General features: G+C 50.4%; 6 protein-coding genes across 8 annotated transcripts; 1 reads left to right on the forward strand and 5 right to left on the reverse strand.

The window, feature by feature from the left end:
• Positions 1-10,534: 10,534 nt before the first annotated feature.
• Positions 10,535-28,977, reverse strand: RDH13 (retinol dehydrogenase 13; the record flags this gene model as incomplete). The annotated part of the gene is made up of 7 exons (XM_080702980.1): positions 10,535-10,779; positions 12,141-12,242; positions 13,077-13,289; positions 15,814-15,918; positions 21,286-21,441; positions 23,741-23,859; positions 28,913-28,977. 7 exons carry the CDS (start codon positions 28,975-28,977, stop codon positions 10,535-10,537), a joined length of 1,005 nt encoding a protein of 334 aa, XP_080559106.1.
• A 59-nt stretch (positions 28,978-29,036) lies between these two features.
• EPS8L1 (EPS8 signaling adaptor L1) lies at positions 29,037-56,304 on the forward strand (the record flags this gene model as incomplete). Its single annotated transcript, XM_080703739.1, is given in 21 exon segments — positions 29,037-29,197; positions 44,749-44,776; positions 44,779-44,804; positions 46,647-46,687; positions 47,013-47,071; positions 48,806-48,967; positions 49,243-49,392; positions 49,911-49,993; positions 50,291-50,552; positions 50,796-50,922; positions 51,362-51,450; positions 51,540-51,614; positions 51,700-51,848; positions 52,646-52,787; positions 52,877-52,905; positions 54,710-54,842; positions 54,936-55,067; positions 55,259-55,355; positions 55,508-55,682; positions 55,997-56,129; positions 56,218-56,304. Coding segments are annotated over 21 exon segments (2,340 nt in total).
• Positions 56,305-60,457: 4,153 nt separating this feature from the next.
• Positions 60,458-81,220, reverse strand: PPP1R12C (protein phosphatase 1 regulatory subunit 12C; the record flags this gene model as incomplete). Of its 3 annotated transcripts, none has more annotated exons than XM_080702637.1 (22): positions 60,458-60,544; positions 60,623-60,673; positions 60,834-60,884; positions 61,108-61,212; positions 61,342-61,444; positions 61,525-61,565; positions 61,642-61,724; positions 61,881-61,941; positions 62,015-62,098; positions 62,688-62,778; positions 63,533-63,667; positions 64,201-64,268; positions 64,348-64,506; positions 64,732-64,802; positions 64,920-65,047; positions 65,121-65,194; positions 66,124-66,198; positions 66,279-66,423; positions 69,287-69,446; positions 74,866-74,984; positions 75,067-75,197; positions 80,900-81,220. In XM_080702637.1, the coding sequence occupies 22 exons, from the start codon at positions 81,218-81,220 to the stop codon at positions 60,458-60,460; spliced, it is 2,343 nt and encodes a 780-aa protein (XP_080558763.1). The 3 variants fall into 3 exon arrangements, with proteins under 3 accessions (XP_080558763.1, XP_080558762.1, XP_080558761.1); XM_080702636.1 differs by having other exon boundaries at positions 64,729-64,802; XM_080702635.1 differs by having other exon boundaries at positions 61,642-61,727; positions 64,729-64,802.
• A 6,775-nt stretch (positions 81,221-87,995) lies between these two features.
• TNNT1 (troponin T1, slow skeletal type) lies at positions 87,996-91,251 on the reverse strand (the record flags this gene model as incomplete). Its single annotated transcript, XM_080704532.1, has 5 exons — positions 87,996-88,041; positions 88,696-88,736; positions 88,855-88,945; positions 90,571-90,680; positions 91,147-91,251. The coding sequence occupies 5 exons, from the start codon at positions 91,249-91,251 to the stop codon at positions 87,996-87,998; spliced, it is 393 nt and encodes a 130-aa protein (XP_080560658.1).
• Positions 91,252-100,688: 9,437 nt separating this feature from the next.
• Positions 100,689-105,122, reverse strand: TNNI3 (troponin I3, cardiac type; the record flags this gene model as incomplete). The annotated part of the gene is made up of 8 exons (XM_080703740.1): positions 100,689-100,778; positions 101,899-102,075; positions 102,910-102,999; positions 103,401-103,532; positions 103,699-103,740; positions 104,183-104,269; positions 104,860-104,872; positions 105,112-105,122. 8 exons carry the CDS (start codon positions 105,120-105,122, stop codon positions 100,689-100,691), a joined length of 642 nt encoding a protein of 213 aa, XP_080559866.1.
• Positions 105,123-107,209: 2,087 nt separating this feature from the next.
• DNAAF3 (dynein axonemal assembly factor 3) lies at positions 107,210-115,044 on the reverse strand (the record flags this gene model as incomplete). The annotated part of the gene is made up of 11 exons (XM_080703746.1): positions 107,210-107,612; positions 107,697-107,771; positions 107,923-108,034; positions 108,572-108,716; positions 109,042-109,164; positions 109,253-109,378; positions 109,542-109,724; positions 110,292-110,449; positions 113,641-113,734; positions 114,559-114,701; positions 114,960-115,044. 11 exons carry the CDS (start codon positions 115,042-115,044, stop codon positions 107,210-107,212), a joined length of 1,647 nt encoding a protein of 548 aa, XP_080559872.1.
• Positions 115,045-124,769: the final 9,725 nt, after the last annotated feature.

Genomic DNA, 124,769 nt, shown 5'->3' on the forward strand with positions numbered 1-124,769 from the left:
ATCCTCCTATCTCAGCCTCCCAAATGCTAGGGTTACACACCTGACTTTGACTCTCAGCAATCTAATGAGACCTTGTTTCTTTTATTTTTTTCTTTTTTCTTTCCTCCTCTTCTTCCTCCTCTTCTTCCTCCTCCTCCTCCTTCTTCTTTGTCTTCTTTTGTGTGTGTATGTGGTACTGGGGATTGAACCCAGAGGCATTCTACCTCTGAACTACACTTCCAGACCAACTTTATTTTTTATTTGGAAACAGGGTCTTGCTAAACTGCTAAGTATCTCACTAAGTAGCTGAGGCTGGCTGCAAACCTGTGATCCTCCTGTCTCAGCCTCCCAAGTCCTGGAATTATAAGAATGCACCACTGTGCCTGGCTCTGAGACCCTGTCTCAAAATAAAAAATAAAATAGGGCTGGAGTGTAGCTCAGAAGTAGAATGCCCCTGGGCTCAATCCCCAGTACCAAAAAAAAAAAAAAAAACCCACTAATGCAAGATTTGTACTGTAGCCACTTATTTCTCTAAGAAGCATATAATCAGCCAGGTGTGGTGCTGCGTGTTTGTAATCCTAGTATGTAGGAGGCCGAGACTGGAGGACGGCAGGGTCGAAGCCAGCCTCAGCAACTTAGTGAGACCCTGTTTCCAAATAAAAATAAAAAATAAAATGTCCCAGAGGTAGAAGGCCCCTGGGGTCTATCCCCAGTACCACACAAAAAAAGGCTTATAGTCAGTGGGTCAGTGGAGTGAGACCTATTGTATCTTTCTTTGGATTATACAGCATTCTGCCTTTGCGTTTACCCCCATCCCTATTTTTAATTTATTTATTTATTATTTATTTATTTGTGTGTGTGTGTGTGTGTGTGTGTGTGTGTGTGTGTGTGTTACTAGGGATTGAACTCAGAGACATTCTATTTTTTTTTTTTTTTTTTGGTGGTACTAGAGGTGGAACTCCGGGGCTTTTCTACTTCCAGGCTATATTCCCAGACCTATTTTTTTTTTTTTACTTTATTAGAAAAAAAGAGTCTCACTAAGTTGCTGAGAGCTTCACTAAGTAGCTGAGGCTGGCTTCAAACCTGTGCAATCCTCCTGTTTCAGCCTCCCAAGCACTAGGATTACAGGTGTGTGCCACCACACCCAGCTTTTAGGGACATTCTATATCTGAGCTACACCCCCCAGCCCTACTTTTTATTTTTATTTTGAAGCAGGGTCTCACTAGATTAATGAGATTCTCACTTCTTACTGAGTCTGGGCTTGAACCTGCAATCCTCCTGTCTCAGCCTCCCACGTACTGGAATAGCAGGCATGCACCGCCATGCTCGGCTAGCATTTAAAATAAGCCACCTGCTAGTAGAGGGCATGTTCATAATAAATCCATGGAATGGACCTCCCCCACCCCCTTACAGCATGAGCCCCTGATGTCAGGAGGATGACAGGGGGGACCCTTGGGATAGGCAATATGGTGATGCAGTGTTTGTTGAGAATTTAAACCAATAACTTAGGATTTAAAACACAATTCTTGCCGGGCGTGGTGGCGCACGCTTGTAATCCCCACGCTTGGGAGGCAGAGACAGGAGGATCGCGCAGGTTCGAAGCCAGCCGCGCACGCTGGCTTAGGAGACCCTGTTTCCAAATAAAAATGTAAAAATAGGTCTGGGAGTGTAGCCCGGAGGTAGAAGGGCTTCCAGGAACCCCAGTACCACCAAAAAAAATAAATAAAATAAAAAAAATAAAACACAATTCTTATGTTATTTTTTTCTCATATGTGGAGGCTAGAGAGAGGGGGGAAAAAGGAAAGAAAAGGGATTCCCATGAAAATTCAGAGAAAGACCGAGCAGAGTAGTGCAAGGGGACAGGGGGAAGGAGGAAAAGGGGAGGTGTGGGAAAGGAAACCAAATAATGTTATACACATATATGAAATTATGACTAAATCTCACTCTCGTGGACAATTAAGATGCATCAATAAAAAGAAATATTTAAAGGACAATTCAAAAAGAGGGAGTGTCGTTCATGAAGGCAGAGAGCAGTAAAAGCAGATAAAGAACATCCAGCAATTCAGCAGATCTTACTCTGATGGTCTTTTTTTTTTTTTTTCTGTTATTGGGGGTGGAACCCAGGGGCTTTTCTACCTCCGGGCTATACTCCCAGACCTATTTTTTTTTTCGGGTCTGGGAATGGAACTCAGGGGCATTTGACCTCCGAGCTACACCCCCTGTCCTATTTTTTATTCTTTATTTTGAAACCGGGTCTTGCTGAGTTGCAGAGGGCCTCACTAAGTAGCTGAGGCTGTCCGCGAACCGCGATCCTCCGGTCTCAGCCTCCCAAATGCTGGGATTACAAGCCTGCGCCACCATGCCCGGCACTCCCAGACATATTTTATACTTTATTTGGAAACAGGGTCTCACTAAGTTGCTGAGAGCCTCACTAAGTAGCTGAGGCTGGCTTTGAACCTGTGCAATCCTGTCTCAGCCTCCCAAGCGCTGGGATTGTAAGCGTGCGCCACCATGCCCGGCTCCTTTCCTCCTCTAGACCCCTGCATGCCTCCCAGCATCTGCAAGACAAACACTAAGCTTCTTTTTCTGGTACTCACTTTACAATGGGCCCAGACCACTGAGCAGGCTTTTTCTCCTTAGTCCCAAAGCTAGTCCTCTGCTCCACTTGAGTTCCCTGGCTCTGCACTCCAGTGCTCAGGAGGCTGTGAGGGAGGGGAGAGGGTGCTGGGTGGATGACCAGAGTCCACACCCCACAAACAGGCTCCATGCGTGAAGAGGAAGTCCATGACCACATTGCAGAGAAAATCCATCAACCTGCGTGCATGCTGCGTGCAGTCACCTGCAGGATGCCAGGGCCAGCCAGCTGCCCAGGGACATAGAAAGAAAATATGGCATAGACGCACAAGAGAGTCGTACTCTGCTACAAAGAAAACCAAGATTATGTCACCCGCAGGGAAACAGACGGTGTTAGAGAATATCACACTGAGAGCAACCAGACTCTGAAAATTCAGGCTGTCATACAGCCTTTGCGGAGGACATGAGGTCAAACTAGACCCGTATATGAGCCAGCCACCCCGCTTCTGTGTGCACCTGTAAAGGAAAGAGGGCAGGTGCGCCGAAGAGAAGCCCGCCCTCCTGCTCCAGGCTGCGTGTGGGCATGTTACAGGTCCTCCAGAGTTGCCATCAGCCCCCAGAGAGCTTCCGACCAGGAAGGAGGGACTCGGCTCACCGAGACCCTCAGAAGGGTCAGATGCAGGTTGTGTGGTCCACCTCCATGGAGCCCACCTGGCCCAGCACTCAGCTACTACTTAGTGAAGCCCTCTGCAACTCATTGAGACCCTGTTTTAAAATCAAGAATAAAAAAATAGGATTGAGGATGTACCTTGGAGGCAGAATGCCCCTGGTACAAAAGAAAAAGAAAAGGAAGAAAGGAAGAAAAAAGAAAAAGGAAGGAAGGAAGGAAGGAAGGAAGGAGAAAGGAGGGAGGGGAGAGAGAAAGAATAAAATACAACAGGAAGGTGATCACCTCTGATGCCAGAAGTCGGGGAGCTACTGCCACCTAGTTCGTGGAATCCAGGGATACAGCACACCATCCTCCCACACCCAGGACACACCCAACACCCGGGCTGTGCGAAGGGAGCGCACAAAATGACGGTGTGTAGGAAAAACACGATTGGCTTTCCCCATAAGAGCAACCTGGAGCAAGAGGATATATTTTCAACTGTTAGCTGTTTCTCTCCTGTGCATTCCACGTCAGTTACTCTGGTAACTGTAGGACTGATTTCTGCAGGAGAATCATAGTGAGGAAGCCACATGCTCAGCCTGGGCAGGCTCCCCGGGTGGTGCGGAGGAGAGGACGATGAACGCTGAACGCACTCTGACCGTTCCTCGGCAGCACTCGGTTGGTTCCGATGCTTACTCCCTGGTCCCAACTCAGGCACTTTTGGAAGCTTGTGGTCTTGGAATCACGATACACAAGTATAACTGTGTGTGTCACAGTGCTGGAAACCACGGTGACCCCACCACACTGCAAAGCAGTTTGTCTTTAATACTTTTTGTTGTTCTTTTGTTTTGTTTTTGTGGGTCTGGGGATGGAACCCAGGGCCATTCAATCTCCAAGCTACACCCTCTGCTCTTTTATTCTTTATTTTGAAACCAGGTCTCACTAAGTTACAAAGGGCCTCACTAAGTAGCTGAGGCTGTCCCCGAACCATGATGCTTCGGTCTCAGCCTCCGGAATGCTGGGATTACAAGTGTGCGCCACCACATGCCCGGCTGGTTTAATAGTTTAAACATGAGGCCAGGCTGGGCGTGGTGGCACACGCTTGTAATCCCCGTGCTTGGGAGGCTGAGACAGGAGGATCGCACAGGTTCGAAGCCAGCTTAAGAGACTCTGTTTCCAAATAAAATATACAATAGGTCTGGGAATGTAGCCTGCAGGTGGAAGGCCCCTGGGTTTCATCCCCAGTACCACCAAAAAAAAAAAAAAAAACACATGAGGCTGGGCATGGTGGCACACACCTATAATCCCAGGATTTGGGAGATTGAGACAGGAGGATTGCAGATTCAAAGCCAGCCTCAGCAATTTAGCAAAAACATGTATCAAAACAAAAACAAAAAAATGAGCCAGGTGCATGCTTTTAATCCCAGCATTTTGAAAGCTGAAGCAGAGGGACTTCAGTACGGACAGCCTCAGCTACTTAGTGAGGCCCTTTGCAACTCAGAGAGACCCTGGTTCAAACTAAAGAATAAAAAATAGGGCTGGAAGCTGGGCTTGGTGGTGCATGCTTATAATCCCAGCATTTGGGAAGCTGAGACAGGAGGATCACAGTTTGCCGACAGCCTCAGCTACTTAGTGAGGCCCTTTGGAACTCAGTGAGACTCTGTTTCAAAATAAAGAATAAAAAATAGGGCTGGGGGTATAGCTCAGAGATAGAATGCACCTGGGTTCCAATCCCAGTACCAAATAATAATAATAATGATGATGATGATAATAATAATAATAATAATAATAATAATAATAATGCTGGAGTTATTACTTGGAGGTAGAATGCACCTGGGTTCCATCCCTAGTACCACAAAAAATATAAATAAAATAAAATAAAAAGGACTCAGGTGTAGCTCAGTAGAATGCCCCTGGGTTCAATCCCTAGTCCCAAAAAAGATAGTTTAAGCATGAGGTCACACCACATGACCTGTCTATGATACTCAAGTATATATGACTGAATTTTTTTTACTTTAATTTTCTGGTTTTTTTTAATATTTATGTATTATTTATTGTTGTGGTACTAGAGATTGAGCCCCAGGGCATTCTACCACTGAGCTACATTTGTGTTATTGGGGATTAAACCTAGGCTATTCTACTTCCAAGCTACTACACCCCCAGCCCTTTTTTATTTTTTTTTTAATTTTTTATTTATTTTTATTTTTTTGTGTGTAGTACTGGGGGTGGAACCCAGGGACTTTTCTACCTCCAGGCTATACTCCCAGACCTATTTTATACTTTATTTGGAAACAGGGTCTCACTAAGTTGCTGAGAGCCTCACTAAGTAGCTGAACCTGTGTGATCCTCCTGTCTCAGCCTCCCAAGCGCTGGGATTACAAGCGTGCACCACCACGCCCGGCTTTTATTTTTCTTTTGAAACAGGATCTTCCTAAGTTTCTGCAAGTCTTGCTGATTTCCTGAGTCTGACTTTGAACCTGCTATTCTCCAGTCTCAACCTCCCAAATACTGTGATTACAGGTGTTATTTTTGAAGCAGTGTTTGGTAATGAAGACTGATTGAGCTCATTAGTATTTCTATTAAGCCAGGCTGGCGCTGTGGGGTGTTTTGCACATTTCTTGAGAAACTTCTAAATATTTCACACACCTGAGAGCTGCTGTAAAGATTTTTAATTCAATAGTGCCCTCTTCTGTCGCTGTAGTGAACTACAGTTTCTACTAGCGAGCCTTTGCAAGGGAGAGAGAAAAAAAGAGGTTGAGTGGACTGGATTCTCTTTGTTTCCTTCTTCCTTCTTGCAAAATCCTAATTTCTCCTTCTCCTTTTTTCCTTCACCATGCCGAGTCCAAAAGGTTCCTCTGCTGAATTAGCACTCTGTCCTTTCTCCAGCTCCTTCTTTCCTTCCTTGCTCTGTGCACGCTACAAGCCCCTTCCCAGCCAGGTGTGGTGGCGCACGCTTGTAATCCCAGCATTTGGGAGGCTGAGACAGGAGGATCGCGGTTCGCGGACAGCCTCAGCTACTTAGTGAGACCCTTTGCAACTCAGTGAGACTCGGTTTCAAAATAAAGAATAAAAAATAGGGCAGGGGCCAGGCGTGGTGGCGCACGCTTGTAATCCCCGCTCTTGGGAGGCTGAGACAGGAGGATCACGCAGGTTCGAAGCCAGCCCCGCTGGCATAAGAGACCCTGTTTCAAAAATATAAAATAGGTCTGGTAGTGTAGCCCGGAGGTAGAAGGGCTTCCAGGAACCCCAGTACAACAACAGCAAAAAAAAAAAAAAAAAAAAAGGGCAGTGGGTGTAGCTCGGAGGTCGAATGCCCCTGGGTTCCATCCCCAGACCCGCAAAAAAGAAGCCCCTTCCCTTCAGTCTGCCTGCTAATCGGCCTGGATGCAATTTTTCTACCATTTTCACTCCTAAGACAAACTTTTTCTTTATGGTAGTGGTTTGAGGACAATTTCATTCTTGCCAGTACTGCCTACCTACTGTCTCTCATCCAGTTTTTCTCAAACTATCCTTGTGCTATCCATATATCTACAAGATTAAATTATATACAAGAATCTAAAAAGGTGGTGGACCTCTCCTGTGTCGGGATATGGATTTCTTTTTTCAGTATTGGGGATGGAACCCAGGGGCATTCTACCTCTGATCTATACCCCCAGCCCTATTTTTTATTCTTTAGTTTGAAAGAGGGTCTCACTGAGTTGCAAAGGGCCTAAATAGCTGCGGCTGTCTGCGAACCGCGATCCTCCTGTCTCAGCCTCCCAAATGCTGGGATTACAAGCATGCACCACCATGGAGAGAACTTTAAAACCTACTGCTAGCCGAGCATGGTGATGCATGCTTGTAATCTCAGTACTTGGGCGACTGAGATAGGAGGATCACAGGTTCATGGCCAGCCTCAGCTACTTAGTGAGGCCCTCCACAACTTAGTGAGACCCTGTTTCCAAATAAAGAATAAAAAATAGGGCTGGGGCTATAGCTCAGAGGCAGAATGCCCTTGAGTCCAATCCCCAGTATAAATAAATAAATAAATAAATAAATAAATAAATAAATAAATAGAAAAAAACAGGGCCTTGCTAAATTGCTGAGACTGGCCTCAAACCTGTGATCCTTCTATCTCAGCCTCCCAAGTATTACAGGCATGCACCACCATACCCAGCAATGTTTCTTATTTAAGCCTAGGCTGGTGTTTAGCACTTCACAGTCCACATGAGATGGGCCCTGGCCTGTCAGAGACATGAGAGTCAAAAAACTATGCCAGGTGTTACATTCTGGTTGCTGGGTCATGGAGGGAGGGGTGGAGAGTATAGGAAGAATTCAGCAGGGAAGGTAGACAAATCAGGGCTCAGAACCGGGTAAATTTACCCAGTGGGATTAAGAATTTAGGGAGTGTGTGTACTTGCATACGTGTATGTTTTACTGGGGATTGAATCTGGGACATTCTCTCTGAGCTATACCCCCAGCCCTATTTTATTTTTCATTTTGAAACAGGGCCCCACTAAATTGCTGAGATTGGCCTTGAACCTGCGATCCTCCTGTCTCAGCCTCCCAAGTACTAGGATTACAGGCGTGTGCCACTACCCAGTTAGAATTTTGATATTCTCCAACTGGTGGAACTGGACCAGTGCATACCAGCTAGATATATGTGTCCCCAGGCAGCTGGACAGAATGCCCTAGTTCCTGAAAGCAGTGTGGGATGTTTGCTACTGGTCTCATTTCCTGAAGCATCTTTCCATATTTGCCTCCCACCCGTTTATTGCTTTGGCAGTTTCCTCTCTGGCTTCTTTGATTCTTTTTTATTTTATCGTCTTTCCTCTCTCTTCAGGCAGTAGTTAGGTTTGCAAGCCACCTCAAAGCTTTCTGGACCATGTTGATGTGTGAGTCAAGGCTGGTGGTACTTGGGGTTCCTCAGTTGTGGAAAGGAAGCGGATGTTGGTCATGGGGGTTTGTGGTTAGAATTACCCACACTGAACACATCTTCCTCAAAGACGAACCTCTGTGAGATCAGTTGTTCTGGTAGCCTGGGCTCCGCTGTAATTTAGACACATGACCCCCAAGACAGTGGGCTTTGAGACGACTTGAATTCCAACTCCCCTCTAATTGACATACAAGTAAAATCAAAATCACCTCCCCTCTAATTGACATACAAGTAAAATCAAAATCACCATCATCATCATCATCATAGGTGGGGATAAGAAATCAGATATAAATCTGCTGTTTCAGTTAATTGCAAGTAATAGTGGAGTTGCTCCACCCTAATTTAAACAGAATGAAACTGATGTGAATTATATTGAGGAAGCTTATAAAATCATAGAAAAATCAAAAGACAGATTTTGAAAAGGATGGTGTGGTAGGAAAAACTGTGTCTATATCCTAATCTCTAGAACCCATGAATATGTTACTTTACATAGCAAGAGAGGATTAGGGCGAGGCTGGCTAGGCGCTGAGTCTCCTTTTCTGTGTGTGTGTGTGTGTGTGTGTGTGTGCGCGCGCGCGCGTCTGTGTGTGTTGCTCGGGATTGAACCCAGGGATTATTTACCTCCAAACTCCAATTTTGGGGGGCGCGGGGGGCAGGTCTGGGGATGGAACCCAGGGGCATTTGACCTCCAAGCTATACCCCTGCCCTATTTTTTATTCTTTATTTTGAAACAGGGTCTCACTAAGTTGCGGAGGGCCTCACTAAGTAGCAGAAGCTGTCCCCGAACCACAATCCTCCAGCCTCAGCCTCCCAAGTACTGGGATTACAAGTGTGCGCCACCACATCCAGCCCAATTTTTTTATTCTTTATTTTGAAACAGGGTCTCACTAAGTTGCAGAGGGCCTAAGAAGCTGAGGCTGGCCACAAACCTATGATCCTCATGTCTCAGCCTCCCAAGTACTGGGATTACAACATGAGCCACCATGCCTACTCTTTTCTTTTTCAGTACTAGGGATTGAACCCAGAGGGATTCTACTTCTGACCTACCCCCCTCCCAGCCCTTTTTATTTTTTATTTTGAGGCAGGGTCTTGCTAAGTTGGCCAGGCTAGCCTTGAACCTACGCTCCTCCTGTCTCAGCCTCCCAAGAACTGGGATTACAGGTGTGCGCCACCACGCCCAGCTCTGATCCTAAGCCTTTAGGCTCCTAGATTCAGCGACTGCTGCCATGTGGGAGGGAGAGAAGAGCTTCTCATCTCCGCAGTCTGAAGTGCTGCTTGGCTTGTTGCCCTGGTAATATTTAAGTTGACGTCTTGGTTTCCTAAAAGGAATAAGCACACAAGATGTCTTTGTTCAGCCTATTGGCACATCCCCACACACAGAGGAGAAAATAAAACCTATGACTCAAACTAGGCTTGGGAGTTCTTTTTATTATTAAAGAGTGAGTTTGAGAGTCGGGTTAAAATTATCACGAGGACCACAGGCAAGGTGGTGATCCTAGGCGATCCTGGCCCTGGGCGGCAGCTGGTGGTTTTCACTCCACGCCATCCTGAAGGACTCAGCCCTATCAAGACCGGGTCTATGTGGGCCTCTTCTCTGAGGATTCCCTGCACCTCAGACACACGGGCACAAGGAAACATTTACTGGCAAGGAGCGCACAGCTAACCTTCACTGAGTCAGGCGAGACCCACTGACCACACCATCCTATGAGGTCGTGGTTATCCTGCATATTTTACAGGTGGAGAGACAAGGCTCAGAGAACAGAAAGTTGTGTAGAAGGCCCCACAGGAACCATGAGTGTCACCAGGGATCATAGACATCACCCACAACCCTAGGGGGCTGACTCCTTCCTCAGTCAGTTGGTTAATTTTCCAGTGGAGGCATCTGATGACGCAGCTCCTCCGTTGGCAGCATGGCACATGGTACCAGCCAGCGCTCACCTGCAGCCCAATTCATATGGCCGGCTGAGTGATGGGTTCAACACTGACACCTAGAGGACAAGATGGGTGTGGCAGCCAGTGTCCTTAGTCGTTAAGTTCACATGGGACCAATACTGCCACCTAGAGGATGGTGAGGGCATGACAACCAGGCTCCTTGGTCTTGAGGCTCACTGTGTCAAGACTGCCCCCTAGAGGATGGCAAGAGTTTTGCAATCAGCATCCTGTTTCAGGTTACACTGAACCAGCAATGCCCCCTAGGGGATGGTGAAGGCACGGAAGACAGCTTTCATGGTCTCAAGGCTTGCATGGTGCCGATGCTGCCCCCTAGAGGATGGGAAGGTTTTGGAAGTTGGTATCCTTTGTCGTGAGGCTCAGAGTCCACTCTGCCTCCTAGAGGATATAAAGACATGGTTGGCAGCATTACTGGTATTGCAGCTCCATTCCAGAGAACCAGATAGCTTTCTAACCTGCTCCAGAGGTTATCTGGAAAGAGACTGTCCTCTTGCAGGGGACCCATAGGACATATCCAAGCCCACCAAACGAGCACTTTCAGCCCAAAGCCTCCGGGCTACTTCTTCGTCTTCAGCCTCAGGGGCTGGAGCCTTCTCTTTGAGTACATCAAAGTACTTTCCAGAAACGCCCTCTAATTCCTGTGCCACCGCTAGGTATGTGCTGGGCTGGGCTGCCAGCTCCGGACTTTTGACCAGCAGCCAGAAGATGGGCCCTGCAATCAAACCACAGAGTGCTCAGTCCACACACACGAGGCAGGATACAAAAGCCCTGTTCCACCCTCAGGGAGCCCAAAGCTGTGAGGCCAGAAAGTCCCCTGGTCCCACCGAGCCCATAGCAGGTCTCTGCCCAGTGGTTCCCTCAACCTGAAGTTCCTTTCATCAGCACCATCCAGGCAAACCTCTGCAGATACAGAGAATCGTCCAAAAGGAAGACCAGGGTGCCTGGAAGCCCCGGGAAGCCACTCTGGCTTTTCCCAGAAAAATAAAAGCCTTGTTCCTCTTGGGAAGCTCCAAGCCCTCATCTACCCCATATTTCCTTGAAAGTGTGTGTGTGTGTGTGTGTGTGTGTGTGTGTGTGTGTGTGTGGTATTGGGGATGGAACCTAGGGACATTCTACTTTTGAACTACGCCCCCAGCCCTATTTTTAATACTTTATTTTGAAACAGGGTCTCACTGAGTTGCAAAGGGCCTCACTAAGTAGCTGAGGAGGTCCGCAAACCACGATCCTTCTGTCTCAGCCTCCCAAATGCTGGGATTACAAGCGTGTGCCACCACACCTGGCTCGAAATAATTTTTACTTATTGAACACATTAGGTTGCAGTCACAGTTTTTGTTTGTTTTGTTGTACTAGAGATTGAACTCAGGAACATTCTACTTCTAAGCTATACATACAACCCCATTTTCTTTTTTAGTTTGAATCAGTCTTACTAAGTTGCCTAGGGCTTCACTAAGTTGCTGAGGCTAGCCTCAAACCTGCCGTCCTTCTGCCTCAGCTTCCTGGGTGATGGGATTATAGGCATGTGCCGCCAGGCCCTGCTCCAACAAGATTCTTGAAACCTAGCTCACACCCATCAAACTTTCTCAGAAGTATAAATACTAGGTATGATTATAAATACTAGGTGTGATGGTGCGCACTTGTAATCCCAGCACTTGGGAGGCTGAGACAGGAAGGATGCAGGCTTGTGGCCAGCCTCAGTGAGGCCCTCTATAACTCAGTAAGACCCTGTTTTAAATGAGGGGAGGCATTTCCCAGGGCGGCTCAGCTTCTCCGGGGTGAAGCTGGAGTTCCGCTGAGCACAGCCTGACTCAGAAGCAGCTCCACATTTCCTCCTCTGAGACCCAGTCTTCTCGTTGGTCAGTGGGGCTCTCACCTGTTTCCTGGAGCTTTTCTGAGGCTGGCAGCCCAGATCGACAGAAAAGTAACCGACTCTCCATACCACAGGATCGAAGACACAGGGAAGGAGGTAGAAAAAAGCAAAGCCAGCAAGCCTCTGAAGGAGGGTCTTGGGCCCCAGGCTGCAAGGGCAGGGCCAGAGAGTCCTGTGAAGCGACCCCAGGCCAGGAGGGGACTCACCAAGCGTGAAGCTGGAGAAGGTGGAGCTGTGCATGCTGGTGTGTCTGCCCAGCTCTGTTCTGGCCACACCGGGGTGCAGGGCATTGACCGTCACACCTGTGCCTGGAGAAAATAAAATGAATGGGGGAGGGGCATGCAGCCCCCAAGTGCAGTCCTTACCCGGAAGGCGGCTGCAGACCATGCTAACTCTGGGGCTCTCTCGTCCATACCATTTCCTACACCTGAATGCACATCACCTCTCACGCTCTATAACCTCCAATCAAATGATTTCATCGTACAAGGCTGTTCTGTTGCTTGGCTGCCCAGGGCAGAGCTTCCCTGAAGACTTGATAAACCCACAACCCTGGGCTCCATCACCCAGCTGAAGCATCTAAAGCGAGGGATTAGGTGGCCTGAGATGCTGTGACCATGACCAGCTCAGGGAAGGCTGGTGCTGCCAGCCTACAGACCACCTCTGAACATGAGAACCTAGACAACTCAGGCCTGTGGACATCTGGGGTCAGAGGGGCCGGTGTTGCCATGCTGTACACTGTAGAATGTTGAGCTGCCTCCCTGGACTCACCCCAACAGATGCCAGGAGCAGCCTCTCCCCCACCCGGCTGTAAACCATGTCTGCAGACATTGACACATATCTCCTGGGGGCCAAAATCACTCTCCCAGCGCGAACTACTGGCTTAGAGCACCAGAGGCTCAGGTGTCCATCCAAGATAAGCAAGGAAGAATGCCTGTTGACAGCAGGTAAACCAGGACTGAAGGGCAATCATTAGAGCAATGATTGACTAGTGATGTCTGCCTCGGGCATCTTAAGGGAATGAGGTGGCATGAGTGCCATCTCTGCCTGGAACCAAGGCTTGACCTCACATCTGCCCGGGGTCACAGAAGGGCTATCCCAGGCTCAGAAGGAAGGGAGGCCAGCAAGGCTCGCTACCCCCGCACCCTGCAGCCGCCGGCTCAGCTCCTTGGTGAAGAGGACGATGGCCAGCTTGCTCTGGCAATAGGCTAATTTGGTGTTGTACTTCCTCTTCTGCCAGTTCAAGTCATCGAAGTCGATGTGCCCAGCCACATGGGCCAGGGATGAGAGGTTGATGATCCGTGAAGGGGCCGAGGCTTTCAGCTTGTCCAGCAGCAAGTTGGTCAAAAGAAAGTGACCTGGATGCGGGGTGACAACAAGAAAACTTCCATTTATATTCTTCAGGTGGATGCTCTGTTTTACTCTCCACTCCCAGAAGTCACACAGGAGCCTTCTGCTTCTCTACAGCCTCACCAGCATTTGTTTTTGTTGTTTTCTTTTGCTGTGCTGAGGATTAAACTCAGGGCCTGGCCCATGCTAAGAAAGTGCACTACCACTGAGTGACACCCCGAGTGCCAGCATTTGTCGTGTGTGTGTGTGTTTGTGCGCGCGCGTGCGCGCGCACACGTGTATGTGTGTGAGACTAGAGATTGAAGCCAGGGGCATTCTACCTCTGAGCTACACTCCCAGCCCTATTTTATTTTTTATTTGGAAACAAGGCTTCACTAAGTTGCAGAAGGCCTCACTAAATGACTGAGGCTCATCCTCCTACCTCAGCCTCCCAAGTAGTAGCATTACACCACCACCACACTGGACTACCAACTGTGGAGTTTTTTGTTTTGTTTGTTTGTTTGTTTGTTTGTTTGGTGGTACAAAGATTGAGCCCAGGGCATCTACCTCTGAGCTACATTCCCAGCCCTATTTTTTATTTTTTATTTTGAAACAGGTCTCACTAAGTTGCAGAGGGCCTCACTAAGTAGCTGAGGCTGGCTGAGAACCTGCAATCCAACCCATCTCACCTCCCAAGTACTGGGATTACAGGCATGTGCCACCACACCCAGCTACAAACTGTTCTTTAGGCCACATCCTGTGGGGTCTTCAGTTGAGTGAATGAACCTCTAAGTCCCACCTAACTAATATATCAGCCTCACAATTCCCCCCACTACAGTAAGATGGCAGTAAGGAAGAGAATTGCAGGAACACTTGGTTAAGATCACACGGCTCATGAATAACACAGCAGAGGGCAAAGCCAGCCCCGTGACTCCAGAGCCTGGGCTCTTTTCAGCCACAGCCTACTGCCTCTGTAGAAGCTCTCCAACCACAACATCCAGTGTCTACTGAGCACATGCTGGCTCTGGAGACAGAGCATGAGACAGGTTTCCATCTCGAGAAGTCTGCATTCGGGTAGGGCAATCAGACAACAACCAAGGAAACAAACCAAAGGCCAGGTATGGTGATGTACAACTGCCATTCCATCACTTGGGAGCCTGAGACAGGAGGACTGCAGGTTCTAGGCCAGCCTCAACAATTTCACAAGACTCTCAGCAACCTAGCAAAACACTGTTTCAAAAGAAAAAAAGGCTGGGGGTGGAGGAAAGGGTAGCTCAAAGCCTCCAATGCAAAAAAAAAAAAAAGGAAATGAGATTATTATGGGATGGAAAGTATCCAGCAAGGTGACTGCATAAAGCACCCAGGAAAGGCCTCACTGAGAGGACAGAACTTGGCCTGATATAAAAGGGCCTGGCATCCAGGGACCCGACAGGGGCGCTCACACAGAAATGGAGGCAAAGCCGAGCGTGGTGGCGCATACCTGCAACTCCAGTACTTGAGAGGCTGAGACAGGAGGATCACAGGTTTTAGACCAGCCTCAGCAACTTCATGAGGTTCTATTTCAAAATAAAAGAACAAAACAGGGCTAGGGGTATTGCTTGGAGGTAGAATGCCCCTGGGTTTCACTCCCAGTACCACCAAAAAAAAAAAAAAAAGAGAAGAATTGGAGGCAAGCACAAGGCTCTGGACCTTAATGAGGGAAAAGCTGGCAGGACGGAGGGATGGAGGAGAGAGAGGAGGCCAGAGAGGCTGAAGTGGAGGGAGGTGAGGGCAGGCCAGAGAGAGGAACACTGAGTGGCCTGGACCACAGTTGTGATGCAGCCAGGAGCCATAACCTCCACCTCCCTCTTTCTTTTTTTTTTTTTTTTTTTTTTTTTGGTGCTGGGGCATTCTACCTCCAAGCTACACTCCCAGCCTTATTTTTTATTCTTTATTTTGAAATGGGTCTCACTGAGTTTCAAAGGGCCTCACTAAGTAGCTGAGGCTGTCCCCAAACTGTGACCCTCCTGTCTCAGTCCCCCAAATGCTAGGCTTACAAGTGTGGGCCACCACACCTGGCTAGCCTCCCTCTTCTCAAGCTGGAAACCTGTAGTAGAACCCAGCTTGTCCAGGCAGCATCCACTTCCCCTCACTCTAAAAACACAATTGAAGTTTCAAGGGCCATGTGGATAGACTCACAGGATTAAGGAAAGACAGATGGACAGAGATCGATGACAAAAAAAAAACAAACAGATACTGATGATGGATGGAGACTAAACACAGATGATAACTGAAGAAAGACTCAGATTGATGAATGACAGACAGAGATTGAAGACGGATGGAAAGAAACTGAAGACAGGCAGACAGAGATGGCCAGATGGGCGGACATGGAGGACAGACTGATGGATGGAAACGTCATATGGGTCTCTGGACAGAGGGATCAAAGGCCAGAGGTGAGGAGGTGTGGTGTGGAGACGGCAGACTGAGCAGCCAGGCTACGAGCGGGCAGGTACTCGAGCTACCTCGAGGTGGAGCAGGACCCGCCCAGAGCGCAGCCCTCCGCCCTGACCTCACCCAGGTGGTTGACGCCAAACTGCATCTCGAAGCCGTCCTCGGTGGTCCAGTGCGGGCACCGCATCACCGCCGCGTTGTTGATCAGGACGTCCACGCGCTCCTCCTCTGCGAGACAGGGATGAGGACGAGCGTCAGCGCTGAGCGCAGACCCCACCCTGCCTGGGGGTGTACGAGTCCCCGCACGCTCCCACCCACCGCAGCCTAGCAGAGGTGATCTAATCTCACAATCCAACAAGACTGGCGTCCTCCCAAGAAAGGCAACAGATTCAGGCTGAGACGCGCGAGGACAAGGCAAGAGACAAAGACTGGAGAGGTGCAGCTTGTGCAAGCCTGGCCCGGAGAGACCCAGCCCAGAACCGCTAAAACCTTGAGTTCAGAGTTTTGGTTTCCAGCACTGTGAGAGAATACATTTCTGGTGTTTGGAGATTGTTTTGGGTGGGGTTTCTATTTTGGTTTTGTTTGGGGTTTTTTTTGTTGTTTTTTTTTTTTTTTTTTTTTTTTTTGGTATTGGAGATAGAAACCAGGGGCATTCTGCCTCCAAGCTACACCCCCAGACCTATTTTGTTGTTTTTTGATTTTTTTTGTTTTTGTTTTTGGTGGTGGTACTGGGGTTCCTCGAAGCCCTTGTACCTCCGGGCTACACTCCCAGACCTATTTTATATATTTTTTTTAATTTGGAAACAGGGTCTCTTAAGCCAGCGAGGCTGGCTCCGAACCAGCACAATCCTCCTGTCTCCGCCTTCCAAGCGCCAGGATTACAAGCGTGCGCCACCATGCCCAGCTTGTTTTTTGTTTTAAGCCAGGGTCTCATTAAGTTGCCAAGGCTACCCTCAAAACTAGGCTCCTCCTGTCTCATCATCCCAGGTACTGATGAGCTGGGTATACCCAGCAAACGAAGCTTTTTTTTGCTTGTTTTAATTTGGTTTTTTTTGTTTATGTGTGTGGTACTTGGGGATTGAATGTAGGGGCATTCTACCTCTGAGCCATACCCCCAGAGCTCTTTTATATTTTCAGAGTCTCACTAAGTTGCTGAGGCTGGCTATGAACCTAAAATCTTCCTGTCTCAGCCTCCCAAGGACTGGGATTACAAACATGTGCCACTACCCCCGGCTCAAACAAAGCTATTTTTTTTTTTTTTCTGGTACTGAGGATGAAACCCTAGGGGCATTCTACCTCTGAACTACACCCCCAGCCCCATTTTATATTCTTTATTTTGAAACAGGGTCTCACTAAGTTGCAGAGGGCCTCACTAAGTAGCCAAGGCTGTCTGCGAACCGCAATCCTCCTGTCTCAGGCTCCCAAGTACTGGGATTACAAGTGTGTGCCACCATGCCCAGCTTAAACAAAGCCATTTAAACCACAAAAATCTATGGTCTCTGTTCCAGGATGGGAGGCTCAAGATCAAGGTGTGGCAGGGCCAGCTCCCTCTGAGGCTGAGGGAGATCCCTTCTGTGCTTCTCTCTTTGGCCTGCAGACAGGCGTCTTCTCCTTGGGTCTCTTGACATCACCTTCCCTCCGTGCATGTCCATCTCTGTGTCCCAATTTCCCTTTACAAGAAGGCCAGGCACAATGGATTAGGAACCGCCTAATGACCTCACTCTACCCCAGGGACCTCTACAAAGAACTGGTCTCCAAACATCAGATGCTGAGACACTGGGTTCAGCCCCAACATGGTATTTTTTTAGGGGAAGACACAACTGAACCCATAATGTTCCCAAACAGGTTTCCAGTAGAGATAACTAATCAGGGGTCCAGTGCCTAATGCTCAGGGTCCAGGATCTCATTCTTTACTTGGGCAGGAGCAGGTAGCTCATCAGTCACGAATATAAGCAATAAGCCAGAGAGACAAAAGCTCAAATCTTGGCTCTTCCCCAACCAGCTGTGTGACCCTGGCCAAGTCACGTAGCTTCTGTGTGACTCAGTTTCCCACTTTGTAAAAAAATGATAGGCTGGGCCTGCTAGCATACACCTGAAATCCCAATTTCAGGTAGAAGGGCTAAAACAGGAGGATCACAGGTTCGTGGCCAGCCTCAGCACCTTAGTGAGATCTTGTTTCAAAATAAAAAATAAAACAGGACTGCAGTTGTTGCTCAGAGTTAAAATGCCCCTAGGTTCAATCCCCAGCAACCCCCCCCACACACAAAAGATGATAGTACCCTGCCTGATAGAAACATATAATTATTACTCATTCAACAAGTATTTTATAAGTACCGATTATTAGGCACTGGAAATGCAGGGTGGACAAGAGAGTCAAGGGCCCTGCCTTCCTGGAGCGGACATTTCAGCACGGCCAAGAGCCAAATACACTCAAGAGAGAATTCTCCAAGGATAAGAGCTATGGCGCAGCCAGGCACGGTGGTGCAGATCTGTAAACCCACAACTGGCGAGACTGACTTAAGGCCAGCCTCAACAAGACCATGTTTCAAAGTAAAAAATTAAAGGGCAGGGGGTGTAGCTCAGAGGTAGAACACACCTGGGTTCCATACCCAGTACCAATAAAATAAAATAAAATAAAATATACCATCCTTACCATTTGTAAATTCACTGATGTTTTTATTCCTGGCTGTTGAAACACCAAGAGGCTAATATTTGACTCACTAAGAGTCAAAGACAAGACTTCATTTAGTCCTCCGAAGAACCCCATAGCCAGCCTTAGCAACATAGTGAGACTCTCAGGAACCTAGTAAGATCCTGTTGCAAAAAATAAAAAATAAAAAAGTGCTAGGGGTGTAGCTTGGAGCTTCTAGGTCCCTGGGTTCAATCTTCAGTACCAAAAAAAAAAAAAAAAAAACCTCAGTACCACACATACAAAAAAAGAACCCCACAGGTGTCAGGAGTGGTGGTTCATGCTTGTAATCTCAGTACATCGGAGGCTGAGATGAGAGGATCACAGGTTCATGGCCAGCCTCCTCAACTTAGTGAGACTGTTTCTAAATAAAAGAATAAAACAGGGCTGGGGTTATAACTAAGAGGTAGAATGCCCCTGTGTTCCATCCCCAGTACCACACACAAATAAAAGAACCCCACGGAGTGAAGGAACGATTAACCCATCTCCCAGAGGAAGAAAGTGAGAGGCACAACCTGCCCCGCGTGTCCAGCTCAGGTCCTTGCAGGTCCCCTGGCCCTGTGCTGTGTCTCCGGGGAGCTGAGGCTCCAGGTTCCAGTATCTACAGTAGAAAATGGGAATGAGGCCCAACGTGATGGCGATACTTGGGAGGCTAATAATACGTATCGATAATCCCGATACTTGGGAGGCTAAAACAGGAGGATCGCAGATTCGAAGCCAGCCTCAGCAATGTAGGGAGGCTCTCAGAAACCTAACAAGATCCTGTTTGCAAATAAAGACATAAAATGGGGCGAGGGGTGTAGCTTGGAGGTAGAATGCCTCTTAGCTTCAATCCCTAGAACCAAAAAATAGGGATGAGGACCTCACTGATGAAATTCCCTGGGACCACGTACATGAATGGTACAGTAATGGCCCTGGTACACAGAAGGTGCTTAATAAATGTCATCCACCCCCCTCAGACCTAGAGGCACTGCTCCCTCTTTACGCTGCGTGACCTCGCTCATTCTGCAATGGAAACAGCTCGTGTGTGTGTGTGTGTGTGTGTGTGTGTGTGTTTGGTATCCAGGGGCATTTTACCTCTGAGCCACATCCCCCAGCCCTTTTAATTTTTTATTTTGAAATAGAGTCTCACTAGGTTGCTGGAGGCTGGCCTCAAGCCTGCAATACTCCTGTCTTAACTTCCCAAGTACTGAGATTACAGGTATGCACTACCGCATCAGGCTTAGTAAACATCTTTTTTTCTTCCTTTGTTACGGTACTGGAGGTTGAACCCAGGGGCATTCTACCTTAGACCTACACCCCAAGCCCTACTTTTTATTCTTTATTTTGAAACAGGCTCTCACTATATTGTAGATGGCATCACTAAGTAGCTGAGGCTGGCTGCAAACCTGTGATCCTCCTGTCTCTGCCTCCCAAGTACTGGTATTACAAGCATGAGCCACCAATCCCGGCTGGCTTAGTAAATACGTAAATATCTTTAGTTCTGCAAGCCATATAGCCTCTCTCTACTAAAGTAGCAAGAAGCAATGCATAAAAGGGCATGCTAGTGCCCCAGTAAAACTTTGATTAACAGTTGGAAGTGTGGCTCAGTGGTAGAAGACGAGGGGGCCAAGTTCAACTCTCAAACTTGCAAAAAAAAAAAAAGCTGAGCCGGGCGTCGTGGCGCACGCTTGTAATCCCAGCACTTGGGAGGGTGAGACAGGAGGATTGCACAGGTTCAAAGCCAGCCTCAACTACTGAGTGAGGCTCTTAGCAACTTAGCAAGACCCTGTTTCCAAATAAAGTATAACATAGGTCTGGGAGTATAGCCCAGAGGTAGGAAAACCCCTGGGTTCCACCCCCACTACCACCAAAATTAAATTAAATTAATTAAAAAAAAAAAAAAAAAGCTGGGGTGCCGGGCATGGTGGCGCATGCTTGTAATCCCTGCGTTTGGGAGGCTGAGAAAGGAGGATCGCGCAGGTTCAAAGATGGTCTCAGCTGGCTTAAGAGACCCTGTTTCCAAATAAAAAAATATAAAAATGGGTCTGGGAGTGCAGCCCAGAGGTAGAAGACCCCTGGGTTCCATCCCCAGTACCACCCCAAAAAAATTGGGAAAAAAATTGAAAAGAAAGAAAAAAAAAGATGGGTGTGGTGTCACACACCTCTAATTACAGTACTTGGGAGGCTGAGACAGGACACTGGGTTTTTTTGGTTTTTTGGTTTTTGCGGTATTGGGAATAGAACCCAGGGGCATTCTACCTCCGAGTTATACCCCCAGCCCTATTTTTTATTCTTTATTTTGAAACAGGGTCTCACTGAGTTGCAAAGGGCCTAAGTAGCTGAGGCTGTCCACGAACCACAATCCTCCTGTCTCAGCCTCCTGAATGCTAGGAATAACAAGCGTGTGCCACCAAACCTGGCTTAGGACCATTTTAAAATTAAAAATTAAAAAAGGGCTGGGGGAACCGGGCATGGTGGCGCACACTTGTAATCCCAGCATTCAGGAGGCTGAGACCAGAAGATCACGGTTCGCAGACAGCCTCAGCTACTTAGCGAGGCCCTCAGTAACTTAGTGAGACCCTGATTCAAAGTAAAGAATAAAAAATAGGGCAATGAGTGTAGCTCGGAGGTAGAATGCCCCTGGGTTCCAACCCCAGACCCACACAAAAAAAAGGGGGGGGCTTGGAGTATAGCTCAGAGGTAAAGTGCCACTGGGTTCAGTCCCCAGGAACACACACATACACACATACAAAGGTAAATATAAAAAAGTATAAAGAAAAACTGTAAAATTTCCACTCACATGCTACACAGGCAGCTATTATATGTGGCCTATGGGCCATGTTGGCCATCTTCTTTTCAGAACTTGCCTGGCCCTGGGAGCAGCTACCCGAGACTGTCCTGCAGGCCCACGTTCTCCCTCCTACCTTTGATGATCTTTGCTGCAAACTCTCGGATGGACTTGAGGGAAGCCAGGTCAAGGTGGCGTGCCTTGACGCGGTGATTGAGGGTCTCCCCACGGATGTCTTTTGCTGCCGCCTCACACTTTTCCATGTCCCGACAGGCCAGAATGATGTTGCCTCCTGGAGGTCCAGGATAGGGGAAGAGAAAAGAAAGAAATCCACCATTAGGTATCTGCTCACAAGAAACACAATCACACACCCATACCAAAACCTGACATAAACGCACATCACAGCACATTCACAAGAGCCCAAGGAGGGGAATGACACAACGTCCATCAGCAGATGGATGGACGTAACGGTGGTCCAAACTGGGTTCCTCCCAAATGCTGGGATTACAAGTGTGCACCGCCATGCCCGGCTAACCTTCAGCAACTTAAAGAGACCTTGTTTCAATTTTTTTTTCCCTGATGGTACTGTGTATTGAACCCAGGGGCATTCTACCTCCGACCTACACCCCCAGCCCAATTTTTTATTCTTTACTCTGAAACAGGGTCTCATTAAGTTGTGGAGAGCCTAAGGAGCTGAGGCTGGCCACGAACCCATGATCCCCCTGTCTCAGCCTCCCAAGTACTAGGATTACAAGCATGCATCACCATGCCCAGCCCCCAATTTTCTTATTTGGAAACAGGGTCTCACTAGGTGGATGAGAGACTCACTACTTGCTGAGGCTATCCTGAAACCTCCTATCTCAGCCTCCCAAGTACTAGGATTACAAGCATGCGCCATCATGCCTGGCTTCAAAAATTTTTTAAAAAGGGTTGGGGTAGCTCAGAGGCAGAATACCCCTGGGCTCAATCTGCAGTACCACAATAAAAGGCAAAAAATAAAATAAAATTGAGCAATCCATATAACAGATTATTCAGCCAGAAAAATGAATGAAGTAGCCAGGTGTAGTGGCACAGGCTTATAATCCCAGTACTTAGAAGGCTGAGACAGGAGGATCACAGGTTCATAGCCAGCCTCAGCAACTTAGTGAGGCCCTCTGCAACTTAGTGAGACCTTGTATCAAACTAAAAAATAAAGCGGGACTGGATGTGTATCTCAGAGGTAAAATGCCCTGAATTCAATCCACAGCATCACAAAAAATAAATGAAATACTGACGTATGCTACAGTGCGGATTAACACTGAAACCACTAGACTCAGTAAAGCCAGAAACAAGAGCCACATATTATATGATAATATTTGTATGAACTGTCCAGAATTGGCAAATACACAGAGACAAAAAATTAACAGTTTCCCAGGGCCAAGGAGATGGGAGTTAGGGCATGATGAGTGGAAGAGATCAAAGTTTCTTTGGGGGTGATGAAAATGCTCTAAGCCTGATGTGGTTGTTCCCATTGTATAAATGTACTAAAAACCCCCGCACTGGATACCAAAACAGCTGAACTGTGGTGTGTAGATTACAGGTGTTTCATTTGCCAGGTGTGGTGGTGCACATTTGTATTGCCAGCACTTGGGAGGCTGAGAAAGGAGGATTGAGGACAGCCTCAGCAAGCGGTGAAACTTTCATGAACCTAGCAAGACCCTGTTTCTGATAAAAATAAAATAGGGTTGGAGATGTAGCTTAGAAGTAGAATGCCCCTGGGCTCAATCCCCAGTCCCACAGTAAACAAATAAGTAAATAAATAAGGCCAGGAGTGGTGGTGCACACTTGTATTCCCAGTACTTGGGAGACTGAGACATGAGGATCACAGGTTCCTGGCCAGCCTCAGCTACTTAGTGAGGCCTCCCATAACTTAGTGAGACCCTGTTTCGAAGCAAAAATAAAAAATAGGGCTGGGGATGTAGTGCAGAAGTAGAATACCCCTGGGTTCAATCCCCAGTACTGCAAAATAAGTGAATGAATGAATGAATGAATGAATGAATGAATGAGCCGGGCATAGTGGCACACCCTTGTAATCACCCCGCTTGGGAGGCTGAGACAGGAGGATCGCACAGGCTCGAAGCCAGCCTCAGCTACTTAGTGAGGCTCTGGGCAACTTAGTGAGACCCTGTTTCCAAATAAAATATAAAATAGGTCTAGGAGTATAGCTCAGAGGTAGAAAACCTCTGGGTTCCACCCCCAGTACCACCAAAATAAATAAATAAAAATAAAAATGAATAAACAAACAAACTCAACTTGTGAGGGGTCATGTCCTGATAAACCCACTATGAGCTGAAAATATCCTCAGTAAAAAAAATACACTTAAGTGCGACACAGTACCACATGCTATAATCCTAGTATTTGGGACACTGAGACAGGAGGATCGCAAGTTCAAGGTCAGCCTCAACAATTTAGCAAAACCCTCAGCACCTTAGCGAGATCCTATTTCAAAATACAAAATAAAAAGGGTTAGTGGTGTAGCTCAGAGGTAGAATGCCCCTGGGTTCAATCCCCAGTACAACAAAAAAAGAAAAAAGTAGCAGCTGGGATTTTACCTCTTTTGGCCAGTTCCAGGGCGGTCTGCTTGCCAATGCCCGTGTTGGCCCCTGTGATAATGACTGTCTTCCCGGGTATGACGGCCTTGCTGGGGCAAGCCCCGCCAGCAACATAGTCCCTGAAGGTGAGAAGCAGCATGTCAGCTCTGCCGTCCACTCTGGCCCTGTGTACCCAGCTGTGTGACATGGAGCAAAGGACCCCGCTGAGCGCATGTCTCCTGACTGAAAGATGGAAGCAATCCGTAAGACCGTGGGGTCCTTGTCATGTTCTCCATAAAGGCTCAACCCAGAGTCTGGTGCGCAGGAAGCCTCCACAGGTGACAATTGTTATGTTACATAGCCACACTGTCCAGCCAGGTTTGGTGGCACTGCCTGCAATCCCAGTACTTGGAAGGCTGAGACAGGAGGATCCCAGGTTGAAGGATAGCCTCAGTTACATAGGGAGACTCTCAACAGTTTAGCAAGACCCTGTTTCAAAACAAAAAAATTAAAAAGCCTGGGGGTATTGCTTGGAGATAGGATGCCCCTGGGCTTAATCCCCAGTACCTCTCCCCCCAAAAAAATTTCTCTGATGTAGGTGCCACACATGTACCCAGGAATGAAACACAGGCTCTTGTATATACAAGGTAATACTGAGCTACAACCTCGTTCCCCCCACCCTCCATCTGGCCTGGTTTTTTGGGGTTTTGTGGCTTTGGTTTTGTTTTGTTTTAAACAGCGTATAAGCCAGGTGGAGTGGAACATGACTGTAATAACAGATACTCAGGAAGCTGAAGCAGAAGGACTGCAAGTTCCAAGCCAACCCGGAAAAACTCTTAGCCCAGTGTGGTGACACACACCTGTAATCCCAGTACTTGAGAGGCTAAAACAGGAGGACCACAGTTCAAAGACAGCCTCAGCAAGTAGTGAGACTCATCAACCTAGAGAAATCCTGTTGCAAATTTTTAAAAATGTATTTTTTTAAATAAGGATGCAGAAGCTGGGTATGGTGGCACATGCATGTAACCCCAGAATTTGGGAGGCTAAGACAGGAGGATCACGGTTCAAGAACAGCCTCAGCTACTTAGTGAGGCCATTTGCAACTTATTGAGACCCTGTTTCAAAATAAAGAATAAAAACTAGGGCAGGGGGTGTACCTTGGAGGTCGAAAGCCCCAGGGTTCCATCCCCCGACACACACACAAAAATAAACAAACAAATAAATAAATAAATAGTAGCCAGGCATGGTGGTGCATGCCTGTAATCCCAATATTGGAAAGGCTAAGATAGGAGAATCACAGGTTCCAGGCCAGCCTCAGCAATTTAGTGTGGCCCTGTTTCAAAATAAAAAATAAAATATGAGGCCAGGTGTGGTGGCGCATGCTTGTAATCCCAGCACTTGGAAGGCTGAGGCAACAGGATTGCAGGTTTGGAGCCAGCCTCAGCAGCTCAGTCAGGCTTCTCAACAACTTAGTGAGACCCTGTTTCCAAATTTAAAAAAATATAAAATAGGTCTGAGGGTACAGCCCAGAGGCAGAAGATCCCTGGGTTCCATCCTCAGTACCAACCACAAAATAAATAAATAAATAACATAATATGGCTGGGGCATATTTTATTTACATACGCTAAGAGGCAGAATGCCCTGGGTTCAATTCCCAGTACAACAAAAAATTAAAAAATAAAAATTAAAAAAATAACAGCCGTTGATGTCTCAGCTAGTCTACTAAGTCCTTCCCTATGGTGGTTTAGTCTTAAATACAAACTATAAATGTTTACATTCTATCTGGCCCACTTTTAACCATTTATCCAACAGGTGCTAGTATGTATCCAAGAATTATATCTTTTGTCATTTCTAACTGCAGAAAGGAAGCAAACAAGCCAGGTGTGGAGGGGTGTGGAGGCGCATATTTGTAATCCCGGCATTCCAGAGGCTGAGACAGAGGATCGCGGTTCGAGGACAGCCTTTGCAATGCCGTGAGACCCTGTTTCAAAATAAAGAATAAAAAACAGGGCTGGGAGTGTAGCTCAGAGGTAGAATGCCCCAGGATTCCATCCCTAGTACCATAATTAAAAAAAAAAAAAAAAAGCCGGGCGTGGTGGCGCACGCTTGTAATCCCCACGATTGGGAGGCAGAGACAGGAAGATCGCGCAGGTTCGAAGCCAGCCGCGCGCGCTGCTTTAGGAGACCCTGTTTCCAAATAGAAATGTAAAAATAGGTCTGGAGGTGTAGCCCGGAGGTAGAAGGGCTTCCAGGAACCCCAGTACCACCAAAAAAAATAAATAAATAAATAAAAATTAAAAAAAAAAGAAAAAGGAAAAGAAAGGAAGCGAACAAATAATAGTAAGAGTGGGTTACAATGTAGTGAAAGGATGAAACTCTCAAAACATTCAAAAAACAGTCTGCAAGAACCTGTATGAGCATGCACTCTTTAATGCTAAATTAAACACAGAACTAAAGGCCGGGCGTGGTGGCGCACACTTGTAATCCCCACGCTTGGGATCGCGCAGGTTCGAAGCCAGCCTCAGCTACTTAGTGAGGCTCTCAGCAACTTAGTGAGACCCTATTTCCAAATAAAAAATATAAAATAGGTCTGGAAGTATAGTCCAGAGGTAGAAAGCCTCTGGGTTCCACCCCCAATGCCACAATAAGTAAATAAATAAATAAAATAAAAAAATAAACACAGAACTAAAGCTGGGTGTAGTGGTGCGTCCTTATAACCTCAGTGCCTGGGAGGCTAAGATAGGAGGATCCCAAGTTCATGGCTAGCCTCAGCTAATTAGTGAGGCCATCCACAACTTAGCAGAGCCTGTTTCAAAATAAATAATAAATCGCCGGACATGGTGGCGCACGCTTGTAATCCTTGTAATCCCCGTGCTTGGGAGGTGGAGACAGGAGGATCACGCAGGTTTGAAGCCAGCCATGTGCGCTGGCTTAGGAGACCCTGTTTCTAAATAAAAATATAAAATAGGTCTGGAAGTGTAGCCTAGAGGTAGAAGAGATTCCAGGAATCCCAGCACCACCAAAAATAAATAAATTAATTAATTAATTAATTAATTAAAAAATGGGGCTGGTGGTATGGCTTGGAGGTAGAATGCCTCTGGATTCAGTCTCCAGTATTGTAAAAATAAAAAAAAAAATAAAAATATAAATAAAATAGGGCTGTGGATGTAGCTAGAAGGTAGACCGCCCCTGGGCTCAATCTCCGTACGGGGTACAAAGTACACACAGTAGCGGAAAGACTGTGGGTTCCGGTATCAGACACCCTGGGGATCAAGAGAGCTTATAGAGTAAGCAGTAGTCAACTATTCTGTATATCACATATAACCCCAAACTGCTCTGAACAGAAGGAAAGACGGGAGGAAATAAGGGAGAGAGAGTAACAAAAAAAATCAATAAAGCTCTATGAATAAGCCAGTCACCGTGGGTGCACACCTGTAATACCAGGTTGAGAGGCTGAGACAGGATGATCTCAAGTCTAGCCTCAGTAAGTTAAAAAGAATCTTAACAACCTCGGGAGATCCTATTTCAAAATTGAAAAGGTTAGGGAAAGCTTGAGTTTGAAGCCAGCCTTAGCTTAGGAACTTAGCAATGCCCTCAGCAATTTAGCAAGACCCTGTTTCCAAATAAAAAATAAATAAAATAGAGCTGGGGATGTAGCTCAGGGGTTCAATCCCCAGCACCACTTAAAAATGAAAAATTAAAGTCGGGCATGGTGGTGCAAGCTTGTAATCACAGTACTTGGGGTATGAGAGAGGAGGAACATAGGTTCAAGGGCAGCCTCAGCTACTTAGTGAGGCCCTCAACAACTTAGTGAGGCTTTGTTTCAAAATAAAGAATAACACAGGCATGGTGGCACATGCTTGTAATTCCAGCACGTGGTAGGCTGAGACCAAAGGATCATAGTTCGCAGACAGCCTCAGCTATTTGGTGAGGCTCTTTGCAACTCAGTGAAACCCTGTTTCAAAATAAAGAATTAAAAATAGGACTAGGGGTGTAGCTCAAAGGTAGAATGCTCCTGGGTTCCATCCCCAGTACTGCAAAATAAATAAATAAATATTAAAAAATAAAAAGACCAAAAAAAAAAAAAAAAAATAGGGCTGGAAGTGTAGTTCAAAGGTAGAATGTCCCTGGGTTCCATCCCCAGTACCACAAAAGAAAGGAAGAATAAAAAAATAAAAAAAAAAAAGGACTGGGGGGTAGAATGCCCCTGGGTTCAAGTCCCAGTACCACAAAAAAAAAAAAAAAATAATTAAAAATAATTTAACCTATGGTGCCTCATGCTTGTAATTACACTTATAATCACAGCATTTGGGAGGCTGAGACAGGAGGATAAACCTCAGCTACTTAGTGAGCCCTTTGCAACTCAGTATGACCTTGTTTCAAAATAAAGAATAAAAAAAACAGGGTTGAGAATGTAGCTAGGAGGTAGAATAGCCTTGGGTTCTATCCCTAGTATAGCGCACACACACACACACACAAAAAAAAAAAAAAATTAAAATTAAAATACGCCGGGCAGGGCCTGGCATGGTGGCCCACTGTTGTAATCCCAGCATTCAGGAGGCGGACACCCGAGGATGGCGGTTCCCAGACAGCCTCAGCTCCTTAGTGAGGCCCTTCGCAACTCAGTGAGACTCTGTTTCAAAAATAAAAATACTAAAAAATAGAGGTGGGATGTAGCTCGGAGGTACAATGCCCCTGGGTTTCATCCCCAGTACCAAAAAAAAAAAAAAAGCCAGGCATGGTGGCACACAATCCCCAGTACTTGGAGGATGGCAGGTTTGAAGACAGCCTCAGTAAGTAGTAAGACTCTCATCAACCTAGAAAGACTCTGTTTCAAAATAAAAATAAAGTAGGGATGAACGTAAGCCGGAGGCTGGGATGTAAGTCGGAGGTTGGATGTCTCTGGTTTCAATCCCCAGTACCACAAATAAGTGTATTTGCTAAATGAACTGATCAAATAACTCCTGAAGGCCTGAGCCACCCTGCAGGAGGGCCTGGCCCTGCCCTTTCTCTGGGTGACCTTGGGTGGATACCTTGCCCTCCCCAACCCAGATTTGGGCTCGTGCTCTGGAAGGGCGCTGCTGGGGGAGTGGTGAAGGGGGACTCCAGGGCTGGGAGGTCGGGTGCCCCTTCCCGCGCCCGCCCACCGCGGCCCGGGCCTGTCCGCGGCGCGCACGCGGACCGCAGACTCACTTGAGCAACACGGCGCCACCCACCGCCGTGCCCAGCACCGACGCGGGCAGCAGGTAGCGGTTCATCCCGGCGGAGGTAGGGCTGGGACGCCAGGCAGCTCAGAGAAAGAGCCCGCCGACCAGCAATGCACGTGCGGAAGCGGAGCCGCCGGCTGGGGCGAAGGAACCCGGAAGCGCGGGGCGGGAGGGGGCGGGGTCTCCAGGGCGCGACCTATAGGAACCGGCTCCGAACGCTTGGGCTGCTGGGAATGGTAGTTCCTGAGTCGGGGCGGGGCCTAGGCGATGGGTGGGGCGAGACCTGGGTGAGGCCTGGGCGAGGGCGGGGCTTGAGGGAGGGGCGGGGCTTACACTCCCGGTTCTTTGACGTCACATCCAACCTGCAAAAAAGCATCTCTCTGAAATTAAATGAGGATTGATTCCCGTCGCTCCTTTTACTTTTCTTTTTTCTTCCTTCCTTTCTTCTGAATGGAGCCTAGGTGCATTCTACTTCTGAGCTACATCCCTAGCTCACTTTTTAGTTTTTGTCTTTGTTTTGGGGTATTTTTGGTGGTACTAGGGGTGGAAACCAGGGGCTTTCTACCTCTGGGCTATACTCCCAGACCTATTTTATATTTTATTTGGAAACAGGGTCTCACTAAGTTGCTGAGAGCCTCACTAAGTAGCTGAGGCCGGCTTCGAACCTGTGCGATCCTCCTGTCTCAGCCTCCCAAACGCTGGGATTACAAGCGTGCGCCACCACGCCCGGCTTTTATTTCTTATTTTGAAACAGGATCTCACTAGGTTGATGAGAGTCTCACAAGTTGGTGAGGCTGGCGGCGAACCTGCGATCCTCCTCTCTCAGCCTACCCAAGTACTGGTATTACAGGTTTACACCACCATAGCCGGCTTGGAGCTACCTTTTAAGACAGAGATAAGAAAGAGAGAGAGGGGGGGGGAGGAAGGAGGAAGGAGGAAGGAGGAAGAAGAAGAAGAAGAAGAAGAAGAAGAAGAAGAAGAAGAAGAAGAAGAAGAAGAAGGAGGAGGAGGAGGAGGAGGAGGAAAGGAGGTGAACTAGAATCCTGATATCATCCATCTTGAGGACAGAGGTCAGCCAACATTTTCTAAAGTGAGACATACAGTAAATTCAGCTTTGCGAGCCACAGATTGTAGCCATTCTGCTGCAGTAGCTAGAAGCATTCATAGATAATATGGAAACAAAAGAACATAGCTGTGTGCCAATAAAACTTTATTTGCAAAAACAAGTGATGGGCCATAGTTTGCCAACGCCCATCACAGAATTTGGAAGATGGCAGGAAGTGAATCATGACAAGAACCTAACCAATAACGAGCATGGTAATATTGCTGGATGACAAGATTATTATTTTAAGGAGAACCATTCATGCAAATCCCCTCCTCTGTGGACCTCCTACTTGATTCCCAGACACACCCAAGGTAGATTAGAATGTCTCCTTGGTAGCCAGGCTGGCTGTACACCCCTTTTCCATTGTCAGAAAGCTGCTGATAAGCGATGGACGCTGTCCTAGGTGCTGAGAGAATCCTCCCACACTGCATCTGCTCTCTCTGCAGAGGCTCAGGGCTCCCAACTCCCCTCCAAAATAGTTCCTAATATGAGAGAGTGCTCCAAAACTTGGTCTCAAAGAGGACCCAGGCCATGTATACCTTCATACTAGGGGCTGGGGCTCTGGGCCCAGTGAGTTTCGGCTCTGTCGCTTGTTGGCCATGCTCCCCCTTCCTGTGCCTCTGTCTCCTCATTTGTAAAACAGGGTTATTGGTTATATCTGCTGCATCCAGACATTGTGCTAAGTAGAAGAGCCTGCAGGGGACACTTGGACACCAGGAACATAGCAGGGCTCGGTGACTTGCTGGCTTTGCAGAGGGTTGGATTTTTTTTTTTTTTTCCTGTACTGGAGATTGAACTCAGAGCTGTTTTACCTCCAACTAGAGGAGGCAGAACCCTCAGCCCTCTTTACTCTATTTTGAAACAGGGTCTCGCTAAGTTGTGAAGGGCCTCACTAAGTTGCTGAGGCTGGCCACAAACCTATGATTCTCCTGTCTCAGCCTCCCAAGTACTGGGATTACAAGTGTGTACCACCATGCCTGGCTCCCCCAGCCCTATTTTATTCTTTTTTTTTTTTCTTTACAGTACTGGGGATGGAACCCAGGGGCATTCTACCTCCAAGCTACACCCCCAACCCTAGTTTTTATTCTTTGTTTTGAATCAGGGTCTCACTGTGTTGCAAAGGGCCTCACTAAGTAGCTGAGGCTGGCCGTGAACCGTGATCCTTCTGTTTCAGCCTCCCAAGTTTAAAAGGGCTGGGGGGTGTAGCTCAGTGGTAGAACTCTCCTGGGTTCAATTTCCAGCGAGAGAGAGAGAGAGAGAGAGAGAGAGAGAGAGAGAGAGAGAGAGAGGCAGAGGCTGAGACTTTACCCTGAAATTGCCACAGTTGGTAAACTGTTGGCTGAGGAATCCTAGTTTTCCCCAACTCCAGCTTTTTGAGTCTGGAGTTGAACTGCAATACTACTGCTGTCTCAGCCTCCCAAATGCTGAGATTACAATCATGCACAACCACACCTGTCCTCGCAGCCCTAGTTTTTATTCTTTATTTTGAAACAGGGTCTCAGTAAGCTGTGGAAGGCCTCACGAAGTAGCAGAGGCTAGCCGCGAACCATGATCCTCCTATCTCAGTCTCCAAAGTACTGTATTTTTTTGTTTTGAAACAAGATCTTGCTAAGTTGCAGAAGATTTTGGTAAGCTGGTGAGGCTGGCCTTGAACCTGCAATCCTCCAGTATCAGCCTCCCAAATACTAGGATTACAGGCACCCCAGCTTTAGCTTCAAGTTCACTGTTAGCCCCTGGGAATGTGGGTGGCACATGTGGGAAGTCTTTGCATTCTTTTTGCAACTTTTCCATAAGCCTGAAATTATTTTGCAACCAGATCAATGCAACATGGGTGCACCTTAAAAACATAATGCTTACAGCCGGGTGTGGTAGCGCACGCTTGTAATCCCCGTGCTTGGGAGGCGGAGACAGGAGGATCGCACTGGTTCGGAGCCAGCCTTGCTGGCTTAAGAGACCCTGTTTCCAAATTAAAAAAAAAAAAAAAAAAAACATAATGCTTAGCCGGGTGTGGTGGTGCACACTTGTAATCCCAGCATTTGGGAGGCTGAGACAGGAGGATCACAGTTGGCGGACAGCCTCAGCTACTTAGTGAGGCCCTCTGCAACTTAGTGAGACCTTGTTTCCAAATAAGGAATAAAAAACAGGGCAGGGGGTGTAGATTGGAGGTCGAACGCCCCTGGGTTCCATCCCCAGACCAACAAAAACAAAACAAAACAAAACTATGATGCTTCGTGAAAGAAGGCAGACACAACAGGTCACATGTTGCACAGTTTCATTTACATTTACATGGAATGTCCAGAATGAGCAAATCCACACAGACAAAATGGATGGGGAGGCCTGCAAATAGGGATGGGTTTCATTTGGGGAACAATAAAAATGTTTTGGAACAAGACAGAGCACTGTGAACATGTCGGAGGCTGTGTCTCCCACCAATCCTGGGCTCAGGAGGGCAGGCTGTGGGCTGTCCTGCTCCCATCTCATCCTGGAGCCTGGAGCAGCAGCACCTGGTGCGAGAAGATGCTTAAGCCAGGCAGTGCACACGCCTGTAATCTCAGGATAGAGATGCTGAGACAGAGAGGATTGTGGGTTTGAGGCCAGCCTCATCGATTTAGCAAGATAATCAGCAACTTAGTGAGACCCTGTTTTAAAATAAAAAGGTGGGGGGGGTGGTTCAGAGGTAGAATGAATGCTCCTGGATTCAGTCCCCAATGAGAGAAAGAGGGAGGGAGGGAAGGAGGGAGAGAGTGAGGGAGAGAGGAAGGAAGAGAGGAAGGGAGGAAGGGAGGAGGAGGAGGAAGAAGAGGAGGAGGAAAGAAAAGAAAGGAGAGGGGAGGGGAGGGAGGGGGAGGGAGAGAGGGAGAGAGAGAGAGAGAGAGAGAGAGAGAGAGAGAGAGAGAGAGAGAGAGAGAGAGAGAGAGAGAGAGAGAGAGAGAGAGAGAGAGAGAGAGAGAGAGAGAGACGGCGCGGGCGCTTAAGAAATACTTGTTGACGCTGGGCGTGGTAGCGCACGCAGGCTTGTAATCCCCGCGCTTGGGAGGCGGAGACAGGAGGATCGCGCTGGTTAGGAGCCAGCCTCGCTGGCTTAAGAAACCCTGTTTCCAAATTTTAAAATATATTTTTTAAAAATAGGTCTGGGAGTGTAGCCCGGCAGTAGAAGGGCTTCCAGAAACCCCAGTACCACACCACACACACACACACACACACACACACACACACACACACACACCAAATACTTGTTGAATGGAAGAATGCTCCTCTTGCAGGAACGGGTGGCTGAGAGTGCTTGGAGCGGGGATGAGGCTCCGGGAAGTGCAGGCCTGCTCCAGAGCTCCCTCCTCTCACGTCCTGCCACCTTGCTCCTTTAGTTTTTCTTTCCTTTGTCTATGTTTTTTCCATCCATGACGGAGCGCTTCATGTCCCAAGCCCTTGACCTGTCTCTCACCCTCCCAGCAGCACTGAGCACAGGTACCAGAAAGTGTGCTTATTTATTTATTTATTTACTTACTTACTTATTTATTGTGATACTGGGGATGGAACCTAGGGGCATTCTACCCCTGAGTTACACCCCAGCACTATTTTATTTTTATTTAGAAAGAGGGTTTCACTAGGTTGATGAGAGTCTCACTACTTGCTGACACTGTCCTCAAACCTGTGATCGTCCTGTCTCACCCTCTTACGTATTGGGATTACAAGCGCGCCATGCACCCAACGTTTGTTTATTTATTTATGTATGTATTTACTTGTTACTGGGGATTCTACCCCAGCTCTTTTTATTTTTATTTATTTATGTGTGTGTGTGTGTGTGTGTGTGTGTGTGTGTGTGTACGCACACACCGGGGATGCAACCAAGAGCCTTCTACCTCTGGAATATACCCCCAGACCTATTTTAATTTTTATTTGAAAACAGGGTCTCACTAAGTTGATGAGAGCCTCGCTAAGTTGATGAGACTGTCTTCCAAACTGTGATCCTCCTGTCTCAGCCTTCCAAGTACTGGGATTACAGGTGTGTACCACCATATACTGTTTGTTTGTTTGTTTGTTTGTTTTGAAACAGACCCACACTGAGTTGCAGAGAGTCTCTTGAAGTTGCTGAAGCTGGCCTCAAACCTGTGATCTTCCTGTCTCAAACTCCCCAGTATTGGGATTGAAGGCATGAGTGACCATGCCCAACTTTATTCCTATTTATTTTATTTATTTATTTGTTTGTTTGTTTCTTTGATTGTTTTGTAGTACTAGGGATGTAACTCAGGGGCATTCTACCTCCAAGATACACCCCAGACCCCAGTCCTATTTTTTATTCTTTATTTGGAAACAGGGTCTCACTGAGTTGCAAAGGGACTCACCTAAGTAGCTGCTGTGAACCGCGATCCTCCTGTCTCAGCCTCCGAAATGCTGGGTTTACAGCTGTGTGCCACCACGCCAGGCTTTATTTTATTTTATTTTAGTGGTACGGAGGATAGAATCCAGGGTGGTTCTACCTCTGAGCCACACCCCCGGCCCAATTTTTTTTTTAATCCTTATTTTGAAACAGGGTCTCAATAAATTGTGGAGAGCCTCACAAATTTTTGAAGAAGGCCATGAACCTGCGATCCTCCAGTCTCAGCCTCCTAAATACTAGGATTACAGGTGCGCACCATCACGCCCGGGGGTTTTAATCCCACTTTAGAAAGGAAGAAACCGAGGACCAGGGAGGCGGGGAGAAGTCACTGGCTTCAGCCCAAGACGCAGACTCCAGGACCCCGCGGTCCTTCCCTTCGCCTCCCTTGGCGATCCCCGCCCAGCCTCCAGGTCGGTCCGGCTCGTCCAGTTTCAGGCAGGGGCCGCCAGGCCGCCGCACCCTCCATCCCTCCCAGAGAACAAACAGCTCCGCGGGGCCACCAGCCTCGCTCCACCCTCCCGCTCCGGCCGGGCCGGTTCCAGGCGCAGCCGGGAGCCCAGCGCCTCTCCCCGCCCCTCTCGGGCGGCGGGTCTCAGAGCAACTCTGGGGGCGCCACCTGCCCCGGGCAGAGGGACAGCACCCGCCCCTGGAGCTGCCCTGGCACCGTGGCGGCGCCACCATCACCACCCCCTTCGCCTCTGGTCCTCCGCCTGGTCCCTCACCTGCCTCCGGAGCCAGCAAACCCCCTCCAGTCAAAGCCCAGGCGCGACCCCCTGGGAGAGGCCTCCTGACCGCCCACCCGGGGCAGCCTGGGGTCTGCACCTGCCCCCACCCACCCACCCACACACTCCGGTCTCCACCTCAGTTTCATTTTCTCCAGAACTCTGGCCATAATCAGAAGTCTTATTTACGTTTACCTGTTTATCCTCCTGTCCCCACCACACCCACCAGGATTACAATATCACAGCGCATCAGTGCTTGGCACACAGTAGGTGCTCAAGTGTTCGCTACCACGTGACTTCAGGACTTTGCCTCCCTATGCTGAGAATGGGATTCTGTGCCTCCTCTCTCTTGGCGGACTCCTATTCATCCTTCAAAGGCCCACTGAGTTCAATTAACCAGGGAAGGCTCCTCCCTTCCTTCTTTCCTTCCTTCCTTTCTTTCTCTCTTTATTTCTTTTTCTTTCTTTCTGTTGTTGTTGTTGTTGTTATTATTATTATTATTATTACTTTTTTTTGCCGGTCTGGGGCTGGAACCCAGGGACATTCTACCTCTGAGCTACACCCCCAGCCCTGTTGTATTTTTTGTTTTGTTTTGTTTTGTTTTGTTTTTGCCGGTACTGGGGGTGAAAACGAGAGGCATTCTAACTCTGAGCTATACCCCCAGCCCTATTTTGTGTGTGTGTGTGTGGCACTGGGGGTGGAACCCAGGAGTTTTTCTACCTCTGAACTATACTCCCAGACCTATTTTATACTTTATTTGGAAACAGGGTCTCACTAAGTTGCTGAGAGCCTCACTAAGTAGCTGAGGCTGGCTTCGAACCTGTGTGATCCTCCTGTTTCAGCCTCCCAAGTGTGGGGATTACAAGCATGCGCCACCATGCCTGGCCCCCCAACAGCCTATTTTTAATCCTTTTTTTTTTTTTTTTTTTTTTGTGGGTCTGGGGGTGGAAACCCAGGGGCATTCAACCTCCGAGCTACACCTCCTGCCCTATGTTTTATTCTTTATTTTGAAACCGGGTCTCACTGAGTTGCAGAGGGCCTCACTAAGTAGCTGAGGCTGTCTGCAAACCACGATCCTCCTGTCTCAGCCTCCCGAATGCTGGGATTACAAGTGTGTGCAACCACGCCTGCCTGGCATTGTTATTGCTGTTGTTTTTGTTTTTGTGCTGCTGGGAGTTGAACCTAAAGTCATTCTACTTCCAAGCTACACCACCAGCCCTTTTTAATTTTATTTTTATTTTGAAGCAGGGCCACACTAAGTTGCTGCTGGCCTCAAGCCTGCAATCCTCCTGTCTTAGCCTCTCAAGTACTATGCTCACAGGCATCCACCGCCATGCCCATCTGGGAAGGCTTCATTGTCTCAGACACACATGCATTAAGGGCTTTCTCTGGGGATATCTGATGCTCTATAGCACCTCTGTTACTATACATAATACCACAAGTCATGACTGCAGAAGGGCCTATTTCTTCTATGAGACTTACGTGTGTGTGTGTGTGTGTGTCTGTGTCTGTGTCTGTGTGTGTGTGTGTGTGTGTCTGTGTCTGTGTGTGTGTATGTGTGTGTGTGTGTCTGTGTCTGTGTCTGTGTGTGTGTGTCTGTGTCTGTGTCTGTGTCTGTGTGTGTATGTGTGTGTGTGTCTGTGTCTGTGTCTGTGTCTGTGTGTGTGTATGTGTGTGTGTGTCTGTGTCTGTGTCTGTGTGTGTATGTGTGTGTGTGTGTCTGTGTCTGTGTCTGTGTCTGTGTGTGTGTGTCTGTGTCTGTGTGTGTATGTGTGTGTGTGTGTCTGTGTCTGTGTGTGTATGTGTGTGTGTCTGTGTGTGTATGTGTGTGTGTATGTGTGTGTGTATGTGTGTGTGTGTCTGTGTGTGTGTGTATGTGTGTGTGTGTGTCTGTGTCTGTGTGTGTGTATGTGTGTGTGTATGTGTGTGTGTGTCTGTGTGTGTGTGTGTCTGTGTATGAGAGAGAAAGAGAGTGAGAGAGATACTGAGGATTGAACTCATGGACATTTTGTCTTTGAGCTACAACCATGGCCCTATTTTATTATGTATTTTGAAACATAATACATAAAACACAATGCTAAGTTGCTGAGATTCTTACTAAGTTGTTGAGGACAGCCTCCCAAATACCAGGATCCTCTTGTCTCAGCCTCCCAAATACCAGGATTACAGGTGTGTACCACCATGTCCAACAAGATTTTCTTTTTGTGGTACTGGGGGTGGAACCCAGAGGCTTTCTACCTCCAGGCTATACTCCCAGACTTTTTTTTTTTTTTAATTTGGAAACAGGGTCTCACTAAGTTGCTGGAAGCCTCACTGAGTAGCTGAGGCTGGCTTCGAACCCGTGCGATCCTCCTGTCTCAGCCTCCCAAGCGCGGGGATTACAAGCGTGCGCTACCACACCCAGTCAACAAGGTTTTCCTTTTGAGGACAAAGGATAAGACACAAATTAAGTGTCATGCAGTAGGTATTGAATGAATAAAGGTGTGTGTGTGTGTGTGTGTGTGTGTGTGTGTGTGTGCGCGCGCCCGCACGCAAATCTCTGAGATTCAGGCCCCCAACTATTTTAAAACCTTCCCCCTCAGCCAGGTGTGGTGGCACAGGCTTGTAATCCTAGTACTTGGGAGGCTGAGACAGGAGGATCACATGTTCAAGGACAGCCTCAGTAAGTAGTGGGGGGGACACTCAGCAAGCAACCTAAGTTTTGGTGGAGAATTATGTTTATTTCCCGTGACCTTCCAACCCAGAGGAGAAAAAGTCAACTGCCTATCACAGACAGAACACTTTGGGAATGGAAACAAACCCAGATTCCCAGAGTCCTGTCCCCACTTAACCTGCGGTTCCCCAGTGACCACGTGGGCGGCAAGGGCCTGGAGGACTCCGCAGGGGCAGGGCCCGAGAGTGTCCACCACTCAGAGGTTCGCTGCCTCCTCCGCAGACAACACTAGGTAAGAGTGAGAGCCCTGGTATTTGGAATCACTGGCTGCGTTTGGAGAGAGGGAGGGGCCACTTCTGTGCCAGGGGAGGAGGAAGGAGCTCCTGGCCTGGAATGAGGGTGAGGCTCCGGTTTCGGTCTCACCAGCTGCTCCAGACAAACTGAACAGTGGTGGATGGACCAGGGCTGGGGGCTCCTATGCTGCCCCCCAAGTTGAGGAGCTGGGACCCTCCACCTCGGACTGAGGGGTCCAGGCCCCCAACCCTCCTGCCTCACACCCAGGAGTCCAAGTCAGCCCTCCTCCCTCAGACCCAGGGGTCCCATAATCTCATTGCTTGGGAGGCTAAAACAGGAGGATGACAGGTTCAAGGCCAGTCTCAGCAATTTAGTGAGACCCTCAGTAACTTAACAAGACCCTGTTTCAAAACAAAAACTAATTTGTGTATTTATGCTTTGATCCATAGTGACTTCTCATGTTATGGAATTGATTTGCATTGGACAAAAACTGTAAATAAAAGGAAATAAATGGCAAAAAAGAAATGATAATGATAACATTTTAAAATAAATAAATAAATAAATAGCTGGGCGTGGTAGCGCACACTTGTAATCCCTACGCTTGGGAGGCTGAGACAGGAGGATCGCACGGGTTCAAAGCCAGCCTCAGCTACTTAGTGAGGCTCTCAGCAACTTAATGAGACCCTGTTTCCCAATAAAATAGAAAATTGGTCTGGGAGTATAGCCCAGAGGTAGAAAGCCTCTGGGTTCCACCTCCAGTACCACACACACAAAAAAAGAGAGACCCTGTTTCCAACAATAAAAAAGTATAAAATAGGTCTGGGAGTGTAGCCTGGAGGTAGAAGGGCTTCCAGGAACCCCAGTACCACCAAAAATACATACATACATACTAAAAGGGACACAGAGGTAGAACGGCCCTGGGCTCAAACCCCAATATCAAAACAAACAAATAAACAGCAGCAACAAAACTCAGCCAGGCATGATGGTTCATGCTTGTAATTCCAGTACTTGGAAAGCAGAGACAGGACGATGGCAGGTTCAAAGCCAGCCTTGGCAATTCAATGAGGTTTTTAGAAACTTGAGACCCTAGCCGGCACATGCTTGTAATCCCAGCATTTGGGAGACCGAGACAAAAGGATTATAGTTCACAGACAGCCTCAGCTACTACTTACTGAGGCCCTTTGCAACTTAGTGAGACCCTGTTTCAAAATCAAGAATCAGAATCGCCAGCCGGGCATGGTGGCGCACTCTTGTAATCCCCGCGCTTGGGAGGCAGAGACAGGAGGATCGCGCTAGTACGGAGCCAGCCTCACTGGTTTAAAAGAACCTGTTCCCAAATAAAATAATAAAAAAAAATAGGTCTGGGAGTATAGCCCGGACGTAGAAGGGCTTCCAGGAACCCCAGTACCACAAAAAAAAAAAAAAAAAAAGGCCTGGGAGTATAGCCCAGAGGTAGAAAACCCCTGGGTTTACCCCCAGTACCACTAATAATAATAATAAAATAAAGAATAAAAAATAGGTCTGGGGGTGTACTCAGAGGTAGAATACCCCTGGGTTCCACCCCCAGTACCACAAAAAAATAAAAAATGAAAGAAAGAAATGAATCCTGAGACCCTGTTTCCAAATAAGAAAAAATCTGGGGATATAAATCGGAGGTAGAAATAAATGGGAGGTAGAAGCCAGGTGAGGTGGCGCACACTTGTAATCCCAGCATTCGGGAGGCTGAGACAGGAGATCGCAGTTCAAGGACAGCCTCAGCTATTACTCAAGAGGCCTTTTGCAACTCAGTGAGACCCTGTTTCAAAATCAAGAATTAAAAAATAGGTATGGGGGTGTAGCTCAGAGGTAGCATGCCTCAAGCTTCCATCCCCAGTAACATGTGCGCGCGCGCGCGCACACACACACACACACACACACACACACACACACAATGGAGATAGATGCCTCTGGGTTCAATCCTCAGTACCAAAAAAAACAAACAACAAAAAAATATAAAAAACTACCTGAGTGAGATTTTTTATTGATGCTTCCCTTAGCGCGCGCTCTCTCTCTCTCTCTCTCTCTCTCTCTCTCTCTCTCTCTCTCTCTCTCTCTCTCTATATATATATATATATATATATATATATATATATATATATATTTTTTTTTTTTTTTTTTTTTTTTTTTTAGCGGTACTGGGGGTGGAACCCAGGGACTTCCTACCAACGGGCTATACTCCCAGAGCTATTTTCTATTTTATTTGGAAACAGGGTCTCACTAAATTGCTGAGAGCCTCACTAAGTAGCTGAGGCTGGTTTCGAACCTGTGTGATCCTCCTGTCTCAGGCTCCCAAGAGTGGGGATTACAAGTGTGCGCCACCACGCCCGGCTTTTTTTTTTTTTTTCTCTTAAATTGGCAACAAGGTCTCCCTAGATTGCCAAAAGCTTCACTGAGTTGCTAAAGCTGGCTTTGAACCTGCAAACTTTCTGTTTTAACCTCCCAAACACTGGGATTACAGGCATGTGCCCAACCTCACCCAGCTGATGTTCACCTTTAATTACCATATTGAAGAAAGCAGAATTAATCACATTAGGTATCATCTTGCCCATTATAATGATGGTGAGCTGGGCCTGGTGGCCAGACCTGTAGTCCTAGTACTTGGGAGGCTGAGACAGGAGGATTACAGGTTTAACGACAGCCTCAGCAATTTAGGGAAACTTTCAGCAACCTAATAGGACCCTGTTTCAAAACAAAACATAAGCTGGGGGTGGTGGCTCACGCTTGTAATTCCAGTACTTGGGAGGCTGAGACAGGAGATTGCAGGTGCAGGCCCAGCCTCGGCTGCTTAGTGAGGCCCTCTGAAACGAGACTCTGTTTCAAAAAGAATAAAGCCAGGCATGGTGGTGCTCCTCTGTAATCCCAGTACTTGGGAAGCTGAGATAGAAGGATCGCAGGTTCACAGCCAGCCTCAGCTACTTAGTGAGGCCTTCTGCAACTAGTGAGGCCCTGTTTCAAAATAAAGAATAAAAAACAGGGCTGGCGATGTAGTTCAGACGTAGAATTTCCTGGGTTCCCAGTACCACCACAACAAACAAATTATGATGGTGAATATTTTCTTCCAGTTTCAGATAATTGGACAGCCCCTCCCTCTCTATAGTATTAGGGATTGAACCCAGAGAAATTCTACCTCCAAGTTATACCTCCAGTCCATTAAAAAAAAATTTTTTTTTGCAGTACTGGAGATGGAACCCAAGGGCATTCTACATCTGAACTACACCCCCAGCCCTATTTTTTATTATTTATTTTGAAAGAGGGTCTCACTGAGTTGCAAAGGGCCTCACTAAGTAGCTGAGGCTGGCTGAGAACCACGATCCTCCTGTCTCAGCCTCCCAATTGCTGGGATTACAAGCACCAGGCCGACATTACATATTATTTCTCTAGTGAATTACATTATGGCTTAGTTCTCAGTCATTATTACAAACCATATAATACCCTCAGTAAAATAAAAAATATTTTTATTTAGTTTCTAATCTTTCTAAAATACTTAGTAGACTATAAAAATGAAATCATTATGAAATAACAGAAGAGTGGTAGGAACAAAATACTTAATTTTTAAATTCCTGGTATTGCCTGGCATGGTGGTGCACGCTTGTAATCCCAGCGTTCTGGAGGCTGAGACCAGAGGATCGCGGTTCGCGGACAGCCTCGGCTACTTAGTGAGGCCCTCCGCAACTCAGTGAGACCCTGTTTCAAATTTAAAAAAAGAGCAGGGGTTGTAGCTTGGAGGTCAAATGCCTCTGGGTTCCATCCCCAGACCCGTAAAAAGAAAAATAAATAAGTAAATAAATAAATAAATCCCTGGTATTGCAGCCGGGCGTGGTGGCGCACACTTGTAACCCCAGCATTTGGGAGGCTGAGACAGGAGAATCATAGTTCATGGCCAGCTTCAGTTACTACTTAGGTCCTTTTCAACTCAGTGAGACCCTGTTTCAAAATTTAAAATAATAATAATAATAATAATAATAATAATAATAATAATAAGGCTGAGAATGCAGCTCAGAGGTAAAATGCCCCTGAGCTCAATCCTCAGTACCACCACCCCCCAAAAAATATGTATAATAATAGCCGGGCGTGGTGGCGCACCCTTGTAATCCCCGCACTTGGGAGGCGGAGACTGGAGGATCACGCAGGTTCGAAGCCAGCCTCAGCTACTTAGTGAGACCCTGTTTCCAAATAAAAAAGTATAAAAATAGGTCTGGGAGTGTCGCCCAGAGGTAGAAGGGTTTCCAGGAACCCCAGTACCACCAAAATTAAATAAATAAATAAATAAATAAATAAATAAGATAAAAGATATATAATGAATGAATGAATAAATAAATAAATAGCAGGGTCTTGCTTCCATCTCAGCCTCCCAAGTACTGGGATTACAGATGTGTGTCATTATGCCCAGTGAACCCAGGATCTTTCTACCCCCAAGTTATGCTCCCAGCCCTATGTATGTATGTATGTATGTATGTGTGTATGTATGTATGTATGTGTGTATGTATGTATGTATTTTTGTGGGTCTGGGGATGGAACCCAGGGGCATTCGACTTCCAAGTTACACCCCCCTGCCCTATATTTTTATTCTTTATTTTGAAACAGGGTCTCACTGAATTGCAGAGGGCCTCACTAAATAGCTGAGGCTGTCTGTGAACCGCGATCCTCTGGTCTCAGCCTCCCAAATGCTGGGATTACAAGCGTGCGCCACCACGCCCAGCTTCCCAGCCCTATTTAAAAAAAAAAAAATCTTACTATATTGCTGAGGGTCTTAGGAAGTTGCTGAGGCTGGTCATGAACCTGTCATCCTCCTGTCTCAGCCTCCCAGGTACTACAATTACAAGCCTGTGCTCTCCTCCCCAGCCAGGTTTGTGTTTCCACTTACCTGAATTATTTTTTCTTTTTCTGTGGCACTGAGGATTGATTCCCTGATCTACTGCTGAGCTACACCCCCAACCCTTATTTATTTATGTTTAGTTAGTTTTGAAACAGGGTCTCCCTAAATTGCTGAGGGTCTCACTAAACCGCTGAGGCTGGCCTCAAGCCCGTGATCCTCCTATCTCAGCCTCTCAAGTGCTGGGATGACAGGTATGAGTTGCCATGTCTGACTTAATAATCTGGATCAAAGGATGACTGAGGAAATTTCCCAAAGGAAGAGGAAATTAATGGATGGGGTCTGACAGTAACTATAGACAAGAGGTGTCCCCAGAGCCTGGACAAACCGGCTCTGGACACCTCCGCCCTGGGTTCACATCCCCTCTTCCACAGGCTCCCTCTGCCCCACTGAGCAGGTACTGGGGTTCCTGAGCAGGTAAGGGCTGCTCAGCCTCCCCGGGCTTCTGCTTCCTCGTGGTCAGGTGCAAATGGGCCCTCCCACCTCTTACAATTCCAAAGGAGTATTTAAAGGCAGAGCTTTGGAGGTGACACAAGACAAGCATGACCTCAGATTGTTGTTGTTGTTGTTATTCTGTTGTTACAACGGACAAGCAAGTGTTTCCAGGCTCTCCCAAGGCCATCCCAGCCCCCTCCCAGGACTGTCTGCCAGCCCCACCCCAGGGCCACCCCAGCTTCAGTGCCAGGTGAGTGCTCAGGTATGCGGAGGCGGGGCAGCCCAGGGAGGGAGCTGGGAGGAGAGGCTGAGCCTGGAGGGGGGAGAGGAGCTGAGGAAGGAGAGCAGGACACAGCCTGACCCTGCAGGTGAGCAGGTGAGGAGGTGAGGAGGCCCCAGTTCTGGAGGGGAGACCCTGGGGCCTGGACCCTTCATCTGAGGGAGGAGGGCTGGGCCTAGGCTTCTGGGTCTGAGGAAGGAGGGCTGGGCCTGGTCCTCTGGGTCTGAGGGAGGAGGGCTTGGACCCAGACCCCAGGGTCTGAGAGAGGTAGGCTGGGATCCAGACCCCAGGGTCTCAGGGAGGAGGGTTGGGGCCTTGTCCCTTGGGTCTAAAGAAGGAAACCTGGGTCAGGGGGCCCCTGAGTCTGAGGAAGGAGGGCTGGAGCCTGGTCCCTGGATCTGAGGGAGGAGGGCTGGGCCTGGACCCCTGGGTCTGAGGGAGGGCTGGGTCTGGACCCCTGGGTCTGAGGGAGGAGGGCTGGGCCTGGAACCCTGGGTCTGAGGGAGGAGGGCTGGGCCTGAACCCCTGGGTCTGAGGGAGGACTGGGGCCTGGACCCCTAGGTCTGAGGGAGGAGGGCTGGGCCTGGACCCCTGTGTCTGAAGGAGGAGGGCTGAGCCTGGACCCCTAGGTCTGAGGGAGGAGGGCTGGGTCTGGACCCCTGGGTCTGAGGGAGGAGGGCTGGGGCCTGGACCCCTAGGTCTGAGGGAAGAGGGCTGGGCTCTATACTCCTGGGTTTGAGGAAGAGGGCTGGGCCTGGATACCCTGAGTCTGAGGGAGGAAGGCTGGACCTAGATCCCTGGGTTTGAAAGAGGGAGGCTGGGACCCAGACCCCAGGGTCTGAGGGAAGAGGCCTGGGGCCTGGTCCTATGGGTCTGATGGAGGAGAACTGGGTCAGAGACCCCTGGGTTGAGGGAGGAAGGCTGGGGCCTGGCCCCCTGGGTCTAAGGGAGGAAGCTCTGGATCTCTGGGCCTGAGGAAGGAGGGCTGGGGAGAATCAGGGCCCTGCAGCCCAGTCAGGGCTGACATCTTTGCTGGCTTCCAGGGCACCTCAAGGCGGACAGAGCTCCCCATTCCCAGCACCATGAGCACCTCCACAGGGTAAGTGCCACTGCCTCCTGCCCCCAACTCCCATACCTCTGGACATCTGCAGATCCTGTTTGCAGCAAGAAGGCTTCTGGAGGAAGCTGGAGCTTCTTCCCTCTCTGTTTAGCCTCCAGTTGGGAGCAGACGGGCCAGGGGTCAAATGTTAGTGTTTTCACTGGGTAGCGGTGTGACTCTGCAGAAGGACATTGCCAGCCTGAGCCTCAGCCCTGCCTCTGTAAAACAGGGATACTTTTGAGAGTCAATAGAGTAGTGCTTGTGCAGAACTTAGCCCAATCTCGCCACGGTAGGTGGTCAACCTCTGGGAACTGCTGTGGCTGTGGTCCTAACCTTGTGATTAAATATTGAGCCTTTGCTAGAAAATCAGGACTATTTATACTGAGGACTTGGGTCTCTCGGAGTGAACAGGGAGGACAAAGAGAGAGGAGCTGAACATCTGCGTGAAGGTAGTGAGCTGTCCCGCCCAGAGGTAATCAAACTGCAGCACATCTGCCTGGCAGGTGTAGAATGAAGGGCTGGGCTTTGGCTAAAAGAGTTCCTCAGTCTCCCTTAGCCCTGACCTCCCCTGAGCTTCATATATATATATATATTTTTTTAATTATTATTTTTGTGGTACTAAGGATGGGACCCAGGGGCTTTCTACTCCTGGGCTACACTCCCAGACCTATTTATATTTTATTTGGAAACAGGGTATCACTAAGCTGCCGAGAGCCTCCCTAAGTAGCTGAGGCTAGCTTCGAACTTGAGCAATCCACCTGTCTCAGCCTCCCAAGCGCTGGGATTACAAGTGTGCGCCACCATGCCCGGCTCCCCTGAGCTTCTGTTATTTCAATGGGAATGGGGGGGTTAAGAATTCTTGTAGAGCAGGTGTGGTGGCGCACGCTTGTAATCCCAGCATTTGGGAGGCTGAGACCAGAGGATCCCAGACAGTCTCAGCTACTCAGTGAGGCACTCCATAACTTAGTGAGACCCTGTTTCAAAATAAATAATAAAAAATAGGGCAGGGGGTGTAGCTCGGAGGTCAAATGCCCCTGGGTTCCATCCCCAGACCTGAAAAAGAAGAAGAAGAAGAAGAAGAAGAAGAAGAAGAAGAAGAAGAAGAAGAAGAAGAAGGAGGAGGAGGAGGAGGAGGAGGAGGAGGAGGAGGAGGAGGAGGAGGAGGAGGAGGAGGAGGAGGAGGAAAAAATAGGGCTGGGGGTGTAACTCAAAGGTAGTGGGCCCTTGGGTTCAATCTTCAGTGCCACACACACACACACACACACAAAAAAAAAAAAGATTAAAAAAAAAAAAGAATTCTTGCAGACAGTGACCTTGACCAGGAAGGTAGGGACAGGAGGAGATCGAGAAGGATGTGGCTGGGAAGAGCCTGGCCCATGGGCCGGGAGGGGAAGAAGATCATACCTGTCTACTCCAGGTACTACTAATGCTAGTCTATCCATTTCCATTTGTTGAGCAATTACTGTGTTTAGTCCTTTGCATCATCATCATAATCATAATGATGAAGCCTCCTGCAAATATTTCACCTGCATCATCTGATTGAATTGGTCCCACAGCCCTACTGGGTGGATGCTATCCTAAATAAAGAGAAACTGAGGCAGGAGGAATTAAGTCCCTGGCCCAAGTTCTTATGATCAGAAAGTAGGACCGAGGATTTGAACGCAGGTCTGTGTGACAGGGGACACCATACTCCCTGCCCCAACCTACTACCGCTATAATCTGTCTTAAACCCTCCATGGCTCCCCATTAGCCTCACAATGAGGTGCTTGCGGCTCCGCCCGGCATTCATGCAGACTCTTCCTCAGTCCCTATAGTCCTTATCACCCCCTTCTTCTTCACCAGCCCAGAAGCTGCCCCCAAGCCGAGTGCCAAGTCCATCTATGGTGAGTGTTGGGTCTGGGAAACCCAAAGTCCTGGAAGAAGAAGACTTAGGAGCCCAGAACCTCCAAGGCCTGGAACCCCTCCCTCCATCAGTGGGATAGAGCAAGATTTGAGGGAGGAGGGCGGGGCCTGGACCCTGGGCCTGAGGGAGGAGGTCTAGGGCTGAACTCTGGGTCTGAGGGAGAAGGGCGGGGCCTGGACCCTGGGTCTGAGGGAGGAGGTCTAGGGCTGAACTCTGGGTCTGAGGGAGGAGGGCGGGGCCTGGCCCCTGGGCCTGAGGGAGGAGAGCGGGGCTGAGCCTTGGATGCATTCTCCTTGGCCCCACAGAACAGAGGAAGCGTTACTCCACTGTGGTTATGGCTGATGTGTCCCAGTACCATGTCAATGTGAGTCTGGGGTTTGTGTTTCTACAGGGGTATTCTGGGGAAGCTGACATAGAGATGTAGGGGTGTCGAAAGCAGGTTATCAAGCAGAAAAAATATAGGACACCGTTGCCTCGTCACAAAATAACTCCCTCTGCATTGACTCAGACTCTGACATGAAGCCAAGGACCTCAGTTCCATCAAATTTCCTGCCTGCTAGGCATGGTGGCACACTCTTCTAATCCCAGTACTTTGAAGGCATTTTGAGGACCGCCTCAGCTACTTAGTGAGGCCCTCTGCAACTTAGACCCTGTTTCAAAATAAAGAATAAAAAGCCAGGCGTGGTGGTGCACGCTTGTTATCCCAGCATTTGGGAGGCTGAGACAGGAGGATCGCGGTTCGCAGACAGCCTCAGCTGCTTAGTGAGGTCCTTTGCAACTCAGTGAAACCCTGATTTAAAATAAAAAATAAAAAATAGGGCTGAGGGTGTAGCTCGGAGGTAGAATGCCCCTGGGTTCCATATCTGGTACTTCAAAAAATAAAAAATAAAGAATAAAAAATAGGGCTGGGGGTGTAGCTCAGAGGTAGAATGCCCCTGGGTTTCATCCTCAGTATGGCAAAAAAAAATTATCTATATAGATTAGATAGATAGATAGATAGATAGATAGATAGATAGATAGATATCTCCTGGTCTTTCCTCTGGATCAGCTCCTGTGCTGGACATAGGGAAGGACGGTCAGCCACAATCCTAGATGGGTAGAGGCTAGACTTGGTCCAGAGGTCCTGACAGAGTGTCGGATGCTCTGATGGAGACCAGATGCTCTGATGGAGACCAGAGGAGACATTTGGAGGAACTAGATATAACCCAAACCCATTCTTTGCCTTCAAGAGGCCTGCAATCAGCCCAGGGTGGTGGTACATGCCTAATACCAGTGCTTGGGTGGCTGAGGCAGAAGGATCACAGGTTCGAGGCCAGTCTCAGCAACTTAGATCTTTAGCACTTAGTGAGACCCTGTTTCCAACTAAAAAATTAAAAGAATTGGGAGTGCAGCCAGGAGGCAGAACACCCCTTTGAGTGAAGTTGAGTTCAATTTCCAGGACAAAAGAGACCTGCAGCCGGGCTGGTGGTGCGGGTGTGTTGGTGCACACTTGTAATCCCAGCACTCAGGAGGCTGAGACAGGATGATCGCACAGGTTTGAAGGCAGCCTCAGCTACTTAGTGAGGCTCTCAGCAACTTAGCGAGACCCTGTTTCCTAATAAAATATAAAAATAGGTCTGAGAGTATAGCCCAGAGGTAGAAAAGCCCCTGGGTCCCACCTCCAGTACCACCAAAATAAATAAATAAATAAATAAATAAATAAATAAATAAATAAATGAGACCTGCAGAACTGGGCATGGTGGCACACGCTTGTAATCCCAGCATTCGGGCAGCTGACAGCTGAGGATCACTGTTCACAGACAGCCTTAGCTACTTATTGAGGCCCTTCGCAACTCAGTGAGACCCTGAGTATAGATCGGAGGTTGAATGCCCCTGGGTTCCAGACCTCCAAAAACAAACAAACAAAAATAAAAACCTGCAGTCTTACTGAGAAGATAGACTTCAGTGTGAGCCACTAAGGAAAGAGGGCCGGAAGGCTCTGGGAGGTGGACATGATGTCTTGGGCAGGTGGTCAGGGCAGCTTCCTGGAGGCGGTATGGTTGGTCTCTGGCTGGAACTGTGACTCCAGTAGGCTCAGCCACTGTTGTCTTTGTGCCAGCACCTGGTGACATTCTGCCTGGGAGAGGAGGATGGTGTGCACACCGTGGAGGATGCCTCCAGGAGGCTGGCCGTCATGGACAGCCAGGGCCGTGTCTGGGCACAAGAGATGCTACTGCGAGTGTCCCCTGACCGTGTCACGCTGCTGGACCCCATTTCCAAGGTGCCAGATGGTCTGTGGGTGGAATAAGGGGCTGGGCTTGGCCTCCAACGACAGAGAGCTTGACATGGGGCTGCCTGAGTCTAGGTCTTGGGAACCCTGACCAAGGCGCCCCAGCCTCTTTCCCAGCCTGCCACCCCAACTGTGAAACAGGGATGTTGTCCGTAACTTCCTAATCTGAGGTTAACCTGGCCGGTTCCTGCACCTAGCCCTGACATCCCCATTTGATAGTATCATCGACCCCGGGCCTCACTGTATCCCATCATTCTGCCCGGCAGGAGGAACTGGAGTCCTACCCACTGGGCGCCATCGTGCGCTGCGACGCGGTGACGCCTCCAGGCCGGAGCCGCTCGCTGCTCCTCCTGGTGTGTCAGGAGCCAGAGCGCTCGCAGCCGGACGTGCATTTCTTTCAGGGCCTGCGCCTCGGGGTGAGCGGCGGGTCAGGGAGGCTGGCTCTGTGGCAGAGTCCCCAACAGCGCAGAAGTAGAGCTGGGCCTCGCGTGATGGGGTGGGGCCTGGGGTAAAAGCAAGGTCCGGGTGCTCGCTTGTGCTCGTGGAAGGGACTGTGGCCTGGAAAAGAGGCCCTGGGAGAAAGCAGGGCTTGCAGACACGTGGAACTCCGTACCAAGACACGACATGGGATGTAGTCGGGGTCTAAAGGCTCCTATATTTTGAAGACATAGACGGAACTTGGGAGGCAGTGTCCGGGGAACAGCCAGCAGCTGTTCCAGAGCGACTTGGTCTAGAACCAAAGAGCTACGGAACTGGACTCCACGGGGAGGCGTGGCCAAGAGCAGGGACAGACTTAAGAGTCAGGGCCTGAGTCCAGGCTGGTTCTACAGGCATGAGCAGGGGCCTGGGGCTGGGCAGGTGAAGCGGTCAGGGAAAGGCCTGGGGGTGCAGCAGGAGGGCGTAGGGAGGCGTGTTCTGACGATGTGATTGGCAGGCGGAGCTGATGCGAGAAGACGTCCAAGGGGCCCTGCACAGTTACCGCTCTGGCCGCGGCGAGCGCAGGGCAGCCGCGCTCAGGTGAGAGGAGCTGGACTAGAGACAGGGGAGGGATGGAAAGGGTTCTCTGGGAATCCTATTTCCCCTCTCTGGACCTCAGTCTCCTCATGAGCTGATAATAAAAGAACGAGTGTTGATCGGGGTCGAGGAAACCCTGGTCAAATCTTACCTGCGCCTCCCAGACAAGTCGACCCCTCTCCAGGGCTCTACTTTCGTCTGTCCTGGGCCTCGGTTTGGAGTCTCTCGTACTAAGCCACGGATTTCTCCCTCCCTGGTCCTGTCAATTGGCCCGGCCTCAGTTTCCCCTTTCCTCCGCAGGGCCACGCAGGAGGAGTTGCAGCGCACCTCGTCGCCCGCAGCCGAGACGCCCCCTCTGCAGCGCCGCCCGTCGGTGCGCGCGGTCATCAGCACTGCGGAGCCCGTCGCGAGCCGCGGGCGACCCCAGGTGGCGTCCATTCCCGAGGCGGAGGAGGCGGGGAGGCCTGGGCCGACGCGCACGGCCAGCAGCGCGGGTCCCGCCTCCCCGGACCTGGGTCCCCGCGGTCCTGAGCTAGCGGGTCTGCAGGCGGAGCGGGAAGTGGTGAGCCGACTGGCCGGCCTCGGTGGGCGGGGACGGGGCCCATCAATCCAGTCCAGTCCTGACTTGGGGGCGGGGCTGGGCGACGTCTGGGCTCTAGGCCTCGTTGAGGTTAGAATAGCGGGGCTCAGATCTGGTGGTGGGGCCAGAGTTCTGGGGTGTATCGAGGTACTAGGCTTGAGGTCCGGAGCAGAGTTGAGGGTCTTGGACTCAGGAGTCCCAAGCGTCCCACTGCCTGTCCCGCAGGACATCCTCAACCACGTGTTCGACGACGTGGAGAGCTTTGTATCCAGGCTGCAGAAGTCTGCAGAGGCCTCTCGCGTTCTGGAGCACCGGGAGCGAGGCCGCAGGACCCGGCGACGCGAGGCTGGGGGTAAGGAGCGCCCGGGTGGGACCATGAGTACTCGCCACGGGTCACTTTCTTTTTATTTCTTTTTTCTTTCTCTTCTTTTCTCTCTCTCTCTCTCTCTCTCTCTCTCTCTCTCTCTCTCTCTCTCTTTTGCGGTACTGGGGATGGTACCCAGGGGCATTTTACCTTCGAGCTGCACCCCCACCCTATTTTTTATTCTTTATTTTGAAACAGGGTCTCACTGAGTTGCAAAGGGCCTAAGTAGCTGAGGCTGTCCACGAACTGCCATCCTCCTGTCTCAGCCTCCCAAATGCTGGGATTACAAGCCTGTGCCCCACGCCCAACTAACGGGTCACTTTACAAATCCTTTCCCCGGGATCCTTCTGCAGCCGCCGGCCTGATCTTCCTTCTCATGGAGATCCCCCCATCACTGACTCTTACACTGTTCCCCCCACTCCTCCAGAGGGTCTGCTGACGCTACGGGCCAAGCCACCCACGGAGGCCGAGTACACCGATGTGCTTCAGAAAATCAAGTACGCCTTCAGCCTGCTGGTGAGGAGGCCGCAACCCTGGGTCCCTTGGAGTAGGGGCAGTGGCTCTGACCCACCCATGCATTCATGCAAACGACTTCTCGCACCCAGGCCCGGCTGCGCAGCAACATCGCCAACCCCTCCTCCTCCGAGCTACTGCACTTTTTGTTCGGACCTCTGCAGATGGTGAGACCGCCCCCAGACCCTCAGGTCCTCCAGCGGCCGCAATCCGGGTTAGACTTCTAGAGTCTCGTTCCTTCTCCGCTGGCAGATTGTGAACACATCTGGAGGTCCTGAGTTCGCGAGCGGCGTGCGGCGGCCGCACCTGACGTCTGAGGCTGTGGCGCTGCTACGGGACAATGTCACTCCGCGAGAAAACGAGCTCTGGACCTCGCTGGGGGACTCCTGGACCCGCCCAGGGTGAGGGGCGGGGCCGGAGAGCAGGGGCGTGGCGTTTGAGCGAAGGACGCGCCAGCGAGCGAGAGAGGCGGGGCTTAGCCAAGAGGGTGTAGCTAAAGAAATTGAGGAGGGGTGGGATTTAGGACAAATGCCAGGATCCGGTTGGAAGAAAGGCTAGAAATTTGTGCGGAGAATTAAGAACGCCGGCGACCTCTGGTGGAGCTCAAGGTGTAATAATGTATTTAAAAACGTAATTGAGATGCACGTCTGTAATACCAGTATTTGGGAGGCGAGTCATGTAGCGAGGCCCCCCCGCAATTTAGTGAAAGCCTTTTTTTTCAAAATGAAATAGGTCTGCGGGTGTAGCTCAGAGTTTGGTCGTCCCTGAGTTCGATCGGCAATAGCATATATAAGTAAATAAAATTTAAAAGGGTGGGGGATATAGCCTGGAGATAGAATGCCCTGGGTTCACTCCCTAGTCCAAGATAGATCCAGGCATGGTGATGCACGCCTGTAACCCCAGAACTTGGGATGTTGAGACAGGAAGATCTCAGGTTTGAGGACAGCATCGGCAACCTAGCTAGGTCCAACAATTTAGCAGGACCCTGCTTCAAAATAAAGAATTAAAAATAGGGCTGAGAGTGTAGCTTGGAGGTAAAATGCTCCTGGGTTCCATCCCAAGTATCGCAAACAAACAAACAGAATCCTTGAGATAGGAGGTGGTTAGGAAAAGGGGAGAAATTTGGTGAAGTCTATGGTTGAACAAAGTCTGGGGTAGACCCAGATCCCTGAGCCACATGCCTGGTCCCTGGCTGCAGGCTGGAGTTGCCCCTAGAGGAGGGGCCCGCATACAGCCCCGAATTCTACAGCGGCTGGGAGCCCCCCGCCACGGACCCGCAGGGCCGCGCCTGGGAGGACCCAGTAGAGAAACAGCTACAGCACGAGCGGCGGCGCCGGCAGGTGCGCTGGGGCTGCCAGGGGGCACCGGGCATAGGGTGGAGGGGAGGGGGCGCAGCCCACGTGACCCCAGGCTTTCCTACTTCCTACAGCAAAGTGCCCCCCAGGTCGCTGTCAATGGGTGAGTGTCCGTGCTCCAGGGAGAAGCAGGAGGGTCCGAGAGGGGCATGCCCCGAGGGCTCCTGGTGCTGACTCCACCCCATTTTTCCCCCCTGTCTTTTTCCTTGACTTCCTGGCTCTTCTCAGGTGGGTGAGGTGGTGAGGAGAGGTGGGGGTTGGGGCTGGGGCTGAGGGGAAGAGCAGGGAGGGAGGGGGCGGGCCCAGACTTCTGGTGTCAAGGGAGGGATTGGAGGCCCAGATACCTGGGGCTGAGGGAGGAAGGGGCTGGGAGTGGGTTAAGTCTGAGAGGTTAGACCCCCGGGGTCCTCAAAAAGCTGGGAAGCTTCATGCTTGGGTTCCTAGAGGACAGAGCCTTGGGTATTAGCGGGAAGAGGTTGGGAAATTAGAAATTTGGTTTTGAAGAATTCAGGTTCTGGTGCTTGGGATCCTGCAGAAAGTCTTGGGACTTGAAGGGCTGGGGGGCAAGTTTCTGGAAAAGTTAGGAATTGTATCTCTGGGCCTCTGGTAGAGGCAAAGGCTGGGAGATTGGACTTTTGATTTCCCAAAGGCTTTAAAGCACAGCCGAAGCCCCTGCTAGTTGTAGACTTGGGGGCTTTAGGAGAGGAAGTGGCAGCTTGAGACGGGGACTCCTGGGGCCCTGGGAAGGAAAGGCCTAGGGATGCAAATCCTCGGTTCTACCAAGCTGAGGGGGACAGAGTCTTGGACCCTGGGGAAGGAAGAAGGCAGAGCGAGGATGGAACTCTAGGATCCTGGAGCAAGGGGCGAGCAGGCTAGAGGAAATCAACATGGGATGGATGAGAAGAAGACAGTGAAGCTGGAGATGTGGGGGGGGGTCTGGGTGGGGGCCTGGCAGAGGGTCTCAGCAGGGACAGCGTGCTGGGAGCTGCCAGCCCCACACAGGGGGTGCCGCGGCCCTGAAGACCCCCCCTCTCCCCTGCACAGGTAGGCCTGATCTGGACTGAGGTCCCTTTCATGGGGGTCAGAGCCAACCCTCCCCCAGGCTGCCTGGTGTCGCAGGACCCCTCTGCGCTTCTGAGTCTTGAGCTTGGCACCACCGGCTTTCACTCACCTTCTCTGAGCCTCCAGTTGTTTTTTTTTTTTTTTGGGGGGGGCGGGAATAATGATAGGCCCTACCTGAAAGGGTGAGGAATCTACTACAATGCTGTGGCCCAGCTCAAGTTCAAATCCACTATGTGCACAGCAGGGCAGTTACTCAGACATGAACTGCCTGGGGCCGGTCCAGCCATGCCTCTTATGCTTCCTGACCTTACTCCACTGTGCCTCAGCTTCCTGCCTGTAAAAATGGAAACAATGGGGTCCCTAGGGGAGGAAGGAACTGAGGGAAGTCCAAATTCATGGACACCCCTAAGAAGGCTTGTCAGAGGCCCCAATCAGTTAATATATGTAACAGACTTTGAAAAGTTGCCTGGCCTCTCACGTACACAAGTGTTAGCAATTGTTTTTACTTTGCTGATGAGTTCTCATGATACATGAACCCGATGGCCAGAAGATGCTCAATAGATGGCAGCCCTTCCTAGCTGTGGTCCCTAAGCCTGTTATCGCCTATACAATGAAAATGGTTGGCAGCACCCCATCAAATGCTTACAGCACAGTGCCAGGCAAGGGAAGGAACAAAATTTATCCAAGCGGTTATTCCAATTTCAAGCCTCTATTAACAGAATTAACTTGGCCCCTTGCTGCCTGCAACCCCTGCTTGGCTGTAACCCCAGCTCACACCTGTATCTTTTAGCCCAAACCATGAGGCTGGCTGGCTCCTTAACTCCAACCCTCCCAATTGTCCTCAGTCACCAAGATCCAGAGCTGGAAGCCGAGCCCCAGCTGGAGACGGAGACAGCAGGAAAGTGGGTCCTATGCAATTATGACTTCCAGGCTCGCAACAGCAGCGAGCTGTCGGTCAAGCAAAGGGATGTGTTGGAGGTTAGAAGTGTGGGGACCTGTGGGGCTGAATCCAACCAATCCAGTCCTAGTAGCAGACCCGGGCCCTGAGTCTTTTCTTCATATCCTGCCCAGGTCTTGGATGACAGACGCAAGTGGTGGAAGGTCCGGGACCAACAGGGCCAGGAAGGATATGTGCCCTATAACATCCTGACACCGCACCCCAGGCCCCAGGCGGACCACAGCCAAAGCCTTGCTGGAAGCCTGGTGAGCCAGACTCTAGGGTCTACAGAGAAGAATTTGGGGGACAGATCTTTGGTCCTGGGAATGGGGAGTAAGGGGATCTGGTGTCAAGGGTACTGGTGGAGGATGACTGGGGGCTCCCAAGGTTATCTCCAGAGGGGGCTCAGACCCAGTCTTCTCCCTGACCTATGTACTCTCCTCTCGTCCCCCTCTAGGAGAACAGCACTCCTCCTCCCCCACCAGCCCCTGCTCCGGTGCGGCCCCACTGGGACAGCTGTGACAACCTCAACAACCTGGACCCCAGCGAGAAGGGTGAGTGGTGGGGCATCTCCTTCAAGAGGCGATCCTGGCTCTTGCTTTCCAGGCAGGGAAACTGAGGCTTGGAAAGAGAAAATGGACTGTCATCCATCCTGGGGATGCTAGAGGCCTTGAGTGCGCACTCCTTCCCTGTTTTCCGCCTACAGAGAAATTCTCCCAAATGCTGAGTGTCAACGAGGAGCTGCAGGCGCGCCTGGCCCAGGGCCGCTCGAGCTCCAGCCGTGCAGCCCAAGGGCCCCGCACTCCAGAGCCACAGCTCAGCCCACACTCCGATGCCCGGAAAGTCCGCGCCTGGCTACAGGCCAAGGGCTTTAGCTCTGGGTGAGTGGGGCTGGCCAGGCTCCTGAGATGTGGGAGATGAGACTGCAGGGCTCAGGACTGGCCCAAGGCAAGCGTGTGTCTGGTTGCAAGGGTGGGAAAACAGGCTGTGTTGGCACATTCTCCAGGCTCTGATTGGAGTCCCCAGTGAAGCCCTGCCCCTGAGTGTGCATTTGCTGATGGCACGCTGCGATTTGGCACTCAACAGTGCCTGCCCTAGCTTGAGAGCTAGGGAATGCTGCGGACTGGAAAGGTGGCTGGAGGGGCCGCAGCTGACTGGCCTGCAAGCCTGACGCTCACCCTCTACCCCTGTTCAGGACTGTGGATGCGCTGGGCGTGCTGTCTGGCGCACAGCTCTTCTCGCTGCAAAAAGAAGAGTTGCGGGCAGTGAGCCCTGAGGAAGGGGCACGTGTGTACAGCCAAGTCATGGTGCAGCGTGCGCTGCTAGAGGTGAGCCAGGAAGCGCTCCTATCTTGGTCCGAAAAAGGCACCAAGGGCTCGGGCACCAAGGTTCTTATTTCCACCCACCACCACCCAGGACAAAGAGAACGTGTCAGAGCTGGAGGCAGTGATGGAGAAGCAGAAGAAGAAAGTGGAAGGCGAGATGAAATCAGAAGTCATCTGACCCTTCCCAGCCCCTTCACAGAGTGCCAAGACAGCAGGTTTCCCTGAGCCCAACAGGAGGACAGACACCAGCCGCTCCCCACCAATGTTAGTAGATCTCTCCAAGGATCAAGGGCTCATTCTGCCCTGGACTCCCCGCTCCTGCAGGGAAGATTGAACAGCCCTTGCTGGAATCGCTCCAAAGCCATCACAGACTGGCGGAGGGGGCGGGGTGGAGAAATTACCGAAAAGCACTCCGGGACCCTCGAGAGGGCACAACCCCAGAGAGGGATCTCTCACAAGCCATGTGCATTGTAATATGTTGCCCAGTCTATAAACAGCCTCTTCTTATCAGGCAGTGTCATCTGTACCATCTCTAACTGGCCTCCTGGGAGCACAGGGAGAGCATCGAAGGGGACAGGAATCTGGGAGAGAGCCACCTTCTTAGGTTTCTCCAGTCCCTCCTGAGGACCCCAACCTGGGCTGCCTCCTGACCTCCTGGCCACCAGTGTATCCTCCAACTTGCCCATCTTCTGAGCGCTCGTCCCTTGCCCAGTCATTCCCCGGCTTCCCTTGGCCTTCTCAGCCTCCTGGTCTGGCATTTGAGCACCAGAGGTGACCCTACCAGCCTTCCCAGCTTCCCCTCTCAGTACCCCATCTCCAGCTGCATTCTGGGCCTGCTCTTCTCCACTCCCAGGCTCCCTTAAATAAGCAGGGGTTTTGCACCTGCTGTTTCTGCTGGCCAGAACAGAGGTTCTCTGCCTGGAGAACTCTGGTCTGCCTCGAATACCCACTCTGAGGAAGTCTGTCCCCATTCCCTAAGCTAGCCGCCCAGTGTCCACCTCTTGGCCAGAGGTCCAGCCATGGAGAAACGGCTGCCTAAGCATGCCACAGGTTCCTGTCCACTTCATCCTCTGAGGCAATGACAGTACAAGCTTTCTGACCCCACAAGAACTAACTCCTTTCTGGTGGCTGATGAAGGCAGGTTTTCTCTGGATCTCACCCTTCCTCAGACTAAACAGTCCTCTGACTTTAGGAAGAATGGTCCCTTCTCTCTCTGCCCTGGCTCTTCCCCAGAACACCCCTGTAAAGCACCACTCTAGCATTCCTGTGGGACTCCAAACCTTCCCCATAAAATTTAGTTTCTACCTGAGCCACCAGCTGGTGCTCATCAAAACTGGGTAAGATCAGTCATCCTCTGGTAGACAGGAACCCCATGTAGCCCCCACTTTGATGCCTCATGCCTCAGTTTCTTTCTGGAATACTGGCCACTTAAGATCTCCAAGATTCCTACATGAAACCTGTCCCTAATCCCCCCCCCCAAACATCTCCCTTGGTTCCCTATGGCCCGTGAGGTACGACCCAAGCTCTAGCTCGGCAGCCAGTGCTCCGAGATGCCAGGTTCACAGCACCTGCTTCCCTCTTCCTGCCCCTAGGCATCAGTTCATGCTGCTCCCTCTGCCTTGAGCATCCTCGACCCATGGGTGTCTAATCATTACCTAGGGCCCCACCACTCACTTCTAACAGAGGAACCAGAAATGCAAGCAGCTCCCTAAGCTGCCTTGCTTCATCTCCCCCTCAGTCCCACCGTGGCTCCCACTGCCAGGCTGATACGTCTGCAGGAAGCAGACAGGCGACCTAGTGAACAAACCAGCTTCCACTAGGCCTTCCAGTGTCCCTGCAATCTAGTTATTGCCCACCATCTCCACTACCATCACCCTAATCTAAGCCACCAGCAAGCACATCTTGCTAGGATTTCACCCTTAGCTGGTCACTCTGTCACACTCTGTCACCCCCACACATCTATAATCCCAGCTGAGACAGGAGAATCACCCATTCAAGGCTAGCCTTGGCAACTTAGCAAGACCCCGTTCAAAATAAAAAATAAGAGGACAGACCTGGTGGCACAGGCTTGTAATCCCAGTACTTGGGAGGCTGAGACAGCAGGTTCATGGCCAGCCTCAGCTACTTAATGAGGCTCTCAGCAACTTAGTGAGACCCTGTTTCAAAATAAAAAATAAAGCTGGGCGTGGTGATGCACACCTGTAATCCCAGCATTCAGGAGGCTGAGACCGGAGGATCGCGGTTCGTGGACAGCTTCAGCTGCTTAGTGAGGCCCTCCATAACTTAGTGAGACCCTGTCTAAAAATAAAGAGTAAAAACAAATAGGGCAGGGGGTGTAGCTCAGAGGTCTAATGCCCCTGGGGTTCCATCCCCAGACCCACAAAAAATAAAAATAAAAATAAAAAATTAATAAAAAATAGGGCTGGGGTACAGCTCAGAGGTACAATGCTCCTAGGTTCTATCCCCAGTTTTGCTAAACAAACAAATAAACAAACAAACAAACAAACAAACAAATAAATAAATAAATGGCTTGAGATAGCTCAGAGGTAGAATGCCCCCTGGATTCCATCCCCAGTACCAAAACAAAATAACCCACATCAGGTGGAGGCAGGATGGACAGGCCTCCCATCTCAGGGCTTACTAGAGCCATGTCTCCGACCAGAGCCATCACTTCTTTAATTTCATCCCCTACTACTTTCCTGTAGCCACAGCAGCTCCTTCCTCCACCTTAGTGTACAAGGTACCCTCCTATCCCAGGATCTTTGCATGTATGGCACTTACTACCCAAAGAATGCAACCCTCAGACACATGGCTCGCTCCCTGATACCTTCAAGTATCTGCCTATCCCAGCTTTTCCCTAGGCCTACCCTTCTGCCTTTTGTCTTTGCCTGTTTTGGTCACTCCTGTAAAGACTGCAGGGAGAACAAAATCTGGCAAGTAAGATATGGCCAATAATTACTGAGGGACAGATGGACAAATGCCCTCTCAGAAGACAGCTCCTACTAGACAGAGTCACTGTTGCCATGTGAGAAAGAAGATCTTGGATTTGTTACAGTGCCCTACTTTTCCAGAGAAAAGTACACACACATACATATATATTATATACATATTAATACACACACACACACACACACACACACACACACACACACACACACATTTTGTACTGGGGATGGAACCCAGGGGCATTCTACCTCAGAGATACACCCCCAGCCCTATTTATTTATTTATTTATTTATTTATTATTATTATTATTTTTTATGGTATTGGGGGTGGAACCCAGGGGCTTTTCTACCTCCAGGCTATACTCCCAGACCTATTTTATACTTTATTTAGAAACTGGGTCTCACTAAGCTGCTGAGGCTGGCTTCGAACCAGCGCAATCCTCCTGTCGTAGCTTCCCAAATGCTGGGATTACAAGCATGTGCCACCACACTTGGCTCAGATATATATTTTTTTAAATCTGATATTTTAAATGCTGGCAACTAACCTGAAACTTTTCCTGAGGTACCAAAGGCAATCTGAGCTCCCCAGCTCCATGTTCACAGCTTGGTGGTCTTGCCCAGGGGACCCTTCCCACCTGACCTGGGTGGGGCCTTTGCTCCAAGTGGTCACTCTTTCCAAACTACCCTCCCCACACCACGAGCAAGCACCTACCCCCCAGCCCCCCCGCACCCTGCCCAAACAGACTAGTGGCTTGGTCACAGACACATGCACCCTGAGTAGAGAAGCAGGAAAGAGTCTCACCTCTATTCCCAATTGGGAACAAAGTCACTAAGTGGCAACATCACGACTTTTATTTGTGGTGCCTGTGCTTTGTCTTGAAAATACCTTCTCCCCCTCCCCAGACAATGGACGGGAGGGGGCAGCAAAAAAATAGAAGACATCCCTCCCTATTGCACATGGACCCTATATACAGGCCCACCTGGCGGAGGCCGGCGGGACTCTTGGCACATTGCTGGATCCCTGCTCGGGAGGGGGAGAGTACAGGGGTGGCATCACACGTGAGGTGGGGACCCCGGGCAGCCACTCTGGTCCTGGTTACTGGTCCTTGCACTTCTTGGTCCTTGCTTCCTTCCTGGTCCCTTCTGGCCCCAAACCCCTCTCCGCGAGTCCCCCTACCTGGCTCAGCCTCCCACCTCCATCCTGGCCTCGGATGGCCCCCTTGGCTCCTGGGGACTCTGTGCTTCCCTCCTGGTCCTGAGGTCCCAAGAGGAGGTATGGCTTCTCAGCGGCTTCCCCTGGAGCCCTGGCACTCGTGTTCACGCGGGGAAGGGGTGCGTGTGGCAGAAGCAGCTATATAAATACGGGTGTGGGAAAGCCCTTCAGAGTCACTTAGACAGTTTGCTGATGACCCGGATCAGTGCTGCATTCTCGTCCTTGAGCCGCTGGTTGTCAGCCCGGAGGTCAGACAGGGCCTGGAGCATAGTGCAGGGTCAGCCGGGCAGCACTGGGGAGGCTGAGGCCCTGCCCCGGGCGCACCCCAGTGCACTCACCTTCAGCTCCTCCTCCAGTTCCGCTGCCTTGCGCTCCAGGGCCCTGCGCTCCTGGAATACACAGGGCAAGGTGAGAAGCTTAGTGTGACTGAGCGCGCAGGGTAAGTAGGGGCAGGGGGGAGGTCGAAGGTCAGTGTGGCTCTCCTGGCCCAGACTCATGGGGGGATAAGACTAGGACACAGTGGCCCTCATCCCAAATGCCCAGACTCACGAATCTCTCTAGCTCCAGGAGGGCCGGCCTCTCAGCGAAGCGCTCCTGCCGCTGGTGATGACAGAGAAGGCACAGTGGTTGGGAAGGGCAAGCTATCTCACACCTGCCTTATTCACCAGTCCACCAGAAGTCAGGCTGGGACCCCATCCCCCCGAGGCCCCACCCCCCAGAGGCACCAGCCCTACCACTTGCTACAGGGCAACACCTGGTGGGGGGTCCCAAGACCCTTTGGGTCTTGCAGGATTCCTGCCTGCTGCAGGCTCCACATCCTTACCTGCGTGGCTCGCTCCAATTCCACCTTGAGCTGCGCCAGTCGCAGCGTTGTCTCAGTCAGGGCCTCGCGAAGGCGCTCGTTCTCCCTACGCAGCTCTGTGTACAGCTGGGGACACCAAGGCAGGCGAGGTCAGAGAGGGGCCAGGACCCGGTGGGCTGTGGGCCATCATCAGGGGAGCCACCATACAGGGACAGCGGGGCAGGTAAGTCGGCTCATAGGGCAGGGATCTTGTACCTTCCTGAAGCCCCCGTCAGGCTCTTCAGGTTCTACCTCTGGTTGTGAGTGGCGGTCCCGCTGTGGGCGCTGCCTGTGGGCTGAGGGGCCGCCATCTGGAGTGCTGGGTAGGAGGAGGAGCAGGCATCAGGGACACAGCCTGGCATACTGACAGGCTTGCAGCCCACCCTGCCCAGGGCCTACCTGCATTCAGGGCTGCCGTCTGCCGGCTCCGCCTCTTCCCCCTGCCAAAGGGTGAGGGGTGTTCAGTCAGGTGTGGATGGGGATGCCCTGCCCCAGGTGCACCTGAGCATGCCTCACCTCTGCAGGCCCCCTCCGCTCCTTGCCGACCTTCCGGTGCTCACTGGCTGCTTGTGGTCCCTGGCCCTGCCCGTCAGGCGCCTCTGCTGGGGAATGGGCAGGAATCAGCCCAGGCACCTCAGGGGGCAGCCCTCTGTGCAGTGTAGGAGGCCCTGGGCCCATGCCCCCAGGAAACAGGAGACTGTATGAGAGAGGTCAGGTGGAGCCCAGGGAAGGAATTCCCAGGAAGCAGACCTCACCTCTCTGGGCAGGGCCCTCCGAGTTCTCCACTCCAGGGACTCGGGGCCTCCGGGAAGGGTCCTGCCAGGGAGGGGGCCGCAGTCAGGACCAGGGAGTCTGTACCACCCACTGCCCCTCGCCTGACCCTGCTCACCAGGCTCTGCAGGGCTGACTTCTCTGGCTCTGAGGCCTTCCCTGCCACTTTCTCTGCTTCCTTCAGGTCCGTCAGGGTCACACCCTAGTAGGTAGAAGGCAAAGTCATGACTCAGGAATCTGGTCCCCAGCCTTCTGACCCAGGAGTGCAGGCCTCAGTGCCTCCTCCCTCAGACCCAGGAGTCCAGCCCTCCTCCCTTAGATCCAGTGTCCAGGCCCCAGCCTCCCTCAGACCCAGGGTGTCCAGGCCCCAGACTTCTTCCCTCAGACCCAGAGGTCTAGACCCCCGCCCTCCTCCCTCATAACCAGGAGTCCAGGCCCCAGCCTTCCTCCATCAGACTCCAGGGGTCCAGACCCTAGCCCTCCTCCCTGAGACCCTGAGGTCCAGACCCCAGACACCTCCCTCAGATCCAGGGACCCAGGCTCTAGCCCTCCTCCCTCATAACCAGGAGTCCAGGCCCCAGCCTTCTTCCATCAGACTCCAGGGGTCCAGACCCTAGCCCTCCTCCCTGAGACCCTGAGGTCCAGACCCCAGACACCTCCCTCAGATCCAGGGACTCAGGCTCTAGCCCTCCTCCCTCAGACCCAGGGATCCAGATCCCAGCCCTCCTCCTCAGACCCAGTTTTCCAGAACCCAGCCCTCAAGCCCAGGACCTCAGCCCACCCCCCCACACCTGTGTGGACCTCCGAGACTGGCGCATGAGACGGGAGCGAGCTTTCCGCTGGGATTCAGATTCTTCATCCCTCACAGGCATCTGGTAGGACCTGAGGGGAGGGCTGATCTCAGGGAGCATTCCATGGGGCTCTGTCCCCTTTGCATGACACCCTCTGGGGTTTCAGGAGTGGGAGAAAGAACTTCATCTCCCAACATACCCCAAGACAACATACCCCTAGACACACCCTTCCTCAGGAACCCACTCTAATCCCTGGAGACTCCCAGGTTATGCAATTTTCTCCCCATAGGGGAGACACAGCCTTCCACCAGAGAGAGAGAGAGAGAGAGAGAGAGAGAGAGAGAGAGAGAGAGGGAGGGAGGGAGGGAGGGAGGGAGGGAGGGAGGGAGAGAGAGAGAGAGAGAGAGAGAGAGAGAGAGAGAGAGAGAAAGTGTTTTACTGGCCATCAACCCTGGGGGTATTCTACCTGTTAGCTACATCCAGCCCTGTTTTATTTTTTTAGTTTGAAACAGGGTCTCACTAAGTGTGGAGGGTCTTGTTAAGTTGCTGAGGCTGACCATACACCTGTGATCCTGTCTCAGCCTCCTAAGTACTGTGATTATAAGCATGCACCAGTACTTCTAGCTCTGGCCTTTTTTTTTTTTTTTTGGATATGGGAATTGAACCCAGGGGCATTTTACTTCCAGGAATATTTTCTTATTTTGAAACAGGGTGTCACTAAGTTGCTGAGGGTCTTGCTAAGTTGCTGAGGCTGACCTTGAATTGGCGATCCTCCTATCTCAGCCTCCCAAGTACTGAGGTTATAGGCATGCACCACCATGCCCACCACACCCTGGCCTCTTTACCTCCGACGGTCCCGTGAATCTGCTGGGGCCACAGCACAGGCTGCAGAGACATTTGGCTTCACTGGGGATCCAGGCTCCCTTTTGGAGGGAGCAGTGCAGCTATCCAAGGGAGGAGGAGACTTGGAAATCTCAGACCTGTATGAATTCATTCAACAAACACTATTCAAAGTCGAATTGGTGTCAGGCACTGGAGATGCAGCAGAGGACAAAAGAAACAAGTTATCTCTAGTGCAACAGTCAACTCTGAACAGAAAAGAGCAAATAAACAGTAGTCATAAAGAGGTGAGCATGCTGCATCAGCAAGATACAGTACTACGGAGAAAAGAAGCAGAGCAAGGACAGAGCACAGGAGGTGTACATGTCCACACTCTGGAGATGGGAGCCAGGTGGCCAGTGTGGGCCTCGGGAGAGGGTGGTACCTAAACAGAGAGCTGGGGTGGGGGGAGCGAGCCCTGTGGATGACAGGGGACAAAGCAAAGGCCCTGGGGCAGGAGAAGGAGATGGAGAGGGAGGAGCAACAGGATCGCAGTGGCGTTAAAGCTTCACTATGAGCTTTTCCTTGACATATCAAAAAGGAACCTGAGGCAGTGTCAGGGAAGGGAGGCCGGAACTAAGCCCCAGAGAGCAAATGCATCTGCCATTCACCCCACATGGCTGCTGATACTCACAGGGCAGAGGGCTCAGGCACCTTCCGGGAGGGGGTAGGGGTGATTCTGGCAAGACGGGGCTCCTTGGTCTGTGGAGAGAGAAGAGCAGGGGAAGGTATTATTCTCTGCAAGGTGGGGCCTGGACTCTGCCCGCCTCACCCCACTCACCTGAGTGGAGGTCCTTTCCAACAGAGAGGAGGAGGCGGAGCGCTGCAGCCCAGCACCAAGGGCTCCCTCGGCCCCCCGCCTGTCTGGGGGGCCCAAGGCACCGGAGCTCCCTGTCTTCTGGAGGCCAAAACGCCTGGAGAAGGGGGCCTCTTCGGGCAGCTGGAAGAGGAAGGTCCCAGTTACAGGAAAGGATTTCTCTTCTCAAAGACTTCAAGCACTAACCCAGAGGACAACAGCAAGCTATGGCTCCCATCAGCTCTCACCAGAAAAACACCATCAACTCTCAGGGCATCTGTGCAAGGTGCTCAACCCACCCACCCTGGCAAGAGGTGGCAGGCTTTGTGGTGCCCCATCTCCCCAGCACAGGAGCCGCAGACTCACCACGGGGCTCTTAGGGCTGGGGGGCGGCGGGGAGGACACTCCATTGAGGGTTCTGGGTTCTGCAGGGGGTGGCTCTGTTGTACAGGAACATGGGGTGGGGGTGGGTTAACAAAATCTATCAGCTGCCTCTGAGAATGGGAAATCTCAGCCCCTCCTCCCTCAGACCCACAAATCTAAATTCCCGTCCCCACCTATAGGGCCTTCTTCTCCCTCATCCTCATCCCGGATGGGGGCCCCTCCTGCCCCAGCGGGCCTGCGCTCCTTTGACAGATCCTGCAGGGAGATCTTCTCACGGCTACTCAGACGACACACAGAGCTCCTATGGGCCGGCAAGGGTGTCAAGGTCCGAGCCCTGGGGAGCCCCTGGCCCACCCAGCCCAGGACCCTCCTACCTTCTGTGTTTGCTGCTGGAGGGCACCTGGGGCTCTTGGCCTCTGTTCTGGGAGGCCTCCTTTTGGTTCCGAAGCTGCAAGGAGGGAGGCGGGTTGGGGGAGGCAAAACTCCCTCCTCGCTGCCCATGCTTGCCCCTCAGCATGCAGGCTGCCTTGGGAGGCTGTGCTGCCTGAGCTCACACAAGCTACTCCTGCTGCAGGAGGCTGCTTTCCGGGCATCATGGGACCTGGGGACTCATTTGTTGTCCTACACTTGGACATCTGGAAGAGGAAGTGCCTACGTCCAACCTCTCACTGTTGCCATACACAGGTGCTGTCACCTGGTGTTCTTCTCATCCCGAAGGACCACACGCCAGACCTCCCTAGCCCTCAGAGCACTGGGGACCCTGGCCAGCCCTTGGCTGCCCAGGCCTGCACAGGTGACCAGTGCCCCCCAAGACACACCGTAGGCTGGGCCCTAGCTTGGCAGCAGGGGGCACAGCTTCCTAGGCTATGCTTTTTCCACATCTCTGGGCTTTTGAAAGTGGCACCCAACCAGGAATGCCATTTGCCCCTGCCCCTTCTAGCAAATCTAGAGTGTCTTCCAGAAAGTGTTCTCCAAAGCCACGAGGGTGGCTCCTGTGACACCTGGGCCACTTCACCAAGCACTGGGACTGCAACCCAGGCCAAATGGCCAGAGGCCACAACCATAGCCCCTTCACTTTCTCAGCAAAGACCTGGGGGATGACCAGGGCAACAAGCCCAGCCTGCAGGCAGGCAGACAGTCCCAGCAAATCCCTCTGCTGTCTCCCCACCAGCAGGCAGGGAGCTCTGTGCCCCACGCCCCACCTCCTTCAGCCAACCAGCTGTGTCCTATTCATAGCCCTCCTGGGTCATGATGGGGAGGGGTGGTAGCAGGTCTCTGGGGCAGAAGGCATCAGGGGACAAGGACATCCTCCCTCCCCAGCCCCTTCCTCTTCCACAGAGCTGCTGGGAAAAGAGGGAGCCTGGTCCTGAGACTCACATCTTCCTGTTTCTGGGCCAGTTCCTCCAACAGGCTCAGCACTTCCTCATCAGCCAAGTCACAGGGACGCTGCCCCTGGGTCGGGGAGGAAAAAGGCAGATGAGTAAGGAGACACAGAAGCCTCCCCCCACCCACACCCAGGTCCCTGCCCTCACCGCATGGGTCAGTGAGTCCATGCCCCCACCATGCTCGGCCAGCAGGCGGCAGGCATCCTCCACACCCCAGTGGGCTGCTGCATGCAGGGGGGTCCAGCCATCTCCATCCCGGAGCTCCGTGTCATAACCGGCCTGGAGGAGCAGTCTGGGGACCAGGGAAACTAAGGTCAACGGCCCAAACTGGGCCTCTAGGCTGAGGGCTGGTTTTGCCCAGCTATGCTGTGGCTATAGTACCAGTTGTTACAACATCCAGACACACCTGGACCTGTTCTAAGCTTCTCCAAGGGACCCCTGGGCCACCCATTCTTGACCTCACCCTTTGAACCAGCAGCTAAAAGTTAAAAGCTGGCCCAGGGCAGAACCCTTTGAACCAGCAGCTGATAGGGCAGAACAAGGCAGCCCCAGAGAAGGTGAGTGCAGGACTCCCCCTGCCAGTCTCAAGCCTATGGCGATGAGACGCCTGAAGGGGCCACCTCAGGACCATAGCATTCTAGGATGCCAGCTGACTCAGAGCAGTGGTTCCTGGTAGTGTGATATTGCCTCTCCCTGCAACACACACAGCCCAGCTGTGCCTAAAGACATCTCTGCTCAGGTGGTGTGCTGGAAACATCTAATAGGCAGGGGCCAGGAATACTGGTCAGCATCTCACTGTGCACAGGAGACCCACACACACACAGAGAATGACCTGACCCAAATGCCAGGAAGGCCAAGAAACCCTGGCTCAGCCAACTGTATTAGAAATGGTATCAACCTCGGACCCCTCCACCTGGGCCAAAGGCAGGGTTCCCAAAGGCAGTCCAGGAAACTCCCATTCTGCTTGGGCAAGATGTGCCTATTTGAGGGGACGAGAGCAAGGTCCTGTAGCAGTGAGAAAGGGTGGCGGCAAAGCAGGAACAGAGGGGCAGCCTGTGATGCTCTAATAGGCTGCAAGACACGAGGCCCTACTGGCCTGCTCACTATCCCCCCACATGCCAGTGCCTCGGGCCTCTTATAAGCAGCTCTACTCTAAGCCTGCTGTGAGTTCTTGGGCCTGTGGCCCATCTCGCAGCCGTTTCTCCTCACAGCCACCACCCGCCTCGTCCCACAGATTCCTGATCACCAAATGTCATCAGGCCCCTCCCCGTTGCACTTGCCTTCTCCTGTCACCCTATTTATAGCCTTCTAGGTCCATGCCACTGTTCCCCCAGAGCTCAAGGGAAATGTCCAGAGCCATTCCTCACAGCGTGGTGGGCAGTGCTCCTAGCACCTGCTGGGCAGAGGCCAAGGATGCTGTTCAACGTCCTATAGAGCTCAGGGCGGCCCCCAAAGCAGCTCAAAACATCTCTCTCTCTGATGGAACTATGAGCTACATGTGAGGCTAGATCTGCCTTGTTTATCAACCACTATATTCCCAGCTCCTAACAGATGCCAAATAAATCCTGCCCCCTCTTTTTAGTACTGGGAATTGAACTCAGGGCCTTGCCCATGCTAGGCAAGTGCTCTAATATGGAGTAACATCCCCAGCCCTTTCTATTTATTTATTGTTGGTGCTGAGAATTAAACCCAGGAGCATCTACCACTGAGCTACACCTAGCCTTTTTTTTTTTTATTTTTACTTTATAACAGGGTCTCTAGAGCTACTGCACAGTGGCCTCAAACCTACAATCCTCCTCTCTCAGCCTCCAGAGTACTAGGTTTACAGACATGTGCCACTGTGCCTAGCTTTAAGGACATACTTCTAAATCCACAGGTCAAAGAAAAAAGGTCACAAATTTGAAACCATTTTACACTGAGTGGCAATGATAAGGACTACATATCAGAGTGTGTGTATATAGCTCAGGCTGTCAGAGGAAAATCAGAAAAAAAAGAAAAAGAAAAAGGATAAATCAGGCGTGGTGGTACATGCCTATAATCCCAATACTTGGGAGGCTGAGACAAGAAGATCTCAGATTTGAGGACAGCTTCAGCAAGTAGTGTTACTCTCAGCAACCTGGTGAGATGCTGTTTCAAAAAAAAAAAAACAAGCTGGGTGTGGTGGCGCACTTGTAATCCCAGCATTTGGGAGGCTGAGACGGGAGGATCGCGGTTCACAGACGGCCTCAGCTACTTAGTGAGGCCCTCCCCAACTTAGTGAGACCCTGTTTCAAAATAAAGAATAAAAAAATTGGGCAGGGAGTGTAGCTTGGAGGTCAAATGCCTCTGGGTTCCATCCCCAGATACGCAAAAAAAAAAAAAAAAAAAAAAAAAAAAAAAGCCAGGCATGGTGGCATAGGCTTGTAATCCCAGTACTTAGGAAGCTGAGACAGGAAAATCACAAGTTCATGGCCCACCTCAGCAACTTAGTGAGGCCCTCTGCAATTTAGTGAGACCCTGTTTCAAAATAAAAAAAATAAAATAGGGCTGGGGGTATAGCTCAGAGGTAGAATGCCCCTGGGTTCAATCCTTGGTATTGCAAAAATAAATAAATAGATAAATAGATAGATAGATACAGAGGCGCAGCTTGTAATTCCTGCATATGGGAGACTGAGACAGGAGGATCACGGTTCATGAACAGCCTCAGCTCCTTAGTAAGGCCCTTTGCAACTCAGTGAGACCCTGTTTCAAAATAAAGAATAGCGGGGCATGGTGGCATATGATTGTAATCCCAGCATTTGGGAGGCTGAGACAGAAGGATCATGGTTCAAGGACAGCCTCAGTTACTTAGTGAGGTCCTCCACAACTTAGTGAGATTCTGTTTTAAAATAAAAATAAAATAGGGCAATAGGGCTGAGGGTGGAACTCAGGGATAGAATGCCTCTGGGTTCAATCCCCAGTACCGTTAAAAAAAAAAAAAATAGGGCTAGCGGGTGTAGCCCAGACATAGAATGCTCCTGATTTCAATCTCCAATAGCACACACAAAAAAAAAAAAAAAAAAAAAAAGGAAGGAAGGAAGGAAGGAAGGAAGGAGAGGAAAGGAAGAAGAAAGGGGAAGGAAAAGGACAGGACCCACAGGGAGGTACAAGAAGCAGGAAGAGTCGGCCTGGCTCACCTCATCACCTCAATGTAGCCTTTGGCAGCAGCCACATGCAGGGCAGAGGCCCCTGTGCGAGGATGCCGGGCCTCCGGCATGGCACCCCCATTCAGCCAGCACCTGGTGTCATGAAGCAGCAACTCCTCCTCTGCCCGCTTGGCCGCCTCCACATCCACACCTGAGAGGAGAACATTAATAAGTGGGACTCACCTGTGGTCTGGGTACCCAGGCTGCACCTAGGATGGTCCCAGGTAGGGCTAGGTCTCGGGACTTCTCAGTCCTTCCCAGCACTCTCCCGGCAGCCTGGGCTAGCCCAGAGGTTCCCTGCTGTGTACTCTGTGTCTCAGATACCCTTGCATCCCACTAGGAGTCTCTGACACACTGCTGAGGGCCCTAAGAACGGAGGTCACAGGTCTTTTCCCATGTCTATCAGGGATTCACATTTTTTCTAATATAAAACCTAAAATTTTGGGCACCCAACATATGAGCGCATTTACCTTCCTGTCACTATCAACAAAACCCAATTCCATATATTTTATCACCATTACAGCCTTTACTCCTCCTGAGGATGAACTGAGCAAACATCACTCTGAAAACCTGTGTCACCAGGCAACAGTTTCGTTCCCACCATGTGCTCACCACCTGCAACTATGCACTACAACTACATCATAAAGCAACCCATAAGCAATTCATCATAAGTTTCATGAGGTCAGTTTATTGTGCTCTATCTGTAGACATTACAGGCTCCTTATGACTAAAACATAAAAAGTTGATTCAGATCAAAAGAGGCAGCCTTTTATTTATTTATTTTTATTTTTTATTTTTTGCAGGTCTGGGGATGGAACCCAGGGCATTTGACCTCCAAGCTACACCCCTTGCCCTATATTTTATTCTTTATTTTGAAACAGGGTCTCACTAAGTTGCAGAGGGCCTAAGTAGGTGAGGCTGTCCGCGAACCGAGATCCTCCTGTCTCAGCCTCCCAATGCTGGGATTACAAGCGTGCGCCACCACGCCCGACTTAGAGGTAGCATTTTCAAGGCTACATTTTTTTTTCTTTTTTTTAGTGAAGATTGAACCCCAAAGGCATTCTACCTCCAAGCTACACTCCCAGCCCAACTTTACTTCTTACTTGGAAACAGGGTCTCATGCAGTTGCTGAAAGCCTCGTGAAGGTGAAGTTGCCAAGGGAGGCTGGAATTTGATGTAATCATTGACCATCTGTGAGATTTCCTTCTTTTTTTGTGTGGTAGCGGGGATTGAACCCAGGGGCATCCTACATAAAAGCTCTATCCTTAGTCCTCTTTTTCTTTTCTTTTTTTTTTTTTTTTTTTTTTGTGTGTGTGTGTGTGTTACTTGGAATTGAACCCAGGGACATTCTACCTCCCACCTACACCCCTAGTCCTGTTTTTTATTCTATTTATTTATTTATTGTGATACTGAGGGTAGAACCCAGGGGCTTTTCTACCTCTGGGCTATACTACCAGACCTATTATTTATTTTATTTGGAAACAGGGTCTCACTAAGTTGCTGAGAGCCTCACTAAGTAGCTGAGGCTGGATTTGAACCTGTGCGATACTCCTGTCTTAGCCTCCCAAGCGCGGGGATTACAAACATGCGCCACCATGCCCAGCAATTCTGGTCTTTCTGAAAGCTGATAATATTTTGTTGTAAACATATGTTACATCAACAGACATTTAGGTTACTTCCCTCTGTAGGCTACTGTAAATACTCTATGAACACAGGGTGTATCAACAGCCTCTCTGGCGTGAGCCAGGGTGGAATGACTTTCTGGTGCCTGGAAAGAATCCTGCCAGGCTTGCACCTGAGCCTCCTGGATGACATAAACCTCGCAAGTCAGCGCCTTCTGCTGAATACTGTGGGGGGGGGGGCACATGGAACTGACTGGACTCTTCGTCTCCCAGATGTGCACATCCCATGGGGGGCAAACGCCCCTGCCCTCTCTTTAGCCAAGGGACAGCCAGTGACCAGGTTCTGCTGACTGAACCCCACGTGCACTCCTGTACAAAGTCCAGTGTGGTAGAGATATGTCAGCAGATGCCTTGGAATTAGGGGGCAGAGGTCCTCAAGCTGCATCAGCCCCAGCCAGGCAGCTGAAGGCCTTTCTATAGAACCACTGACCTCTGCTCCTGATCCTTCAAGCCAATATCCCCCGACCACCATGTCCTTCCTCGACCTCCTCATCCCACAGAAGAGAAGTGTGGGCCCCTGAGAGGCTAATGCCAGCTAGGGGCAATTTCTGCAGAAAAACAGAATGTCAGAAAGACCATTTGGAGGCCACTCTCATATTCCCCAGGTCTGCAGACTACAGGTAAAGACTCAAAGATAACCCTGATGATGACTTCTCAGAAGGGGAATGCCTTTATAGTAGATCTACCTAGAAGACATCCCCTGAACCTAGTTCAGGGATAGCATCAGTAACAGGTCAGACTGAGAGCACCTGTCTCCTGGGTAGTGATGCACTGAAAGTTCTTGCCAAAAGTGCAGAGCTGGGGCTGGGGTGTAACTCGGTAGCAGAATGCTGACCCAACATTCATGAGGCCCTAGGTTCTACCCCCCAGCACTTCAAAGTCACTTTTTTTTGGTGGTACTGGGGTTCCTGGAAACTCTTCTACCTCTGGGCTACACTCCCTGACCTATTTTTTTAATGTATTTTTTTATTTGGAAACACGGTCTCTTAAGCCAGCATGGCTGGCTTTGAACCTGCGCGATCCTCCTGTCTCTCCTTCCCAAGCATGGGGATTATTACAAGCGTGCGCCACCACGCTCAGCAAAGTCATTTTTTTTTTTTTTTAAAGCAGTGCTAAATCGCATCATGAAGAAAACATCCAGGTCCAGGCTCAGGGATGCTCTGTTAGCAGAGGCTGGGAGGTTTCAAAAATGTCAGTATGTAGCTGAAAACTATGGTGCAAATCTGTAATCTCAGTACTTGGGAGGCTGAGACAGGAGGATCTCAGGTTCAAGGCCAGTCTCAGCAACTTAGCAAGGCCAGCCTCAGCTATGTATGTATGTATGTATGTATGTATGTATGTATGTATGAATGTATTTGTGTGTGTGTGTGGTGCCGGGGATGGACATTCTACCTCTGAGCTACATCTCCAGCTCTATTTTTTATTCTTTATTTTGAAACAGGTTCTCACTAAATTGCAGAGGGCCTCTCACTAAGTAGCTGAGGCTGGCTGTGAACCTGAGATCCTTCAGTCTCGGCCTCCCAAGTAATTAGATTACAAGCATGCTCCACCACACCTAGGTTCGGTCTCAGTAATTTGGCCAGATTCTGTTTCTAAAAAAAAAAGGCTGGGATAGAATGCCCCTGTGAAATGTCCAAGGTAAGACAAGTTATAGCGTCGGAGAACAGATCTGAGGTTGTGTGTGTAAGAGGAGTTTTTGGGGGGGCAAAGCGTCAAGGCTATGGGACTTCTTCTAGGGGTCGAGGAAAACATTCTAAAGTCAATGTGGTGCTGACTGCACAATTCTGTGAATATACTAAAAACCACTGAATTGTGCACTCTAGATTGGTGAATTGTACAGTACATGAATTATACCTCAAAACGCTGCTTTTGAGCCAGGCATGGTGGGGCATGCTTGTAATCCCAGTATTTGGGAGGCTGAGACATGAAGATCACAAGTTCCCAACCAGCCTCAGCTACTGTGGCAACTTAGTGAGACCTTGTTTCAAAATAAAGAATAAAAAATAGGGCTGGGGGTGTAGCTCGGAGGTTGAATGTTCCTGGGTTCCATCCCCAGTACCTTAAAAAAAGAGAAAAAAAAAGCTGCTTGAGAGAGAGAGAGAGAGTGTGTGTGTGCGTGTGTGTGTGTGTAGTACTGGGGACTAAACCCAGGGACATTTCTACCTCCAAGCTACATCCCCAGTCCTTTTTATTTTATTATTATTATTTTTTTTTTTTTTTGGTGGTACTAGGGGAGGAACCCAGAGGCTTTCTACCTCCGGGCTATACTCCCAGACCTTTTATTTGGAAACAGGGTCTCGCTAAGTTGCTGAAAGGCTCAGTAAGTAGCTGAGGCTGGCTTCGAACCCGTGCGATCCTCCTGTCTTAGCCTCCCAAGCGCGGGGATTACAAGCGTGCGCCACCACGCCCGGCTTATTTTATTATTTGGAAACAGAGACTCCCTAAGGTGATGACAGACTCACACTGCTGAGGCTGGCTTAGAACCTACAATCCTCCTGTCTCAACCTTCCAAGTACTGGGCTTACTTACAAACATGCACTACCATGCCTGATGCAAGAAGCTGTTTTTAAACAACACTAGGTAGCTCATGCTTGTAATCCAAGCACTTGGGAGGCTGAGACAACAACTGCAGGTTCAAGACCAGCTGCAGCAACTCAGTGAGACCCTCAGCAATTTAGTAAGCTCCTGTTTAAAAGTATTTTTTAAAGAAGGTCAGGGGTGTAGTTCAGAGGTAGAAGGGTTCAATCCCCATTACAAAAAAAAAAATGGGAATAAGTGAAGGCGTTATAGGGTTTTATCAGAATATTGGTACAACTTTCTGTACATCTAAAGTTTTTCCAAAATAAAATCAGGAGATAGGACGGGAAAGCCCTATTCTACTATTGATTTTTGCTCTCCTCCGAAGTACCAAAAATGGCTTCCAACCTCCACCTCCAGAAAGCCTGGCTCTTGGCCAGCACTAAGCCCTCACACTTTTCCATCCTGGGCAGCAGTGTGCAAAGGCTGATGAGCAGAAACCCAGGCAGTGCCTCCAGGACCTGCTCTTCGTCAGCCTGCCCTCCCTCCTGATGGTCCTCCATGCACCGTCTGGGATTTATTAACAAAGGAACCTGACTTTCAGAAACAAACCTACAGTCAAATAGCTGGTCACCCACAGCACTGGAAGCTGACCCCACAAAGTTGGGCTTCAGAGGCAGCACTTAACAACCAGGCCTCCTCTGGGGGATCCCACAGGTGCCCCATGTTCCAGGGACCTGCCTAAATTGCTCAGCATCCCAACCTCCACAAGCACCCCCCAAACCTCTACTTCTCAGCCCTGCCTCCGGAGCTGAGAGCCACTCAGCCAAACACCAACTGGCCCTGGATGTTTATCTCTCAGGGAGGTGAAGGTCGGCCTCAAGCCCCCGTGAGAACCTGCTATCAGCAACACACTCCCTCTAAGACAAACAAACATGACCAGACACAGCATCAGGCGGTTCTTGAACTCCGTTCAGAGCTCAGGGGAGACTAGCCCTGAAAGCCCCCGCATGCCTCTACTCCTCACAAACACACCACCTCCCAAGAGCTGAGCAGCCGCCCTAGACGCCTGGATGAGCCCTCCTTCCCTCCGCGCTGCCATTTCTCTAACAGGAGGGCCAGCTTCTCCCTCCGCGCTAACATTTCGCTAACAGGAGGGCCAGCTCAGCTGTGCAGAGTAGTGCTGCACAGCTTTACCCACCTTCTTATCCCACTCTGCTCCCAGCAACCCTGGGTAGGTGCTCCAGCCCCATTTTACCAGGGTGGAAACAGACCCAGGCAGGGCCAGAGAATCCTAGCAAACAGGCTGGGCCTCTGAGCTGGGCAGCCCGATTCCAAGGCTCAACCTGCACAGGACACGTGGAGGCGCACCTCGGTGGGCGATCTCTGCCTTCAGCAGACCCTCCATGGCGTCTGACTCGGCCAGGTCCAGGGGCAGGTCACCATCACTGTTGACGGCAGCGATGTTGGCCCCATGGCTCAGGAGGTACCTGGGGGTGGGAGGGGAGGTCAGGGCTGCCGGGTCTGGGCCCACCACCCAGCCCAGTCCTGCCTGCCCTGCCCCTGCCTCACCTGGCAATGTCCAGGTACCCACAGGAGGCAGCCACATGCAGGGGCGTCCAGCCCTCGTTATCCGCCTGGTTCACAGTGGCACCCTGCTCCACCAGGAAGCGCACCACCTCCAGGTTCTCGTCGATACAGGCCTGAGGAGAGGGACAGGCCTGTCAGTCCCCACCCTGTCCAGCCACAGAGGCCCAGAGAGGCAGGACTCCCACAAAGGACCATGGAGCAGCTGCAGGGCCCAGGGTGAGTGACAGCCAAGGAGAGATCCTGTTCTGTTGGCCTCTAGCTCAGGCCCTAACCCCTCCAGCCACCAGCTGCTTAACACATTCTGGCTACTCAGTTATTAGTCAGCTGGGTATCTAGGGGTTCAGTGGAGACCCCAAAAGGGCTCCAGCAGCCACAAACAGGAACCAGACAGAGAAAGAACGAGGCTTCTCATCCCAGTGTGGGACTCCTGAGCAGCATTTGTGGCACCAAACATAATCCAGTCATTACCTGCAGGACTGGACTTTCTGTGTTCAAACTAAGGAATGAGGCCCCAACCCCTCCTGCTCAGACCAGCCAGGGACTTCCAAGAGGAGGGCAGGAGGACACATCCCGGTCACTGTAGGAAAAGACCCGAGGGAGCCCAGGATGGTCTAAGTTGAAAAGGTTACCACATCCCCAACATCGAGCAAGGTTCTGGAACCTGATTCCAAAGAAAGGTGAGTGGGCTGTTCCCTGTTCCCAGAGACCAGGCAGACCCCTTCCCAGCCACTGAGGGCTGACTATGCACAGGGTATGGGTCAAGGGTTTACTTGGAAATCTGTTCTAATCCTCCTGCCTTTAGTAACTGGAAGCTCAGGAAAACTAGAGACCTCACTCTGGTCAGCACAACATATAGGGCCAGAGGAAGAAGCTGGCCCAGATAATGGGTGAGAAGTTGCCACCTAAACTAGGTCTCAGGGAGAGGGTAGGCCTGGACTCCTGGATCCTCCAGTGAAATTAACCCTCCAACTCCCTCACTTCTCCCACCCATCTGGAGAAGGGGGAAGGAAGCTACGAGGGCCAAGAGCATGAAGTCATGGAAACTCAGGCTGCAAGAGGGGGGCCACATGTGCCCTGGGAACGGGATGAACTCTGGGCTCCGTTTATTTCCACTTGGTTGTCATGGTGATGGGAAAGGGGGGCAAGGAGGAGATGGGCCTTTCCCTTTCAAGGACCTGGCCCAGCACAGGCATCCATGTGAAAGATGCCTGAGGCCTGGGCACCAGGGACCCAGGAATTAGCACAGCGCTCCTCCCTCAGACCCAAGGGTTTAGCCAACAGCTGTTCTCTGATATACCTTCTCTCTCAGACCCAGGAGTCCAGACCCCAGCCCCCTCCCTCGGACCCAAGGGTCCAGACCCCAGCCCTCTTCCCTCAGAACCAAGAATTCATACCTCTATCCCTCCTCCCTCACCCTCAGACCCAGGGAGCCAGATCCCAGCCCTCCTCCTTCAGACCCAGAAATCCATATTTCAATCTCCTCCTCAGATCCAGGGGTCCAGGTTCCAGCCTCCTCCCTCAGATTCAGGAGTCCAGGTCCCAAATCTCCTCAAATAGACCCATGAGTCCTGGTCCCAAGCCCCCCCTCCCTCAGATTCAGGGTCCAGACCCCAGCCCTCCTCCCTCAGAATCGGAAATCCACATTTCAATCTCCTCCTCTGACCCAGGGGTCCAGGTTTCAGCCCTCCTCCCTCGGACCCAGGAGTCCAGGCCCCAATCCTCCTCAATCAGACCCAGGAGTCCATGTCCCAAGACTTCCTCCCTCAGACCCAAAGATTGAGGTCTCCAGTCTTCCCCTGTTTAGACCTAAGAATCCTAGCTCCCAGGCCCTCCTCCTCCAGACTCCTAGCCGTTAGTGCACAAGGCAATTTGGGAAGGAAAAGGAGTGTACTACCCTTGCCAAATGATAGTTAAACTGAGATCTGAGGACTTGGGGAACATACCTCTGCAGGGGGCTGGTGCTTTGGACCTGTCCCACTGAGGATTCAGAAGAGAAATTACAGCCCCAGGTGGAGAAAGCAGTTGAAATCATGGAGTCACCATATACAGTAACCAATCCTATTATTTTGGGACACAGTGTTTCCTGCGTCTTGAAATTCTCTGGGCTACAATCAAGCCCATTCCAGCCAAGTAGCATAAACTGGTCATCTCATATCCAGACCCGATCAAATCCCAGCTCTCTCACTTGCTGGCCACATGAGCTTAAGTTCCTCTCCCGGAACTTCAGATTGTCCCAGTCCTTCAGGCCTCCCACGAAGCCCTGGAGAACGGGCTTACCAAGGGATTGCCACAGCTGGAAGAAATGTCTGCCTGAGACGCTGCCTGGCAAGCAAAGATAGGGTGGCTTCCTACAAGGCCCAAGTAAAGGAGGTGGTCTGGGGCCTCTGGGGATGTGGAGGAAGAGGGCTCATCTGAACAGCAGGATCAGGGCCCCCAGAGGGAAGGAAACTCCAGGAGGGTCCAAGGCCCATATGGGTGATGCAAAAGGAAGGGGGCCACCAAAGCCTGATCCTCTCCTCCTGGGTTGGCCAAGGACTTAAACCCAAAGCACAGCCTCAGGGAAGTGGGAGACTACCCTATGTGGAAGACAATGTCTCACATGGCACCAGGACCTCTGCAGGGAAGAAAGTGGCCACATCTCCCCAGCAATCACCTGTGATGCCTCAGGCGTGGGAAGGGAGCTTTCCCCACCTCCCCTCCCTCTTCCACCAGAGCCCTGCTGGGGAGGGACTGAGTACTGTCCCATTCCACAGCAAGAAAACTGAGACACAAAGGGACTGAGATCAGAACTCAGACAGACCAATTCTATTTTTCCTCCTATCAGGAATCTGGGCCTCATCAAGCACCCTGCCCTTCCAGTCCTCGGTGTCCCACCCTCACCCCCAGCCAGGGTCCTTTCCAGGGTCCTCTCTGATGTCACCAGTAACCAAACTATAGGAGTTTTAGCAAGGGAGGTTTGCCACCAGAGTAGGAGGCTGCTTGCAAGGAGATGAGCATTAGACCACCATCAGGAGACGAGGAGGGAGAAGGCCTGGAAGGGAGGCTCCTCTGTAGCTAATCCTGTCCCAAGTGGGCCTAGTGGGGAGTAGATCAAAGCGTCCAGAACCAGAAAGAACCCCGGGAACATGAAGTAGCTCTGGCTCTGGACACAGGATCACTGAAGGCAGCAATCAGAACGTCTTGAAGGGGTCACGGAGTTACGAAGGAGGCAGGTATGTGTGGGGGAGTCTAGAACCCCCGATGGGGTGACATGACCAGGAGCTAAGACACAGTACACAGTCTAAGAGAATGGTAAGGCAGTAAGATGACCAATTAAAAAGAGAGCAAGAGAGCCAGGCCAGGCACAGGAATGTATGCCTGTAATCCCAGTACTTGAGAGGCTGAGCCAGGAAGATTGCAGGCTCAAGGCCATCAGTGTACAGTAATTTAGCAAAACCCTGTTTCAAAGCAAAAAATATAAAATAGGGCTGGAGGTGTAGTTCAGGGATTCAATCCCCAAGTACTAATGAAAAAAAAAAAAAAAAAAAAAAAGAGGTGATCCAAATCACTGTAGAAGGTGTCTGGACAAAATGACAGAGGTAGGGAAGTAGCTGAAAGCCAGGAAGAGGGATGCTTTGAGGTTCTCAGAAACAGGGCAATGAGAGGGGGACAGTGAAGAAGGGAACATCCCTAAGAGAAGGCTTGTGGTCAAAAGTAAGAGATGGCACAGGTCTGCAAAGGAGAATAAAAACAGAAACCACTGAGTCAAGAAAGCATCAGGATTGAGGGTATAGAAGAGAAAGAGTACCAGGAACCCAACAGGGGAGCATATGCTTCAGGAAACAAGGTGGTAACAAGGCTAGAAAGTGCATGGTGCTGCATGCTTGTAATCCCAGTACTTGGGAGGCTGAGACAGGAGGACTGCAGTTCATAGCCAGCCTCAGCTACTTAGTGAGGCCCTCCGCAAATTAAAAGACCTTGTTCCAAAATTAAGAATGAAAAACAAACCAGGTGTAGTGGTGCATGCTTGTAATCCCAGCATTTGGGAGGCTGAGACAGGAGGATCGCAGTTCACAGACAGCCTTAGCTACTTAATGAGGCCCTTTACAACTCAGTGAGACCCTGTTTCCAAATAAATAACAAAAAATAGGGATAGGGGTGTAGCTCGGAGGTAGAATACCCCTGAATTCCATCTCCAGTACCGCCCAAAACAAAACAAAACAAAACCAATAATAAAAAACAGGAAAGCCAAGCATGGTGTCTCACGCTTGTAATCCCCACACTTGGGAGACAGAGACAGGAGGATTGCGCACGTTCGAAGCCAGCCGCGCTGGCTTAAGAGACCCTGTTTCTAAATAAAAATATAAAAAATAGGTGTCTGGGAGTGTAGCCAGAGGTAGAAGGGTTTCCAGGAACCCCAGTACCACCAAATAATTAATAATAATAATAATAATAATAATAATAATAACAACAGGGAGCTAGGCATGGTGGTGCACACTTATAATCCCAGTACTTGAGAGGCTGAGATAAAAGAATCATGCAAGCTTAAAGCCAGCCCCAGCTACTTAGTGAGGCTGTCAGCAACTTAGTGAGACTGTTTCCAAATAAAATATAACATGGGTCTGGGAGTATAGCCCAGAGGCAGAAAGCCCCTGGATTCTATCCCCAGGACCACACAAAATAAAAAAAGAATTAAAAAAAAAAAAACAGGGTTTGGGGTGTAGCTCGGAGGTAGAATGCCCCTGGGTTCAATCCCCAGCATCACACACACAAAAAAGTAAGATCACCCTACCTGGGCAAAGTGGTGCACACTTGTAATCCCAGTACTTGGGAGGCTGAGACGGGAGGATCACAGGTTTAAGGACAATCTCAGCAACTCAGTGAGACTCTATTTCAAAAATAAAAATAAAAAAAGGAACCAGGTGTGGTGTTTTATGTCTGTAATCCCAGTACTTGGGAGGCTGAGGCAAGAAAACTGCAGGGTCAAAGCCAGCCCTGGCAATTTAGAGAATCTCTTAGCAACTTAACAAGGCCTTGTTTCCAAATAAGAAATAAAATAAGGCTTGGGATGTAGCTTGGGGGTAAAATGCCCCTGAATTAAATTCTCACCGCCCCCCCCACAAAAACCAGGGGGTTGAGCGTACAGCTCAGAGGTGCTATATTGAACCCATAGTGCCCATGGGTTCAATCCCTAGTAGAGAAAGGAAGGGAGGGGAAAAAGGAAGGAAAGAAGTGCATCCTTAGGCAGCAACAGACTGCACACATCTAAGGATAAGAATGTGGCAGAAGGTGAAACCTAAAAGAAGTGGCGTTGAAGGACCTGGGCAAGCCAAAAGGGTGGCCTAGACTAGAAACTGCGGGAGGGAGGAAGCACAGGCCCAGGACAGAGAAGGATGCAGCTTAGTAAAAGTAGGACCTGCCTGGAAAGGGGAAACTGGGCCAGCGTAGGCACAGAAGCAAGCCGAGCTGTAAAAGGTAAGTGGTACAGACAGAGGAAAGAGATGACAGCAGTACATGTCAGGGAAGCGGTGGCACAAGGAAGAGGTGACACAGACGATTAAAGGGCGCTCAGGGCGGGGATAAGGGCAGAGACAGGACCTGTGAGACGGACCAGACCGAGCTGTCAGAGATGGGTCAGGTCCAGGGGAGGGCAGCGCAGGGACCAGGGCCAGCAAGAGCCGCTCAGAACGGGAAGAGGGGAGCTCGAAATGGGTCCTTTGCAAAGGGGGTGGGGGAATGGGTCAGCATGGCTTTCGCAAAGCCCAGGGCCGGTGTCGATGGGCAGCGGTGCCCGGGACCGGGAAGGGAAGCGCAGACAGAAGGCAAGAGCGCTGACCTGGTGCAGGGCGCTGATGCCGTCGGCATTAGTGGAATCGAGAACAGCCCGGGCGGGCGGTGTGGCGCTGGGGTCGGGCTCCGCGCCTGGGCCGGGGTCCGCTGCGCGCAGCATCAGCCGCGCCTCATCCAGGTCTCCGCCCGCGCAGGCCGCCAGGAACTCGGCGGCGCGCTCGAAGCGGACGGTGCGAGCGCGCCGCTCCGCGGGGCCCGGCTCGGCGCCCGCCCGCGCCCCCCACTGCCGCAGCTGCTCCTGCCGCCGCTCGCGGGCAGCCGCCGCCGCCGCCCCCGGGCTGGCAGCCGGGCCATCCTCCCCCGACATCGCGCCGCCCGCCCGCCCAGCGAGCGAGCGAGCGCACAGCGCCGAACAGCTGCCGCCGCCCGCCCCGGGGGCCGCCGGGAACTACCGCTCGCCGCGCACCACCCAGGGATGGGTTAGGCCCCGCCCGACGCGCAACGTCATGACGCCGCTTCAGGGCACGCTGGGAAATGGAGTTCGAAGCGCGGAGACGCGAGTAGTGATCGCCTGATAGGGGTAGAGGCGGGGCAGGCGCGGGGAGCGCTGGGAAATGGAGTCCATAAGCGGAAGTTGCATACCCGCTCTATCCCGAGGCACACTGGGAAGTCCGCAGCTCCGAGGCGGCAAAAGGAAACAGTCTGGAAGAAAGGCACGCCCAGTGAACGCTGGGAAACTGACTCTTCAAGGAGTGTCCCAGTGCGTGCTGGGAAATGTAGTGTCCAAATAACTAAGCCCAGGGATCTAGGCGCTGGTTGGGATTTGACTGACAAGGGCAGAAGTAATACTTTAACTGAGACAGGAGGTTCACAGATTCGAGGCCAGCCTCAACAATTTAACAAGACCGTTTCAAAATGAAAAAGAGTGGGGAGTATGGTTGGGAGGTAGAATGCCCCCAGGTTCCATCGCCAGTACCAAAAATAGTAATAATAGTACTTTTTCCGTACATCTTATCAATTTTCCATTTACTATGTAACTTTTTTTTTTTTGCGGTACTGGAAATTGAACACAAGGGCATCTACCTCCTAACTACACCCCAAGTCTTATTTTGTATTTCTTATTTTGAGACAGGGTGTCACTAAATTAAGGAGAGTCTTATTAAGTAGCTGAAGCTGGCCTTGAACCAGCAATCCTACATGTCAGCCTCCTAAATACTGGGATTATAAGAGTGCACCACCACTCCCGGCTTTGTTTTTTGTTTTTATCTGTCCCTTTCGACTAGAAAAAAAAAAAAAAACTTCTTGAGAGAAGGATTTTTGTTTTCTGTATGCACTACTTATTCTCAATGTCGACAACTGAGCCTGAGAGTCCATGATGGTGTGTGTGTGTGTGTGTGTGTGTGTGTGTGTGTGTGCGCGCGCGCGCGCACGCACTTTACTGGATTCAATCCAGGTTCTTTCTACCTCTGAGCCATACCCTTGGCCCTTTTATTTTTTGGTTTTGAAACAGGGTTTTAGCTGATTGTGGTGCAACACACCTGTAAACCCAATATTTGAGAGGTTAGGGCAGAAAGAGCACGGGTTTGAAGACAGCCTTAGCAAGTAGTGAGACTCTCATCAACCTAGTAAGATCCTGTTTCCAAATAAAAATAATATAGGGCTGGGGATGTAGCTCAGAGGTAGAATGTCCCTAAATTCAATTCCTAGTACCAACCAAAAATAAGAAAGAAAACAAAATGAAGCAGGATTTTGGTAGGTTGCTGATAGTCTAATTTTTTGAGATTGATCTGGAACCTGCTCTCCTCCTGTCTCAGCCTCCCCAGGTCAGGGATTATAGGCATGTGCCACCACACCGGATCTAGGTAATACTTTTGTGGGGGTTTTGTTTTGTTTTGTTTTTGCGGGTCTAGGGATGGAACCCAGGGACATTTGACCTCTGAGCTACACCCCCTGCCCTATTTTTTTATTCTTTATTTTAACACAGGTCTCACTAAGTTGCAGAGGCCCTCACTAAGTAGCTGAGGCTGTCCTTGAACCATGATCCTCCGGTCTCAGTCTCCCGAAAGTTGGGATTACAAGCATGCGCCACCATGCCCCGCTAGGTAATATTTTTGAATGAACGGGTTCCCCAGGTCATGGGAAACATCAGGACATCATAGGAAATTGAGCCCTTTCATGATTGTGATTGTTTATCTTCAGGAAACAATTTGGGTTATCCAGTCAACCGACCCACTGGACTGGGACAAGCTCTCACCACAGCTTTATTAGTAATCCTTATACTGACTGCTAGATTTAGACTAACTTTTTTCTTTCTTTTTTTTTTTTTTTTGGTGGTACTGGGGGTGGAACCCAGAGGCTTTCTACCTCCGGGCTATACTCCCAGACCTATTTTATACTTTATTTGGAGAACAGGGTCTCACTAAGTTGCTGAGAGCCTCACTAAGTAGCTGAGGCTGGCTTCGAACCTGTGCGATCCTCCCGTCTCAGCCTCCCAAGCGCGGGAATTACAAGCGTGCGCCACCACGCCCGGCTAGATTTAGACTAACTTCTAATTTGAAATTCCTAATCTACTACAATGGTTTGGAAGTGCAGCTCTGGTTTTCACAGTCTTGGGTTTGAATCCTGTCTCTACCTACTTCTTGGCTCTGTGACCTGTGATAGTCTCTTTGCTTTCTGGAGCTATAGAAATGGTGTGCATGAACTAGCCAGCATACAGCCAATATTAGCCATGGACATTCACCTTCATATCCCACTTTTCTTGTGTGTATGTGACACCAGGAAATGAACTCAGGAGCATTCTACTGAGCTACACACCCAGCCCCCCCCCCTTTTTTGTGGTACTGGGGATTGAACCCAGAGGCATTCTATCTCTGAGCTCCAACTCAGTTTGATTTGTTTATTCTTTATTTTGAAATAGGGTCTCATTAAGTTGTAGAGGGCCTCACTAGTTGTTGAGGCTCCCTGCGAATCTGTGATCTTCCTGTCTCAGCCTCCTAAATACTGGGATTACAGGCGTGGGCCATCACACCGGGCTTTCACACCCCACTTGATAAACCCTTCTGTTCTTTTGTTTTCAGTGGTGAAGTTTTTTTTCACTTCTCAGGACTGCTGTCTTCTCTCACACTAAGGGTGGAATTTTGATGCTTAACCTTGGAACTGCCGGGCCCTCCTCACTGTTGGAGAAAATAACCTTAGAAAGATAAGAAGAAAATGTTCCCTCTTTCCGGGTTGGCAGAAAGGCAAACACTAGTCTGCATAATAAAGATGGTTCAGATAAGGTGAATGGAGAATGTCCACCAAAGTAACATTCTTATTCCACGCAATCCAGTGGGGAGACAGAGAGAAGGCTATTATAAGACAGTTCTAATCTGTTACTTTATTTTTGCTGTTATTTTGGATACTGGGATACTGGTGATTGAACCCAGGGACATTCTATCTCCAAGCTACACCCCAAGCCCTTATTTATTTATTTATTTATTTATTTATTTATTTATTCTTTTTTTGTGGTACTGGGGGTGGAACCCAGGGGTGTTCTACCTCCAAGCTTTGCCCCCAGCCCTAATTATTATTCTTTATTTTAAAATAGGGTCTAACTGAATTGCAAAGGGCATCATTAAGTAGTAGCTGAGGCTGTTCTCAAACTATAATCCTCCTGTCTCAGCCTCCCAAATGCTGGGATTACAAGCATGCACCACCACACCCAGTTTTCTTTTATTTTTATTTTTTATTTTGAAAAAGGGTCTCAATAGGGTTGTTGAGAGTCTCACTAGGTTCCTGAAGCTGTCCTCAAATCTTTTGTGTGTGTGTGTGTGTGTGTGTGTGTGTGTGTGTGTATTACTGGGGATGAAACCTAGGGGCTTTCTACCTCCAGGATACACTCCCAGATCTATTTTTTAAATATTTTATTTGGAATTAGGGTCTCACTAAGTTGCTGAGAGCCTCACTAAGCTGAGGCTGGCTTTGAACCTTGTACTCAAATCTTTTATCCACTTATCTCAGCCTCCCAAGTACTGGGCCTACAGGACGGTGCCACCATGTCCAGTTTAATCTGCTATTTTAAAATTCTCCTTAGTTGCCAGGCATGGTGGCACACGCTTGTAATCCCCGCGCTTGGGAGGTGGAGACAGGAGGATGATGCAGGTTCGAAGCCAGCCGCGCTGGTTTAAGACACCCTGTTTCCAAATAAAAAATATATAAAATAGGCCTGGGAGTGTAGCCCGGAGATAGAAGGGCTTCCAGGAATCCCAGTACCACCACTAATAATAATAATAATAATAATAATAATAATAATCTCCTTAGCTGGGTGTGGTGGCATGGATTCATAATCCATGTACTTGGCCACCCTCAGCAACACAAGGCCCTTTGCAACTTAGTGAGAACCTTGTTTCAAAATAAATAATAAAGTAGGACTGGGGGGTATAGCTCAGAGGTAGAACACCCTTATATTCAATTCCTAGTAGCATAAAAAAAAATAAAATTCTCCTTAAAGTTACTTGCAAAGCCAGGCATGGTGGCACACAACTTTAATCCAGGTACTTAGGTGGCTGAAACAGGAGGATCACAGGTTCACTGCTAGCCTCAGAAATTTAATGAGACCTTGTTTCAACATGCTGGGCGCATGCTTTTAATCCCAGCATTTGGGAGGTGAGACAGAAGAATCACGTTTGCAGACAGCCTCAGCTACTACTTAGTGAGTGAGGCCCTTTGCAACTCAGTGAGACTCTGTTTCAAAATAAAGAATAAGAAAATAGGGCTGGGAGTATAGCTCAGAGGTAGAACGCCCCTGGGTTTTATCTCCAGTACTGCAAAAAAAAATTATATATATATATATATATATATATATATATATATATATATATATGGCTGGGGATGTAAAACTCAGAATTCCAATGCCCCTGGGTTCAATCCTGAGCACCCCCCCCAAAAAAAAAGGAAAAGAAAAGAAAGAAAAAATCAAAAGAAATAAAATTGATCTGGGGATATAGCTCAGAGGTAGAATGGCCCTGGATTCAATCCCTAATACTGTAATAAATAAAGAAAACAAAGTAAGAAAACAAAACAAAACAATAGTGCTGGGGGTATAGCTCAGAGACAGAATACCAGTACCAAAAAAAAAAAAAAAAAAAGAGGTTATTTTCACAAAGAAACAGTTTAAATGTAAGAAAGTTTTGGTGCACAGTTCCTGTACACACCTGTAATTCCAGTACTTGGAAGGTCGAGAAAGGAGGATCAAAGGTTTGAGGTCAGCCTCAGCAACTTAGGGAGACCCTGCAAAAAAGGGGAAGTGGGAGATGTACTGGTATTGGGAAGAGAGTTCAAAAAGTATTAATGTATCAATCCTGGGAAAGATGTCCAACCTTCAAACATATCTTCTTTACTAAGAAAGCCAGGGTTAGCTAACATGTCCTTGCATTCCTAAGAACAATTTAACACCTTTTGGAGGAGAAGACGAAATGTAAAAGCCTGTGTTTAAAGACAGAGATGCCTCCCCCTCCGGCCATAAATCTGGGCCTGTGTTTGAAGATAGAGATGTTTCCCCCTTTTAGGCCATAAACCCAGCTGGAGAGATAACAGAAGCAGAGCAGGGGCTGGCGATAAGGTGTAACATGATCTCCAAAAATCAAAGGGACCTGCTGGACTTAAACAGGATAAAAACTCAGTAAACTGGAGTTCTTTGGCATTTTCATTTGAATTGCCCCCCTGTGCCTCGCTCCGGCACAGGGCCGTAACTATCTCTATATTTCTATCTTTTTAATAAACTTCTTTAAATCTGCAGCAGCTGTCCAAGCAATGAATACTTATTCTTAGCTTAGGACAAGAATCCACGGTTTTTCTGTTTGTCTCTGTGTGTCTGGTGGTGGTGGGGGGATTATTTCACACCACACACCTTTCCCCCCCCAACCTATCCCCTGCAACAGGAGATATAGTACCAATCCCCAATATCAAAAGGAGGAGGAGGAAGAGGAGGAGGAGGAGGAGGAGGAGGAGGAGGAGGAGGAGGAGGAGGAGGAGGAGGAGGAAAGAAGACAATATGAAACACTATAGGACTGGTGGCACATGCCTGTAATCCCAGCATTTGGGAGAATGAGATGGGAGGATACTAGGTTCGTGGCCAGCCTCGGCTGTTTAGTGAGGGCCTCTACAACTTAGTGAAGCCCTGTTTCCAAATAAAGAATAAAAAATAGGGCTGGGGGTGTAGCTCGGAGGTAGAATGCCCCCTGGGTCCAATCCCCAGTACCACAAAAAATAAATAAATAAATGAAATAGCCACCAGATGACCAGGCAATTTGTCCCCTAAGTACATGTCCCAGGAAACTGAAAACATTCTCTCATACAAGAACTTATACATTGCTATTTATAGCAGCTTTCTTTCTTTCTTTCTTTCTTTCTTTCTTTCTTTCTTTCTTTCTTTCTTTCTCTTGTTATTATTGCTACTAGAGATTGGATCCAGGGTCATTTTACTACCTTCAACCCACCTTCAACTTTTTTTTTTTTTTTTTTTTTGCAGGTCTGGGGGTAGAACCCAGGAGCATTCAACCTCCAGGCTACACCTCCTGCCTGCTCTATTTTTTATTCTTTATTTTGAAACCGGGTCTCACTGAGTTGCAGAGGGCCTCACTATGTAGCTGAGGCTGTCCATGAACGGTGATCTTCCAGTCTCAGCCTCCCGAATGCTGGGATTACAAACGTGAGCCACCATGCCCGGCTCTCCAGCCTTTTAAAATTTATTTATGGTTTTGATACTTTGCGGTCTCACTAAGTTGCTGAGGCTGGTTTCAAACCTGTGATCCTTCTGGACTGGGATTGCAGGTGTACGCCAGCATGCCTGGCTTCTGTTTCACTGTCAGAGCAGCTGCCGGACTGTTTTTCAAAGTAGCTGCACAATGTTCCATGCTAGCAGCCGCGTGTGAAGCCTCAACTGGACACTTCATTCTAATGATCACTGGTGACTCTCCCCAGCAAGAGCTACTTGTCTATAAGAAGTTGATTGGCCTTGAGTGGCCGGCTGTACATCAATAAACACACCAGAGGACTTGGCAGGTGCCTCCAGGGGGAGAGTTTATTTTAAGCCACAAGGGGACACCCTCCCCCACAGTTCCCCTGAGCCTCAAGGCCGGCCACTGTCCTGGGTCCTGAGGTCCTCACTTCCAGCGGCCTCCAACTCGGCCCTTCCCTGCCCCTTTGCGGCTGTGAGAGGAGGAAGTGGTATCAGGAGGGGGGTGCTCTCCAACTTGTGAGATGGGCGTCAGGCCCTCAATTCAGGAAATCCAGCAAGCAATGCGCCCACCCCACCCCACCCAGAGGAAGAGGTGAGCAAAGGCCTTGGGTATCTTTTGTTTGGGATTGAGGGACTGGGGTGGGTGGTTGGTGGCCATATGGGAACTGATGTTTCTGGGTGAAGTCAGGATGCCCAAGCAGGTGTACTATAGGGTATTGGGCAACCTCCCAGGAGGCTCCACCCCCTCTATTCCAGAAACTCCCCTCCATCAGTGACAACCAAAAAGGTCCCAAAGTTGCCAGATGTCCTGGGGGCATCAAGATCTCTGCCAATTCCCCCCCACCCCGCCGCCCTTCCCTCCGTGAGAACCACAGATTAGAAGGACATAGAAAAAGGACCGAGAATGACAGACAGCAGAGACAGAAGGACAGAAAATGAGTGTCTCCCAGAGCAAGGGACAAAAGCAAAAAAAGGGGATGGGAGAGAGAGAGCCAGGGGGAGGCGCAAGAGTCAGGGAGGGCGGAGCCAGCAGAGGGGCGGAGTCAGCTGGGCCAGCGGGGCGGGGCGGGGAGGGCGGAGTCGGTGGGGCGGGGCCAGCGGAGGGTGGGTGGGGCTACACTTACAACTTCTGGGCGTGGCTGATGCGGTTGTACAGCACGTTGATCTGGGGCGGGCAAGAGGGAGAGGCTGCGGCTGCTGTGAGGACCAGCGCCCACCCCGCCCTACCCTGCCATGCCCGCCCTCGCTGTCCCAGCCCGGCCTCCTAAAGAAGCGGCCCCCACCTCGTATTTCTGCTGCTTGAGCTTCTCCATTAGGTCGAATTTCTCGGACTCCAGCTGGTGGATCCAGTTCAGTAGCTCCTGCGCCTTCTCCCTGGTGGGGCAGGAGGGCTGTGATGGAAGGGAGCCCGGCTACTCCCCAAGCATGAAGACATGAGGAGGGGCTAGGGCTCAGCGAGGCTGAGGGAACTGTGCAGAGCCACACAGAGACCCTGGGTTCCACGTTGTTGGCACTATTTTGTTAATATTGGAATCCAAGGGTCTTTGAATCTGGGCTCCCTTTCTCTACATCCAGAATGGAAAGCCCAGGACCTAGAGTCAAAAAGCCCTGGTTCCAATCCTAGTTCCGCCATTCTCTGATCTATGACCATGGCCAAGTGACTTTCTTCACAATCCTGGTTCCTTCCTTAAAAACACAAATAGCGCTGGGCGGTGGCGCACGCTTGTAATCCCCGCGCTTCGGAGGCAGAGACAGGAGGATCGCGCAGGTTCGAAGCCAGCCACGCTGGCTTAAGAGACCCTGTTTCCACATAAAAAAGTATTTAAAAAAATAGGTCTGGGAGTGTAGCCCGTGGGAATGTGGCCCAGAGGTAGAAGGGCTTCCAGGAACCCCAGTACCACCAAAAACAAACAAACAAACAAACACCCCACAAATAGCGCCAGGTGTGGTGGCGCACACTTGTAATCCCAGCGCTTGGGAGGCTGAGACAGGAAGATCACACCGGTTCAAAGCCAGCCTCAGATACTTAGTGAGGCTCTCAGCAACTTAGTAGCCCTGTTTCCAAATAAAGTATAAAATAGATCTGGAAGTATAGCCCGGAGGTAGAAAAGCCCCTGGTTCCACCCCCAGTACCCGGTGTAATCCCAGCATTCGGGAGGCTGAGACCCGGAGGATTGCGGTTCTCGGACAGTCTCAGCTATTTAGTGAGACCCTCTGCAACTCAGTGAGACCCAGTTTCAAAATAAAAAATAGGGCAGGGGCTGTAGCTTGGAGGTCGAATGCCTCTGGGTTGCAGCCCCAGACCCGCAAAACACACACACACACACACACACACACACACACACACACACAGCTGGGCGTGGTGGTGCACGCTTGTAATCCCAGTGATTGGGAGGCTGAGACAGGAGGATCGCAGGTTTGCTGCCAGCATCAACAGCTTAGGCCCTTGTTTCAAAAATAAAATAGGTCTAGGGGTGAAGCTCCAAGCTAGAAGGCTCCTGGGTTTCATGCACAGTACCAAAAATAAAAACAAACAAACAAACAAACAAAAAAACCCCAGAAATAAAACTATTGGAAAAATGGCTAATTCCCCCTTTTATAATTCATTTGTTTGTTTGTTTGTTTGTTTGTTTGTTTGTGGGTACTGAGGATTGGACTCAGGGACATTCTACCTCTGAGCTACACCCCTGCCCTATATTTTATTTATTGTTTATTTTGAAACAGAGTCTAACTAAGTTGTGGAGGGCCTCACTAAGTAGATGAGGTTTGCTGCAAACCTGCGATCCTCCTGTCTCAGCCTCCCAAGTACTGGGATTATAAGTGTGCACCACTAAAGCAGGTCCTGTGTCTACAACATGTTCCACAGGGTGGCAGCAAGAGGCCAGAGAGGGAACACTCGCCTTAAGTGACAAATCACCAGAGCTCAGATTCAGAGCATCACCTGCCTGCTCCTGAAGAGCCTCCTCTCTCACACCCTGCCCCCACTTCTAGCCACCTACCGGAGCTGTTCTTCCCCCAGGTAGTCGATGTCCAAAGGTTTTTTACGCTCAGACAGGATCCGCTGTTTGGTCTCTCGGCCAGTCTGCCTCTTCCCCCGCTTCTGTTCTGCCTGAGGTGCGGAGATGGGGAGTGGATCCTTAGGCCTCCTCTGACACGAGGACATTGGGGTCTCCACTCCCACCACCACTCATCTGGATGGAGGAATCCAGGACCCATCCTCCTCCTTCAGATCCAGGGTCCAGACCCAGCCCTCCTGCTCCCTCAGACCTAGGGGTCCAGGCCCAGCCCTCCTCCCTCCGACCCAGGAGTCCAGGCCCAGCCCTCATCCCTCAGACCTAGGGGTCCAGGTCCAGTCCTCCTCTCTCAGACACAGGAGTCCAGGCCCAGCCTTCCTGCTCCCTCAGACCTAGGGGTTCAGGCCCAGCCCTCCTCCCTCAGACCTAGGGGTCCAGGTCCAGCCCCCCTCCTTCAGACCCAGGAGTTCAAGGCCCAGTCCTCCTCCTTCACACCCAGGGGTCCAGGCCCCATCCTCTTCCTTGGGAAGTAGACCCCAGGCTCCTACAGGTCTAAGTTACCTTGACCAGGTATCCCCCAAAATGGGCCCCCATGTTGGAGAGAACCTTCTTCTTTTTGGCATCATCTTCTGCTCGCTTCTTGGCCTCCTCCTCCTCCTTCCGCATCTTTTCTTCCTGTGGGCATGGAGGGGTTTAGTCGTGGTCTCTCTTCCAGGACTGAGGAAGGAGGGCCCTGGGAGGGGTGGGAAGCCCTGCTCTGCGCTGGGTGAAGTTGGGACCGGGAAGGGATCCATCAGAGCCACAACCCTGAGGGCACCTGAAATATCAGTATTGGCAAAATGCAGGAGGCCCTGCCTGCTCTGCCAGGCCTCACTGTGTGACCCCTTCAAGTGCCTCTCCTCCAAAGCCTCAATATCCTCCCAGAAGATATTAAAATATAGGTGAAGTGGGGCATGGTGGCCCAGACATGTAATCCCAGGACTTGGGAGCTGAGACAGGAAGATCATGGGTTCAAGGCCAGTGAGCCACTTAGCAAGACCCTGTTTCAAAAGGAAAAATAAAAGCCATGGGTGGTGGCACATACCTGTAATCCTAGTACTTGGGAGGCTGAGACAGGAGGATCACAGGTACATGGACAGCCCTCAACAAGTAGTGAGACCTTCACCAATCTAATGAGACCCTGCTTCAAAATAAAAATATAAAAGCTGGGCGTGGTGGCACACCTTGTAATCCCAGCATTTAGGAGGCTGAGACCGGAGGATCGTGGTTTGTGGACAGCCTCAGCTACTACTTAGCCAGGCCCTTTGAAACTCAGTAAGACCCTGTTTCAAAATAAAGAATAAAAGAAATAGGGCTGGAGGCGTAGCTTGGAAGTAGAATACCCCTGGTTTCCATCCCCAATACCATTAAATAAATAAATAAATAAATAAATAAATAAATAAATAAGCAAGCATGTAAAAATAGGGCTGGGAGTGTAGCTTAGTGGTAGAATGTCCCGAGTTCCATTAAATAAATAAACAGCCAGATGTGATGGCCCATGCTTGTAATCCCAGCATTGGGAGGCTGAGACAGGAGGATCACACAGGTTCGAAGCCAACCTCAGCTACTTAGTGAGGCTCTCAGCAACTTAAGTGAGACCCTGTTTCCAAATAAAATATAAAATAGGTCTAGGAGTATAGGCCGGAGGTAGAAAGCCTCTGGGTTCCACCCCTAGTACCACAAAAAAAAAAAATTAAAATAAATGAAAAATATAAATAAATAAATAAATAAATAAATAAATAAATAAATAAATAAATGGGCCAGGAGTGTAGCTCAGAGCTAGAATGTCCCTGAGTTAAATCCTCGGTACCCTCTCCCATTTTCTCCCTTTCTGCTGAATCCAATTCTATGTATATGGCGGGAGTTTCTGTCCCTTCCAACAGAAACATCCTTAAATAATATTATCGTGGGAACGTTCTCAGAGTCAGAAGAGGTGACACGGTCTCCCAGGGGAGGGGGCACCCACCGCCAGCTTGGCCTGCCGCTCACGCTCCTTCTCGGTTCTGAAGCGCTGCTGCTCGGCTCTCTCCGCGCGGCGTCGCTCCTGGGGAGGGGGAGACACGAGAGGATGAGGGGCTGCAGAGAACCGCTGCCCAGCCATCCCTCCCCGAGCGTGTCAAGAGCGGAGCTGCGCAGGTTTGCTTGACCATCGACGTGCGTCCTTCCTCGAAGTCTCAGCCTCGGTGCTAGACTGAAGGGGAATGGTTTTCCAAATCTCCCAACACCCGAAAGAGAGGCTCAGAGTGAGAGGAATCTGGGGGCTCCTCTGACTCACAATTCGGTCTTTCAGCGCAATGAGCTCCTCTTCCTCTTTCTTCCGCTGCTCAAAATGCACGTCGATGAGCGTCTGCAACTCCAGCAGGTCTTTCTCCATTCGCTTTCGGTGGATGTCCTGCAGGGCACACACACACACACACACACACACACACACACACACACACACAGCCCGTTGACCCTCAGAGAAGACCTCCGCCTAGGGTCAGGGTCCAGCCCTCCAGCACCTAGTTTAGGGTGATGATCCCCAGCAGATGGCAGCAACGCGTCGCGCCCCGAAGCTGCAGCTGTCAGAACTCGGGATTCCAAAGCAAGAGGGCAGGGGCGCCTTTCCTAATCCCACAGGACAGGTGGGGACCAGCAACTGTGCTGCGGATGCAGCATCTGTTACTTACATCGAAGTCCACACGCTCCCCTTCTGGGATCTTTGGGGGGATCAGAGGAGGCACCACCGGACGGCTGCGGGGACAGAGGGGGACCAGGCCATGAGAAGGCCAGCCTCCCTGACCCAAGGGTTGGCCTGTGTCACAGCTGCAGGCCGCCTGAAGCTCCTGAGCATCCTAAATGTGGCCAGTCCACAATGATGGGACACAATGAAATATAGGCATTGGATCCCAAGGACTTGGCACAAATAAATAATTGAAATAGCTCACCAATGATGCTTTTTCTGTTTTGTTGTCATTAGTGGTCTTTTTTTTTCTTTTCTTTTCTATTTTTTATTTATTATTATTATTATTATTATTATTATTAGTAGTAGTAGTAGTAGTAGTAGTAGTACTTGGGGTGAAACCCAGAGGCTTTCTACCTCTGGGCTATACTCCCAGACCTTTTTTTTAATATTTTATTTGGAAACAGGGTCTCGCTAAGTTGCTGAAAGCCTCACTAAGTAGCTGAGGCTGGCTTCGAACCCGTGCGATCCTCCTGTCTCAGCCTCCCAAGTGCGAGGATTACAAGTGCACGTCACCACGCCCAGCTTTATTCTTTATTTTGAAACAGGGTCTCACTGAATTGTGGAGGGCCTCACTAAGTAGCTGAGGCTGTCCTCGAACCCTGATCCTCCTGTCTCAGCCTCCCGAATGCAGGGATTACAAGTGTGGACCACCATGCCTGGCTCTATTTGAAACAGGATCTCACTAAGTTTCAGAGGGCCTCACTAACTAGCTGAGACTCTCCGTGAACCCATCCATGATCCTCCAGTCTCTGCCTCCCAAGTACTGGGATTTCAAGTGTGGGCCAACACACCCAGCTTTGTTGTTTTTATTTGTTTTGTTTTTTGCTGCTGAGGATGGAACCCAAGGACATTCTATCTCCAAGATACACCCTCAATCTTTTTTATTTTTTGTTTCTGTCTTTGAAACAGGGCTTCACTATGCTGCTAAGAGTCTTGCTAAGTTGCTTAAGGCTGATCTTAAACTTCCTGTCTCAGCCTCCCAAGTACTAGGAGTACCAGGTATGCACCACCATACCCAGCACCAATGTTTTATACACGAGAACATCGTGGAGCTATCAGGTCAAATAAATATGCTATGACAATTAATTTTACCTGCTTGAGCATAATTTTTCTTTTTTTTTTCTTTTGTACTGGGAAATAAACCCAGGGGCGTTTTATCTTCCAGCTATATCCCTAGCTCTGGGTTCAATTCCCAGTACCAAAAATAAAAAAGTTAAAAAAAGAAAAGAAGAGAAATTAGCATCACTGTTCATCCAGGCTCGGGGAATTTCTGCTTCTAGTTCTTTCCATGCTTGGATTGCTGACTCTTTGCGTCTCCATGCCTAGTTCCCAGTGTCACCTCCTAAGCTCCCACAGCCCATGCCGGTCTGCCTAGCTTAGAATCCTCCTCATCAAGCCGGGCATGGTGGCACACGCTTGTAATCCCAGCATTGGGGAGGCTGAGACCTGGAGGATCATGGTTCATGGACAACCTCAGCTACTTAGTGAGGCCCTCTGCAACTCAGTGAGACCCGGTTTCAAAATAAAGAATAAAAAATAGGGCAGGGGGTGTAGCTCGGAGGTCAAATGCTCCTGGGTTCCATCCCCAGACCCGCAAAAAATAAAACATAAAACATAAAATTAAAAAAAAAAAGAATCCTCATCATCACATGAACTGGTGTCTGTCCCTGTTCCCTGCACTGGTTTGTATCCAAACACTCAACTTTGCAGACACCACGCAGTTTCCATTGCCTGACATGTCCTTCTACCTCCATCAGCTGGCAAAGTCCTCATCCATCAAGACTCTGGCATCACCTCCCCTGGGAGCCTTCCTTGACTGCCCAGTGCTCCCCTCCTGGGCTCCTCTGGTGCCTGGGCTCCCACACTCTATCTGGCCCTGTTCCACTAACAGGGTGGTGAAGTGTGCCCCCTGAAGGTGGGCAGAAGGAAGAAATGGCCGACGGCTGTCTCCTTTACTTCTATCTCTGCCTCTGCTTTTCTCCCACCCCATCACCAGAGGTGAGAGAATATTTAGGATGTGATTGTGACCCCACCCCACCTTAGAGGATCTCACCTTGGTTTGGGGCGCTCTTCTGCTGGTGGCAATGGGAGATACAAAGAGATAATTAGCAAGTTTAGAGGCTGGAGGAAGATGAACCCCTCCCTCAAACCTCAGGTCCCAGGAGCCTGGTGAAAGACCCTAGAGTCCAGTGGTGGGAGAGGGACACAGGAGGAGAAGAGGAAGAAGGAAGTCAGGGTGGGTGTAAAGGAGGGAGAGGTTCACACGCAACAGATATACATTCAGCACCTGTGTGGGGACCTCACCCCCGCTTCTGGAAACCCAAGAGCTCAAATCCTCACACCCACCTCTGTTTATATGCCCAGAGCTCCTGCCCTCCTCCATCAAGACCCAGCAGTGGCGAGCATTCCAATCCTGTTCCCCACTCAGAGACCCCCAAGAGTTCTGTCCCCCACTACTACCCCATTTGAGACATCCCATTCCTACTACAGTCCTAAAGTTCAGACCCCAACTTTTTTTTTGTGTGTGTGGTACTATGGTACTATGGGTGAAACCCAGGGGCTTTTTTTTTTTTTTTTAACCTCCGGGCTATACTCCCAGGCCTATTTTATAAGTATTTGGAAACAGGATCTCACTAAGTTGCCGAGAGCCTCACTAAGTAGCTGAGGCTGGCTTTGTTTGTTTGTTTGGTACTGGGAATGGAACCCAGGGGCCTTCTACCTCCGGGCTATAATCCTAGACCTATTTTATATTTTATTTGGAGACAGGGTCTCTTAAACCAGCTGAGGCTGGCTTCGAACCTGCACAATCCTCCTGTCTCAGCCTCCCAAGCGCGGGGATTACAAGCGTGCACCACCACGCCCGGCTGACCCCAACCTTTGAATGTATATGGGGAGAGAGATAACAGGCAGGATCGAGGGCGAAGAGGAGGGGCACGAAGCCGGCCCTCTCCGCAAACATCCAACCCTTGGGTGGGCGCTCTCGGAGCTCGGGTGAAGGCTTGCCTGTCGGTCCCTTTAAGGAAGGGAAAGGGTTAAATCCACGCAAGGCCATTTCCCTTCACGGCCGCCAGAGGGCGCGGGGGCCCTCGGGGCTTAAAGGGCCGAGCCGGCGGGTTGGGGTCGCGAGGATGACGGTGGAGGACTGCCGGAGGACGTCGGAGGGGGGGACCCCGGCCCAGATCGGCCTCGGGAAGCGAAGCAGCCGCGGTTACCTCGCTCTGCCACCGGCTCCGGCTCCTCGGGGGCTGGGAGGGGAGGGGAGAAGCGAAGGGGGCGGGAGGGGACAGCACGCCCAGCGGGAGGGAGAGAGGGGGGACAGCGGTCAGAGCCCGCAAGGACGCGGAGCCCTCCCCGCCGCAGCCACCGCGCGTCCCTGCTGCCCGGCCTCACCTTCCTCCTCCTCCTCGGCTTCCTCTTCTGCAAGGGGACGGGCCAGACAGGCGTTAGGAGCTCAGGGACAGGGGCGACCCGCGCTGGGGGTCTGGTGCGCTGGGCGACGCTGCCTCGGCTGCAGAGGGCACAGGCGGCCTCCACCCGCGGTGCGGAGGTCGCTCCGGGAAGGCCCCCGCGCGGACGGGCCTGGGGTCCCCGGGGCCCCCGGGGCCGTTCCCCACCCGGGTGCCATGCCTCCTCCCTCCAATAGGGGGTGCCCGCTGTCCCCACACCAGGCCAGGCCAAGCTCTGCTCACCTTCTGCCAGCTCCCTGGGGACCCGGCGCGACCGGGGAAAGGGGGAGAGTGGAGAGTTAGGCATCTGGGGTGGGGAGCCTGCCCCTCCCCTCCCGCCAGCATTACTCACTCCTCATAGTCCTCTTCAGTGTCCGACATCCTGGTGTGACCTAAGGACCCAAGAGGTCAAATGGGGTGGGGTTCAAGGGGGAAGGCTGGGCCTGGACTCCAGGGCCTAAGGGAGGAGGACTGGGCCTGGACCCCTGGGTGTGAGGAGGAGGGCTGAGGTCTGGACCCCTGGCTCTGAGCAGGAGGTTGGGGTCCTGGAGCTGGGGCCCAGTACAGCACCAAGGCTGCAGACTTGCTCCCACTCCTTCCTTACCCCTCCACACACAGACACAGCTGTCTTCTTTTGTCTTGTGACAGGTCCATGGGAACCTGATCCAGGGGGATTTGGAGGTATTGGAGAAGGCACAGTGGCCCGAAGACAATAGCTGCCCCACCCCTAGTGCTATTTCAGGGGATGTCATCTAGAGTGGAACAGAGGACATTTCCTAAGAAGGGGTTGGGGAAGGGGGGTCCTGGCACAGTCAGTCGCCCCTCCCCCTGGCTGAATTTCTCCCATCTGTCTTCTCTGATCACCTTCTCCCACTGCCATGGAGAGGTGGGTGCCATCAAGAGCAGCCTGTCCCCAGACCTCATTCTGACCCTTAAGTACTTAAACCCCTCACTTCTATGATCCTCCATGCCCCGCGGTGCTCATATTAAGAGACCTCAAATCCTAATACCCACAAATTCTGAGCCCTCCTCTCTGAAACCAGCCAGTTCTTATCTCTCCAGATTCTGAGATATCCCATCCATGATAGTCTATGTGAGGGCTGACATCCTGAAACCCCTGGTTCCTGACACCTAGATTCAGAAACCTCCAGTTATGCCAGGCGTGGTGGCGCACACTTGTAATCCCAGCTCTTGGGAGGCTGAGACAGGAGGATGGCACGGGTTCGAAGCCAGCTTCAGCTACTGAGTGAGGCTCTCAGCAACTTAGTGAGACCCTGTTTCCAAATAAAGTATAAAATAGGTCTGGGAGTATAGCCCAGAGGTAGAAAGCCCCTGGGTTCCACCCCCAGTACCATAAAAAAGGAAAAGGAAAGGAAAGAAAAGAAAAGAAAGAAAGAAAGAAAGCTCCAGTTACGAGACCTTCCCCCAAAAGACCTTGATAGGCATGTTCAGAGGTCCAGGGCTTGACACCCGGAATCCTAATACCATCAACACTTCTGACCATAAGACTTCAGATTCTGAAACTCTAATTCTGATATTCTTAGAGTCCCCATATCCTGATACCTGGACTGTTTGACCTCCAGGTCCAAATATCCCTGACTTCTGAGATTTCCCTGGACTCTGAGACCTTTTCAGTCCTAAGGAAGGACCCTCAGATTCTCTCACCCATATATCCTGATACTCTCCCCAGCCTCCCTAACGTTTGAGCCTCCCAAATTTCCAGACCCCCATCTTCATATCCTATCTCTATCCCTGTTCCCCAACCTTCTCCTGTCCATCCCACAAGATCCCTCCAGGACTGCAGAGCCCCTTTACCTAAGTCTGGGTTCACTGGGTCCGCAGATGACAGTAGGCTGAGCCTTGCAGAGGGGCTGACGCATCCCTTCATCCCTGGGAGTTTATAGCTAGCCACTCAGCCCCGCCCCGGGGTTGGAGGAGGGGGAGAGAATTCCAGTGCTCAAACACAAGTCCTGAGGCTGCCCTGCCCCCCTTGGCTCCAAATTCAGGGTCCAGGCAACCCCAAGCTGCTCCAGAATCCCTCACCCGCCCCATCAGTGCCACCCTGGAGCAGACACCCTCCCTCCCCAAGCTCTCTGGTAGCATACAGCAGAGTGTGCTTTGAAGTCTCTAGGCAGGAAACACAGATGGTCCTTGGAGAATCCTTAGTTTCAAAAAGAGCTCTAAGGAACACTTCCTATTTCCATCTTTCCATTTCCTCTTTTTGTGTCTCTCTGGGCCACCGTTTCTTCTTTCTCAAACTCTCTGTGGCCTCTGTCTCTCATCTTTCCATCTGCAGAGGACTGTGCGTGTCTTTCTCTACTTCTCCATCTCCCCCTGTCTCTGTCCATCTCTCCCTCTGCCCCTCCCCACCCCCATTCCTTTGTCTGCCACCAGAATTCCACGCTGATGACAAGGGCGCTAAAGCTGGGAAGCAGGTGCGTGTGTGTGTGTGGGGGGGGTGGGGGGGGGAGGATGGGGTGTCCATTAAGCTAGTGAGACCTCACCCTCCCCACACACCCCCACCTCCATCTGACACTGATCTTTTTTGGTATCCTGCATCCCTCCTTTCCAGCTAAGCCATGACCTTGAGCTGGGGGCTGGCGGGATCTGGGAGGGCGGGCTTCCTCACCGCCCCCCCCCCCCATGCCTCCTGGTGTCAGTCCCTTGTGGTCTCCATCTTTGTGTTTTTGTTTCACGGCCTTTCTTGGGTCTCTTCTGGTTTCGGGTCCTCTTTTTCTGTCTGCGTCTCTCTTCTCTGTCTGGGCCTCTGTGTGTCTCTCACTCTGCAGGAGTCTGTGTTTGTTTCTGCATTTCCGTAGGTGTCTGTCATCTGCCCCCTCTTGGTGCCAGTGTCTGTGGCTGTCACCATCTCTGTGTGCATCTCTACCTCCTTTGACTTGTTTCCGTCTCCCTTTGGCTCTGTGTGTCTAGGCCGTGTGTCTATCTTGCTCGCTTCTTCTGAGAGTCCCTGCAGTTCTCTCTTGGGTCTCTGTTTCTTACAGTCTTTATCCTCATTGTGCCTCTCTGGGAGTATATATTGTCTCTGTTTTTCTTTTCTTTCTTTTCTTTGCATTTCTTTCTAGGCATCTCTTTTTCTTTCCTTTTTCTTTGGGTCTTTATTGAGTGTTTTTGTTTTTGTTTTGTGATACTAGGTTTTGAATCCAGAAGACTACTACCTCTGAGCTCTTTTTATTTACTTATTTGTTAATTTATTTTTGCTGCTGAGGGTTGAACCCAGGGGATTCTATCACTGAGCTATACCCCCAGCCCCATTTTTTTATTTTTTATTTGGAAACGGGGTCTCACTGAGTCGCGGAGGGCCTAAGTAGCTGAGGCTGGCTGTGAACCTGCGATCCTCCTGAAAAAAACATGCGCCACCATGCCCAGCTTTTACTTTTTGTTTCGAAACAGGGTCATTCTAGGTTGCAGAGGGCCCCATTAAGCAGGTGAGGCTGGCCTTGAACTTGTGATCCTCCTGTCTCAGCCTCCCAAGTACTGGGATGACAGGCATATGCCAGCATGCCCAGTCTCTTTGGGTCTTTGGCTCTGTCTCTATCTCCACGTGTCTGTCTGTCTGTCTGTCTCTCCCTCTCTTGCTCCCTCTGTCTCTCTGTGCTGCTTTTGGCCTTCTACGTGCTCTGTTCTCTGTGGAGTAGCTAACCTATGTGGAGAACACCCTATGTTAGAAACTGAGCTTGCTGCTGAACTGCTATATGGCTTTGCAAGAGATCTGCCCTCAGGGGTGTGTGTGTGTGTGTGTGTGTGTGTGTGTGTGTGTGTGTTTCTTATGCCTAAACCCCAGGGTAATAGACACACTGTCATTTCTGGTGCAGAGAGAATTTTTTATTCCTCAGGGCCATCCTCAGGGCCCAGGCCATAGGCAGGCTCGGCCCTCAAACTTTTTCTTCAAACTTTTTCTTGCGTCCTTCCATGCCGCTCAGCGCATCGATGTTCTTGCGCCAGTCTCCCACCTCTCGGTTCTCCTGAGGGGACGGGGTCAGCGGTTAGGGTCTCCTCCCGGTATTCCCCATCTGCCCTCTGGCTTGCTCGGCCACTCTACTCTAGATGCCTGTCTGAGAATCAGGTTCTGGAAAACTGCCAGTTCTTCTCCCCATGTACTTCCTGTCTTCCTCGTGTACTGTCTATGTCCTTCTTCTGTTTTGTGACTTCTTCCCTTCCTGTTACTCTACTGTCTCCCCTTCCATATCCTGTCTCCCCTTGGACTTACCATCTTCCTCATGCACTTCTGATCTTCAGTGAATTTCTCATCTCCCGCCAACATTTCCTGTCCCCCTTATACATGTCCTGTCTTCCCCTCACACTTCCTGTCTGCCATGCACTTCCCATCTCCTTTCTATCTTTTTTTTTTTTTTATGCGGGTCTGGGGATGGAACCCAGGGGCATTTGACCTCCGAGCTACACCCCCAGCCCAACTTTTTTTCTTTATTTTGAAACAGGGTTTCACTAAGTTGCAGAGTGCCTCACTAGGTGGCTGAGACTAGGTGCAAACCTGCAATCCTACTGTCTCAGCCTCCTAAACAGTGAGATTACAAGTGTGTGCCACCACACCCAGCCCCTTCTTCACCCACAGTCTTCAACCTGTGATCCTTCCATCTCAGGCTCCCGAGCACTGAGATTACAGGTGTGCATGCACAATTGTGCCTGCCAGAAACCCTTGCATATTTCTACCAGGCGTGGTGGTACACGCCAGTAATCCCAGTACTTGGGAGGCTGAGACAGTAGGATGACAGGTTCGAGGACAGCCTCAGCAAGTAGTGAGACTCTTATCAATCTAGCAAGACCCTGTTTCCAAATAAGAAATAAAATCGGGCTGGGAATGTAGCTCAAAGATAGAATGCCTCTGGGTTCAACCCCCAGTACCACACACACACACACACACACACACACACACACAAAAAAAAAAAAAATAAATAAATAAAAAATAAAGCAAGAAACCTTTGTATATTTCTCACGGAGGACCTTTTACCAGTTGCCTCTCTCCCCAGTTCCAAATACCATCTGCCCTCAGGCTAAGCCCTGGGGGGGTCATCCCCCAACCCCACCCCCTACACACCTTCTTTCTTGGCCCTTGCCCGCACTCACCTTCTCGGTGTCCTCCTTCTTCACCTGCTTGAGGTGAGCCCGCAGGTCCAAGGACTCCTTGGCCCGGGTGCCCAGCAACGCCTGCATCATGGCATCTGCAGAGATCCGCACCCTCCTCAGTGTGGGCCGCTTGAACTTGCCACGGAGGTCGTAGATCTTCTGGGTGAGATCTGCAATCTGCGGGTAGCCATACGGTAGTGCGGGCCCCTCCCTCTGCCTCCTCCTCACCTGGCTCTTCTACCCTCCAACTCCCCTCCTATCCCCATCCTGCCTTCCAAGAAGACATAAGCCTTCTCTGCTCTTCTCAGCTCAGGAACCTGGTTCAAGTTTCTAACCTCGGAATTCAGAGCTTCAAGGACATGCCTTGACTTTATCATAACTACTTCCTCCTCCTCCTCCTCCTCCTCCTCCTCCTCCTCCTCCTCCTCCTTCTTCTCCTCCTTCTTCTTTTTCTTCTTCTCCTTCTCCTTCTTCTTCATCTTCTCTGTACTGAGGCTGGAACCCAGGGGCATTCTACCTTCGGGCTACACCCCCAGCCCTATCTTTTATTCTTTATTTTGAAACAGGGTCTCCCTAAGTTGCAGAGGGCCTCACTAAGCAGTAGCTGAGGCTGTCTGCGAACCATGATCCTCTGGTCTCAGCCTCCCAAATGCTGGGATTACAAGCGTGAGCCACCACGCCCAGCTCTATCATAACTTCTGACACATCGCCGTCCAGCAAGGTGCAAATCCAACTCCGCGGCCTGCGCATGAACTCGTTTGCCAGTACTCGATGCTCCAGGCACATGCGCTTCCCCGCCCCTGGGCCTTGCAGGTGCTGCCCCTCCTGCTGGCACAGCCTTCCCTGCCCAAATTGTCCTCACACCTCTGCACCGCCCTCCCGACTCATCTGGGTCTCCCGGGATGTGCACAGCAAAGCAGCTGCCATGCCCGGCCAATACCACTGTCCCAGGCACCTTGCCCTGCCAGAAGGGACCCAGGCTTCCCAGGTGTCCCACCCAGTGCATCCCACCTCAGAGATGTTCTTGGTAACTTTTGCCTCCACGTCGTATCTTTCTTCATCTACTTTGTCCAACCGGGTATGGAGCTGTCGGCATAAGTCCTGGTGAAGGTACATGGTGTGTTTTGTGGGAGGAGGGACCCCTGGGTCTGAGGGAGGAGGGCTGGGGCCTGGACCCCTGGGTCTGAGGGAGGAGGGCTGGGGCCTGGACCCCTGGATCTGAGGGAGGAGGCCTTGGGTCCCAAAGCAGTAGTTTGGGGCCTGGCCTCCAGGGAACTGTAAAGGAAGAGTTCTAGGAGCCTAGTGTTTGTAGAACTTGACTGATTTGGGGCTGCAGGAGTCCGCCTCTGGATTTGAGGATTGTGGGTGACTGCCACCAAGACTCTGCACTCCCAAGAGTAAGGAACATATTTCCAAGGGTCACATCCTATGGGATGCAAGACCAGAGACTAGGAACCTCGGGTTCCAGGTGGGCATGAGCGCCTGCCTTGTGAGCGGGGTACCTGCAGCTCCGCGAAGCCCAGCCCAGCCAAGTCCAGAGGCTGGCAGCGGGTGCTCAGAGCGCGCCCCTTCTCTCCGCGCCGCTCCTCAGCCTCCCGCTCTATCTCCTGCTTTGCAATCTGCAGCATCAGGGTCTGCAGAGGAAAAGAAGGGACCGCCGCCCCCAGGCATGGAAATAAAACGGTGTCCTCAGTCTTCCAGAGACCCAGGCCCTCAGAGCCTCCCCCAAAGCCACACCCTAAAGACCAACCCCCACCCCCTCAGCTACTCTAAGCCCTGCCCTCCTGAGCACGTCCTCACCTTCAGCTGCAGTTTTCTGGAGGCGGAGATCTTAGACTTTTTCTGCCAGGGTGATAGGGAGCAAGAAAGGATGGAGGAGAGAGAAAGGCTAATGTTGGGAGGGGCTTTGAGAGAGCCCCACCTCCTTCAGCTGTTTGAGATTTGGGCCTGCCTCCAACTTGAACTCGGAGTCCAGGAGAAGCCACGCCCCTTGGTCCCATCTACCAATCTTGGACTCGGACTCTAGTTAGGCACTGCCCACCAGCCCCCTGAGCAATACTGTGGGCCCTGGAGCTCTGCCCACAGGCAGCTCCCACCAATCCGATTCTGGCCCTTCCTGAAACTCCATCCCACCGCCTGGGCTCCGCCCACAGCCAAGGTCCAGCCTCGCCCATAACCAAGGTCCAGCCCCGCCCAAGGGAGGCCCCGGCCCCGGCCCCGCCTCTCCTCCCTGAGGTGTTGAGGTCCATACTTCCGAACCCAGGCCCGCTAAGTCCCCGCTCACCTTTGCGTGCGGCTCGGTAGCGTACGCCCGATAGTTAGCAGAGGAGCGTCGTCGGACCGGGGCGGGCACAGGGTTTGCGTCCCCGGCCTGAGAGTGGAGGAGCGGGCTGTGTCACCACGGAGACCCTCGACCTTTCTGTCTGTCTGTCTGTGATACTGGAGATGGAACTGAGGGGCATTCTACCTCCTAGCTACACCCCCAGCCCTATTTTTTAATCTTTTTTTTTTTTTTTTTTTGCGGGTCTGGGGATGGAACTCAGGGGCATTCGACCTCCGAGCTACAACCCCTGCCCAATTTTTTATCCTTTATTTTGAAACAGGGTCTCACTAAGTTGCAGAGGGCCTCACTAAAATAGCTGAGGCTGTCCGAGAACCACGATCCTCCAGTCTCAGTCTCCCAAATGCTGGGATTACAAGCGTGTGTCACCACACCCGGCCTATTTTTTAATCTTTATTTTGAAACAGAGTCTCACTAAGTTGCAAAGGGCCTCACTAAGTCTTTGAGGCTGGCGGAGAACCCGTGATCCTCCTGCCTCAGCCTCCCAAATGCTGGGATTACAAGCGTGCACCACCATGCCCGGCCTGCATACCCTCTCTTAGGGATACAACCAGCCCCTCCCTGCAGTGCCCACCCCAGCTGTAGGCTCCCTGCCCACGCCTTAGCCCCCGGGGTCTCACCGCATCGCTGCTCCTATAGGGAGAGAAACGGGGAAAGGGGATTAATGGTGGCCCGTGTTCTGTCAGTCCCCAAAAGGTCTTGTAAGGCCTCACTGATCCCTTCCTCGGGTCCCAGGAGTCAGATTCCCAAATTTTTACCTTACTCAAGAGCCCTCCCTGCCTCCCCTCTCAGCCCAGATGTTCACCCCCTCAGAAACCCTGCAGGTCACCCACCTCCCCTCCCTCTGGGCCTCAGGGACCTGGGTTACTCACTCATCCGCCATGCAGAGACTGGGTCTTGGGGGACCGACAGGGGACAAGGAACTCTAGGGGGGTCAGTGAAGGACTGTCCCGGTGACCTTGGAGGTCCCAGGACGTTCGGTCTCCTCCGGGCTGCTCAAGCCACACTGAGGACACTGAGATAAAGGGCGAGGACAGACTAAATATACTGCCATCCCCTCCTCCCCCTGCCCAGGATGTGAGATAACTGGGCACGTGAGGGGAGGAGCCTGGCTGGCTGCACTTCAGCTGAATCACCCCATCACCTCAGTAGCAGGAGATCAAGACCCTTCTCCCCCCACCTCTGGAGCTATAGACTCCTTTCTACTCAGATTCAGAAAAAATGTCATGGCCCTAGTCCCCTCCTCCTTCACATCCAAAAGCCCAGGCCCCAGCTCTCCTCCCTCAGATCCAGGGCTCCAAACCCAGCTCTCCTCCCTCAGACCCAGGGATCCCAGGCCACAGCCCTCCTCTCTCAGACCCAGCCAAGGTCCAGGCTCAGCCCTCATCCCTCAGACCCAGCCAAAGTCTAGGCCCAGCCCTCCTGCCTCAGACCCAGGGTCCCAGGCCACAGCCCTCTTCCCTCAGACCCAGCCAAGGTCCAGGCTCAGCCTTTTCCCTCAGACCTAGCCAGGGTCCAGGTCCATTCTTCCTCCTTCAGACCCAGGGGTCCAGGCCCAACCCTCCTCCCTCAGACCCTAGAGTCCAGGACTCACCCTTCCTCCCTCAGACCTAGGGGTCCAGGCCCAGGCCTCCTCCCTCAGACCCAGAGGTCCAGGCCCAGCCCTCTTCCCTCAGGTCCAGGGATTCAAGCCTCAGCCTTCCTCCCTCAGACCCAGGGGCCTGGGCCCAGCCCTCCTTCCTCAGACCCAGGGGTCCAGGCCCAGCCCTCCTCCCTCAGGTCCAGGGATTCAAGCCTCAGCCCTCCTCCCTTAGACCCAGGGGCCAGGCCCCAGCCTCCTCCCTCAGACCCAGGGGTCCAGGCCTAGCCTCCTCCCTCAGACCCAGGGGTCCAGGCCCAGCCTCCTCCCTGAGACCCAGGAGTCCAGGCCCAGTCTCCTCCCTGAGACCCAGGGTCCAGGCCCCAGTCCTCCCTCAGACCCAGGGGTCCAGGCCCAGCCTTCCTCCCTGAGACCCAGGAGTCCAGGCCCAGTCTCCTCCCTGAGACCCAGGGGTCCAGGCCCAGCCTCCTCCCTCAGACCCAGGGGTCCAGGCCCAGCCTCCTCCCTCAGACCCAGAGGCCAGGCCCCAGCCTCCTCTCTCAGACCCAGGGGTCCAGGCCCAGTCTCCTCCCTGAGACCCAGGAGTCCAGGCCCAGTCTCCTCCCTGAGACCCAGGGGCCAGGCCCCAGCCTCCTCCCTCAGACCCAGGGGTCCAGGCCCAGCCTCCTCCCTCAGACCCAGGGGTCCAGGCCCAGCCTCCTCCCTCAGACCCAGGGGTCCAGGCCCAGCCTCCTCCCTCAGACCCAGGGGTCTGAGGTGTTTCTTCCCTCAATATTCAAGGGTTTGGGCCCCATCCCCTGGCTAAATTGCAAAGTTTGGGAGCGCTAGAACTTTAAGTTCTTTACTATCTGAGGATCAGTGTCCTCCAACCTGCTACCCATCAATACAAATTGATTAGTTTGAGGATTCAGGTATGAGGCCCCAAGCTCTCAGGTTATAGACACCTAGTCCTCTTGGAAAACCAGAAATCTCCTTTCTGGTCTTCTGGGTTCTGGAGACAAACTGGGGACAGGAAAGACACTGGGACACACAGAAGAGGACCTGACTCTCTTTACTTGAACCGCGTGGGAGCTGAGCAGGTGCCAAGTCCCAGAGAGGAATGGGGTGCCTGGCTGGCGGGTGGGAAGGCAGAGGGCCTATGACCTAGGGACAGATCCCTAGGCTGGGTTTGCAATCTTGGGGATGGAATTCAGAATTCAGAGAGAACACTCTAGGCTTCTAAGAACAGAACTTAGAATCCCAGAAAAGGGATTTGAAATTCTAGCTCTATAGGTGGGGCTGAGTGAGGACGGTGAGCTTCAATTGAGAGACCCTGCAGTGGATTTAGAATGACATGAGCAGGTTCTAATTCCAAAACCTGACTTCAGAAGTTAGGGACAGGACTCTTGGTCTCCTGGGTCGGGCCGGACCCTTGGGTTCGCAGGGGGACTTTCTGTGGGCGTGGCCAGCGCCTCCTGGGGTGGGGCTGGGACCCCGGTGAGAGAACTCTGAGGCTCCGCGGGTAGCAGGAGGGGCTCAGGTGCCGGGGTGGCTTCCGCCTGGGGCGGGCTGGTTGGTTTTGGAGGAGGGCTCAGCACTTTGCCCGGCGGAGGTCCAGATTCCACAGCTGGGTCCTGGCTGCTGCCGGGAGCACAGTCCCCGGACTTGGAGAAGCGCGCGAAGGTCTCCGAGGGGCTGACCCCCGTCTGAGGGGTGAACCCGGCCGCCCGCGCTAGCTCCTCCACCCGGGCGGAGAACTCCTTCAGTTGCTCGGGTCGCAGGTCGACCAGGTACCTGGAGCCAGGGAGGTGAGTGAGGGTTCGGCTCGCCGCCCGGCCGGTCCGTACATTCCCGCCCCGTGCGCTCCGCTGGGCTCACCGGGCTAATTCCACAACGAGATTCGCTCCGGGGGCCACGCAAGCTCCGAGCTCGGGGCCGAGGAGATGCACCATCCTGCGGAGGGGAAAGGGGGAGAGGCTGAGATGCCCGTGCCCGCGGAGAGGACGCAGACCCGGAGGGAGGAGAGGCTGCGAGGCCGAAGTCCTGCATCCTGGGGAGGAGGGACCTGATCCTGGGTCCCTGACAGCACAGGTGTCCCTCTCACCCGCAGGCTACGTAGAGAAGCTGGAATCGGCCCTGGTAGCAACTCTTGTGATGGAGCGTCTGCGCAGAATCCAGGGGCAGGAAGTGGACGACGAAGGATTCCGGGCCAGACACTGCTGAGAAAGGGCAGAAAGTGTGGGTCTCTGGATGGGGTGGGGGCCTGAGGGCCAGAAACCCAGGGAGACAGACCCAGAGACAGAGTTGGGCAGACACACGAAGCCTGGAGATAACACTCCTGCCCCTGGGGAAGTCCTTTTTCATCCTTTTCTCTGAGATCTTGCAAACGTCTGGAAAGGCTGGCCCCACAGACACAGACTCATAGGACAGGCAACTGAGATCCAAGATAGTGGGTGGCCCACGCCACGGGGGCATGCCCTGTAGAGGGGGAAAGGCCCTGGGGAGGGGGAAGGGAGGGGTGGTTAGGAGCCACGGCCAGAATGGGGGGTGCACAGGGGAGCTGCCCCTACAGGTAGGTTGAGAATGCTACTGGAAATCAGAGTCCTAAGGAAGGTGGCAGGATTTAGGAGAGGGAGAGAAACAAGGAGAGAAAAAGAAACTATTCAGGATTAATCACTTGCCCCGGGCATTCCAGACCAGCTCAGTCCACGCTCAGATTTGAAGAAACGTGGAGCCCGACGGCCTTGGCTTACCCGAAGCTGGTGGCTGCTGCTCAGGGCTGCGATCTGGCTCCGGCGGCTGCTCCTCCAGGTCCCCCTCAGCATCTTTCGGGCGCCCCCAGGCGGCCACCTCTCGGAACAGTTCCGTCACATTGTGCTGCGTGATCTCGCCGGCGGTCTGTGGTGGGGGGGAGGGGGCGAGGCCGGACACTGGCGCTGGACGGGGGCGGGGCTTAGCGCTGGACGGGGGCGGGGCTTAGCGTGCAGGTGTGAGCTAGAATTCCAAGCCTGGAATTCCTAGGGCCAGCTTTAGGACATATAGAAGGAGGATCTGGCAGAGCACGAACAGGCAAGGACACTGAGGGTGGGTTCTGATATGGGGTCGACTCAGGGGCGGGGTCTGGAGGCCAGGGGTGGGGCTTGGAGGGATGGGCGGGGCCTGGAAGATGGAGGGCGGAGCCTTGCAGACTGGCCCCAAGCACCAGTGACCGCGCCGCTCTCACCTTGACCGGCTGTCCGTTGCTGGTCCGCAGGAGGCTCTGGTCGTCTGCCTCGATGCCAAAGGCCACGAAGGGTCCCGTGGCGATGTCTCCCCAGTACCCCCGAGCTGCCACGCGCTCCCCGCGCTAGAAAAGCAGGGAGAGAGGGGGCAAGAGAGGTCCGTGTTGGGAGCCCTGATTTCTGGGTCCTTCAAAGGAGGGAGTGGATACACACGTGGCTCAGGAGGCGACCAGACGCCAGAGTCCTGTTGGGCATGTGATAAGCGCTGGAGTCTCTGAGTTCAAAGGCTACACCTGTGTCCCGCCAGCGTCGGAATTCTTGCACGTGGATGACTTGGGCCTGCGGGAACGCAAGAGACAAAAGGGGGCCCCCAGGCCCTTCACCCTCAGACCCAGGGATCCAGGCCCCAGCCCCTCAGCGCTCAGACCCGAGGGTCCAGGCCCCAGCTCCTCCGTCACAGTCAGGATTCGGGTCCCCCAGCCCTTCTTCCCAGGTCCCTTACCCCGCGGTCGTGCAGCTTCATGCGCAGGTCCCAGTCGCTGACACCGCGCCGGGCGTCATAGCGAGAGCCCAAGTAGTGCCGCACCCGCGAGTCCCAGAGGCGGCTGATGGGGAAGGCCTCAGGTCCCTTCTCCCCGCCGGACCAGAAGCGGAACACGGCCTCCAGCGCGTCTCGCTCGCGGAACTGCGGCGCCAGGCATGTGTGTGGAGAGATCCAGGGAGAGAGGGAGAGCAACTTCCAACTTCTTATGCCTAACTTTCCCTTCCATCCCAGGAGGTAGGAATCATGCACCGGTTTCTGGGGTGAAGGAACTGAGGCAAAAAAAAAAAAAAAAAAAAAAAAAGCCTCCCCCATCCCTAGTCTAAATTTCACAGTGGGAGCCAGGGAGCTGAGATTCCAACTCTGGAGGCCCCGGCCAGCTCCATCAACACAAACACCAATCCTCCACCTCCTGCTTTTTTTTTTTTTTTTTTAAACTAGGGATGGAACCAGGGGCATTCTACACCCCCCCCCAGCCCGATTTTATTCTTTTATTTTGAAACAGGGTCTCACTAAATTGCCCGAGGGCCTCACTAAGTAGCTGAGGCTGGGCTCGAACCCATATCCTCCTACCTCATCCTCCCCAAGTACTGAGATTACAAGCGTGCACCACCACGCCCGGCCCCACAGACACTTCTGATTGCCTATTTCCACCCCTCTCGCGGCCCCCCGGATCCCGATGTGACCCAGAGAGAAGGGCAGCGGTGGCACCTTGAGCGCGCGGAGGCTGAGCCAGGGCAGCTGCTCCTCCAGGAGGTCAGGCTCGGGGACCAGGTGAGCCAGGCAGGAGGCCTGGGTGCGCACCAAGGCGGCCACCGGGGGGCGCAGCAGCGCGTTCCCCCACACCTCCAGGAAAGCCTCACTCCGCTCTAGGGGAAGGGGGGAAATGGGAAGCCTTGGAGTGAGTGAGCCCAGAAATCAGACCCTTAACGTCGTACTATTATTTCCTAGTCACATAGTAAGCATGGGGAACCCGGGCGAACTCTGTACATATCGCAGGAACAACAACACGAAGGCTAATTTACTTCTTTGCTAGGACTCCGCCTATTCAAGTTCCTCACCCCCGCAAGTAACCCCAATCCTAATTTTTGTGTGTGTGGCACTGGGGATTAAACCTAGGGGCATTGTATCTTCGTGCTACACCCCCACCTCTATTTTTAATTAATTAATTTATTTTGACGGTACTGGGGATGGAAGCCGGTGGCATTTTACTTCCAAGCTACACCCCCAGCTTATTATTTTTTTATTATTTTATTTTGCGGGTCTGGGGATGGAACCCAGGAGCATTCGACCTCCGAGCTACGCTCCCTGCTCTATTTTTTTTTTTTTTTCGGGTCTGAAGATGGAACCCAGAGACATTTGACCTCCAAGCTACACCCCCTGCCCTATTTTTTATTCTTTATTTTGAAACAGGGTCTCACTAAGTTTCGCAGGGCCTCACTAAGTAGCTGAGGCTGGCTGCGAATCCCGATCCTCTGGTCTCAGCCTCCTGAATGCTGGAATTACAAGTGTGCGCCACCATGCCCGCTTTATCTTTTATTTTTTAATATGTATGTATGTATGTATGTATGTATGTATGTATGTATGTATGTATGTATTTTTGTGGTACTGGAGATAGAACCCAGGGGCATTCTACCTCTGAGCTATACCCCCAGTCCTATTTTTTTTTAAATTATTCTTTATTTTGAAACAGCTTCTCACTGAGTTGCAAAGGGCCTAAGTAGCTGACGCTGGCTTCGAACCTGTGCGATCCTCCTGTCTCAGCCTCCCAAATTCTGGGATTACAAGCATGTGCCACCAAGGTCGGCTCTTATTCTTTGTTTTGAAATAGGGTCTCCCTGAGTTGCGGAGGGCCTCACTAAGTAGCTGAGACTGTCTGTGAACCATGATCCTCCTGTCTCAACCTCTCAAATGTTGGGATTACAAGTGTGCACCACTATACCTGGCTTTTTATTCTTTATTTTGAAACAAGGCCTCACTAATTTGCTGAGGCTGCCTGTGAACCTGCAGTCCTCCTGTCTCAGACTCCCATATACTGGGATTACGAGCATGCACCGCCATGACTGTCCTCTAATCCTAAATATCATGTTTAAACTTCCCTTCTCTTAAAATAGAGAAAGGGAATCTGTAGATATAAATGAAGATGAGGTATATGTGTTTGATTTCAGTTATTAAAGAATTTTATAAGAAAACTATATTTTCTTTCTTTCTTTTTGTACTGGGAATTGAAACCAGGGATATTCTACCTCTAAGCTATACCCCAACCCTATTTGTTTATTTATTTATTATTTTATTTTTTGGTGCTGGGGATTGAACCCAGGAGCATTCTACTTTTGAGCCACACCCCCAGCTCTATTTTAGTTTTGTTTTGAAACAGGGTTTCACTAGGTTGCTGAAAGTCTCCTTAAGTTTCTGAGACTGGTCTCAGACCTGCTATCGTCCTGTCTCAGACTCCCAAGTACTGGGATTACAGGTACGTGCCTCCATACCCGGTATACATACATATATACATACACACACACACACACACACACACACACACACACACACACGTGTGTGTGTGTATATATATATATATACATATATATGTATATATATACATATATATGTGTATATATATACATATATATATGTATATATATATATTTATATATATATATTTTTTTTCCCCGGATCTGGGGATGGAACCCAGGGACATTCGATCTCCGAGCTATACCTCCTGCACTATTTTTTATTCTTTATTTTGAAACCAGGTTTCACTGTGTTGTGGAGGGCCTCACTAAGTAGCTGAGGCTGTCCCCGAACCACAATCCTCTGGTCTCAGCCTCCCAAATGCTGGGATTACAAGCGTGCACCACCATGCCCGGCTTTATATTTTGTTTTGATACAGGGTCTCACTAAGTTGCTGAGGCTGGCCTTGAACCTGCTATCCTCTTGTCTCAGTCTCTCAAGTACTAGTATTACAGGTGTGAGCCACCAAACCAAGCAGTATTTTCAATATGGCTATATAAGTATAAAGAGAAATATAAGCTGGGTGTGGTGGCACACGCTTGAATCCCAGTACTTGGGAGGTTGAGACAGGAGGATTGCAGGTTCGCGGTCAGACTCAGCTTCTTAATGAGGCCCCCACAACTTAATGAAACCCAGTTTCAAAAATAAAAAAAATAAAAAATAGGGGTGGGGCTGTAGCCTGGAGGTAGAATGCCCCTGGGTTCAATCCCTAGTATATGAGAGAGAAAGAGAGAGAGAGAGAGAGAGAAAGAGAGAGAGAGGGGGGGGGAGAGAGAGCTGTAGATATATAGTATTTTATTTTTGCTAAAAACCTTATAGAAAAATATATGCTTTCAGTTTGTTAATTAGCTCAATAGATTAGCTTAGTTCTAATCTTTTAAGAACCTTAGCCGAGCATGGTGGTGCAAGCTTGTAATCCCAGCATATAGGAGGCTGAGACAGTAGGATGAGGTTCACGGACAGCTTCAGGTACTTAGTGAGGCCCTCTGCAATTCAGTGAGACCCTGTTTCAAAATCAATGAATAAAAAATAGGTCTGGGGGTGTAGCTCGGAAGTAGAATGCTTCTGGGTTCCATCCCTAGTACCACAAAAAATAAATTAATTAATTTTAATAAAGAACCTCAAAGAAGGTGTATTGTAGCTGCACACCTGAAATCCCAGTACTTGGGAGGCTGAGACAGGAGGATTGCAAGTTCAAGGACAGCATCAGCAAGTAGTGAGAATCTCATCAACCTAGCAAGACCCTGTTTCCAAATAAGAAATAAAATTGGGCTGGAGGTGTAGCTCAAAGATAGAATGACTCTGGGTTCAATCCCCAGTAATCCCCTCCCACAAAAGTATCATGTGGATTTCCTTCTAGAATTCTTTGGGCTATAGGTATTATATTTAGCCCCATATTATAGGTGAGAAAAGCTGAGCTTCTAAGGTTACCAATAATGAAACAGGGGACAATGACCAAAGTTTTTAATCCCACCACTGAAAGGCCAGAATCCCTGTTAGGGGAGGGGGAGGGGCCTGGAGTCAGAATGTATGAGTCCTGGAAACTGACCTTGTAGCCCCATTGTCTCAGGATCTTCCAGGGCTAGGCTGAAAATCAGCATGTGTCGGGCCACTGCTTCCAGATTATTCTCCAGTACATAGAACTGAAAGGTTGGACATGGGATGATTCTGAGACCTGCCGTCCTGGGCCCTAGGAGGCCCAAAGGAGCAAGCCCTCAGTCCCTCCTCCATGGACCTGCACACCAGCCCTGACCTTCACATACAGGAGTGGGGGACCCCAGGACCCTCCTCCTGACCACTATTGGAGATGTGGTCCTTAGTGTCTACCTCCATCTGAACTCCAGAGTCCTAAAACCCCAGCCCTTTCTTTCGCCACTGGTCCAGGCTTCCATCCTTCAACTTCAGACCCTCAACTCCTGTCTTCCTTGAACTTAGAGTTTTTGTTTTGTTTTGTTTTGGTGCTTGGGATTGAACCCAGGGTGGTTCTACTGCTAAGTTATGCCCCCAGCCCTATTTTATTTTATTTTGGAAACAGGGTCTGGCTAAGTTGCTGAGAGCCTTACTAAGCTGCTGAGGCTAGCTTCAAACCTGCAATCCTATCTCAGCCTCCTATGGATTGGGATTACAGGTGTGTGCCACTAAACCCAGCTTTTTTTTTTTTTTTTTTTTTTTGTACTGGGGATTGAACCCAGGGGAATTCTACATCTGAGCTACATCCCCCAGCCCTTTGTTTTGTTTTGTTTTTGTTTTCAAACAGGGCCTCACTACATTGCCCAGGCTGGTCTGGAAACTGTAACCCTCCTGTCTCAGCCTCCCAGGTACTGGGATTACAGGAGAGAGCCACCATGCCCAGCACTGGACCTGGACCTAAAATTTTTGAATCCCAATTCTCTCTTCCCTCAAACACTCAAGGAACCCCTGGCTCTCAGTTCCATCCTCTTTCCAAGACCCTAGAACCTCAGCTCACGTTGAACCTCCTGCGAGGCCAGAGTGCAGCCCGGGCCAGGGTCCGCAGCAGGTGCCGTCCATCCACAGAGCCCAGCAGCAATACATCCAGCTCCGGGGTCTTCTGCGCTGTATCTGCCTGCGAGTCTGGGTCCACAGGAGGACCTGAAAAGATGACAGTGGGCGGGACTGGTGGCCGACAGAGCGCCCCTGCAGCCACCCCTAGAACTATGGGCTGCAAATCAAGCAGTTCTTGCGTCTGGCCTAAAATTCCCAGGGGGATCTGAGCCTCTATGAATCCTGGGATTCAAAGTCCGCAAGAGAAGACACCCAGGCTCGCCCCCCCCCAACCGTTGAAGCTTGGGGAACGTTGGCGCACCCCTTCCTCGGATGCTGGGACCAAGTCCTAGAGTAGGGACTCACTTTCAGCCTGCAGGTCCAACGCCGGGGACAGCCCCCACCAGGACACGGAGCCGAAGCCGGCGCCTGAGCCTGCCGGTGTGGTCATGGCCCTGCAAGACAGACATCCGGAGGAACCCACACTTGTTTAGCCCATTTCTTTCTCATCACCCCTCACTCCTCGCTCCCTTTATCTCCACGCGACCCCCTTACCTTTATCCTTCCAAATACCCTCAGAGGGCTCCTCCGTCCCTGATCGGCGCTACCCAGCGGTCCTGTGCCCCTGTACAACAGCTGCCAACAGCTCCGCCCTTTTTGATCAATCAGCCTCTGGTCATCGATCAGATGACCAATGAGTGCGCACGGGATACGCCCACTACAAACTTTTAGCCAATAGGAATGCAGAGAGAGGTTTCCTGACCAGCAGAAAGCGGAGCTAAAGGACGCGGTTGTCCTGACGACGCCGCAGGTGAAGGGGAAGGGCTGCAAGTGGCAGGGGCGGGGTTTGAGTAGGTGTAAATTTCTAGGAAGGTGAAAGCCGAGTTGCTACTTCAAATTAGGACAAAACGGAATGGATCTAGATAAATTCAAACTGAAGTGAGGTGGCCTGGAATTCAGACTGCAGTCCCGTTTGTCTCCTTTTTCCTTCGCACCCCTTGTCTGTTTTAACCTTGTGACCAGGTGGGAAACAGGGCTCCTGCTCTTTCTGGTCCTTAAATTTTCAGGTATTTTATGAGCAGGTTGCTACTCACGGTCGTTATTAAAATTAAATTCTAAGCAGGGCATTGTGGCACATCCTTGTACTCCCAGTTCTTGGGAGGCTGAGCCTGGAGGATATCATGTTCAAAAGCAGCCTTGGCAACTTAACGAGGCTCTCAGTAACCTATTTGAGAACCTGTTTCCAAATAAAAAATAAAAACGGGCTGCGGTGTAATTCAGAGGGAGAAAGCCTCTGGGTCCAATCCCCAGCACCCAAATAAATAAAATAAATAAATTCTGCTGCGGGTGGTGGCACACACCTGTAATATTTGGAAGGCTGAGACAGGAAGATCACAAGTTCACAACCAGCCTCAGTAACATAGTGAGACCCCTTGTAACTTAGGGGGACCCTGTTTCAAAAATAAAATAGGCCCGATCATGGTGGCACACGCTTGTAATCCCAGTATTTGGAACGCTGTGACAGGAGGATGGCAGAAACCCAGCCAGCCTCAGCTACTTAGTGAGGCCCTCTACAACTTAGTGAGACCCTGTTTCAAAATAAATAAAAATAGGGCTGCACTTGTAGCCCAGAGATAGAATGTCTCTAGGTTCAATCTCCAGTACCCCCAAAATAAAAATAAATAAATAAATAAATAAATAAATAAATAAATAAATAGGGCAGAGGTGTAGCACAAAAGGAAAATGCCTCTGGGTTCAATCCCCAGTACCACCAAAAAAACAAAAACAAAAACAAAAACAAAAAAAGCTGAGGCAGGAGGACTGCAAGTTTGAGGTCAGACTGGGCAATTTACCAAGACCTTGTGGAGAACTTGCTTAGCATGTGCAAGGCCCTGGGTTTAATCTCTAGCACTAAAAAAAAAAAAAAAAAAAAAAAAAAAGTTGTATAATCTTACAATTAAATAGATTACACTAAAATTAAGGTAAAAATGGTTGGCACATGTCTGTAATTCCAGTACTTGGGAGGATGAGATGAGGATCTTAAGTTCAAGGGTAGCCTTAGCAGACCCTCAGTAAGCGAGACCCAGTTTCAAAATAAAAAATAAAACAGGGCTGAGTATGTAGCTCAGAGGTAGAATGCCTCTGAGTTCAATCCCCAGAACCACAAATAAAATAAATGTAAAAATGCTCAAAACTCGCTGGGCCTGGTGGTGCACGCTTGTAATCCCGCGCTTGGGAGGAGGAGACAGGAGGATCGCTCAGGTTCGAAGCCAGGCTCTCTGGCTTAAGAGACCCTGTTTCCAAATAAAAAATATAAAATAGGTCTGGGAGTGTAGCCCGGAAGTAGAAGAGTTCCATTCCCAGTACCACCAAAATAAATTTAAAAAATAAAATAAGATAAAATAAAAATTGCTCAAAACTCATCCCTTTCTATTTTTACTACATTTTATTATTATGGATACTCTTGAAGTTGTTTATATCCATTATACTCAAAGAGAAGAAATAGTATTTTAGGGCTGGGGTGTAGCTCAGTGTTGGAGCGCTTGCTTCACATGTGCAAAAGGTCCTGGGTTCAATCTTTAGCACCGCAAATATATGCAACTTTAATACCATATTTAAAAAATGAAATCAGCAAATTGTAGCCATCGGCTGGCTGGCTGTGTAAATAAAGTTTAATTAGAATTGAGGCCATGATTAGGCGAGGCAATCATTAAAAGTGCAAGGTCAAAAAATTTTTTTGTACTGGGGATTGAATCTGAGGGCATTCTATCTCTGAGCTATACCAACCCTTTTTACTTTTTATTTATTTATTTATTTATTTTTGTGGTACTGGAGGTGGGACCCAGGGGCTTTTCTACCTCTGGTCTATACTCCCAGGCCTATTTTTTCTTTCCTTTCTTTCTTTCTTTTTCTTTTTCTTTTCTTTTTTTTTTTTTTTTTTTTTTGTGTGGGTCTGGGGATGGAACCCAGGAGGATTTGACCCCTGCCCTAGTTTTTTTATTCTTTAATTTAAAACTGGGTCTCACTAAGTTGCAGAGGGCCTCACTAAGTAGCTGAGGCTGTCCGTGAACCGCGATCCTCCGGTCTCAGCCTCCCGAATACTAAGATTAAAAGGGTGCGTCACCACACCTGGTTCTCCCAGGCGTACTTTTTATACTTTATTTGGAAACAGGTTCTCACTAAGTTGCTGAGGCTGGCTTCGAACCTGTGTGATCCTCCTGTCTCAGCCTCCCAAGCAATGGGATTACAAGCGTGCGCCACCACACCTGGCTTTACTTTTAAATTCTGAAATAGGGTCATGCTAAATTGCTGAGTCTGGCCTCAAACCTGCATTCTTCTCAATCTCCTCCTCCTCCTCCTCCTCCTCCTCCTCCTCCTCCTCCTCCTCTTCCTCCTCCTCCTTCTTCTTTTTCTGTAGCACTGGGGATTGAACACAGGGGCATTCTACCTTCAAGTGACACCCCCAGCCATATTATTCTTTATTTTGAAACAGGGTCTCAATGAGTTGCAAAGGGCCTCACTAAGCTAAGGTTGACCTCGAATCTCAATCCTCCTGTTTCAGCCTCCCAAGTACTGGGATTGCAATTGTGTGCCACCATGCCCAGCTTGCAATCCTCTTGTATCAGCTTTCCAAGTACTTGGGATTATAGGCATACTACCATGCCTGGCTAGGTAAAATCTTGTGTTTAATTTTTCTTTCTGTGTGTGTAGTACTGGAGATGAAACCCAGGGGGCATTCTAACTCTGAGCTATACTTCCAGCCCTATTTTATTCTTTTATTTTTTTATTTTTATTTTTTGCAGTACTGGGGATGGAACCAAGGAACATTTTACCTTTGAGGTATACCTCCAGCCCTATTTTTTATTCTTTATTTTGAAATAGAGTCTCACTAAGTTGCAGATGGTCTCACTAAGTAGGTGAGGCTGTCCACGAACCACTATCCTCCTGTCTTAGACTCTCAAATGCTGGGATTACAAGCATGTGCCACCACTCTCGACTTACTCTTTTATTTTTGAAACAGGATCTCACTAAATTGCAGATGGCCTCACTAAATTGCTGAGACTGGCTGCAAACCTGTGGTTCTCCTGTCTCAGCTTCCCAAGCAGTGGGATTATAAGTGTGTGCCACAATACCCAGCTTTAAAATTTTTATATTTTATCCATTGTTGGGGTTTGGGGTATTACTGTGTGTGTGTGTGTGTGTGTGTGTGTGTGTGTGTGCGCGCTCGCGAGCGCGCGCATGGATTGAACCTAGGGTATTGAACCTAGGGGTATTCTACCTCTGAGCTACACTCCCAGCCCAATTTTATTTCTTATTTGGAAATAGCTCTGCTAAGTTGCCAAGGCTGGCTTTGAACCTGTGATCCTCCCATCTCAGCTTCCGAACTACTGGGATTAGATTATAAGTGTGTGCCATCACACCCAGCTTATTTTTATTTTGAAACAGGTTCTCACTAGGTTGATGAGAATCTCACTATTTGCTGAGAGTCTCACTACTTGCTGAGACTGTCCTTGATATGATCCTCCTGTCTTAGCCTCTCGAGTACTGGAATTACAGGTGTGCACCACCACACCTGGCTGGGTATTAATTTTTCAATTGCACTAGCTGGGAACAGTAGAATGCCTGTAATCCCAGTATTTGGGGAGCCAAGGCAGGAGGATTGCAGGTTGAGGCAGTGGTCAGTAATTTAGAGACACCCCACTTCAAAAAATAAAAAGTAAGCCAGGCATAGTGGTACACGCTTGTAATCCCCACACTTGGGAGGCTGAGACAGGAGGATCACACAGGTTCAAAGCCAGCCTCAGCTACTTAGTGAGGCTGTCAGCAACTTAGTGAGACCCTGTTTCCAAATAAAGTATAAAATAGGTCTGGGAGTATAGCCCGGAGGTAGAAAGCCCCTGGGTTCCACCCCCAGTACCCCCACACACACACTAAAAAATAAAAAAAGTAAAATAGGGCCAGGGTGTATAGTTTAGCGGTAGAATGCCCCTAGGTTTATTCTTAATGACACACACATAGCCAGGCATGGTAGCACACATTTATAATCTCAGTACTTGGGAGGTGGAGACAGGAGTATCACAGGTTCAAAGCCAGCCTCAGCAATTTAGAGAGGCCTTCTGTAACTTAGTGAGACCCTGTTTCTAAATAAGAAATAAAATTAAGCTGAGGGTGTAGCTCATAGGTAGAATGCCTCTGGGTTCAATCTTCAGTAGCACACACAAAACACACACACACACACACACACACACACACACACACATATTGCACTAAAGTACTATTGATCTTTTTTTTTTTTTTTTTGCAGTACTGGGGATGGAACCCAGGGGCATTCTACCTCTGAACTATGCCCCCACCCCTATTTCTTTATTCTTTATTTTGAAACAGGATCTCACTAAGTTACAGGGGCCTCACTAAGCTGCAGAGGTTAGCCACAAACCCGGGATCCTCCTGTCTCAGCCTCCCAAGTACTAGGATTACAAGCATGTGCTACCACACCCGGCTAACTCTTTATTTTGAAACAGGGTCTCACTGAGTTGTGAAGGGCCTCACTAAGTGGCTGAGGCTGGTCTTGAACCTGTGACCCACCCTGTCTCAGCCTCCCAAGTACTGGGATTACAAGCATGCACCAACAACCCAGCCATTACTATTGATCTTGATTGCTAAGTTTTGTTTGGCTTCTCCTTGAATTTCAGGATGCTCATCCTGGCCCTAGCAACACTGTGCTGCTGTGCTAGCTGGCCTCTCGTCTCAGTGCTATGTTCAGTGCTTCATGTTGGCGGCTTGAGATCACCTACTATGGGAATATTTAGAATATGGGAAGAGCAAACAACACTGCAGGGCCCGAGAGAGTCGGTGGCACCACCAGGAGCCCATCAAGTCCCCTCTTGCCTCTGGGTCCATGGCCTTTGCAGTCTTCTCTCTCTCTCATTCCCCTTCTGGATCATGCTGCCACTTTCTTCTCATTCTCCTTTATCTTTTCCTACTTTTTTTTTTTTTTTTTTTTTTACAGTACTGGGGATGGAACCCAGGGGCATTCTACCTCTGAGCTACACCCCTAGCCCTATTTTCCTATATTTTATTCCCTTCTCTCTCTCTCTCTCTCCTTCTTCTTCTCTCTCTCTCTCTCTCTCTCTCTCTCTCTCTCTCTCTCTCTCCTTCTCTCTCTCTCTCTCTCTCTCTCTCTCTCTCTCTCTCTCTCTCTCATTAATTTGGTGGTTCTGGGGTTCCTGGAAACCCTTCTACCTCCGGGCTACACTCCCAGACCTATTTTTATCCCAGACCTATTTTTATATTTTTATTTGAAACAGGATCTCTTAAGCCAGTGAGACTGGCTTAGAACCTGCATGATCCTCCTGTCTCCGCCTCCCAAGTGTGGGGGGGGATTACAAGCGTGCGCCACCACGCCTGGCCTTTTTATTCTTTCTTTTGAAACAGGGTCTCACTGAGTTGCAAAGGGCCTCACTAAGTAACTGAAGCTGTCCATGAACCGCAATCCTCCTGTCTCAGTCTCCCGAATGCTGGGATTACAAGTGTGTGACACCACATCCTTCTCTTTCTTTCTTTTCTTGGCATTGGGATTGAACTCACGGGCAGTCTACCTCTGAGATACACCTTGAGCCCTTTTTTATGTTTTATTTATTATTTTGTGGTACTGGGGGTGGAACCCAGGGGCTTTTCTACCTTCGGGCTATACTCCTAGACCTATTTTTTATACTTTATTTGGAAACAAGGTCTCACTAGGTTGCTTAGAGCCTCACTAAGTAACTGAGGCTGGCTTCAAAGCTGTGTGATCCTCCTGTCTCAGCCTCCCAAACACTGGGATTACAAGTGTGCGCCACCATGCCCGGCCTTTATGTTTTATTTTGAAACAGGGTCTTGCTAAGTTGCTGCAGCTGGCCTCAAACCTGAGATCCTCCCACTTACTGACATTACAGGCATGTGTCCCCATGCCTGGCCTAGGTTTTTTTATGGAAATGTTTCAGCCTCTCCTGGTAGGCACAGCGGCACACACTTGTAAGCCCTTATACTTAGGAGGCTGAAACAGGAGGATCATATTTGAAGTCAGTGCATAGTAACTTAGTGAGATCCTGCAAATAATAGTAATAGTAATAGTAGTAGTAGTAGTTGCCGCCTTTTCCTTGGCATTTGCGTGTGTAATTTCCACGCAAAATTGGCTGATCGCTTAAAGAAAGCAGTGCCCCGAGGGAGAGTGTTGTCTCTGGCCAAAGTACTCCCCCACCCTTAGATATTTTTTCATAACTATTATTCTTTTGGTAATGATTCTTTTAACTTTCCACACGAATTGCTCCGGTGATGTAAGATCAGGACTGTGAGAGAAACTGAGTCTGTGGAAAATAAATTTTCTAGTAATTTGTCTAAGCCTCTAAACGCCCTCAGCTTTGCTCAAATGGTAATAAAATCTAGTCAGAATTCAGATGCTGTGGAAGCATTTCAGCTACCGCAATTACAAATGCAGAATTCCTCCCTATCTTTGACCTTCATTCTAATCATTATAATAGAGCCGAGGGCTAGGAGAAATCTTGACCTTTGCACCTAGTGATAGCACTGCCTGGAGACAGGGCGACACCACCTGGTTAGAATAGTTATGACAGAACAAAAGACAGCTATAATAAAACTTCATGTTGTTTTTTGAGCCCTATCTAGTAAATATATTTTAAGTGTTTAATAGGGTGAAGCAGATGGTATTGCAGACAAAATCCAGCAGACATTCATCGAAATCCTCTAAATCATCATAAATGTACACGGAGTTCCCTACGCCAACTACATGTATGAAAGCTGGAATCTCAGACTTCGTCCCCATTCAGCTCAAAGGAGGTTGCTAGATAGAGAAGGACATTGGACTAAGCCCTAGGAATAAAAGGTTCCGAAAGGGTTAAAGAAAACTCCTAAAAACTGAATTCTTCAAGTGGTTTTGGGTGTGACTTTTATTCTGGAATTTGCCCACTAAAAGCCTCTGCAGCTGCAAGGCCAAGGCAAGGCCAAAGGGGCTGACTTAAAGCACGAGACCCACCTGCAGGGTCATGGGACTGATTTCAATCACAAAGACCTGTGATGTCACAGGCCTTACTTTTGCCTTGTTCAGGGTTGGTGATTTACATGTATATTTCACTATTGTTTTTTGGGTGTTTACACTTTTCTACTAGGGAATCACAGGGAAATAGGGAAGTATAAAAAATCCTGGGTTCTTGTAATAAAGTGTCAATTGCACAAGAGGCATTTGTCCATGTCAGATTTTTTCCCGGAGAGGAATCTCCACTTTTAGCGCCATGAACAGGAACTTAAAGGAGTTTATTTCATAAAAAGGGAAAAAAATCGCTGCAGATAAGTGGCTGCAGAACTACAACCAAAACCTTTGCCCACCTTTCTGAGAAAACTAGGTCCCGAACGGACTCAGTGCCCATATTCAGTGCTGGATTTATTATTCCCAATTGAGCCAGTCTGTCGCAAGTAGTAGAAGTAATAATAATAATAATAATAATAATAATAATAATAATAATAATAGAAAATAGGGCTGAGGTTGGCTCTATGGTAGAATGTCTCTGGGTTCAATGTTCATTTCTTACTAACACACACACACACACACACACACACACACAGCATAATGCTTATCATGAATTGCATGTTGTACATTCACAACGTTGCGCAACCACCATCACACTACGTAGTTCCAGACCTTTCTCGTTACCCCAAAACCTTGTATCTATTGAACAATCACGTCCCTATTTTCTCCCACCCACCTCGTCCCTGGCAACCACTAATTTACTTATTTACTCTCTGTCTCTTTTCTCACACAGAAGGAATCATACACAGCAGTGGCTTTTTGTGCCTGCCTTCCTTCCCCAAGAATAATGTCTGGTTCATCTATGCTCCAGCTAGTTCTTCAGTCCTTCTTATGACGATGCCATGCCACTGCATTTTCCCCTTGTCTTTGCAAGCTCCATTATCCTTCATCATTCAAATCACAGCTGAAACCTTACCTTCTGGGGAAGGATGTCCCCAGCCATCTCAGCTCTCACTGGCTTCCTTTTGGGTATGCATGACAATTTGTAACAATGGTGTCCTTCTGATTGGTCTGCTTTCTTGTTCAAACAGAGCCAAGGACCCCAAGGCCATCATCTGAACTGGAGCAGATTCGATCTCAGATTTAGAGGCGAACTTCTTGGCTATGTGATTCTGAGCAAGTCACATGAATTCTTTGTCCTTCACTTGCCAACCAGAAATAAAAAATGGTATTTGTTTCATGAGGTTGTCATGAGGATTATCACTGACAGCGGTGGCAGCATTAGTAATAAAACAGTGCTATCAGCCAGGCATGGTGATGCACACTTGTAATCCCAGTACTTGGGAGGGTGAGACAGAAAGATTGCAGGTTGGTGGCCAGCCTCAGCTACTTAGGCCCTGTTTCAAAATTTAAAAAAAAATAGGTCTGGGGGTAGAGTTCAGAGATAGAATGCCCCTGGGTTCCATTTCTAGTACCACAAAATAAATAAAAGTGCTGTGCATTTGTTTAGAGAATTCAGGGGGAGGTTGGGGAAATATCACTCAGGGGCACTGTACCTCTCAACTATACCCCCAGCCTTTATTTATTTATTTATTGTGTTGCTTGGGATTGAGCCCAGAGTCACTGTATCTCTAAGCAACACTCCCAACCCTATTTTATTTTATTTTTAAAATTTAGAAACAGGGTCTGGCTAAATTATCTAAGTTTCTGAGAGCCTTGATAAGTTGCTGATGTTAGTTTTGAACCTGTGATCCTCCTGTGTCAGCCTCCCAGATATTGAGATTACAGATATGTATCACCATGTCTGACTTATTTTTTAATTTAGAAACAGGATCTTGTTAAGTTGTTGAGGCTGGTCTCAGACTTGTGATCCTCCTGTCTCAGCCTCCCAAGTACTGCAATTACAGGTCTGTGCCACCATGTCTGGTTTAGAGGGAAAAAAGTGTGTGTGCGTGCGTGTGTGTGTGTTTTACTAGAGATTGAACTAAGGGGCATTCTACATCCAAGCTATACTCCCAGTCCTATTTTATTTTTATTTTGAAACAGAGTCTCCCTATTTTGATGAGAATCTCACTACTTGCTGAAGCTATCCTTAAACCCGTGACCTTCCTGTCTCAGCCTCTCAAGTATTGGGATTATAAGCCTGTACCACC

Source organism: Muscardinus avellanarius, assembly GCF_963383645.1.
Source record: "Muscardinus avellanarius genome assembly, chromosome: 10".
NCBI lineage: Eukaryota > Metazoa > Chordata > Mammalia > Rodentia > Gliridae > Muscardinus > Muscardinus avellanarius.